A 106,034-nucleotide genomic window follows, 5' to 3' on the forward strand; every position below is an offset into this window, starting at 1 on the left:
GATAAAATATCACGAATATTCTGAGCCAATCAGAGTGCTCCTACCGCAGTTATCAAAAAATCGCAATTATTTTCGCATTCGCAATAGCGAAAAATCGCAATCATTTAATTTCGATAAAATATCACGAATATTCGAATTTAGCGAATATATCTCGAATATTCGAATATATATTCGAGATATATCGCGAAATCGAATATGGCATATTCTGCTCAACACTAATATCCAGTAGGGTACTATTGATTTTTATGTCTTATATATTTATTTGTTATTTGCACATTCAATTGAACTTCATTGATGAATTTGATCTGTAAATATGGTATTTTTCCTTTTTATCTATTCCGCTTTGTTTGCACATTTTTAATTATGCGCAGCACTGGCGTTTTTAGTTGTAATATCCAGTAGTATATTAATGATCTCTGTTATTGATATTCCTTATGTTGTTTGCTTAATATTTGTCCATTCATCTGAACCTCTTGCAGCACTGGAGTTTTGATTTATTACCCAAGATGTCTTTTTGTGTTATGCATTTATACACTTTGTTTTATTGACCTGTCTGGATCCGATTGAGGGAGGGGAGGATGCTGAGGGGAGGTTAATTACCAATAGTGTTGAGCAGAATATGCCATATTCGATTTCGCGATATATCTCGAATATATATTCGAATATTCGAGATATATTCACTAAATTCGAATATTCGTGATATTTTATCGAAATTAAATGATTGCGATTTTTCGCTATTGCGAATGCGAAAATAATTGCGATTTTTTGATAACTGCGGTAGGAGCACTCTGATTGGCTCAGAATATTTGTGATATTTTATCGAAATATCGCAACATGCGAATGCGATATTTATTGCGCAATTTCGAGAAATGCTGGAGGAGCGCTCTGATTGGCTCAGAATATTCGTGATATTTTATCGAAATATCGCAACATGCGAATGCGATATTTATTGCGCAATTTCGACAAATGCTGTAGGAGCACTCTGATTGGCTCAGAATATTCGTGATATTTTACAATACAAAATAATTGCGAATATTCGGCAAATGCAGAAGGAGCACTCTGATTGGCTCAGAATATTCGTGATATTTTACAATACAAAATAAAAAGTGTTTTGCATTGGTGGTGATTCTTTACTCTATCCATCTGTCACAGCCATTTGTCAATCAAACACCTTGAAGATTGAACACGTTCATGCTGCATGCTTTGGACTTTTTTTCACTTCACATATCAAAGACATTTTTATGAAAGATTATTTTTCTATTATTGGGACTATATTTCTTTATATATTTGTTTCACTGTGTATTTCACAAGTTATTTGCGCTTGCTTATTTTATAATTTGCCCACATGTCTTGTCACTAGACATATTTTTTATTCTTGTAGAGCGACTCCATTTTCTGTCTTGTATTAATTTATGTTGTATAACATTTTTGAGTTGCTGCTGTATTCTCCCCTTTTTTAAGGTATGCGCAATTTTTTCCTTCTTACAAAAAATAATAATATCAAACATACAAATATTCATAACATACACATACACAAAGCCCCCCCCTTTTGCATCAGAGACAATCAGAGTTCTCCTACCACAGTTATCGAAAATTCGCAATCATTTTCGCATTCGCAATAGCGAAAAATCGCAATTTTTTTTTTTTTCAATTTGGCAACATAAAAGGATCGCCTCAGCTTAGCTACTCGGCCCAGGGTCTCTAATCATACCAGCAATGCTTTTAGACGTCGATAGGATGTGATCTGTTTTAAAAATCAAATTGAAAAAATGCGAATATTCGCGCGATTTCTCGAATATGCTATATTCGAGTCGAATATTCGCAATGCGAATATTCGTGAGCAACACTAATTACCAATGCTATTACATTTCTGTAATATTAACCACTTCCCGACGGCCGTACGACTATTTACGGCCGCAGGGTGGTTCTAGTTCTCTGGGGCGCCGTCATTTGATGTCCGCCCCTTTCCGCGTTCCCCGCACACGCTCCCGAGCGCGCAGCGGGGAACTGCTGTGCTGGCCGTGTCCCTTGGACACAGCCAATCACAGATCGCCGTGAACGGCCTATCGGAGTGGCCGTTTGCCAATGAGAGATGATCTCATATGTTTACATATGAGATCATTTCTCATTCCCGGCTCTCGCAGACACCGATCTGTGTCTCTTGTACATAGAGACACAGATCGGTCATCTCCCCCAGTCACCCCCCTTCCCCCACAGTTAGAACACTACATAGGGAATACATTTAATCCCTTCCTCACCCCCTAGTGTTAACCCCTTCCCTGCCAGACACATTTATACAGTAATTAGTGCATATTTATAGCACTGATTGCAGTATAAATGTGAATTGTGCCAAAAATGTGTCAAAAGTGTCCGATGTGTCCGCCATAATGTTGCAGTCACAATAAAAATCGCAGTTCGCCGCCATTACTAGTAAAAAAAAAATAATAAAAAATAATAATTCTGTCCCTTATTTTGTAGGCGCTATAACTTTTGCGCAAACTAGTCGCTTATTGCGTTTTTTTTTTTTTTTTTTACTAAAAATATGTAGAATACGTTTCGGCCTAGACTGAGGATAAAAAAAAAAAAAAATGAGCTATTTATTATAGCAACAAGTAAAAAAAAAATTTTTTTTTTTTCGAAATTGTCGCTCTATTTTTGTTTATAGCGCAAAAAATAAAAACCGCAGATGTGATCAAATACCATCAAAAGAAGGCTCTATTTGTGGGAGAAAAAGGACGCCAATTTTGTTTGGGGGCCATGTCGCACGCCCGCACAATTGTCAGTTAAAGCGACGCAGTGCCGAATCGGAAAAAAATGCTCTGGGCAGGAAGGGGGTTTAAGTGCCCAGTATGGAAGTGGTTAAGCATGAGGGGGTTAATGTATTGCCATTGGTCACTGATGCATTGGTGACCAGTGGCAATTAATTAACCCATTTGTGCATTAGTGGCACCAGCACCCAGTCAAACACCACTGATAAAAGTCCCAATATGATTAAACCTAATTGCAGCTACCCATCCTCCCGGGATTTAAAAAAGTGTGGTGAAATCAGCTGACAGAGCGACGTGCTGACGTCACCGCACTTCTCGAATTACCGGAAGGACAATTAGCTGCGATTAGCCAGTCTGCTTGTTTTGATCCTAAAGCGATTAAATGTTTTTCTGTTAAGTGCAATATTTTATACCTTAAAATATTTTTTTTAAAGATATTTACAGTATGGCGAGCAAGCCTTTTGTATTTTGGGGACGGGGGGGGGCGCAGTTTGCCACCTTCGCCCTGGGCACCAAATGACCTTGTCCCGGCACTGCATGGAGAGGTCACAGCCATGCTACCCATTTCTGAAGACCTTCAAGCTTTTTGTGAAACACTAAACATACCTACTGTTGAAGTACCTGAATGGGATAACTCCGTCCGCATCAATGATACATGGATCAAAGTCACCAAACACTACACTCCAAGAGCCCAAAGAAACCACGACCACCGTCGCAGATCTCCATCAGCTCAACGCAACAGAAGAGGTGCAGGACAGGGTAGTCCAGGATTATCCCCGCCTCATCACAGAGACCACATGGATACCTGAATATCTCCAAAACGACCATCTTGAATCTTCATTTCCAGCTTCTATATATACTGTATCAATAAGTGTTTCATTGACATGCAAACCAGAGTTCCAGTTGGAACAGCACATTCTAAAAAGAGGCATTTACATGACCTTACAAATTATTTTGTTCACATGTTAACTGGTTAACTGACTATTCCGCATGTATTCATTTACCCAAATTTATGTTATCATTATTGTGGACTTTTCATTGAATGCCTACAATTTCCTTAAATATATTTTTATATTTTTTTATCTATTGTCTAGTTAATATTTAATTTCTAGGCATCTATAAGTATTAGTTTGGCCTGCGAGATGGCTTTTTATTATACATTGCTCCACGATGGAGTTTTAGCGTGCACATCCGGAGGGATGCGAGTGTAGTAATTTCTAACATCCCCCGGCTTTCTGGTACTTGCTAGTTTTTTGATAACTCTATTTGTATTTTGCTTTTTGTGGTTTTGGAGTTTATCTAGCAAATACTTAAGGCTCCGCTGCTGTATAGCCATTATCCAAGAATGTATCATAGAACATGACTGTTACGTTTTGTTTATGGCCTAAACGACACCGCGGCTGCTTCTCATTTACTCTCTGAATTTGGACCAATCAGTAGCCTCCATGAGACTACATTTACCATCAAGCACCAGTGATCGGGCACGCCCCCCTGAAGACGTTGTACCTGACGAAACGTACGTCGGAGGCGGACCCGATCACGAGACGTGCCTCCCTGCCCATACGAGCTGCCAGCTGGGACGCCGAGCCGTGCTGCGGAGACAGCACCAGACTAGACGACCCTGTTTATTACCGCACCGCAAGGTAGCGGTGACACGCCAGCAGCCCCAGTGCCGGGTAGGCACTTTTAGAAGTAAGAGGCCATCTGGGCCATTTGTTTTTGATTTTTTTGATTTTATGTACAATAAATTTTAAAGTGGTATCACACTAATGGCATCTCCATTTGCCTTCTTTTCATTTTATATCCCATCTGGAATCCCTGGCATTGAGGCTTACTAGTGATCTCCTGTCCGATGTGCATGCAGGCACAATCCTGCATATGTCTAGCTGACTATTGTTTAATTATAATAGTCCATTTATTCTGGTAAGCACATTTGTTTGCTTTAACACCAATTAGAGGGTGATTAAGAAGATTGGATTTGTTGGTGACGGCTTTCCTTTTTGCACATAAAGAACACTCAAGAAAGAAGATTTGTTTTTTCTTTTCATTCACATGTGATGCATTGACTGAACACTTATTGGGACTTTTTTTACAGATTCCTTTGGACACAGAGACACTTTTGGAATTTAGTATTATTTTAATTATATATGTATTTAGATATAGTTTATATTAATCTATTTCTTATTCATTAACCATTTATTATCACTGAGTGGTTCGAGCGCCCTCTACACGTTTTTGCATTTACAACTACAACAGACCCTGACATGTTTCTCCCGAACATATAAAGACCCTTTGTGAGTACTACTTCTATATATTGAAATAACTTAAAAGTCTACATATGGGAAAAACCTATACTGTATATAGGAAAACCACCAATATCTACTTAAAGCGGTTCTCCACCCTAAAGTGGAGTCCCGCTGATCGGAACCCTCCCCCCCTCCGGTGTCACATTTGACACCTTTCAGGGGGAGGGGGGTGCAGATACCTGTCTAAAGACAGGTATTTGCACCCACTTCCGGCCACACGCTACGGGCAAAAGACGTGTTTTTCTGACTTCCCGTCTGTCGCCCGTTGTGTGCTGGGAACACTCGGCTCCCAGCACACAGCGGGAGCCAATCGGCGGGCGCAGCGCAACTCGCGCATGCGCCGTAGGGAACCGGGCAGTGAAGCCGCAGCGCTTCACTTCCTGGTTCCCTCAGCGTGGATGGCGGGGGGAGCAGCAGAGAGACGAGCGATCGCTCATCCTCTGCTGCGATCGGCGCTGGACTCCAGGACAGGTAAGTGTCCTAATATTAAAAGTCAGCAGCTGCAGTATTTGTAGCTGCTGGCTTTTAATATTTTTTTCCCATGGCACATCCGCTTTAAAGTACAAATTGCATCTTGATAATAACCTACACTATAACTAATACAAGAATAAGGTATACATGTACTTCTAACCTACAAAGCACATGAACTTTGGAACAACGCAAGAAATTCAGAGAGAAACATGCATCAGTACATTGTCATATTGCTCACAAGGGCTGTTTTAGTCTCTTAATTCCAATTTAGGCTATCGTATAATTAATCCCTATATTCAATAGCGTAATGACTTGGAACCTGGTTATACATACTATCCCAAGGTTAATACTCTGTAATGTTCTGTACATTATGGTTTCTTACTATGTGGGAGATATACCGGTGGATCAAATCTCAATTCAAAAATACTAAAAACATAAACAACAAAGAATACCTAATTCTGCCAAATAACCAACCACACACACAGTTCATGTTCTATAGAATAATAGGTTATGCGGCGCGATGCAGGATGGACGTGTCTGATCACAGCTCCGTCCGTATCTATCACCTGCCCAAACCTAAAAATAAGTTTTAAAAAGTTGTAAATAAAATAAGTAAAAATGATAAAAAATATATAAAACCACCCCCATCCTCCCATGCATACACACAAATGCAAACTAACACGTAGGTCTGACGCAAACAGTGATTGCACCACACATGTTAGGTATCACCATAAAAATATGAGTAAGCAATATTTCTAGGGCCCGAAATTGATAATTAACTCAAATTGACTTTAAAACTAATAACCTGTAAAGGCTTTTAAATCATCACCTATGGACAACGTTCTTTGTTTCCATTTCACAATTGTGAGCAATTTAAATTTCTACATAATTTTGTAGCAAAAAATGCAGATTTGTACATGTGTGCAAAAATGTTTAAAGAAATTGTGGTTGAAGGGTGGATTCATTTTATATTAATTTATATTGTTGTCAGTAGTATACTGATAGCCTTACTGTGGGGCATCCAAAGGCAGGCAGCTTCTGCAAACCAAAGGTTTACCCCAGTCACCTTGGGTTGTAAAGGAAATCTTTAGAACTGGAATTGAAGTGCCAAACCAAAATAGTCAAGTCCAAAACAGAGTTTATTACATACATAAAATGAATCCAAGAGCCATAATGTTTTAGGGGCCAGAGTTAAGCGGTACATACATTGAAATCTATATCTATATTGAAATTACGCCAATTAAGCAGAGACCATCCATAGTCGATCTATGTATGGGCTAGCTGGTTTTACACAAGTCAAGCTATTATCTGACTTGAGTACAACCAGCCTGTCAAGTTTTTCCCAAAACAATCAGCGCTGCCAGCTATAGTTGGCAACACTGATCATTGTATTCACAGGCAGAACACAATAACACTGCAGAAGCGATTCCCCCATCCACAGATCAGCAGGTGAGAGGGTGTGTGGGGACAGGTTGGGAAGAGATACTGTGATAGACGTGAAACTAAAATGAAAATTTTATGTTATGATTAGAAATATTAAAGTGTATTTCGGTAATATTTCTTTAGTATACTGCTTATTTTCCTTGATGAAGATTTTGTCATATCAGGAATGAAATGAAGAGATAGGTGTTTTAAAGTTATAAGTACATCTTGGAACTTAAGGTTGACCATACAAGCACATGTTAAGAACAGATGTAATCCTCTTCCACTCTCCACTCTAAGCCTTTCCTGGATGTTTCATATTGGAGAAGCAATTGTGGAATTTTTCTAAAGGAAGTTCTGCCCATCCCCCACATCCTGTGTTTTACAGACCCCAGAAGGAGCCTGTGTGACTTTTGGAAGAGATGAAATGGACTTGTGAGGAGAAACCACCCTTCTATATGAATTGACCAATAAAAGACTCACAAGGGTGATGGGGAGGGATTGATGGGTGTGTTGTGTGATATTCTCTCTGTGTTTTAAATAAAGAACCAGCAGGGTTTGTTCTTCCTGTTGGCCCTTGGACGATGGAGAGGTGAGGATGTGAAATCATTCTGTGTCTAGATGCATTTGTTTCACCCATAGTTTTTTGAAATCATCCGGCAGTATGGATAACCCTGATTCCTCATCAATACTAGTCAGTCCCTGGGAAGGCCCTGGCTAGTATCAGAGCCAGATACACACAGGTTACATCGTTGGAGTGAGAGCAATAATTCTAGCACTAGACCTCCTCTGTAACTCTAAACATGTAACCTGTAAAAAAAGTTAAAGCATCGCTTAGGACAGTGGTCATCACCCCTGTCCTCGGGGCCCACTAACAGGCCAGGTTTGCAAGATAACTGAAATACATGACAGGTGATATCATTTGCTGCTCAGTTATTGCAATATTCTAGTCTGCATCTCCCCAAGGTAATACATAAAACCTGGCCTGTTAGGGTAATGGCCGCAGGCTTAGTATACAAAAAAAAAATCGTGCTAACAGATTTGTCTGTGAATATGTCAATTAAGTGGGGAGCCACAGCCTGGTCTGAATAATGTGTCCGGGTTTAAGGCAGACTGAAACCCGGACATATGATTCAAAACTGGGACTGTGAGGGTGAATCCTAGACAGGAGGCAACCCTACTTGCTATTGATGTTTCAGGAAAAGATTTCAAGATTATTTTTCCCTTTTAATGCAGCTGGTACACTTCATTATTTGACTGCATGGGGGACTACTGAGTCTATGTGAAAGTGTTTTATTTATTACCCAAGCCCTCAAAAATTCCACTCGCCTGCTGGCATTTTGCGAGTGGAATTTAGTGCAGGGCAAATGAGGTGCAGGGACTGAGCAGGCTGACCGTTTCCTGGCTGAAGCCATCAGCCAGGAAACTGTCAGCGGGAGGAAACATAGCGGCATGGCTGGACTGTCGTGGCGCCACTTTGAGCTGAAGCTGCAGCAGTCTCCTCTTGTGTATCACACACACACACACACACACACACAGTGGGTATCCCCTGGGACAGACGAGAAGAGAGGAGGGGCCGGCAACAAGCAGCGTGCTGTGAGAGGTATTTAGCACATCGGCGCTGTTTTTGCTGGAGTCTGGAGGCAGTATGAGGGGGGCGCACACTGCGGGGGAGGGGGGGTCAGACCAGCACGAGCACACACTGCGGGGGGGTGTCAGGCCCGCACGGGGCACACACTGCGGGGGGGGGGGTCAGGCCGGCACGGGGCACACACTGTGGGGAGGTGTCAGACCGGCACGGGGCACACACTGCGGGGGGTGGGTGTCAGGCCGGCACAACACGCTGCCAGACTGACACAGACAGGAGCAGGAGAAAACACGGTCTCAATCTCAATCATCAGGGTAGGGACAGAGAGACAGTGGGCAGCGCTGAATAGAAGACGGGAAATTCTGTCAACTAGCAGGTTGATTGGTTGCTAGGAGGTCCTAGCAACCAATCATTAGCATTGTTAATATGAAAAGAGGTGACTGTGCATCATTCATGGGGTCCAAATTGGGGGGGGGGTGACTGTGTAACATGCAGGGACGCTGCATTTGATGGGGCACAGTGAAGCTGCATTTGATGGGGCACAGTGAAGCTGCATTTGATGGGGCACAGTGAAGCTGCATTTGATGGGACACAGTGAGGCTTCATTCATAGGCACTATGAGGCTGCATTTGATGGAACACTGTGGGGCTGCATTTGATGGGGCACTGTGAGGCTGCATTTGATGGGGCACAGTGAAGCTGCATTTGATGGGGCACAGTGAAGCTGCATTTGATGGGGCACAGTGAAGCTGCATTTGATGGGGCACAGTGAAGCTGCATTTGATGGGACACAGTGAGGCTTCATTCATAGGCACTATGAGGCTGCATTTGATGGAACACTGTAGGGCTGCATTTAATGGGGCACTGTGAGGCTGCATTTGATGGGGCACTGTGAGGCTTCATTTGATGGGGCACTGTGAGGCTGCACTGATGGGTACTGATATGTTTTATGTTAATATTGTTAACGTTGTTGTTAATAATATTTATTTTTGAAACTTAATTCTGCTTAAAACATTTAACAGTGTAATTTCAAGAGATAATTTACAAGGGCGTGTTTAGGGGCGGACTTAGGGGTGGGGCAGGGGAGGGGTTGGGCGGGGCAACTGTTGGAAAGTAACTTGAAAGGCCTGGCTAGTGTCTAAGGAATTGAAATTTTGAGCCATGTATTAACCTATAGCTCACAGGTGTTCTACTATTTCTTGTTCTACCATATCAACTTAAGCCCTGTACACACTATCGCACCTTTGTCCGACCAAAATCACATCGGAATTCCATCGGAGTAAAAAAGAACATGTTCTTTATTTAAACTCAGATGGAATTTTCACCAATGTTTAGTATGTTAGCTGTAATTGGGCCCATAACCTGTTGGAAAACTGCTGCAGACATGACTTATACCAGTCAAAATGTTGCTGGAAAAACAGAGACGGGGAAGTACATCATAACCATGCAGTTCTGCTAGGAAGCACATTAGATTATACAGGCGTACCCCACTTTTAAGTACACAATGGGACCAGAGCATGTATGTAAAACGAAAATGTACTTAAAGTGAAACAATACCTTTTTTCACTTCTAGGGTGTAGTAGGGGTTCAGAGGCTGTATTTGGGGTGTCAGGAGCTGTAGTTGAGGTCTCAGGGGCTGTAGTGGGGGTGTCAGGGGCACACTGGAACAGGGCAGGCTATGCTCTCAAAGCTTCAGCTCCTTCTACTGTGGGTGAAAAATGTCTGTACAGTACTTGTAAGGCACTTTACACACACTCGGGGGTATGTCCTTACTCGCGAGTGTATGTAAAGTGAGTGTACTTAAAGCGGGGTATGCCTGTACACAAATATCACACTACCATCTAGTGGCAGAACTAAGAAACAAAAGCATATTATATGGGAATGGTTACTTGCTACACTTAGGCCGTGTACAGACGGTCGTTCCAAACCGATGAGAATGGTCTGACGGGCCATTTCCATCGGTTCACCGCTGAAGTGGCCTGACGGTCTGATGTGCGTACACACCATCGTTCCAAAAACCGATCTGGTCAGAACGCGGTGACGTAAAACACACGACGTGCTGAAAAAACGAAGTTCAATGCTTCCAAGCATGCGTCGACTTGATTCTGAGCATGCGCAGATTTTGAACCGATGCTTTCTGCACTAACCATCGGTTTGGACCGATCGGGCAGCGGTCCATCGGTTCGATTTTAAAGCATGTTTTAAAATTTTGAACCGAAGGACAACGGTCCGATGGGCCTTACACACGGTCGGTTTGGACCGATGAAACTGAACCTCGGTCCATTCTCATCGGTTTTGTCCGACCATGTGTACGCGGCCTTACAGTATGACATGCTAACAAATTCTATATTTCTGTTTGTCACAGAGTGTAATTTTATAAATCATTTTTATATTGTGTTTTTGAAGTGCTGTTGAAGCACTTGCAGAGTTTTGTAGCAGCTGTAACTACCTTTGGTTCATTACCTGGCCAGGAGAATGGATGTAAGTGTGGCCTGAACATTTCTGGCACAGGGAGCCTTTATATGATGTGGTGATGATTCAGAATTTTTTTTGCTGTGTGTTGATTATTTTGTTAATTCTGGGGACTTCATGAATGAGCAATGTGTTCTGTGATCATCAGCTGATTGTTTCTGATTAAATATGGATATCGGTGCCGGTACTAAGCTTTTACATGACTCGTGCAAATATTTCAATACCTGAAACCAATACCTTCAGGATTACCCCACTGACAGTGGAAATATAAACAACAAAAAAAGCTGGCAATTACCGGTTGTTAGGGAGCAGCCGTGTCTTTAACAACCAATGGCTTATTCAGCTGTCGGTGGGGTTCCCCTTTGACAGCTAAAGCATAAACAAAGTCCTGGCAATTAGAGATGTAAAAAAAAAACATTGTTTTGTTTTGTATCTTTCTGTTTATTCATCTACAGATCAAAGAGATTAACTTTTATTTTAACAAGAAAAAAGGGATTTACTTTGATCTACAGATGAAGTCAGTTTAATGCAACCTATCAAGTAAAAAAAGGTTGTTTTTTAAATGTTCCTTAATTTAACCCCTTATTATTAATAATTTACTCTAATCAGCCCTAAATAACCCCTTATTCTTTTTCTCCCTTTTATTATTATTTTCCTGCTGATTTTATTTTTTGTTCACTTCTATTTTATAAACGAAACTATTAGTAATTAAAACTCTTTTTTTGGTTTTTATTTGTTAATATTTTTACACCTTTAACCACCAGCTCACGCAGATATACTGCGGCAGGTCGGCTCTCCTGCGCGAATCGCCATACCTGTATGGTGGCTCACGCAGTTGCAACCTGCGATTGCAGTGAGGAGAGACAGAATGGAGAATTGCAAGGCGATTTCCCATTTCTGCCAGATGACATGACAGAGATCTACTGTTGCCAGTGATCGAGGACAGTGATCTCTGTCATGCCCCAGGCAGCCCATCCCCCCTACAGTTAGAACACACCCAGGGAACACAGTTAACCCCTTGATCGCCAACTAGTGTTAACCCCTTACCTTCCAGTGTAATTTTTACATTGATCAGTGCATTTTTATATATAAATTTAATTATGTCACTGGTCACCAAAAAGTGTCATTTAAGGTCAGATTTGTCAGCTGCGATGTCACAGTCCTGCTAAAAATGTAAGATTGCCGCCATTACTCGTACAAACAATTAAAAAAATAAAAGTCCCTAAATCCCTATCCTATAGTTTGTAGACGCGATGACTATTGCGCAAACCAATCAATTTACTCCCATTGCAATTTTTTTTTTTTTTACCAAAAATATGTAGAAGAATATATCGGCCTAAACTGATGAATACATGTGTTTTTCTTTTCTTTCTTTTTTTTTGGGAGGAATATTTATTATAGCAGATAGTAAAAAAAAAAAATTGTTTTTCAAAATTGTTGCTCTTTGTTTATAACGCAAAAACATTTAACCGCAGAGGTGATCAAATACCACCATAAGAAAGCTCAATTTTTGGGGAAAAAAGGACGTCAATTTCTTTTGATGTATCGCAAAAAATGGCCTCGTCATTAAGGGGGCAAATCCTTTTCGGGGCTGAAGTGGTTAACATATATTTACACATTTCACGTTAAAAAAGTGCAAAATTTAAAAATAAATGCTTTGTATCATTGCTGATAGCTGAAGTGTAAACAAAATAGTTGCCGGCAGGTATTGGTAATTGGTATCGGCGAGTACTAAAAAAAAAGGATCAGCACTCATACTCACTGTAAAGAAAATGGTATAGGTGCATCCCTACTAGATACGTGAGGCAAAAGTTAAGTGAGAGCACACATGAGGCCCGCGCTTAGTGCTCGGTGGAACCCCATTCTTTTACTGGAATTTAGGTAACAGAGGTACGCTGACTGGTGGAGAGAGCATAGGCTCCACATGTCCATCCTAATGCAACACATACACCTGTGCAAGTTTGTAGGACAAGGCGACTCCACACAACACTATGCACAAGTGGCTCATCTCTAAGCTGGGGGACTGCCTTAATGTTTGACTTTTCACATGACCATGGCCTGGTCATATCAAGTCCTGGGCATTGGTGAGCCCGCCTTTGAGCGAGGTGTTATCCTGTGCTAGCAAGAGTGACCCCAGACACCGCCTGGCGTAGCCTAAAGAACCCACCCCAGGGGTAGTCCTCTCATGCGTCCCAGAACTTAGTGTCCATCAAGTTAATGGGAAGCATGGAGGAAAGGTCCATCATTACCTGTCTACCTTACCCCCCCCCCCAATCCCTTACAAGTTTTGTTTATTAGGCTTTATGTATTTTATGTTTTTCAAAAGATCTTTTGCAGATGTAGCAGTTAAAGGAATGAGGCAAACCTTTTACCATTGACATGAGTGCTCAATGATCACATTTTATTTATTTACTTAAAACCGTTATCCTGTAGGGGATAGAGGCTGACACCAAGTGTAATTCAGATACATTGCATTTATAAATACAGTTGTGCTCATAAGTTTACATACCCTGGCAGAATTTATTATTTCTTGGCCATTTTTCAGAGAATATGAATGATAACACAAACTTTTCTTTCACTCGTGGTTAGTGTTTGACTGAATCCATTTATTATCAATCAACTGTGTTTTTTTCTTTTTTTTAAGTCCTAATGGTAACAGAAACTACCCAAATGACCCTGATCAAAAGTTTACATATCCTGGTGATTTTGGCCTGATAACATGCACACAAGTTGACACAAAGGGGTTTGTATGGCTATTAAAGGTAACCATCCGGGGGCGTGTCCTGGCTATGGAGGAGTGAGGACGTGCATCTCCCCAGCTCCGTCTCACCGCCGCACATTTCTCACAGCTAAGGGGGAGAATCTTACCCCATCCGCAGCCTAATATGTCCCAGCGAAACCGGTCCACCTCTCAGCCACCGAGGACAGACCGGACCAGACAGGGGCAGCTAGATTTCTTCACCGGGAGAAGCACTCGCGGCCGCGAGGCTCCAAAGATGGCGCTGACGACGAAGGCCTCAAAGACTCCAAAGGCCTCCCAGCACACCCGGTCGCAAACGTTGGAGGAGTCCCCGATTCCATCTCCAGGGTCGGTGAGTGAATCTCCCCCCCGGAACTCCCCCGGTTCCCCCATGCTCGGAGAGGATGATCAGGCGGCCCCCGACCCCCTGGATGACATGGATATACAGCGCCATATCTATTCCCTCCCCACTAAGGCTGACCTGGAAAGGTTTGCTGACAGGGTAGAGAAGGCCCTGAATGAGGACATAGCTCAGCTCAAGGCTGATACCACACATCTAGGGGGGAGGCTGGAGTCCCTGGAACAAAGTTTTGAGGAATCCCTCCCTTTCAATCTCCATGCTCCAGGAAAAATGTACTGCAGAGGACCACCAGATAGAGGCCTTGCTCTGTCAGCTTGACGACATGGAGAACCGCAGCCGCAGGGCTAACATAAGGGTTCGCGGCCTACCTGAAGCTACTGGTGCAAGAGACATCATTCCTACCCTGGAAGGCGTCTTTAAGGAAGTATTGGGACTACCAGCGACAGCCACCATTGAGATAGACCGGGCACATAGAGCTCTGAAGCCCCCCTCCCAAGACGTGAATAACCCCAGGGACATCATTTGCAAACTTCATAAGTACACTCTTAAAGACCGCATCATGCAAAAAATGCGCGGAAAGCCCTTTTTTGATTTTGATGGTGAGCATTTAGCCTTCTATCAGGACATTTCCAGGCGCACTCTCATGCAGCGCAGGGCACTCCGCCCCCTTCTGACAGCTATTCAGGATGCAGGACTGACATACCGCTGGGGATTCCCCTTTTACCTACAAGTTACTAAAGAAGGCAGGTCTGTGACACTCCGCACTAAAGATGACCTCCCGAATTTCCTGACCTCCCTGGACCTGGATCCGGTGGACTTCCCTGACTGGAGAGGCTCGTCAGACCAGCTGGCACCAAGGCTGCTGCAATCTCAGCCATGGCAGTCATCCTCACGCAGAAACCGTAGGAGCGACCACGGACGCCGTCCCACTGATCCTCCAGCAGACCCAAACTTCTAAAGTGACTGTCAGCGCTGTTGCACAACGCTAATGCTGCTCACGATGCTGCTCCCCTGATTATAGGGACATAGACTTTTCTATTACCATTGCACTAGGGCCACATGTGCTCTATCCCCCATTTTTGCCCAACCATCTTGATTGGCCTTATATGCTTCCCTAAAGGACATTGTGGGGTGTGACTCTGCCCATTGCCCTGGCTTTGAACATGTGCACTGAACCTTGTTACCCTTTAAGTGTCATGCTAGTTCCCCTGCGGGGCAACTCCCACGGTTCTCCCCTTCCCATCGCACCGTTTTAGGTGGGGTGGGCGGGGCTGGGAATTTTCCCGTCTTATCCCCATGTTGGCTCACGTACCCCCAATAGGCCACCCTTCTGGGGGTGATGATCCCGGCTGGGATCACAGGCCGAAGCCCAGGAACCCCCCCCCATATAGGGGATGGGGCCCTGGACGTGGCCTTTAGATGTGGTTTTGAATTTAGTGGCTTGGGCCACACTGTTATACCTGATGTCTACTTTCTACTTACCTCTTGTGTTTCCCTCCCCCTCTTTCCCTACTTTTTTCTCTTAACTCTGCCCATGCTCTCCGCTTCTTACTTCTCCCAGGTGCGCCATTCTGTCCGACCTCCACGCCGAGCACGTCACCACTCAGCAAGATTCGTCAATCCCCAACCTCCCAAATGGCCTCTCTCCAGGTAAGCTCATATAATGTCAGGGGGCTTTGCTCCCTCCACAAACGTAGTCAATTGTGGTGGGAACTAAAGCGGTTGAAAACACAGGTGCTCTTTCTCCAAAAGACCCACTTTACACCCCAGTCCCTCCCTAGGCTCCCCACTCACCTCTTCAACCAGTGGTTTCTTAGCAACTCCCTGACACCTAAGTCTAGGGGGACAGCTATCACAATACATAAGTCCTGCCCCTTCCAGCCCTCGGGTAACGAAATAGACCCCCGGGGTAGATATGTGTTCCTTAAGGGTAGTATCGCTGGTCAGATGTACACATTCGCTCCAAACACAGACCAACTCACTTTTATTGACTCTACCCTAGACCGACTGACAGACTTTAGAGAAGGCCTACTGATTCTGGGAGGAGACTTCAACGTCAGCCCCAATGCCCTACTGGGCACTTCCCATGCGAAAACCCCGCATTCTTACGCCTTTCTCAAGCATTTCCGTAAAACATTCCAGTCCCACCTCCTCATTGATTGCTGGCAAACACTACACCCTACAGACCGCGACTTTAGTTATTACTCCAAAGTCCACAATGTTTATACCCGAATAGATCACATATATGTTGATCTCAAAACACTAGACCAACTCCAGACCGCTGCCATTGGTAACATCTCTATCTCAGACCACGCCCCGGTCACGATTGCTATAAACCTGCCGTCGGGCCTGCGTAAGGCTTGGACGTGGAGGTTGAACGACTTAGGAGCAGTAAAAGGAGTGTCGGACACATTGTCCCACTACTTTGCTGAAAACTCGGTTGACGGATTGGGAGATGGTCTGATATGGGAGGCCCACAAGGCAGAAGTTCGGGGGGAACTGATTTCACAGGGCGCGAGACTTAAACGAGAGCGAGGTGCAGACTTTCTCAGGGTGCACACCGCCCTGGGGAAGGCTGAGTTAAAACATAAGGCGAACGGGACTCCTGAGGCCCTGAGGGAATTGACAGAATTGCGAGAACTATTCCTGCGCCTATTAGACCGCCAAACCTGTAAACAATTCCGCTACATGGCCCACAAATTCTACAAACATGGGAATAAGTGCGGTCGGATGCTTGCGCGGGCAATTAGGAAACAGCATGCCATGTCTCACGTTCAGAAACTGCGCTCTTCTTCAGGAAAACTGGAGGTGCACTTCTCCAAGATAGCCTCTGGGTTTCGGGACTACTACGCTGGCCTCTATAACTCGAGCTCTGACCTTTCCCCTGTTATGCAGGACGCCAGACAGCAGGAGATCCGGCAGTACCTTGACTCAGCTAACCTCCCCCCGCTCACGGAAGACCAGTCTGCAACGCTAGAACTCCCGATCACCACCACTGAGCTCGGGGCCACGGTGGAGTCCTTGCCTAACGGGAAGAGCCCTGGCCCTGATGGGCTAACTAAGGCATACTACAAGACCTTTTTTTCCCACTTGGCGGCTCCCATGTGCAAATACTTTAATTCATTGGCCGGGGGTAAAAACATCCCCTTGGAAGCCCTGCTGGCTCACATTACTGTGATCCCTAAGGAGGGCAAGGACCCCACCATCCCCCAGAGCTTCCGCCCCATTTCCCTTCTCAATTTGGACATTAAACTTTTGGCAAAAATGTTGGTGAATAGGCTCAAACACCTCCTACCTGGGATCGTGCACCCTGACCAGATGGGCTTCATAGTAGGCCGTGAGGCCAGGGATAACTCCCTCAGGGCGGTCCAGCTTATCCATTGGCTAGTACCTGCCCAAACCCCCTATATTATATTATCCTTTCAACAGACGCCGAAAAGGCCTTCGATCGCGTGGACTGGCCGTACATGACGGAGGTCCTGCGATCGATCGGTCTGGGCCCGCGAATACTGACCACGATCCTGGCCCTATACTCCACACCTTGTGCCCAAGTCAGGGTGAATGGCGCCCTCTCTTCTAGATTTCCCATTAGGAATGGTACGAGGCAGGGGTGTCCCCTGTCACCCCTCTTGTTTGCTTTAGTTTTGGAACCCCTGCTTCGGACCGTGCGTGCCAATCAGGACATTAAGGGCCTGAAGGTTGGAAACACAGAGCACAAGCTCTCGGCATACGCCAACGATGTCGATATATCGAATCCGCTGATATCATTGCCTAACCTGATGAAATAACTGAAGCTCTTTGGGACCTTGTCCAATTTCAAAATTAACCTGACCAAGTCAGAGATTCTTCCCATCAATCTCCACGCCCATTTAGCCGCTAGTCTCCGGGCCTCCTTCCCCTTTACCTGGACCACGACGTCCCTGCGCTACTTAGGAATACAGCTAACTGACATGTTTGATACCCTTAATGCTGCAAACTATACCCCATTGTTGACCACGGTTAAAAGCGACCTCCTGCGATGGACTCGTTCGGCCTTCACCTGGTTAGGCCGGGTAAATATTATAAAAATGACTGTCCTGCCACGCATTCTTTTCTAACTGCAAATGCTCCCGATCCCCTTACCCAAACAGTTCTTCGACCGTATTTCTGGCATGATGTCCTCTTTCATCTGGAACGCGCACAAATCTAGAGTGGCGCTTAGGTAACTGCGAAGCTCGAAGCGGACGGGGGGCCTGGGGGTTCCTGACGTTGGACAATACTACCGAGCAATAGCTTTACAGAGAATCCTCAGCTGGTGTTTCCATGCCAATACCAAGGTCTGGGTGCCCCTAGAAAAGTGCCTGGCAGGCAGGAACTTATCCTATGCACCGTGGTTGTCACGGGAACACAGGGGGTTGTCCGACACGACCTCCCCTCTGACGTCCCATGTACTGTCTGTCTGGGACAGGACAAATGCCGAGTTACACTTGGCCCCCCTGTGTCCCCGTTGGCTTCCTTGGGGGGTTTCCAATGGTTTCCCCCGGGCAAACAAATGGCCTTCTTTGAATCATGGGTTGATGATGGGAACGCCAGCTGTGGAAAACGTATGAGAGACGGTAAACTCCTGAGCTATGAGGCTCTCCCAGTGGGCAGACAGGGTTCTCGTATGAACTTTTGGAAATATAGACAAATACACCACTTCTTTGAGACTCATGGTCGCAAAATTAGAGACCCCTCGTCACTCACCCCGTTTGAACGTTTGTTCACTGATGACACCCCCACTACCCACATAGTGTCAGAACTGTACCGACTTCTTAATTCGACTTTGACGCAAACTATACCCGCCTAAGTTTCGGCGGTGGGAGTCTGACCTGGGGACAACGTTTACGGAAGCACAACTGACCCACCTGTGCCACCTGACCCACTCGTCCTCCGTTGACTCGAGAACGCAAGAAACGAACTTTAAACTTTTGTCCTGTTGGTATAGGGTCCCGGCAGACATGGCTCAAATTTATCCCTCCACGTCACCGTTGTGTTGGCGGGGTTGCAAACTTAGAGGTACGCTGCTCCATATATGGTGGGACTGTCCCCTAGTCAAGCCCTTTTGGGAAGATGTACGTGAACAAATTAAGGTAGTGACCGGGGTGGAGATCCCTTTGTCCCCGAAGCATTTCCTGTTGCATGTCCCCACGATCCCCATCCAACAAAGTGTGCTGCCTCACCTGCTTAATGCGGCGAGGCGCCTACTGCCGATCCACTGGAAAAAATCCAGAATCCCCACTCGGGAGGAGTGGGTCGCTGGGGTGAATTCAGTCAGGGAATGATGGAGGCCTTTGTGCCCCCCCTCTGCCCCGTTCGTGGGCCGGGGCCCCTAACACTCTAACGACCTGTGCGGGCGGCTTCTGGACCCACTTGAGGGGGCCGGGGCCGTCCATGGAGGAACATCAATGCTACGTACTTTATAAAGTATTGGCATAGCTGCCCGACCTTGCATTGCTCAATGGACAATAGCACTCCCCCTAGTTGGGACTAGAACACGAGTCCCCCGGTTGGTGCTCGTTATCTTGGCACTGTTCTTTTTATGTTATGTCTGTTCAACGGATCCCCTTGGGATATTGATGCTTATACGACCCTGCGCGGTCGCTGTTTCTCTTTGTTTTCAACTTAGCTGTTGAATGCGTCTTGTATGTGTTAAATGTTAAATGGATAATAAAAAAAAGGTAACCATCCTCACATGTGATCTGTTTGCTTGTAATTAGTGTGTATGTATAAAAGGTCAATGAGTTTCTGGACTCCTGACAGACCCTTGCATCTTTCATCCAGTGCTGCACTGACGTTTCTGGATTTTGAGGATGGGGAGCATCAAAGGATCTGTGGGAAAAGGTAGTTGAACTGTATAAACAGAATGCCAATCAGCAGTGTTCAAACTCTAAGCAACAAGTGAAAAATTAGAGGTTCTGTTGAAACCAAACCACAACTGCCAGGGAAATTGCTCTGGATGCAAAGAAAAATATACAAATAACTTCAGGTGAAATACAGGACTCTCTGAAAAACATGTGGTGTGGTTGTTTCAAGATGCACAATAAGGAGACACAAGAAAGATGGGCTGCACGGTCGAGTCACCAGAAGAAAGTCATTACTACACAAATGCCACAAAAGTATCCTGCTTACAATATGCCAAACAGCACAGAGACAAGCCTCAAACCTTCTGGAACAAAGTCATTTGGAGTGATGAGACCAAAATTTTGATTTTTGGCCACAACCATAAATGATACATTTGAAGAGGAGTCAACAAGGTCTTTGATGAAAGGTACACCATTCCTACTGTGAAATACGGAGGTGGGTCACTGATGTTTTGGGGATGTGTGAGCTACAAAGGCACATGAAATGTGGTCAAAATTGATGGCAAGATGAATGCAGTATGTTATCATAAAATACTGGAGGAACATTTGCATTCATTAGCCAGGAAGTTGTGCATGGGACGTACTTGGACATTCCAACATGACAAAGATCAAAAACACAAGGCCAAGTCGTCCTGTCATTGGCTACAGCAGAATTAAGTGAAGATTCTGGAGTGGCCATCTTAGTCTCCTGACCTCAATATCATTGAGCCACTCTGGGGAGATCTCAAACGTGCTGTTCATGCAAGACAGCCCAAGAAGTTCTGGAGGCTTTTTGCCAAGAGGAATGGGCAGTTTTACCATCTGAGAAGATAAAGAGCCTCATCCACAAATACCACAAAAGACTTTAAGCTGTCATTGATGTTAAAGGGGGAAATACATGATATTAAGAACTGGGGTGTGTAAACTTTTGATTAGGGTCATTTTGGTAGTTTCTGTTGCCATTATGATTTAAAAAGAGTAAACACAGTTGATTGATAATAAATGGCTTTTATTCACATTCATTCATTCATATTCTATAAAAAAAAAGGAGGGGGGCAGTTTCCCAGTGGATTTTTGGGGTTGATTTCTTAGCAACTGAGCAGCATTCAGTGGCAGGGCCTTTGCTCCAAAATTGTAATCATGTAACTGGGTCTTTCTGACTGCTGAACTAACTGATTATAGCTGGCAATGTATAAATGCATCACCAGTAAAGCAGTCAGAAGGAGTAGGGGCCCATTTAAACCTTTCCATCCTCATGGTTTGTGTTAACACGAGTCATCTCACACATTAACAAGTGTTATATTTTGAATGGGCTGTTAAAGTACAAGAATGGACAAAAAAACTTTTTTATTCTGATACAGCCCACCACAAGGCGTAGTAATGCGTCACCGTGCATTGTGCTGCACAGCAGCATGTAAGCATTGAAACTGCTTTACTTTGGTGTGTTGGGGTGCCATTTAAAATGAATGAATGCTATTACAAATTACCTCATTACAGTAATCTAAAAAGCATGGAATCCAGTGATGCCAACCTACCAGATTGAAATTTACTGACACGACACCCAAAATTTACTGGCACAGCCAAGTTTTTATTGGAATTTCCAAAAGTTACAAAATTACAGTTTTAAATGCAAACTTCAGTATTTAGGCCACAAACAAGTACAATATGTAATTAGCAATGTGATTTAAGGTGGATATTTAAGGCAAAAAAACATATTTATTTTATTTTTGATATAGTAAGTAGCTCAGGAGGGCAAGAAATTAATATGGGCATGCACACACACATGAAATTGACTCTCACAGTGACACTGACAGTAGCATAGATGATGATACCTTACCAACATGACACATCCCCTCCTGAATCACAGTGACAGTCTCTCTCCATGCCAGGTGGTCCATTCATTCCACTCCAGTCCAAACAGCACTGACAGTCCCGCTTGCCTTGCTCCCGTCCCAAAGACCTGCACACGAGGCTCCGGCCGCTCCGCTCAGCTCCCTTGCACCGTGACATCACTTGACATGCTCAGGCACTGCCTCTGCCAGACTCTGTGCCGCTTGTACAAATTGTAGCAGGCACTCGTATGACCTCACTTAGCACTGGACCGAAACTACACATGCGCAGTTCAGAGCCGAGCATCACAGACATATTTTTAGCTGCCAACCTTTTCCTGTCACTGGCATTTACAGGCAGAAGAAAAGTGCCAATATTTTACAGGCTGCCAGTAAAAATACTGATGGATGGTAACACTTGGCCCTCAAAGTCTAGTTTTTCCTAACTGCTAATAGCAATTGCTACTGAATGAATGTTTCCATCACTAATGCCGCATACACATGGTCGTTTTTTGTGATGAAAAAAAAACGACATTTTTAAAAACATCATTTAAAATGACCGTGTGTGGGGAAAACATAGTTTTATGTCTTCTGAAAAACGACGAAAAAAATTCGAGCATGCTTAAATTTTTTATGTCGTTTTTCAAAGCGTCGTTTCTTGTGTCATAATAGATTACCATGTGTAGGCTAAAATGACGTTTAAAACAACGCATTCTCAGAAGCAAGTTATGACGCGAGCTTGAATGGAACAGAGTGCCGCCGTACGTGCTGAACGTAACCGCGCTTTGCTAGAGCATTTTGAAAAAACGATGGTGTGTAGGCAACGTCGTTTTTTAAAATGAAGTTTGAAAAACGTCGTTTTTTTTCATGAGAAAAAACAAAGTTTTTTTACAAGACAAAAAACGACCGTTTGTACGCGGCATAAAGAGAAAGTTTCTTAATGGACTCCATTCTGATTCTTACTTTTTTCCTCCAGTTTAATAAACGAAATGAAAGAGGACTGCGTGTGACTGCCTGTGATGGAGAGCAGAGGGTTTTTATTTTTCACTTTGATCGATTTCACCTAAAGCCCCTTTCACACAGGCGCCTCTGTGTGAAAGGGGGGAAGGGGGGTCTCGCCACTGATGCCCACTGAGCAGGCAGATGACAGGTCTGTGTCCCCTCCACTTTGCAGAGCAGACACAGACCTGCTCTCCTCTATGGGGCAGACGGATGAAAACAGATCGCTTGTCCATTTCCATTAGATGCCATCCGATCTGATCTGCCTGGTGGATGGGAATAGGACCACCAGCCGTCTGTTTTTGGCAGACAGGATCAGATCGGATGGCGGCGGTTGTCAGCAGACATGTGTCTGCTGACATCCGCCGATCCATAGAAGAGACTGGAGGGTCCGATCAGGTCCACCTGAAAAACAGTTTTTCAGGCAGACCCGAACAGACAGCTCGTGTGAAGCGAACGCAGTTTCTGTTCATGCATAGAATAAAGTAAATGGCAATGGCATAAGACCGGTAGGTTCATATTTGTACAATCAGCTCAATTAAAGCAGCTCAATTTGTTTCAGATTCTCATTTCTGGCTGACTTTTCTTCCTGTGATAGCTCACGCAACAGAGGGTTATACTTGTAATAATGCAGATGAGAATAACTGTTGAACATATTATCAGTGTTACCATTGTTACTAAATTCTGGTGATCTGATTTGTCATTTTGAGTAGGTTCAGGTGTTTTAGGAGGTTCAGGCTTTGTAGAAGGTTCAGGCGTTGTAGGAGGTTCAGGCGTTGTAGGAGGTTCAGGCGTTGTAGGTTCAGGTGTTGGAGGAATGAAGAGAGCTGCTTGGGCTGTATTGGACACATCAGATTTATGACCAGTTTTATCAAAAGCAATTATGGCAAAGTAAAGGATAGTGCCATTCTTGATAGCTACATTTTCTGGTACAAATGTGAAGGTTTCAGTAGATCCAGCTGGAAGAGGTGTAACACTAGTGGTGTTCACTTGGACTGTGTTGTTAAAGTTATCTCTGAGATCCTTGGGGTTGACACTCATTCTTAAATCATATGCAGTAGCTGAAAAACAAGTTATTATTATTTACAATACATATACAGCAAAGTAAAATAAATGATCTCATATGTTTTAACTTGTATCAGCAGTTATCACAGATTATTATGCAAATGCTTCATGAATTCGGTACTAATGTTTCTAGCTCTCAGCACTCAAAACCAATTAGTCACCATCACCAATGAAAACCTAATTATAAACTGTTTATAACATTTAGATTAAAGACATTAGAGTTTTAAAACAAAATTGGTAAGCACACAGCAATATTTTTGATTATTTGGTTACGAGTGTAATTGTTAAATGGATCACATTGTACTTTGTTGATATGTATTAATGGCGTATAATTTTATGTCACACACAGACCACCATATCTATAAAGAAAATAAAGAATTGCAAGCCCTGACGAAGCACAACAGTGTGAAACTAGTTGGCAATCTGCAATCATAATTCTCTCTTTTTCAACTTTTGTAATGTATTGTGGTCATATCATGTAAACTCTCTTTTATATGGATATTTTTATGTGAAAATTAAATCTTTTGATACTTTTCTAAAAACCTTGTGTTTGGTGTGCTTACCTTAAATACAACAAACAACACCTCACTTCAAAAATCCCTATATATGGAGGAGATTTTCTCTTCCATGTAATTTTGTTTTCTTTTTATGTATCTTATGATGGGATTGTGAGTCACTGTTGTTTGAACTTAGGAAACCATTCATCCACCTCAATTTTCTTTCAACATTTAGATTAAAGACAGTTTGCATATACATTTACAAATATTGGAGGTTACATGGTCATGAAAAGTCAACCCTGCACATTTTGGTCTTAACTTAAAACTATATGGGCCATGCATAGCAGTAAATTAATTGAGAACAATCCTACCTTGGATGTGGCCTGGCTCTACTTAAAGGCACAAAAACACATCAGAAGTAAAGTTATAAATTTAATGGAGCAGATGTCGTATATTTTGTTGAACTTGGTACAGACTTCTACTGGGGGGTCTTCAGCTGCCTAAGAAAGTCTGAGCATCTAGAATATTGCTTCAAGGTAAACCTGCCCTCAATTTATTCAGTGCTACATATATGTCCTGAAGGAACTTTTGAAAGTTATAAAGCCCATCTCCAGGGAGAACAAACATTGTACTCTGTAGAGGGCCCTGCTAAATTGGAGGATCAGGAAAGAAAAACTGCTTTTTGTGGTCCCCTAGACCCAGATGAGTATTTAACCCTTGCAATACAGGGGAAGTCCCACTGCAAGGGAATATTTTTGTTTTCCCAGGATTTCAACATTAGGGATCACACTTTGCAGCAGTGCACTTTTGTATCAATGAGACCTCCAATATATTTGCAATTGTTAATTAGAGATCCTTTTGAGATCTTTTGTAGTTTCTGACTATAACCTTCTGGGTTATACTGTTGACCAGCAAACCTGAAACAGATGTAATTATTTTGGAATGAATGGCCCTAAATAATAATATTAGGCTGCATCTGTGTTATGATGCTAATGTGCTGCCTACTGTTCTCCTTAATAGAGGCTCTAAAATGAAGAAGCAAGCCTTTGTGACTAACACAATCGGGCAGGGGCTTTTGGAGGGGATTATGGGCTAGCCTTCTACCCACTGATTATGGCCCATTCGGAAGACCAGGGATTTTGTTCGCTTCTCCTAGTCAGAGCATGGAAAGGAGCCCAGTTCAGCCCTTGATCTTATGGAGGGAGCAGATCATTCTCTAATGATGGACAACAACATGAACACAGAGAACAAGGCTTGGATTAATTCTCTGAATAAAGACAATAAAGCTTCCCTTCTGGAGTGGATGGAAAGTGAATAATCAGAGGAAATATGGTGGCCCTGCAGACTGGGTTGGAGAAGCTTCTCCACTTGGTACAGAAATACAGTTGCAAGAAAAAGTATGTGAACCCCTTTGGAATGATATGGATTTCTGCACAAATTGGTCATAAAATGTGATCTGATCTTCATCTAATGCCACGTACACACCATCACTTTATGTGATGAAAAAAACGTAATTTTTTGTGAAGTAAAAAAACTAAGTTTTTGAAACTTCATTTTCAAAAACGACGTTGCCTACACACCATCGTTTTTTCAAAATGCTCTAGCAAAGCGCGGTTACGTTCACCACTCTTTTCCATTGAAGCTTGCTTCATAACTAGCTTCTGAGCATGCGCGGGTATAAAAACGTTGTTTTAAGCGTCGTTTTAGCTACACACGATCAATTTTTGTGACACAAAAAAACGACGTTTTGAAAAACATAAAATAACGTTTTCCCCACACACGGTCATTTTAATTGACGTTTTTAAAAACGTCGTTTTTTTTCATCACATAAAGTGATGGTGTGTACGCGGCATAATGCTGCGTACAGACGGTCGTTTTTTGTGATGAAAAAAAAACGTTGTTTTTAAAAACGTCATTTAAAATGACCGTGTGTGGGGAAAACTTTGTTTTATGTCTTCTGAAAAACGACAAAAAAAAATTCGAACATGCTTCAATTTTTTATGTCGTTTTTTAAAACGTTGTTTTTTGTGTCATTTAAAATGATAGTGTGTGGGTAAAACGACATTTAAAACAACGTTTTTAAACCTGCGCATGCTCAGAAGCAAGTTATGATGCGAGCTTGAATAGAACAGAGTGCTGTCGTATGTGCTGAACGTAACCGCGCTTTGCTAGAGCATTTTGAAAAAACGATGGTGTGTAGGCAACGTCGTTTTTTAAAATGAAGTTTGAAAAACGTTGTTTTGTTTCATGATATAAAACGTTGTTTTATTTCATCACAAAAAACGACCGTCTGTACGCGGCATAAGTCTCAACAATAGACAATCACAGTCTGCTTAAACTCATAACTAATAACACACCATGTTATTAAGCACACCATGTAAACATTTACAGTGCATGTGGAAATAGTATGTGAGCCCTTGGATTTAATAACTGGTTGAACCTCCTTTGGCAGCAATAACTTCAACCAAACGTTTTCTGTAGTTGCAGATCAGACGTGCACAACGGTCAGGAGTAATTCTTGACCATTCCTCTTTACAGAACTGTTTCAGTTCAGCAATATTCTTGGGATGTCTGGTGTGAATTGCTTTCTTGAGGTCATGCCACAGCATCTCAATCGGGTTGAGGTCATTTCTCTCACTGGGCCACTCCAGAAGGCGTATTTTCTTCTGTTTAAGCCATTCTGTTGTTGATTTACTTCTATGCTTTGGGTCGTTGTCCCGTTGCAGCACCCATCTTCTGTTGAGCTTCAGCTGGTGGGCAGATGGCCTTAAGTTCTTCTGCAAAATGTCTTGATAAACTTGGAAATACATTTTTCCTTCGATAATAGCAATCCGTCCAGGCCCTGACGCAGCAAAGCAGCCCCAAACCATGATGCATCCACCACCATACTTCACAGTTGGGATAAGGTTTTGATGTTGGTGTGCAGTGCCTCTTTTTCTCTACACATAGTGTTGTGTGTTTCTTCCAAACAACTCAACTTTGGTTTCATCTGTCCACAGAATAGTTTGCCAGTACTGCTGTGGAACATCCAGGTGCTCTTGTGCAAACTGTAAACATGCAGTAATGTTTTTTTTTTGGACCGCAGTGGCTTCCTCTGTGGTATCCTCCCATGAAATGTATTCTTGTTTAGTGTTTTACGTATCATAGAGATGTTAGCATATGCCAGAGACTTTGTAAGTATTTAGCTGACACTGTAGGATTCTTCTTCACCTCATGGAACAGTCTGCGCTGTGCTCTTGCAGTCATCTTTACAGGACGGACACTCCTAGGGAGAGTAGCAGCAGTGCTGAACTTTCTCCATTTATAGATAATTTGTCTAACCATGGACTGATGAACAGCAAGGCTTTTGGAGATACTTTTATAACCCTTTCCAGCTTTATGCAATTCAAAAAATCTTAATGGTAGGTCTTCTGAGAGCTCTTTTGTGTGAGGCATCATTCACAACAGGCAATGCTTCTTGTGAAAAGCAAACCCAGAACTGGTGTGTGTTTTTATAGGACAGGGCAGCTGTAACCAACACCTCTAATCTCATCTCATTGATTGGACTCCAGTTGGCTGACACCTCACTCCAATTTGCTCTTGGAGATGTCATTAGTCTAGGGGTTCACATAATTTTTTCCACATGCACTGTGAATGTTTACATGGTGTGTTCAATAAAACATGATAATATTTAATTGTGTGTTATTAGTTTAAGCAGACTGTGATTGTCTATTGTTGTGACTTAGATGAAGATCAGATCACATTTTATGACCAATTTGTGCAGAAATCCATATCATTCCAAAAGGGTTCACATACTTTTTCTTGCAACTGTATTTATCAATAATATCCCTCAAGAAATCTATGAAGATACATTTTTATGTTTTTCAGACTGCTGAAACATTGTATGAGTATTGTTTTATGATGAATTTTGTAGTGGCCAGATTACACCAGTTAAAGCCAAAAACCTGACAGACAGCATATATAATGTACTTTGTGTATCTGTGGAACTGGTGCTGAACTGTCTGGGCAGTGACCAGACTCACCTAGGCTTGTCTAGTTGACTAGTTGTTCATTGGTTAACTACTTAACTACATAACTGTTAGTTGTTCATTAGGTGTATTGATGATATTGTTTAGAGTTTTCATTGTTTAGGATAATGTGATCAAGCTCTTACCTGATTTTATATGGTATATATACTAGTGTTGTCTAGTTCTTGGGTGCAATGCTCAGCTATAATATCTGGTTCCTGGTTCCAGAGTGGAGGGAGCTGTATCTTGGCGGTAGCACCCAGGTGGGGTGCCAGGTGGTCTGTCACAATTAAGCAAGCCACTAAGCCTGTTATAATTACATTTTCTGTGCTAAACAGTCATGGGCAAGTGCTGGGGAGTTTTTGTATTTGTCTGTTAGTTGCTCACTTATGTGCACCTTACCCTTTCTAGTTTTAGACTGATTTAAAAAGCTGCTTTTTTCGTTGTTTAGTATTGGTGTCCCTTACAGTATAAACATCTCCTTTTTGTTTTTAACTGAATGGGGTGGGAAAAACCTTCCCCTATCATTTTTATGTCAGCCCCAATTACACATTGACTTTATTGAATTTGGAGGGGGCTTTTATTAGAAGTACTGGCAGATTTAAATGCACTAATAAATTAAAGCCAAACTCTGGCTCACACTTTATAATCAGTTACAGCAAAGGTTTTGGATAAATAAATAAAAGCTGATCCTTTTAGAGACCCCTGCCAGTGTTAAAATGGTTTGTCTTCTTCCTGTAACTACAAGAGAGCGTTTCTGTTGAAAAACCAGACCTACTGGTTGGATTACCAGATGAAAGAAAGCCTAAAAAGGAAACTAATGCAGCCATCACATCTAATAATTGGTAAGCTGCAATTTAATAAATGTTTGCTTGTAGGTTTAATACTGCTTTTAGGAAAATGGATAACAATAAATAAAACTAATAAACTTCAAACTAATAAAATCACATACTATATCAAATTATGAAAATAATTACTGTGCATATTTATAACCATAAAGTTCAAAATGTATAAAGTGCATAATAATAATCATCACTAAGCATAAAGCTCATTAATATAAATGAACAGTACAACCCCCAATAATATAAGTGTGAATATAACAATGACGCGGTCCAAGCTCCCAGTCCTTCAGACACCAATGTTATTTTCCCATCAGCACCCAGTTGGTAGTAAACATACCTCCTACATTGGACCACTTAAACTAATAAGATGGTCAATCAAAGCAATGGTAAATATACTTTTTCATCAAACAGGAAACACCAGGAAGATGGATAGCCATTAATCTCCTTTCATTTAACCTCCATCCCATATGCAGCAAAAGAAAAAAAAAAAGCACGTCAGAAGGCTCATTGCCCAGACATCTTTATTAAAACATTAATAAAATCCGCTAAGAATGCATGTACACCCTCCAGTGCATAATATCCAGCACTGAATAATATTTGTTCAAACTCATATGGGAGTAACACACCACTTCAACGCCCTATGTGTGCACCCTGAGCATGTGTGTTGTTGTCATTAGACCCCTTTCAGACTGAAGCGTCTTTACATCGCTTTAGCGTTAAAAATAGCGCTATTAAAACGCTCATAAAACATTCTCCATGCATCTCAATGGACCCTTTCACACTGAGTCCTGCAAGCAGCATCTTTGAAGCAGCTTTTGGGCACTGAAAAAAAACGTCCAAAAACGCCCCTCTCCATTGAAATGAATTGAAAGCGCTGTAAAAACGCCTTACCCTTTCACACTAAGGCACTGCAAAAATGCCCTAAAAAGTTAGGGTCTCAGCGGTGCTTTACCAGCACATTGGGATTGCAGATGAGGCTTTGCTTGAATAATGCTCGAAAAATGCCCCAGTGTGAAAGGGGCTTAAGGGTGGAGGTGAAACCTTGTGCCGCCAACATCTTAATCATGGTCAAATATAGGAGGTGAGTTTACCACCAACCAGTTGCTCATAGGAAAATAACAGTGGTGTAGTGGTGCAGGCGGGAGCTTGGACTGTTTTACACTTATATTAGTGGACTTTGCACTAGATCATTTTTACTTAGTGGTTATTAATATGTACTTTATGAATTTTGGACTTTATGGTTCTGATTGTGCACTTTGGTGATTGTTAGCATAATTGTATATAAGATGTGATAGTATTGGTTTAATGTATACTAGTTTTATTTATTGTCCATTTTTTCTTAAAGTGGAGTTCCACCCGTTTTTTGAAGGTCCAATTACTCTCATGCCCATCCTAAATGCTGTAATAAATGGCTTTTTTTTCTCATTTTCACTTTTCTTTTGCAGCACCTCCGGCTGTGGCCCCCTAATCGATTACGTCACTAGGTGATCTGCAAGGGCTCCTGGAAAGGCGGCATCATGTATGCCAGGCATCCTTGCGGATTGCCCAGTGACAAAATCTTGCGTTATTTGCAGACCGGAAATGACGCGAACAGGAGGACTGGAATGTCATGATTGACAGGTTGCTATAGCAATGGGGCAGGAACTTCCGCCTACTATGCCATTAGGACAGGGGTGCCCAACCAGTGGCCCGCGGAAGCCCTCTGATGTGGCCCATGACCTCCTGCTCTGGAATGGAATAGAATACTGTTATTAAAGGTCAGTTTATTACTAAAATCAGTGTATATATGGGCATATCTGTTCTGCAGTGGTTACTGGGCTGCTTTCATACTAATGGGCAGATGCTGTGGGCTATCTGCACTGAGCCATAGACTTCTGTTACTACCTGCAAGTTTGGTGAGCTTTCGGAAAGTGCACCAAACCTGCAGAATATAATAGAAGTCTATTGCAAAGTGCAGAAAAGCCAAAGGTACACTGCGTTGCCCCCACGGTGTGGGTAAACCACAGCGCATCAGTGTGAAAGCAGCCATGGGCCCCTTTCACACCGTCAGTCTGACCAAATTGGACCTTCCATTCACCTCCAAGGATTGGCAGATGTAAACCGACTTGTGTCCTACCTCCAATCCGATCCGGCTGCGTCCGTGTCCACTCTGCATATGCCTTCCGCCCCCTCCGCTGATTGTGGCCCGCGACCAGTTACCAAGTCACTTAAGTGGCCCTTTCGCTTCAAAAGGTTGGTTACCCCTGCATTAGGAAGACCGGATATGACGCAACGGGAGGACTGGGATGTCATGATTGACAGGTTGCTATAGCAATGGAATCTGCCTGCTTCCAAGGTCTGGTTAGTCTTCAAATAGTTTAACACAAACTACAGAGACTACACATAGGACATGTTCTAAATGTTGCTCGATATTTTTAAACAATTTTGGAGTAGTGTTCATAAAAAAAAGTATTTGGGGGCCTGAAACTCCACTTTAATTTCTTAAAAAGCTATTAAGAGATTAGCACTGCATTTACTGTTTATTTTTCATTTGCACAGTGATGATACACAGTAAAGCCTTTGCATGTCTCGTACGAATTGCTAGTACAGAATCTTCCTGAAGAAGCTGACAACCCATGCCCCTTTACATTACCTCATTAATACACCTTTGGGACAGAATTGGCACTGTACAAGGACTACTTACCATTACCCTGGTCCAGATCATCACCCGTTGCTGTCCATGATAACACAATTGTTTGTTCTTCTATCTTTGCTACCAAATCAGTTATTTTCTCAGGTTTGTAGATGTCTGGTTGGGGACCTGCAGGCACACTGGATACCACAAATGAACTACCTGATGCAGTTCTAGAGAATAATCCCACTTTGAGATCCTCTTCGCTGATTTCAGGCCTTGGAGGATTCATAGTAACGTTACCTTAAAAAAGAAAAAAAAAAGGCTGTATGTCTTACCAAGTAAGGTACATTTTGTGTTACATGATAATGAAATATATGCAGATATACAAACACACTTATTCCAAGGGTTATCTATATGCTACAAAAATTCATTAGGTGAACAGCAAAGAGGAAACAGGATCTCTTGAAAATTGCAATTAAGGGATACGTTCACCTTTAGCAATGTGTTACATGTTACACCCTTATTTAGGGTGTAACTGCGTTACTAAGGAAGCCAATCTGCTTACCCCCCCGATCCCCCATTGTCACAGTGGGCAGGGGATCCCCAGAAAATCCTTTACAAATAGGAAGTCTGTATGGGGCTCCACTCACACAGCTGTTTCATTTGTTCACACACATCTGTTAATAAATGAACTACCATTTCTGTCTTCCACCGCCGCAGACGGCTTGAAGTTCTGAATGAACTGTTCAGGTGCTGATGAATGCTTTTGAAGTTCATTGACACTTTCTGCACTTCAGTAACTGTCTGCTCATATGGGAGCAGGTGTCAATGGCAACTTTAAGTGGAGCTCCGCCGAAAAAATAAAAAATACTGCAGCTGCTGACTTTTAATATTAAGACACTTGCCTGTCCAGGGCACCCACAATGTCCTCACCCGAAGCCGATCTGTCCCTCGGCTCCCGGGTGGAGACACCGGCATCTTCGGTAAGGGGAATCAGGAAGTGAAGTCTTACGGCTTCACAGCCTGGTTCCCTACTGCACATACGCAAGTCATGCTGCACGTTCTTACTGGTCCCCGCTGTCTTCTGGGACCTGTGTGTCTCCCAGAAGACAGCGGGGGGAGGGGCCGGACATGGCGTAGATCGCCGCAGATTCTGTATCGCCGGAAGTGGGAGCAAATACCTGGATCAGACAGGCATCTGCTCCCCCCTTCCCCAGTGCCAAATATGACACTGGAGGGAGTAACCACAAAAGCAGAAGTTCCATTTTTGGGTGGAACTCTGCTTTAATAACACCACACACAGCGTGTTCCTGTGCAATTCATGGTTTAAACCAGCCCTTAAGGTATGCCCTTGGCGATAACTGTTACAATTGCCAGTGTGCTTATGTCAGCTCAGTCAAGCCCCCGGGCTGGTGTCATAGTTGGTCATGTGTGTAGCATCATGGCAACTACAGATTTAAATAGAGGCTTAGACTCAGCAGAAAGGATGGTTTGGTTTCGCTTTAATAAGTTGTGGAACAGGTGTGTCAATGAAAGCACTTTCATGCTTCAATTAGGTAAAGTCAACGTAATATTTGCATACAATAGTCTTACCATTATCTACATAGCCAGGGACATACAGAGCACGATTTTGAGGCAGTGTCAATCTGGCTTTATTGTCTGTACTTTCAACACGGACTTTTAACCCATATCTTCCATTAACTGTGAAAGTTGTTAAATATCTAGAGTAGATACCATCGTTCTTAATAATGTCAGGACCTGCAATAAACAAGAACACCTTCAGTTCACAAAATACTAAAACATACTAAAACCTTTAAAGAATTTGAAGAGGTTTAAATTCATTTCATAATTAGCGGTGAACTAAACTGCTCTGGGTTCAGTTTTAGCAGGGTTTATTCCTATTTATAATATAACAAAGGATGAGAGTTTTGGAAAGCAAACCAGGGGTCCTGTAAAATAGGGATGAGCTTTATGTTCGGGTCGAACATGAGTTCGACTTGAACATTGGCTGTTCGCCTGTTTGCCAAATAGCAAACAATTTGGGGTGTTCACGGCAAATTCGAAAGCAGTGGAACACCCTTTTAAAAGTCTATGGGAGAAATCAAAAATGCTATTTTTAAAGTTTAATATGCAAGTTATTGTCATAAAAAGTGTTTGGGGACTTGGGTCCTGCCCCAGGGGACATGTATTAATGCAAAAAAAAAGTTCTATAAACTGAAGTTTTTTCGGGAGCAGTGATTTTAATAATGCTTAAAGTGAAACAATGAAAGTTACATTTTGTACCTGGGGGTGTCTATAGTATGCCTGTAAAGTAGCGCATGTTTCCTGTGTTTATAACAGTCCCTGCACAAAATAAAATTTCTAAAGGAAAAAAGTCATTTAAAAACTACTCGAGGCTACAATGAATTGTCAGGTCACAGCAATACAGATACAAGTCATTGAGAAAAATGTCAGGGCCCCCCCCCAGTCTATTACCAGGCCCTTTGGGTCTGGTATGAAATATTAAGGGGAACCCGAACCAAAAAAAATAAAAATGCGTGGGGTCCCCCCAAATTTCATACCAGGTCCTTCGGGTCTAATATGGATATTAAGGGGAACCCTGCACCAATTCTTTTTTTTTTTTTTTTTAAATCCATAGGGGCCCAATCAAAATCCATACCAGGCCCTTTGGGTCTGGTATGAATATTAAGGGGAACCCTGCGTCAATTATTTAAAAAAAAAATCCGTTGAGGATTTTAAGGGGAACCCCACACCAAAATAAAAAAAATAGCGTGGGGTTCCCCCCAAAAATCCACACCAGACCCTTATCCAAGCACGCAATATGGCAGGCCGCAGGAAAAGAGGGGAGGCGAGAGAGCTCCCCCCTCCTGAACCGCACCAGGCCACATGCCTGGTCATTGAAGAACATTTTTTTAGTTTTCGTTTCATTTGTTTCTTTTTTCTTTTGTTTTTTGGGTCATTCGTTATGATCGAAATACGTAATTTCATAAATTTGAAAATCCGGAATCTGAACATTCGTAAATTCAAAAATTCGAAAATTGGAAATTCGTAAATTTGAAAATCCCAAATCCGGAAATTTGAAGTTTCGGAAATTTTAAAATTCGAAATCTTGAACCTCAAAATAATAACTATTGTGTAGTGACATATGATAACCATATATGCTTTATAGCAGTCATCACTAAACGGCAGACCGCAAGTCACTGCTAGCAACCATTCACAAGAAAACTTGTGCAGCTCCCACCATCCATCTGGAACTGTCCTGCCTCTGATGTCAGCTGAAGACTGATGTGCCTCCTGCCTTTCGTCCTGTGTAAGTAGGAGATGGAAAAGAGCAACAGTATGTCACTGCTGTGATGACAGGGGTGGATCCAGGGGGGGGCAACGGGGAAATTGCCCCCTCCGAGAATGTAAAAGAGAGAAGCGGCTCCGTGGGTGAAAGCGGGCAAGCTGCTCCGCGGGCGACACAGTGCAGGCGGCTCCACGGGTGACAGTGCGGGGGGCTCCATGGGCCATAGCGTTGGCGGCTCCACGGGTGACAGCGCGGGTGGCTCGGTCGGTAAGTGGGCAGGTGAGAGTGGGCGAATCAGGGAGCCCGTGGGCAGGGGAGCACAGAGATGACATCATCTCTCACCGCCTGGCGCCCGCCCTGCATCCCTGCAGTTCTGCCCTCACTGTGCAGGCAGCCATGGGCAGCAGAGAGATTACATCATCTCTGCTGCCTGACTGGTAATCTGCTGCCTGACTCTGGGACACAGCAAGAGACCACCTTAGCAGCAAAGTGACACAGCAGGTGACAATCCGCAATGTGTGGCAGGTGATGTCACTAGTGACAATTCACAACATGTGGAAAGTGACAATTCACAACCTGTGGCAGGTGACGTGGCAAGTGACAATCTGCAATGTGTGGCAGGTGACGTGGCAAGTGACAATCCGCATCTGCTGACAGGTGACAGCTGACATGGGAAGTGACAATCCGCATCTGCTGACAGGTGACGTGGCAAGTGGACAATCCACAATGTGTGGCAGGTGACGTGGCAAGGGACAACCGCAATGTGTGGCAGGTGACGTGGCAGGTGACAATCCGCATCTGCTGACAGGTGACGTGGCAAGTGGACAATCCGCAATGTGTGGCAGGTGACGTGGCAAGTGACAATCCACAATGTGTGGCAGGTGGCGTGGCAAGTGGACAATCTGCAATGTATGGCAGGTGACATGGCAAGTGACAATCCGCAATGTGTGGCAGGTGACATGTCATGTGACAATCCGCATCCGCAAGAAGGGGGCGAGGACAGAAATGTGAAGGAGGAGGGGAGTGATATAAAGTGGGGGGGTGAGGACAGGAATGTGAATGTGAAGGAGGAGGGGAAATTATATAAAGTGGGGGGGTTGAGAGGACAGGAATGTGAAGGAGGAGGAGACTGATATAAAGGGGGCAGAGGACAGGACTCTGAAGGAGGAAGGGGGTGATATAAAGGAGGGATGAAGTTTGGAATGTAAAGGGGGGTGAGGACAGGAATGTGAAGGAGGAAGGGGGTGATATAAAGGGGAAGGGGTAACGACTGGGATGTAAAAGTGGGGTTTTCTCTTATCGTCCATGGACGGACACAGCTCCTTAAGTCTTGACAAGTGGGTTATGTTCCCTGTTTACAGGAGAGGACTAGGCAGAAACATGTTAAATACATGTTAAATTAACAGAGTTGAACAGCCCCGCCCAGGGGGCGGTCCCTCCAGACATAACCCTCCTCACTGCAGCATGCAGCCCCAGTTTCGTTCTGCCTAGCAAAGGAGAAGGACGTATGGCTCCCTTTGGGCCCAGCGCCCTGAGGAGAATTTTTTTTTTTTCTATCTTAGGGGGCGGGCCCCCCTTTTTCCGGTCGCGGCACTTTCAACCAGGGCACCTGGTGCTTTCTGGGTTTTTTCCGACTTCATACGTTGGTGTCACAGGTGTGCAGGGCGGCGACTTGGTCGTCCAATCACGTTTTTGTTTTTCAAAATTTCCTGGTTGCTGTGAGTGCATCTTATGATGCTTTCGCCCGCTAGCGTTTGCAGGCGGCCGTTTGAAGTTGCATCTCCTCCGTTTGAGGAGCTCTGCTTGTTTTGGGGTGAAGTTAAAATTGGTTTTACTGATATATTTCCCACCCCTCGTTTTGACACTGCTTGGGGACGTCCCACTTGTCAAGACTTAAGGAGCTGTGTCCGTCCATGGACGATAAGAGAAAATAGGATTTTTTGTACTCACCGTAAAATCCTTTTCTCTGATGTCCATGGACAGACACAGCTCCCACCCCTCCTTTTTAGGTTTGTACTGCTTGTTACGAACTGAGGCTGCATGCTGCAGAGAGGAGGGTTATGTCTGGAGGGACCGCTGTTCAACTCTGTTAATTTAACATGTATTTAACCATTTAACATGTTTCTGCCTAGTCCTCTCCTGTAAACAGGGAACATAACCCACTTGTCAAGACTTAAGGAGCTGTGTCCGTCCATGGACGTCAGAGAAAAGGATTTTACGGTGAGTACAAAAAATCCTATTTTTATAAAGGGGCTGAGGCAGGGGTCAAGTCCTGGGGAAAAAAAGTGTGGGAACTCCCACCCAAGATCCACTCCCCCACCAAAAAAAAAAAAATGATACGCTCATATGCATAATTACTAAACTGCACGTTTTTTGTTTTTTTTCGATCCACTGTACCTTAGTAATCCTTTATGTTACTGGCCGCTTCCTGTATATGAATCCATCGGGTAGTGTGCGGGTATTCCATCACTTCCTCGATGCCACAATGTCTCCTGGGAGCTTTTGTCATTGTTCCCAGGAGACATTGCGGCATCGAGGAAGTGACGGAATACCCGGACACTACCCGATGAATTCATATACAGGAAGTGGCCAGTAACATAAATGATTACTAAGGTTCGCCTGCCCCTGACAGTGACTCGAGCTGGGCATCGCCGCTTAGTGACGGATCGGCTCGGGCAGCTCGGCTGTTCTCGGCTTCTCTAGTCCTGCAAAGGGAACTGAGTTCCTGCTGTGAAAAAAGTGCGGGAACTCCGTTCCCACGCGTTCCCGCAGGACTTGAGCCCTGGGCTGAGGACAGTAATGTGAAGGAGGAGGGGGCTGATATAAAGGGGGCAGAGGACACGAATGTAAAGATGAGGTGATATTAATGGAGGAAAGTGATGTGAAGGGGGTTTGAAGACACTGCTGTGAAGTGGGGGACAGTGACGAAGAGGGGTGATCTTGATGTAAAGGGGATGGAACTGTGATGTGAAGGAGGGCTGTGCGGGGGGGGGGGGGTGGTTGTGATATGCAGGGGGGGACTGAGAATAATGCGGTAGTAATGAGATTTTGAAGGATCTGAGGCTAGGTTTACATCATTGCTACCTGTGTTCTGCATGTGTTCTGCGTGTAGGCAGTCCATTCATTTCAGTTGCGCTATCTTACATGCTAAAATGCAGAAAAATCCGTCTCTGTTTTTTATTTTTTTATTTTATTGTGCTGCACAAAAGCGTGCAGCATTTGCCGATGCCTCGAAGTCCCATTAAGAATCAAATAAGTGATTCAGACCTTTTTTTTTTAGTGATTGGACCTCTGGGAATTTTAATTTAATACCCCTGCTTTATAACAATAGCCTTAGTCTGATAAATTATTATTTTTTCAGGTATAACAACTTTCAAACTTACCTGATCCATTATCTAGAAGTTCTAAAGAAATTGAAGCTCCAGTTGTTGGTTCAATGATTGCTGTGACCTTTGTATTTATTATAGGCACAAACCCTTGAGTGACAGAAGCATAGACAACCATTGGGTTGGGGTAGCTATTCGTATCTTTATCCATATGTGCATTTACAGTAACTGGGGGCACATCTTTGTCTACTGCTTTGGAAGTCACAGTGATGCCTATAGCTTGAGTTGTTGTGTGAGTATTGCAAAGAGTATAGTGCCAGGGTCCTATCTGCAAATAGAAAAAAAGGTAAAACTTTAACAAAGATGTATAACGGTGGGAAAAAAAAATAGATTTATCTTTGTGCATTATTGCTCATGAGATCACACCAGAAAACTTCAAACATGCAGATTTGTCTTTGAAATGTGTTTTTGTTAAACAGTTTTGAATACAAAGACTAAAGATAACAAAGTGGATGGTAAATCTCTAATTATGTAAACTCTATTAAGATTATTGTGGCTCTGTCCCACATCAGGGTCATTTGTAAGCTAAGCATTCTGTAAAAGAAGAACATCTATGCTTAGGCTTAACCACTTAAGACCCGGACCATTATGCAGGTAAAGGACCTGGCCAGTTTTTGCGATTTCGGCACTGCGTCGCTTTAACTGACAATTGCGCGGTCGTGTGATGTGGCTCCCAAACAAAATTGGTGTCTTTTTTTTCCCCACAAATAGAGCTTTCTTTTGGTGGTATTTGATCACCTCTGGGGTTTTTATTTTTTGCGCTATTAACAAAAATAGAGCGACAATTTTGAAAAAAATTCAATATTTTTAACTGTTTGCTATAACAAATATCCTCAAAAAATATATAACTATAAATAAAATAGCAAAGGAGAATAAATAAATATATAAATATATAAATATATTTTTTTCTCAGTTTAGGCCGATACGTATTCTTCTACATATTTTTGGTAAAAAAAATCGCAATAAGCGTTTATTGATTGGTTTGCGCAAAAGTTATAACGTCTACAAAATAGGGGATAGTTTTATGGCATTTTTATTAATATTTTTTTTACTAGTAATGGAAGCGATCAGCGATTCTTTTCATGACTGCGACATTATGGCGGACACATCGGACACTTTTGACACATTTTTGGGACCATTGTCATTTTTACAGCGATCAGTGCTATAAAAATGCACTGATTACTGTGAAAATTACACTGGCAGTGAAGGGATTAACCACTAGGTGGCGCTGTAGGGGTTAAGTGTTCCCTTGTGTGTGATTCTTACTGTAGGGGGCGTGGCCTGGCGTGACACGTCACTGATCGTCATTCCCTATGACAGGGAACTGACGATCATTGAACTATGCCACTAGGAAGAACGGGGAAAGGTTTGTTTACACTTAGCTCTCCCCGTTCTTCAGCTTTGTGACCTGATCGCGGGACACCGGCGGTGATCGGGTCCGCGGGTCCCGCGGGTGCAGTCATGGAGCTCAGGACAGGGTCACGAGCGCAGCGGCGGTGGCGCGCGACCCAAGGCTGGGCTCTTAAAAGCAACGTACCTGTACGTGCTTATGCCCAGCTGTGCCACTCTGCCGACGTCTATCGTCGTGTGGCGGTCCTTAAAGGGGTTGTAAAGGAAAACATTTTTTTTTCATAATAAGCATCCTTTACCTGCAGACATTCCTCTTTTCACTTCCTCATTGTTCGTTTTTGCTCAGAAGTTGCTCTATTTCTTTTCGTTCTTCACAGTGGCAGTGTCATTGATCGTCTGTTCCCTGATATAGGGAAAGACAATCAATGATGTCACACATCCAGCCCCGCCCCCCTGCAATTAGAAACACATATGAGGTCACACTTAACCCCTACAGCGCCCCCTTGTGGTTAACTCCTAAACTGCAATTGCCATTTCCACAGTAATCAATGCATTTTTATTCATTTTGCTGTGAAATGACAATGGTCCCAAAAATGTGTCAAAATTGTCCGATTTGTCTGCCATAATGTCACAGTCACAAAAAAAAATCACTGATCGCCACCATTATTAGTAAAAAAACGCTTATTGCGATTTTTTTTGCCAAAAATATGTAGAAGAATACGTATCGGCCTAAACTGAGGAAAAAATAAAATGTTATATCTTTTTTGGGGATACTTATTATAGCAAAAAGTAAAAAATATTGCATTTTTTTTCAAAATTGTCGCTCTATTTTTGTTTATAGCGCAAAAAAATAAAAACCGCAGAGTTGATCAAATACCACCAAAAGAAAGCTCTATTTGTGGGAAAAAAGGACGCCAATTTTGTTTGGGAACCACGTCGCATGACCGCGCAATTGTCAGTTAAAGTGACGCAGTGCCGAATCGCAAAAAGGGGCAAGGTCCTTAACCTGCATATTGGTCCGGGTCTTAAGCGGTTAAGCTAGTGCATTGTTGGTTCACACCTTTTCCTTAGATTTCCCTTAAATGTTTATTTTCTTTTCCTGAATTTCTCACTTCCTGTTTCTCCTCAGTAAACTTAACACCATCATCCGATCAGTGTTTAGTCAGCCAGAACAGCTTACTGAACAGCTTACTGAGGAGGAACAGGAAGTGAGAAATTCAGACAAAGAAAAAAAAGAAAAAAAACATTAAGAAGGGAAATGGAAGGAAAAGGTACGTGAACCAACAATGCACTAGCTTAAAGGAACCTATTTAGAAAATAAAAAACAAACCTTTGCAACCCCTTTAATCTTAGGCAAGGTAAAGGTTAGCAGTTTTAAGAACTGGGATATTTACACACCTGTTTCTAAATGATATATGACTATATGTTGATAAATAAGAATAAACAGATGATTTACCTCAGCAGATCCTGGAATCTGAAGCCTGGAAGATTTAGTGGCAGTGTCATGTTTGAAGTCTGTTCCAGTGTATAAGACTCCCTTTGGATTCTGCAAGTCAATAGTGGGCACTGCACTCTGCCAGGTTACCAAGAAAAATGTTTCATTTCCCACTGTTTTATCAATAAAAACGGTGCCCTTTAGACAGTCTGATCGTGGGAGTGACGCCCCAGTGCTCTCCAGCTGTGCAAAAGAGATATTTAGAATATATATTTAATTACAAATTTTCCAATCCAATTTTTAAACCTTGTCTTATTAAAGTCACCCACTCAGTTGAGGGGCCATTCACAGATGGCCTTGTGTATTTTTCAACAAATGCAGTAAGTACGGTACTCTGTTTGGATTGGGTATAGTCTGTGACATCACCATTCCGCCTCTCCACTTTGTCCAATCGGAGAACATCTTGCATTTATTGAAAAAAATGCATTGCATTCTGTGAATGGCGCTCTGCTGAACAGGCGACCCACTATAGTTACTATGCAGCAGGACAGCTGCTTGGCACCGGACCCAAAAGACAGCGGAAATCACTATAGTAACACTAACTAATCCAGTGATTTCCAGCCTCCACAGGGCTCCCACAAGTATGGCATATGCATACTTATATTGGTCCAAGATAGACCAGGACAACTATGCTTTAAAATCCATGCCTAAAAATTCAGTTTTAAAAGCAAATTTTTGTAGTAATTAAAGTGGATGTAAACTTACTCTCATCCTTTCTAAACTACTGCCATAGTGGTTATCTATAAGGATATACATGCCTCCTGTATGTATCCTTACCTGTCTAATGTCACCGCTCTGTCTGTTATGAGACCTGCAGATTCTGTGGATGGGTCTGTTGTCCGGCACTCGGTGGGTGGAGTTGTAATGTCTGTAGACTCCCTGCCCACCTCTACACTCTCCTTGTCAACATGCATTTTCTTCTGTGTATTTCTTACACTGAACTTCTGCTATGATCTCTAACATCCAGTCCAAACCCAGGAAAGTCACCACATGACTTCAGCATGCCCAATCATGCTGAGGTGTGGAGCAGCCAATCCTGGGAGAGCTGGAGAAGAAAGGAGGAGGGGATCTGAAGTACACAGAATACTTTTCTGAGGCTTGTGCATGAGATATGTAAATCACCTATCATTTACAGCACGGGGGGAAGAACTGACTCCTATTTCTCTGTATGTCAGTTTTTATCTGACTGAAAAAAGACAAGAGGATGGCTCTGAGCTGGATTAACTCTTCTGCCGCATACACAAGATCGGAATTTCCGACAACAAATGTTCGATGGGAGCTTGTTGTCGGATATTCTGACCGTGTGTATGCTCCATCGGACATTTGCTGTCGGAGTTTCCGACAACAAAAATTCGAGAGCTGGTTCCCAAATTTTCCGACAACAAATTTTGTTGTCTGAAATTCCGATCATGTTGGATTCAATTTGAGGGAAGTTCAAAGGTTGTTAAATCTTGCTCGAGGTTTAAAGGTTGGTAGATTTGAGGCAAACCCCATTAAAGTTTACGGGGTGGCAAATCTTATTATTCAGTTCTGCCGATTTGTAGGGTAATAAGTAAACTATTGTTAAACAAAAGGCATGGTAAATCCGGGACTGCCATAGTGGACTTGTAACAAAATAAAAATTTTAAAGCAGTGTCTCTCCCTATACAGAAGTGTCATCTCTTCCTCATAGCTCCAACACACTGACAATGTGGCTTTGCTGTAGCCCACCCTTTAGTAGAAGGGAAGTTGGGTTATCCATTTCTTCAAATGATTGGCTCTTTTGACTCAAAAGACCTGGGGTAAAGGTCATCATGCAATGCATTATGGGTTGTGTATTTCTGGTGGCGAACTGGGAAACATTTCGGCCAAAAGTTTGCCGTTAGGAAACTTCACACAACCATGGTAGTAATGAACTCAAACTTTCATTACATTGGAGTTAAATGTTTAGCGGAGTGTCCAATTATTTAGCACACGCAAATTAAGGTACAGGCCACTTTAACTTAATTTTTCACAACTCCGGTGAAGCTAGACATTCTTTCACCTGGGGCAAAGATTTTTATCAGTTTTTTAGCAGCCCTGTTGGTGGTCTTTGGTTAAATATCAGGGGTCTAAGGCAGGCCATAGACAGTGTGCATTTCTTTCCTGCAAATATGGGAGAAAACAGTGATTATTTCTAGCAGCTATAGCAGCTACTAGTGATAACTGAAGCATAGTAAACAGCTGGAAGCACTGCAGGGGGAGAGGGGAGGGCAAAGGAGCACACAGGGGGCCTTGTGATCATACAGCAGTTATCGATGTGTCTCACCTAGCTGACACTGTGCAGGAGCCACCACTGCAGCATTTTGACTCCCCTTTCCCCCCCCTGGAATGTTTCCATCCCTTCAGAAAAACTAAATCTAACTTGCTTCCCCCGGCTAGGTCAGGATCCTGCCCCCCCCCTTTGATCAGCGGTGCAGCAGTGAGGGCTCACTCTGAGCAATCGGGCCAGGCTGATTCCCTGGCCAGGGTTAGGATCTCGGGTCCCCTGCAATCAGTAGCAAGGCGGGCTCACTGTCACACCGAGCCAGCCAGTGGTGTTTGAGTTTGGCGGCTCTCTGTGAATGCAGCTGCCAGCTCAGACAGAATCAGTCTAGTCCGATCCAACCTCCCATACCCAAGCCAGCTAGGGTTATCTGCAGTGATCCGACTTTCTCAGATTGGCTTCCGGGGTCTGCAGCGCCCCTCACAAGTTGTTACCCAAGGCACATCCCCCCCCTAATATTGGCCCTGCCAAGAAGTGTAGGGAGGCCCCACCTGATGAGGTAGAGGTATGTGGGCCACTGCTCCACAGCCAGGTAAGAGACCCTCCACTCTCAGAACTGGTGTGCAGGCAGCCAGTCGGCATGCAGCGTCTCCAAAAGATCCAGATACAGAGGGGAGTCCCCCCACGATTGCTTCCAGAGTACTTCAGTTCCAGTGTGGTGGCCATTTTGTCCTTGGGTTGTGAATCCCTTCAGCTGTTCTTCTGCATTACAAGAGCTACTCTACACTTCACTGTGAGGGATAAGTGCATGTAGCTGTAATCTGAATTGTTTTACTAAAGCAGTGATTCTCAGTAAAAGCAACGTCTATGCACATCAGAAGTAACATTTTCAATCTGCCAGTATTAGAAATGTCCATTTGACTTTCATAGTGAATGTAGCCACCATCAGTACAATGAGGAATTAGCATCCTGCATTGCAATTTTTCAATTTCCAGACACGAAAAGATGACATGTGACATGAATGTAGAAAAATAATGCATCACCTGAATCGTTTGATCAACTTCATATCCACTTCCAGACTTCATGGCACTGAATGCATCAATTAGACTATTGGCATCAACAGTATCTGGGGCATAAATGTTTAATCCACCTGAAAAAAATGATATATAAGCACATCACCCCAAAAAACAAAATGAGTCTAGAAAAATACATAATAGCCCCAGCAAGCCAGGCTGAACAACCAAAATGCTCTTTCACTATATTTGTGCAAAGTATTTTATAATTTGTTCCAAAAGTTGGTATTGTCATTTTTTCTGGACACTTGTTCTGCTTGTAAATTTGGAGAATAATATAAACGGAATCTCTACACAGAATATTTCTTTTAGTAAAGGCAGAGGCGTAGCGTGGGGGGGCGGGGGCGGACAGGGGGGGTGTAAAGGTCCTGCCTTAAGCCCTGTACACACGATTGGTTTGTCTGATTAAAACGGACCGATGGACCGTTTTCATCGTAGGACCCGATCGTGTGTGGGCCCCATCGTTTTTTTTTTCATTGGTGAAAAAAAAATAGAACCTGTTTTAAATTTTTCCTATGGTAAAAAAAAACGATAGAAAAAAACGATCTTCTGTGGGGAAGTCCATCGATCATAAATAAACGCATGCTCAGAATCAAGTTGACGCATGCTCGGAAGCATTGAACTTCATTTTTCTCAGCACGTCGTAGTGTTTTACGTCACAGCGTTGGACATGATCGGATTTTTAACCAATGGTGTGTAGGCAAGACTGATGAAAGTCAGCTTCATCGGATATCCGATCGTGTGTACAGGGCTTAAGAGCAGACAAAGCAAGATGTCTGCTAATACGAAAAAAAAAATTCTTCTATGTTTTTTTATTTGGTTTAAAAAACATGAGGGCCTCTCTAAGCAGTCAGTTCAATTTATCTTCAGTCAATCAGGTCCTTGCACCCCCTATTTGCTGGTAGATCTACACAGACTGTGCAATGCATAGTTGACACAAGTGAGTCTGACTGAGTCTGACACTCATGACCAGTTTAGCAACAGGAACACAAACAGGTCAGGAGGAGCTTTGAAACGTATAGTACCCAGACTTGGTATTCCTTAACCACTTCAACCCCGAACCATTTTGCTGGCCAAAGACCAGAGCATTTTTTGCGATTCGGGACTGTGTCGCTTTAACTGACAATTGCGTGGACATGTGACGTGGCTTCCCAACAGAATTGACGTCCATTTTTTCCCCACAAATAGAGCTTTTTTTGTGGTATTTGATCACCTCTGCTGTTTTTATTTTTTGCGCTATAAAAAAAAATAGAGCAACAATTTTGAAAAAAAAAAAACAATGGGCCAGATCCTCAAAAGAGATACGGCGGAGTAACTGCTGTTACTCCGTCGTATCCCTGGTCCTAACTATGGAACTGATCCACAGACTCAGTTTCCCATAGTTAGGACGAAGATCCGACATGTGTAATTGAATTACACTGTCGGATCTTAAGGATGCAATTCTAGGCCGGCCGCTAGGTGGTGAGGCCATTGCGGCCGGCGTAGAATATGAAAATGACCAGTTACGGCGATCCACGAACGTTCCGACGGGCCCGTCGCTCTAAATCTACGTCGTTTACGTCGAGTTCCGCCGCGTAAAACTAGGGCTAAGCCCTAGTTCTCTTAAGCCATGTTAAATATGGCCGTCGTTCCCGCGTCGAATTTTAAATTCTACGTCGTTTGCGTAAGACGTCCGTGAATGGCGCTGGACGCCATTTACGTTAACGTCTAAGCAAATGACGTCGGAGCGACGTCAGTTAGCGCAATGCACGTCGGGTAATTTACCCGACGGAGCATGCGCAGTACGTCCGGCGCGGGAGCACGCCTAATTTAAATGGGACTCGCCCATTTGAATAGGAACGCCTTGCGCCGGACGGATTTAAGTTACAGCGCCGCAAAATTCCAGGTAAGTGCTTTGTGGATCGGCAGCTAACTTGGGAATTTTGCGGCGGAGTAACTTAAATCAGAAAAGTTACGTTGCGCCGCGGCTTTGTGGATAACCCCCAATATTCTTTACTTTTTGCTATAATATATATCCCCAAAATATATATAAAACCAAACTTTTTGCTCAGTTTAGGCCGATACGTATTCTTCTACATATTTTTGGTAAAATAAATTGCAATAAGCGTTTATTGATTGGTTTGCGCAAAAGTTATAGCGTCTTCAAAATAGGGGATAGTTTTATGGCATTTTTATTAATATTTTTTTTTTACTAGTAATGGCGGCGATCAGTGATTTTTATCATGACTGCGACATTATGGAAAACCTTGGTTTGAGAGTAACGTGGTTTGAGAGCGTTTTTCAAGACCACCAGATACAAGGCCAAAGGAGAAAGAAGATTTGCTGTCCAAGGCCCTCGACTTTGGAACACTTTGCCAACCTCCATTCGGTTGGAGGAGAACCACTTGGCCCTTAGGAGAAAGATCAAAACCCACCTCTTCTGAGCTCAAGGGAGAAGTGGTCAAACAAGGCGATTCAGTTCGCATGTGTAGTGCTATATAAAATTTTCACTAAGGGCTCTTTCACACGTCCGTTCCGCCTGTCCGTTCATTACAAGTCCGTTAACGGACTTGTAATGAATCCCTATGGGAACGCGTCCGTTAGCGGATGGAGCATCCGCTAGCGTCCGCGTCCGTCGGGATACGGTTTTCGGACGGAAGAAAACCCTATTTTTCTTCCGTCCGGCGGAACGGAACTGATGCAGACGGACAGACGGTCCGTCTGCATCCGGTTCCCCATAGGGCAGAGCAGAGCTCAGACAGGGCGGTCCCTGCACTGTGTGCGGGGACCGCCCTATCCGCCGACAGCTCAGCGGGGATCCCCGCTGAGCCGACGGAGCGGACGAAAAAAACTGAAGGGACGTGTGAAAGAGCCCTAACTCACTCAAGAAAGCAACAATTTTTAATACATTTTCACTTGATATACAAGTAGAGTTGAGCGGACACCTGGATGTTCGGGTTCGGACCCGAACCCGAACTTTAAAAAAAAAAGTTCGGGTTCGGGAACCCCATTGAAGTCAAAGGGACACAGACTTTTAGTAAAAAAAAAACTCTGTCCCCCCCTCTTTTCTACGGCTGGCCAGGTCAACGTGCTCGGATAAGGGGTCTGGTGTGGATTTTAATTTTCATCAATTATTCAGGTTCGGGTCCGGGTTCGGGAAAAACCCAAAGTCCGTACCGAACCCGAACTTTACAGTTCGGGTTCGCTCAACTCTATATACAAGCAATGTCTTGATATAAGAGTAGTGTCATGTCATGACTGAGTTTCAAAATAGAAAAGAGGCCTTGTACACACGACCGAACATGTCTGCTGAAACTGGTCCGCAGACCAGTTTCAGCGGACAGATCCGACCGTGTGTACAGCCTAGCAAACAGGTTTCCAGCAGACAAAAGTTTTAAAGCGTGCTTCAAAACTTGTCTGCTGGAAACCCGTCCGTCCGACATGTCCGCTGGTTAGTACACCTAACCAGCGGACAGAAATCTCCCGCATGCGTCAAATGAATTTGACGCATGCGTGGAATTATTTTACTTCCTGGTTTGGTGACGTGGCGGCGTCAACGTCACGTCACCGCGCTGTCTGTTCGCAGGGATTTCGGTTTGATGGTGTGTACAGCCATCAGACCAAAATCTCCCAGCGGACATGTCCGATGAAAACGGTCCGCGGACCGTTTTCATCGGACATGTTCTATCGTGTGTACGGGGCCTTAGTTTAGCAATATGGTTACATTTAATGAAGGTACATGTAACGGTCAGGGGTTAACACAGTTTACGATCTTCCATTCCACCAACCCACGACAGCTTATCGACACTCCACAATCCAGCAGACGAGCATGGCCCATACAGATTCCCCAGAAACGAGACACAGCTCACAGATTTTTAATGGGAAAATCAGGCTTCTTATATACACCAAAAAGGATACTTGCAGTAATCAAATGGACAATGACACACTCCACCCACAACATCATACAATAGTTCCTAACGAGCCCCCCTCAATACACATCTTTTAAGATAGACACCTGCTTATACAATACACATTCCTTTAGTCAGACATTCTGGGCCAGATTCAGAAATAATGGCTTAAGTTTAGGCGGGTTAGCGTATCTCATATACGCTACGCCACCGTAACTTAGAGAGGCTAGTACCATATTCACAAAGAACTTGCGCCCTAAGTTACGGCGGCATAGTTTAAATGGGCCGGCGTAAGCCCGCGTGATTCAAAGTAGGCTGATAAGGGGCGTGTTGTATGGAAATGAATCGTGACCCCACGTAAATGACGCGCCTAACGAACGGCGCATGCGCGCGCATGCTCAGTATCACATCAAATTTTCTCCCTAAGTTACGCCGGCTCAATGCTTAGTTGACGTGAACGTAACCTATGCCCATCCCCATTCACGTACGACTTACGCAAACAACGTAAAATATGACGCTGTTCCGACGTTTCCGACGTCCATACCTTAACATGACTTACCCCAGCTTTATGAAGGGTAAAGTTACGCCGGTCATACACCTTACGGAAACAGCGTATTTTAATAAGCCGGGCACAATTACGTTCGTGAATCAGCATATCTAGCTCATTTGCATATTCAACGCGGAAATATACGGAAGCGCCCCTAGCGGCCAGCGTAAATATGCACCTAAGATACGACGGCGTAAGAGACTTACATCAGTCGTATCTTAGACAAATTCTGACGTATCTGATTCTTTGAATCAGGCGACGAGATACGACGCCTCACATTCGGACTTATGACGGCGTATCTGGAGATACGCCGTCGTAAATCCTTTCTGAATCTGGCCCTCTGACTCCAATTCTAATTAACTACAGCTGGCAAGTCAGACATCTCACAATCCACATCTATCATCAATAGAAGTTCACACAATGAAAGGTTCTTGAGAAGCCAGACTAAGGCTAGTTTACATGACAGTAGCAGACTTAATTACCACCTTAACAGTCTGTGTTCCCACATGAATTAATCACTCTATTGACCGATTGGGTTTAGAATCAACAACCTGTAATATTTCAAGATATCCTGCAATACATTGTGAATTATCATTACTGTCCCATCTCATGTAATCCGAGATATAATTTCTCAGTCAACCTATGCCCCTAGTGGACATAGGATGACCCTAGACACAAGAGTCATTGGTGAAGCTGAAACAGGAGTACCCCACACCCTTCAAGAGCCTCTGGGTCCTACGGGCCATTCCGTTACAGTACAACATTTAGAAACTCACTTGGTTGATGATTAAAACAGACACATCTAGGTATGCAGGCATCCGGGGTAAAGCTGTCCACATAGACCATCCTCCTCACCGCCATTGATGTCTTCCCTTCCACAAGAGGTTCAAGTCTCGCTTTTAGATCTCTCTACTGCAGGGTATTCTTCCTGGTCACGATTGCTGACTGATAGTGGTGAGAGTCGGTGGTGAGGAGGACGGTCTATGTGGATCATTTTACCCTGGATGCCTCCATGCTTGTGCCTCTTTTATCCTCAACCATGTGACTTGCTAAATGTTGTACCTTCATTAAATGTAACCATATTTCTACACTTAGAGGCGCCTCTCTTCTCTTTTATCATCTGTAGCGCCTGCTGGATTTTGCTTCTAATCCCCTTGTGGAGGCTTCCATTTGTAGATGGACATTTTATGGTTACACAACCTATCACATTGCTATAATCTTTTTATATGGACTATAAACTGAAGGACTTATGAATAAATGGTTGTGGAACGAATCATTTGAGTTTCCATTATTTCTTATGGGAAAATTTGCTTTAATATACAAGTACTTTGGATTACAAGCATGCTTCCGGAACGAATTATGCTCGCAATCCAAGGTTTTACTGTATATAAAATTAACTTTTCGTCTTTCAAAAAGTGTTTCCCAGTGTGACAGACTCACCCGGGACATCCCCGGACCCTCTTATGTCTAAAATCATCCTATGTCCACTAGGGTCATAGGATGACTGATAAAAGGATATCTTGGACTACTTGAGATGAGATTATAATGTAATTATTATCCACAATATATTCCAAGATATCTGTAAAGAACTATTTACTGTTTGTTGATTCTGAACTCAACTGATTAATTGTGACTCATTCATAATGTTGGGACACATACTGTTAGATGCTAATGCCATCACCTCCAGCCATCTGTCTGTTCTCTGTGCTAATTGACCCTGCTATTGTGTGAAGATGTCCTGTGTTTACACTTATGATAATGTGTATTGTGTAGCATGTGAGCGAGGAGACGTGATGTCTACCCTGAAAAGGTCATATCTATGAGTCACCTCGTCTGGGTAAATGATTAGTTAATTAGCTCATGTTAATTTATGTTCTGGTTACCTCCTCTAACTGTATATAAGGTTGTATTCTTGGTTCTATTAAAGACTCCATGTTCAGCAGACAAACAAGTATAGTCTCGTTGTGTGCTCGAGAGCAGCTGAAATATCTGATATCTATATCCAGACTGATAGGAAGTGGTATATGACGGAAGCACTCAAGCGGAGTTTGGGACGTTCCGTTACACCCAGTGCTAAACCTTTTATCCAAATTCTAAAAGCCAATATAAAGGAATAGTAGTGGTAAAAAAAAGCCCTTGCAGATTTTGTGTTAATTCTCCTTTAAGAGGGTGTGGCAGGGGGTTTGTCCTATGCCTATATATGTTTGCTAGTAGGTGTCCCTCATTCTCATCTTAAAATGTTGGGAGGTATGGGAGTGGAGCTAGGAAGTAGAAAGTACAGGGTCTGGGGAGGACCAGAGAATGGCTGGAGTCAGCTGCCAGAATCTGCTGAATGCTGGGACCGTGAAGGTGGAGACAAGGGGATGCTACAGTTGCACAGAGAGGCACAGAATCTTTAGGAGTAGTTTTGTCCTCTCTTCTGTTTGCTGCTGAGACGGGGCAGAAATGAGCCTCTCCGCGACTGCACAAAAAAGCGCAGGATCTGGCAGTGGAATTCTATCCTCCTCTCTGTTGCCTACTGCTGAGACAAAGTGGGGATGGAGACGAAGGGGGAGTATAAGAGGTGTAAGGGTCACATGAAATGGCCTGGTGTGCCAGATTCAGCCCATGGGAGTTGTGTTTGACACGTGAAAAAGTATCTACAAACTCTTTAAATATGGATTTTAACTATTCTTAACTATTTGAACAATGAATGCCTGTAGCATACAATGATTATTTCTTTGCTTTTTTTTTCACATTTCTGCAACTATTTTTTAGTTCCTCTCGGTATTAGGTGATTAAAGTATTTTGTGCTGGATTAACAAGTTACAAGTCAGAGTAATTGTAAAGGAGAGACCTATGCTCTCAGCAAGCACTGACTGAAACCATTTTGGCTTTAAAGCGGTGGTTCACCCTAATTTTACACTTTCTGTCAATGCAAATGCTAGGCATAGACTGTAACCAAACCATTTTTTTTCTTTAATCGCTCCTTACCCCTTTTCAGCAGCCGTTCCTGGGCTGTCAATCAGAATCCCCCGTGGGGAATGGGCGTGTAAGTACATTCTCCCCCGTCCTGTCAATCCAGTCCTGACACTCCCCAGGAGACGCGCTCTGCTCTAATTGCGCGAGATCTCGCCGGTCACGTGAGCTGCAGCTGATAGCAAAGGAGTCTGCACAACGGGGCGTGAGCTTGTTACGCCGGCCGTTGTTATGGCAACCGTGTAGTGTTGACGGCGACGCTCGCCGTCAACACTGCACATGCGCGGGATCGAGCGGTGAATGCTGGGAGGCCAGCATTCACCGTATCCCGGAAGAAGACCCTGTTGGCTTCACAGTGCCCACAGGTAAAATGGAAACGTCCATCGGCTGAGAATATAAAATATCCTTTTCTGCATTATAGCGATTACGCCAGCTAAAGGAGTAGGACACCCTGGTAGTGCAATAAAACAGGTAAGCCCTGAGGATTAAAGCAAAAAAAAAATTAAATCCCGCGGAACCCCCGCTTTAAGATCCCAACTGTCTGTTTATATTTGAAATGCAGAAAGTGCCAAATCAAAAACAATTAAAAGAGTCATAGATTACTGGTAAAAAAAAAAGAGTAAAGATAATTTAAATTGTTGGTGTTTTTTAAATTACTTTTTTAACCAACATGCTTCAGGGGCAATGCCACTCCCTTCATCAGGGCTCAACATAGGATACTCAGGTAGCTCTTTTGCTACTCAACAATTTCTGTCAAGATGTTACTCAATGTGGAGAGTTTAATACTGGTTCCTATATTGACTTTATCCAGTTTTGGCCTGGTGCACCTTTCTGTTTACTGTATCTATGGTTTGAGCTACTGTTGGGTGCCCATTGAGGGAAGCTTTCAGCTCATTAAACACGGGACGAAAACCTTTCGGTCCGTGTGTAAGGCTGTCTGTTCAACAGAAGCTATTCTAACAACCAGTTTCTGTCAAACGTAGAGAACCAGTATTTAATTAGTCCATGCCTCAACATCGCTTGTGTCAGGTTTTTTTTTGTTCAATGCTCCATTTGACGAAAAAACTGTATGTGTGTACCCAGCTTTACTGTATGGAAGCTGCTTTGCCAGAGCTATTGAGCTTATTTGAAGTTTTCCTTCATCTGACTACACTTGCAAGTCTAATGCCTCATACACATAATTTTTCTCCGCAGGAAAAAAAGCGAAGTTTTTCCCAACGTGATTCCTCTCCAGTCTGAGGCCTCGTACACACGACCGAGTAACTCGTCGGGCGAAACACATAATTTTCCTTGTCGAGTTCCTTGTAAGGGCTTGTCGAGGAACTCGACAAGCTTGCTTTGCGTACACACTGTCAAGACAAAATCTCCTCGTTCTCAAACGCGGTGATGTACAACACATACAACGGCACTTGCACAACTCTTGGGGCTGCTTTTGCTAATCTTATGTGTTTGTGTGTTAAATAAAAGTTTGGTCGGAGACGATTTGAACTTTTCAGTCTGTTACAGCTTTAAAAATGTGTTATCTCCATTACAAATGCTACTTTTACTCCCGTCTCATACTTTAATCTGAGCAAGCGTGGGTTTCTTAGCATACATACGCTCGAGTTTCTCGTCAGAAACCAGCCCGACGAGGAACTCGACGAGCCAATTTGAGACTCCCGTCGAGGAAAAAGAGAACTTGCTCTCTTTTTGGCTCATCGAGTTCCTCGACAGTTTCCTCGATAAAAAACGGACACACGACCAGTTTCCTCGGCAAAAAAGCAGAGGAAACTGGTCGTGTGTATGAGGCCTCACTTGCATACACACGTTCATGCAAAAAAACTTCCGACCAAAGCGCGGTGACGTACAACACGTACAAAAGCATACACACGGCCGTTTTTCGCAACGAGAAAAAGACTGACGGCAAACACGACGAGAAAAAAGAGAGCTGGTTTTTGCGGGCAGTTTTTCCATAGAGAAAACTGCTAGGGATCATACATATGACCGGTTTTCACGACCAATATAAAAAATGGCAGTTTTCTCGTTGTGAAAAACGGTCGTGTGTACAAGGCATGAAAGTTTAGCTGTTTTAGAACCTGATTTATAGATAAAATGTGCTAAAGATTTAATTACATTAATTCTCTGTGCTCAAATATGCCAAAAAAGACTCTGCATTTTGGAAAGCACTAGGCCCATGTTAGGCTACCAATCTTATTGCAGCTGGCAATTCACCAGTAACATGATAAGCAAATAGAACATTCTCCAGCTTTTGCACTGTTGATTTCTTATGAAAGTCTACATAAATAGAAAGCATATCTACATAATTGCTACTTTGTGAGCTATTATTGCTCTATCCATATTTTTGTGCTTTGGTTTACAGTGACAGTTGCCATACCTCATCATCAATATTAATGAGTGTATTAATGAAGTAAAGAAAAGAAAACTTGCCAGTTTCTTTTGTAATTTGTTCAAGTGCCTTTGCAGCATCTGGTCCAAGAGCTATTACATGTATTATTGCACCACTGTTTATTAAGTCAGAATGACAGGCAGTAGGGAAGGACGAATCTTCTCCATCTGATAGCAAAACAAGTTCTGTACCATAAGAGGACTTATCACTGGTTCCTTTATTTACCTAGAAGTTATAAAAGCAAAATATGAGACAAATTTAAAAATAACTCAAGAAATACCATAGAGCTCAGGTGTAATTCTTACCATTTTCTAGGCAGGTTTGGGGGCGGTAGGTTGGTTTCTGCAATTTCCATCTCTGAGGCTTCGATCAGAGTAGGTAAGTGACTCTGTTCTCTAACCATACCAGAGGTATAGTACCAAAATAATAGTTTTATCAAAGTAATAATACTTTAAATTGATGTATCAATGTGGATTACAATTGCAAAGTACAGTGATCCTTCGATATTCCTATATATGACATGTCCCTCTTGTGCCCATAGGATACACAGGTAGCTCCTTTGCTGCTCAGCAATTGCTGTCAAGATGTTACTGCCGGTTAAGATCATCAGGCCTAGAATGGGGACATTAATGTCATTACTGCTTAGGCTGCATTCACACCTGAGCATAGCGGTTTTGGTCGTTTTTTCCGGCGTTTTGTCGCACATTTTTTTTTTTTTTATCTTCTGCCTGGGTGAAATGTTCTATTGAAGTGACAAAACGCCCATAGAAACGCTCATTGTCGCGCTAGACGCTTGAATCGAGCGTTTCCATTACTTCCTATGGGAATACAAATGTTCTAAAATGCCCAAATCCGCCCAATTCGTGCGACAAAAAAGGGTCCGGAACTTGTTTGAGCTTCAGGCGTTCGGCGTCAGGCGTTTTGGAGTGGAGATGTGAACCATCTCCATAGAGAATAATGTATTTTTTCCCCTCTAGCGTTTTGGAGCTTCACGCTTCAGGCAACAAAGCGCTCAGGTGTGAATGCGGCCTTAAAGGGCCCTCATACCAATTCTAGTAAGCCAATCTTTCATTAGGATTAAAGGTTAATAGGCCAGCCTGGGTTTCCCCTTCAGAAGTTGCCAGTATAAATACTTAACATCTGCTTAACCTTTCAGGTCAGGTTCAAGTAGTATTATCTTGTAGAGAGAAGATAGTCACCGCTCCAATAGGGTATGTGGATGAATCCGTACCCTCTCCCAGGTGCCGGCAATGCCGAAGCAATAGTAGAAAGAAATGTTTAGACAGCCGCACTCTGGAAAAACCTTCTTGGTTGCCTTTTATTGATAAAAGATTTCAAACACCACACATCACAGCAAAGACAGGGGCATACAGCTGACGTTTCGCACTACAATCAGTGCTTACTCATAGCATGAGTAAGCACTGATTGTAGTGCGAAACGTCAGCTGTATGCCCCTGTCTTTGCTGTGATGTGTGGTGTTTGAAAACTTTTATCAATACAAGGCAATCAAGAAGGTTTTTCCAGAGTACGGCTGTCCAAACATTTCTTTCTACTAGTATTATCTTGTACATATGTGTATATAATATACTGTTATCTACAAATTATCTTAACTGGTGTTATTTAGAGGTATTCCTCTGCTGAATTAGAACTGTTATCCAAAGCTCAGTAGATCTATTGCCTCCTCTGTGTAACAATACCCTCTTTGCATTGTTCCAGTAAACATTAACAGAATATAAATGCACTGAGTTGTCTGACTTATTAATTTAAGGTGGCGCAAAGATGTCTGAACCCAGAGTGTCAGGTGGGTTGGAGGGTCGCGGCGGTGCAGAGGAGCTGGTAAATCCAAGCAGTCCCCACATTGTTTTATACTGTTTGGACAGAGAGCATAGGGCACACTGTAAGCTTACCTACCACGGCAGTGGTCAAAGTGTCACTGCTCTGAAAATATACAAGTGTCTGGTAAAGGTAATGGGTGGTACTAGGTGATCTGCATTAGCATGCAGACAACCCTCACCTTATGTCATCTACATTATTACAAGCAGGACTACAGGGGGTCTGACAGCCAGGCTGCTGTTGAAGAAAATTGATGATGCTGACTGTCATCAAGACTGAAAATCAGTCACTGGCAATAGGCAGGAATTAAACTTTTGCAGGACAGTGAAAGCAGCCAAGTGGCAAGCTGAATACAAAGTTAGAGGCGCGTTCCTTCAAAAACAGATCAAACAAATCCGAATGGGAAGTTTCTGCATTTCCAAGATCACAGATTAATTTGTTTTATGGTATAAATGATACCATTTAGCTGTATGATGGGTGCTGGTGCTCTGAAATCTCATGACAGCATCTGCCACCAAAGACAAACTGGCTGGACTTCAGCCTTATAGCAAAAATGTAGTAAAAAAAAATAAAAATAAATGCAAGACGGAGGTCTTATATTTTTAAATGCAGAGGAGACATGGTATGTCCCTTCTGAAAAAAAGGATTCTTAACTTTCACCTCACAAACTTCTTAAACTTTCTGGCATCTGCTCGGTGTCAGGATGAATGAACTCCCGTCCCGTGCATGGGAGTTATTTTGTTCCGGCTAGGCCAATCAAGATAGCCAAAGATCTTGAACCTGAGCTCACAGTATATTAACCTTGTACAAATGCCAACCATCTACAAACATGTTTTTGGTAGAAAACCAGAAAACCCAATTAAAAACTCTACACAAATATAGAACATACTAACTCAATACACCCAGTGACTATGCTATGATTTGAGAATGCTAACCAACTAATACTTACCTAGATGGATGCAGCATCAGTCCGATGCTGCGTCTGTCCCCCGCTGGTTCTAAGACTAATAACTGAGTGATCAAACACCGCTGATCTCTCAGTGCTCTGTGAGCAGAGAGTTGGTGACTGTCAGTCACCGCTCTCTGCTCTGTTTTCAGCTAAAAACGGGGTCATACATCAGAAAGAGTTGTACGAGAAGTACATCAGAAAGAGTTTTGGCTGCACTTCTCCTTTAATAATAATTGAGACCGGGTGCACATTTGTGAGGCCGCGGTTTCCAGCCAGGGGTCCCTTGCGTTCCTGTTCACTGGTTCAGGTGCAATTCAGGTCCAAATTTTTGCCTGAATTTGCACCTGAAACGAACCCAAAAATGCGAAGGACCCTTTTGGAATCTGCACCACAGCCACCCCGGACATGTGTGAACAAGATCCATTGGTAGCCGGTCACACTTGCATGTCACGTGAATTGGATGCGGTGAAAATGCTAGAGATTGGCAAACTTTTCATTAGTAATTTACCTCAATTCCTTTTGTTAGCCCAGCACAAATATTTGTTCCTCCGCTTGCTCTTTGGGGAAGAAGTGCTTTAAGTTGTTCTCGATGCTGTTCTTTGGTAACATGAACTAATGAAGAAAGTATTGTAGCGGAGCTCGAAAATGAAACAATTCCAACATATGATCCATTTTCTACGATCTGAATGAGAAATACTTCTGCAGCCTGGTACAGCTTCTGAATGCGATTATACTGTAATTGATAAATTTGTATTAATCCAATATCCATATTTCTTCCTACCAATGCCATACAGTCAGATTCAGAATATTTTATTAATCCCAAAGGAACATTATTGTGACACAGCCACACTCAAAAAACACAACACAAGATCACAACAAGGAACAGAATAAAACACAATGGCATAACAAAATTACCAATAAGCACCAAATAAAACAAATTAAAACTTTATCACCTAGACTAAATAACACATGTAGCGCCCATGTACTTCCAAGTACGGGTGCTAGTAAATTTAAAGGGATGATCAGAGTGTAGGTGACTCTGATTTCAATTCCGATTATTGTAAGGCCCTCTGTTTCAGCTTGGCTGTGCTGTGGGCTCATTCTGCTGTGCCTGGGATGTTGTTCCACCCCAGGACGGCAGGTGGCAGCAGTAGAAGCTGAGGTTTGCGTGCTCTCTCCAAGTGACCAATCGGGAGGCCTGGACCTTGCTGGGCATGCTGGGAGAGGGTACTTATGAGGCAGACGCCATTTTTGTGGGGTTCTTGTTCTTCCTTGCTGGAGTGTGGCACCCACCATTAGGGTGACCACATCACCGCGCCCGAGCGTTATGGCCTACCTGGCCGGGGCGTAGGTGCTACGCAGATATCCTGGTTCCGGAGCCAAGTTGGTCCGGAACAATTCAAGCAGAACAGGGACTCAGTGACTGACTGGGTTCCCATCCTGGGAGATCCCAAGCGAGTTTAGCTGTTCGGTGGGGAGTCCAGTTGAGAAGCGCCAAAGAGAGGCTGGTGATCCAACAGCACTGGAACGAACCATCGGAGATCGAGGTACTGGACACTGAGGGATCGATTCCTCTCTTAGTCAGTACCCAGGCGACGTTGAAGGAAGGTTCAGGCAAAACTCTACTCAGGAGGAGTTCCTGACGGTCATTTAGAAGAGTCTGTGGCAGAGACATCCTTCTCAAGTTCCGAGTGATACTCTGGCTGCCAGGTCGGTGAGAGAGACCTGTCCAGGTACGCTATACCCACTCAAGTTGGAGTGGCGCAGAAAGATTGACCATTGTTGGAAGCAGGAGTGCTTCCACAGGAGTGCTTCCACATCCAAGGCCTGAGTCATCTATCCTTCCATCACCTGTTAACTGTTTTTACCCAGCTGGGTAATAAAGAGCACATATAAAGAGACTTTCTATTTGCGGACATTCCTTTATTGCCATTGTATTCATCGTTCACCCTAGACACTTCACCGGAGCCATGAGGTAACATGCCATCCCAAATCTATCCAGCGGCTCCTGCGGGGGTAGCGCTACACACAGATTAAAAAACGAAGAGAAAAAACACACATGCATACACTATGGTAATTTTGTCTCACCATGCTTTTCAGTTTATAGTATAAAGCCCTGTACACACGCTCGGTTTTCATAGCGGTAAAAAGTCTGCCGTGAAAACCGAGGGGAAAGCCGAGAACCCGGCAGGAAAACTTCCATGGAGATTTGGCCGGGAATCCCAGCCATATGTATGCTCCATGGGCACTGCCTCGCAGTGTTTCCCATAGAGTATTAGTAAATCTGGCAAAAAAAAAGCCACCGGGAATCCCAACGGCAAAATAGAGAGCAGGTTCTCTATTTTCCCGTCGGGATTCCCATCTGTTTTCCTGATGGGAAAACAGCGAGGAAGCATACACACGGCCAAAATCTCTCTTGGCAGTTTTACTGGCAGGAAAAACCGGTCGTGTGTACGGGGCTTGAAACCTGACAACTTGGAGGGATTCCATACACCCATGGAAAAGGCATACAAACCCTGTAAAGATTACTACCTAAGGTAAAATACTACAGTAATATAAAGCAGTATTCCAAACTAATATTAACTTTCTACATTCTATATTGATTTTTGTCAACACTTGTTAAGAATCATACAACACAAATCTGAGTGTACACAGATTATTCTGGTAAATAAAAGCTGCTTACGCCACCCATGCTTCCTGAGACATCAAGTACTAAGGTCACCACTCTTTCTGAAGCCTGCAGCAATGTAAAGGTGGGTTCAGGAACAGTGGCTGTTGTTTGTGGAGTGGAAAGTATATCACTGGAGTTCTTGATCACATCCCATGTACTGCGATAGTTGCACATCCGGTTCTGTAAATTTGGCGCCTCCGCATTATGATTTGTTGCATCACAAAATGCAGTTACCTACAAAAATAATGATAATAATGAGGTCATATTGATATTAAAACTGGAATCATATTATAACATTATTGTGACTGAACTTTAAAGAGAATATTTGATTTCGTTTTTAACAATTATGAGTCCATCAGAAGACCTTAACTGTCATGTGTGTTTATCATTAGGGATGAGCCCCCGGTTCAGTCTGAACCCAGTGTTTAGACTGAATTTTGCTTGTTGGAAGATTCTGTGAATGGTCAAACTAAATTGTGGCCTGGGGATGCCCCATGACATAATTGACCAAATATAGTCATGTCCATATTTGGTCAATGACATCACCCAGGAGACCTCTCCCCCTTTGTTTACATTCCACTGCAGAGACCAGGAGCTATTGTGTCCTGACATGATCAGATATGTTAGTGAGATATTTCTTTCTGCAAGTCATCGAGCATTCTTCAACTTGATTGATGAGAATCTGCATCAATGCATGATATAATTGACGATGGATCAATTTACATTAAGGGACATTTTTTTTTTTTATAATTATTTTTTAATAATAATTGTCAAAAAGTGTGTGTCTTTATTTACTACTTATTTTTTTGCAATAAGTAAGGGTATAGAGGTACAATGAGGGGGGAGTATCTCCTTATTTTTAAAGACGCTTCCAGAGTTGTGGGGAAGAAGCCCTTATCATCATCAACACAGGGACAAGAGTCCTTCCCTGGGGAACCCCCCAGACAAGGTACCCTCCCCATGTTGTGGGGAATGTGGTTTGGGGGGGCTGCACACTCACCCCTCTTTGCTTGCTTGCTGGGGGGAACCCATGTTTTTTTTCCTTGTTTTGCAGGGGGTCCCCCTTAAAATCTATAAAGTTTGGAGAAGACCCCACACCAAACATCCATACCAGACCCTCATCACAGATAATGGTATGATATGTATTTTTAGGGGGAATCATTTTTTTGTGTGTGCGTGTGGTCCCCAATTAACATCTATAGAAGATCAAGATCCTCATCTAAGATATATGGTATAGAGGGGAATCCCCAATCATATGTTTAAAAATTGTAGTAGATTGTGTAGAGATGTGTCACTTCACAGGCAAGTTAAAGGCATCCCCCAGGCATGTTATTTAAAGGTGCTGTGTATTTTTACATTTCACTATAAGCTTTTTTAACTACTTGAGCTCCGGAAGGTTTCACCCCCTTCCTGATACGGCACTGTTACTTTAACTGACAATTGCGCCGTTTTTTGCGCTATAAACCAAAAAAGATCTTACATTTTGGAAAAAAAATTATATTTTTTACTTTCTGCTATAAAACATACCCAATAAAAAAATGTATAAAATCAAATTTCTTCATAAATTTAGGTCAATATGTATTCTGCTACATATTTTTGGTAAAAAAAAAAATCCAAATAAGCATATATTGATTGGTTTGTGCAAAAATTATAGCATTTACAAACCATGGGATAATTTTTCTTTATTGTCTTTTATAATTTTTTTAGTAGTATTGGCGGTGATCAGTGACTTATAGCGGGGCTGCGATATTGCGGCGGATAAATCGGACAACGAACTGACGCTTTTGACACTTTTTGGGGACCAGTCACACTAATACAGTGATCAGTGCTAAAGTATATGCACTGTCACTGTGCTAATGACACTGGCAAGGAAGGAGTTGCTGACTGTGGGGGAGGTGCTTTGACTAGGGGAATACAGAGATCCGTGTTCCCACTTAGCAGAAACACAGGATCAAAGCTTTCCCCGCAGACAGAACGGCAATCTGCCTTGTTTACACAGGCAGACTCCCGTTCTGTTGTGTCTCAAATGATTGGCGGGACCTGGTGGACATTGATTCCCCTGAACCTGTTGATTTGGTCCCACTGTGTCCAATCACAGCAGGAGCGGGTCACCGGCAGCGTGCGCCCCAGACTAGAAAGTGTCAGATCAACGTAAGTGATCTAGCACAGAGAGGCCGTCCTGCTGCAGTAAATGTATGTGGGTCAGTCGCTAAGTAGTTAAAATCACTGCTCCCCACTGAACTCAATAAAAAAATAAGGGCTAGATTCATAGAGAGTTACGCCGGCGTATCAGTAGACTCCGCCGTCGTAACTCTGAATCTATGCCGTCGTAAATTTAAGCGTATTCTGGAAACCAGATACGCTTAAATTAGGCTAAGGCCTTGTACTCACGGCAGGACATGTCCGATGAAAACGGTCTGCAGACCGTTTCCATCGGACATGTCTGGCCGGGGACTGCCCGGGGACTTCTGTTCGATGGCTATACACACCATCGAACAGAAGCCCGCGCGTAAACATTACGCGGGGCGTGTCCGCGGTGTCGCCGCGTCGATGACGCGGTGTCGCCGCGACAATGACGCGGCGACGTGGGCGGGCCGCCTTAAAAATGCTTCCACGCATGCGTCGAAGTCATTCGACGCATGCGAGGGATGCGGGCGGCAGGACATGTACGGTAGGTCTGTACAGACGACCGTACATGTCCGGGCGGACAGGTTTCCAGCGGACTGTTTTAAAACAAGTCCGGGAAACAGTTGTCCGCTGGAAACCTGTCCGATCCGTCCCAAAATGGTCCGCTCGGGCCAACACACGGCCAAACATGTCTGCTGAAACTGGTCTGCGGACCAGTTTCAGCAGACATGTTTGGTCGTGAGTACGGGGCCTCAGATACGAGCGGCTTAAGTCTCTTACGCCGTCGTATCTTAGTTGCATATTTACGCTGGCCTCTAGGTGGCGCTTCCGTGACTTTCAGCGTAGAATATGCAAATGCGCTGGTTACGCCGATTCAGAAACGTACGTGCGCCCGGCGGAATTTTTTACGTCATTTGCGTAAGGCTTTTTCCGGCGTAACGTTACTCCTGCTTCTATGAAGCGTACGCAATGTTAAGTATGGATGTCGTTCCCGCGTTGAATTCTGAATTTTTTACGTCGTTTGCGTAAGTCATTCGCGAATAGGGCTTTGCGTAAATTACGTCCACGTCGAAAGCATTGACGATTTGCGGTGGAATTTCGAGCATGCGCACTGGTATTCTTTCATGAAGGGCGAATGCGCCGTTCGTTAAAGACGACATTTACGTGGGGTCATGTTTTATTTACATAAAACACGCCCACCTCTTCTCAATTTGAATTTGGCGCGCTTACGCTGGTTGATTTACGCTACGCCGCCACAACTTACGGAGCAAGTGCTTTGTGAATACTGCACTTGCCCGTCTAAGTTGCGGAGGCGTAGCGTAAATAGGATACGCTACGCCCGCACAAAAATACGTCCCCCTACCTGAATCTAGCCCAAAATGTTTTTTCATTGGTTCATGTCCCCCAGAGCGCTGCCCAGTTTCCCATGTTTGATGATCCCTTTCCTATTAGCCAGAAAAATGTACATTACTGATTTCTAAGAATCGGCTCCCACTGACTTTAGAAGGGTTCACAATTGACATCCTAACTTTAATACATTTCGGCATACCCACCCTGAACCAAAACCCAGGTTTGGCTCATCACTGTTGTAGTATTGTAACATAGTCAAAATCCGCGCGGAAAACATCCGCGGTCACGTGTCCGCGCCGTCGCCGCGACGATGACGCGGCGACGTGCGCGACGCTGGAAGGTAAATTCTTCCACACATGCGTCGAATCATTCCGATGCATGCGAGGGATGGGGATCGGACGGACTTATCCGGTGAGTCTGTACAGACGACCGGATAAGTCCGACGGACAGGATTCCAGCGGATAGATTTTGTAGAATGCTACAAATTTTTTATCCGCTGGAAATCCGTTGGCTGGACAAATGTCCGCCAAAAATTGTCCGCTCGGGCCTACACACGACCGGATCTATCCTCTGGAACTGATCCGCGGATAAATCCCAGCGGATAGATCCGGTCGTGTGTACGGGGCCTTAGACTGAGAACTGAGCGATCAAAGACTGCTGATCGCTCAGTTCTTGGTCCTCAGTAAACAGAGAGCTGGTGACTGTCAGCCACTGGTTCTCTGCTATGTCCCTCCAAGGCTCTCTGGAGCACCAGGCTGTGGAGGGGGTGGGTGCTTCTGGCTTAAGCTCTCAGAAGCTCGATTAGAGTCTAATCCTTAAAAGACGATGCCTGCAGAGCCAGGACCAGCTCTGTGACATCAGCTGACAGCGGGCTTGTGGTTGAGGCCTTTAGCATCAGACTCCACCCCACAAGGTGGGTTGTCTGACTACGGTTGCATTCCAGACGCATTTGGGCATCATTTTTCTGTTTGTAAACCTATTGAGCACCGTTCATCGGTGAGTACTATAGTCATAGATACATGCATTTCTAGACGCTTGGAGGCCTATGTGTATAGGCGTTTTGTCTAATAATATTTCTATATCCTGTATACATGTATATCTAATGGCAACATTATATTGTCTTTTAACATCCAGAAGCTCCCGAAGAAGCGACGACGTCGCGAAACATGTCGAGCTGAACCCCATTTTAAAAAAAGAACTCATCCCGTATAATCTTTTGAAGCTACAACGCCACCCAGCGCTTCCAGTGTATTCAATACATCCAGCCCTGTGGCTATAAAGCGGTGCCTTCAGAGAGTGATAGGACTTGAGTTCTATTGTTAACATTATTGGTCATTTTTTTCTTTTTTTCTTTTTAGTATCAAGTGCATTTGCTATGTATTTTGTAGTCTTGTATTTTTCTAATTAAAATATTAATAATTTTATCAATTTGTGCCTGCAAAGTCCAATCTCTCCTAGTTTAAGACTAAATGTCTTTTTCTAAACAACTAGACAGCGGGCTTTAGCCAACAGTCAGCTGAATACACGTCACAGGAGTGCAGAATGAAGTGCACTCCTGTGACCTACAGGAGAAGTAGGGCCAGAAGAGCTCTGACTATACTTCTGCTTAAACATAACATAACATGAACCATATAGGAGAAAGTCTGCTTGCCGTTTTTCGGCTATAGTGTGGGCGGCAAGTGGTTAAATATGTCATCATGTCATTGTATTATTATTAATATTATTATTAATAATAATTAATAATAATCATTTTATTATTATACACTATTTATATAGCGCCAACAGTTTGGCATTGTATGTGACAAATTGCAAGAATAACTATTACATTGCACAGGTGATAATAACAATTTTGATAGCTTGTCATGACATACTTACATCAGTTAATGCCTGTGAATACATTATAGATTCTTGGGAAGTTTGGCTTATTTCCGGTACAAAGACACAAGTGTCAGCATCATACAGTCCAGTGTCTATCCGAGGGGCACATTTACATTCCTTATTGGTACATGTGTATTCTCTGTAAATACCTTTAAGTTCAGTTGGACACCTGTTAAAAAAAATAATAAGATCCGGTATAATTAAAGAACTGTACTTCTCTACCAGTAAGTAATGTTCAAGAAAAAGTGATCACAATTACATCAGTGTATCTATAGTCACAGTGGGCTAGATTCAGCATTGATTTACGCTGGCGTATCTATAGATACGGCGCGTAAATTCAAAGCTGCGCCGGCGTATCTTCTTTCTGTATTCAGAAAGCAAGATACGCCGAAATTAGCCTAAGATCCGACTGGCGTAAGTCTCTTACACCGTCGTATCTTAGGGTGCATATTTACGCTGGCCGCTAGGTGGGGCTTTCGTCGTTTTCGGCGTAGAATATGCAAATGACCTAGATACGCCGATTCACAAACATACGTGCACCCGGCGGAATTTTTTTTAAGTCGTTTGCGTAAGGCTTTTCCGGTGTAACGTTGCTCCTGCTTCTATGAGGCATACGCAATGTTAAGTATGGACGTCGTTCCCGCGTCGAATTTTGATTTTTTTACGCCGTTTGCGTAAGTCGTTCGCGAATAGGGCTGGGCGTAATTTACGTTCACGTCGAAACCAATACGTCCTTGCGGCGTACTTTGGAGCAATGCACACTGGGATATGTACACGGACGGCGCATGCCGTCAATCACGTCGGGTCACCATCCATTTACATAAAATACGCCCCCCTCATACTCATTTAAATTAGGCGCGCTTACGCCGGCCCAATTTACGCTACGCCGCCGTAACTTAGGGGGCAAGTGCTTTGTGAATACAGCACTTGCCTCTCTGATTTACGGCGGCGTAGCGTAAATACGGTACGCTACGCCGCCGTAACAATGCGCCCGGCTACCTGAATCTAGCCCAGTTTGTTTAGTTTTGGATAGCTTGTGGAAAGGTCAGAACATCTATCAGGTTATTATTGCCGCCTGTGTCCCACTGGGGAGATTCCCTATTTGCTTTGGTGACCATAGTCTCTTGGACAGAAAGTGATGAAAATATCCAAAATGTTACAATTGTCTCTGCATCAAGTAGGGAGATCATCTCTCTATTTGGGAAACCTGTTATAGTATAGTACATAGTATCTCACAAAAGTGAGTACACCCCTCACATTTCTGTAAATATATCTTTTCATGTGACAACACTGAAGAAATTACACTTTGCTACAATGTAAAGTAGTGAGTGTATAGCTTGTATAACAGTGTAAATTTGCTGTCCCCTCAAAATAACTCAACACAGCCATTAATGTCTAAACTGCTGGCAACAAAAGTGAGTACACCCTTAAGTGAAAATGTTCAAATTGGGCCCAATTAGCCATTTTCCCTCCCCAGTGTCACATGATTCGTTAGTGTTACAAGGTCTCAAGTGTGAATGGGGAGCAGGTGTGTTATATTTTGTGTTATCGCTCTCACTCCCTCATACTGGCCACTGGAAGTTCAACATGGCACCTTATGGCAAAAAACTCTCTGAGGATCTGAAAAAAGAATTCTTGCTCTACATAAAGATGGCCTAGGCTATAAGAAGATTGCCAAGACCCTGAAATTGAGCTGCAGCAAGGTGGCCAAGACCATACAGCAGTGTAACAAGACAGGTTCCACCCAGAACAGGCCTCGCCAAGGTAAACCAATGGAGTTGAGTGCACATGCTCAGCGTCATATCCAGAGGTTGTCTTTGGGAAATAGACGTATGAGTGCTGCCAGCATTGCTTCAGAGGTTGAAGGGGTTGGGGGGTCAGCCTGTCAGTGCTCAGACCATACGCCGCACACTGCATCAAATTGGTCTGCATGACTGTCGTCCCAGAAGGAAGCCTCTTCTAAAGATGATGAACTAGAAAGCCTGCAAACAGTTTGCTGAAGACAAGCAGACTAAGGACATGGATTACTGGAACCATGTCCTGTGGTCTGATGAGACCAAGATTAAACTTATCTGGTTAAGATGGTGTCAAGTGTGTTTGGCAGCAACCAGGTGAGGAGTACAAAGACAAGCGTGTCTTGCCTACAGTCAAACATGGCGGTGAGAGTGTCATGGTCTAGAGCTGCATGAGTTCTGGAGAGCTACAGTTCATTGATGGAACCATGAATGCCAACATGTACTGTGACATACTGAAGCAGAGCATGATCCCCTCCCTTCGGAGACTGGGCCACAGGGCAGTATTACAACATAATGACCCCAAACACACCTCCAAGATGACCACTGCCTTGCTAAAGAAGCTGAGGGTAAAGGTGATAGACTGACCAAGTATGTCTCCAGACCTAAACCCTATTGAGGATCTGTGGTGCATCCTCAAACAAAAGGTGGAGGAGCGCAAGGTCTTTAAGAAAACAAATGCACCCATCACATCTAAGAATCCGTAAGCTACAATACAATAAACGTTTGCTTTTGGGTTTCATACCAGTTTAAAGTTCCCCAGAGTTGGGCTTTAAGTTAAAGTATAACTAAATGTAGCACCCTCTACCATAGGTAAGTGCTATAGGTGAGGATTTTTGTGTGGTATCTGCCAGGCAGGTAAATTTAGGCAGGCCTATGCTTCAGGCTAGGCCTGCTTGTTTTGATCTGGGGCAGGGAGTGGTTAGTGTAGCAGTGGGTGTGACCACCTGTACTTCAGTTCTTGGGCGCCTCCCCTGCTTCCAGGGGGAATGTTTTGGAAGAGGGGCAGGGCTGGGAGCTGTTGTGACAAGGAGCTCATGCGAGGAGCCTTGACCAATCCCCACTTGGAATTGGCAAGGGGCAGGCCTCCTTCATAAGCTCAGTTGAAGCCCACTGGAGGGGAGTTGTTGACTAGGAGACGTGAAGAATGGAGTGCTAGATCACAGCAGGAGGCCCATCCCCATCTGGGGGGGTGCGCGCCTCGGCAGAGGAGCCCGGGAAAGCTGGAAGGGAGCCTCATTCCTGCACGATCATGCAAGAGGTGTCCTGGAACAGAGGGGCTGGAGAAGTGATTGGAATGCATGTCCGGTTAAGTTCTTCACCATGGACTATGAGCAGGAGAAGGTCAGTGAGTGAAACACAGTGGATATCTGGAGAAGGCATGTCAGCGGAGCCTGGTTCAAGGTCAGAGAAGAGACTGTGGTGTTTTGTGTCAAATCGATGTGGCCTGTAGGCACAGGATTTGCAAGTTGGGCTAGCTGGGATCAGTAGTCCACCATTGGTTTCCACTGCTGTCAATCAAATCCAGTGACACAGGAGTGGGTGGCAGGGCCGAGCCCCGGTGTCTGTGTCAATAGACGCAGCAGCGGGACTCGGGAGCAAGCCTGCATTGGTTGTGTCCCCAGGGAAAGCGGCTTTCCGTGGGGGCACCTGATGAAGAGGAGGGGCCAGCGGTGCCCGGCTGCTTTGTGCAAAACGATTCCACAGAGCAGGTAAGTATAGACATTTTTTTACGTCGGCCGAATGGCACGGCTGGGCACAAGCACGTATATATACGTCCTGTACTTGTACCCAGCCGTGGGACGCGGGCGCGCTCCCGCGACCCGGTCCGAAGCTCTGGGACCGGGACCGCGGGTCCCGCGGACCCGATTGCCGCTCGAGTGCGGCGATCGCTCCCCGGAGCTGAAGGGCTTCCCCGTGCTTCACTGTGGCGGCGTATCGTTCGCGTCATTCCCTTTATAGGGAAGACACGATCGATGACGTCACACCTACAGCCACACCCCCTACAGTTGTAAACACTCACACAGTGAACCCTAACTCCTACAGCGCCCCCTGTGGTTAACTCCCAAACTGCAACTGTCATTTTCACAATAAAGAATGCAATTTAAATGCATTTTTTGCTGTGAAAATGACAATGGTCCCAAAAATGTGTCAAAATTGTCCGAAGTGTCCGCCATAATGTCGCAGTCACGAAAAAAATCGCTGATCGCCGCCATTAGTAGTAAAAAAAAAAAAAAAAAATGCAATAAAACTATCCCCTATTTTGTAAACGCTATAAATTTTGCGCAAACCAACCGATAAACGATTATTGTGATTTTTTTTACCAAAAATAGGTAGAAGAATACGTATCGGCCTAAATTGAGGAAAAAAAAATATTATATATGTTTTTGGGGGATATTTATTATAGCAAAAAGTAAAAAATATTGCATTTTTTTCAAAATTGTCGCTCTATTTTTGTTTATAGCGCAAAAAATAAAAACCGCCGAGGTGATCAAATACCACCAAAAGAAAGCTCTCTTTGTGGGGAAAAAAGGACGCCAATTTTGTTTGGGAGCCACGTCGCACGACCGCGCAATTGTCTGTTAAAGCGACGCAGTCCCGAACTGTAAAAACACCTTTGGTCTTTAGCCAGCATATTGGTCCGAGGCTTAAGTGGTTAAGGATATCAAACATTTATCAAACCCCTAGGTTTACCCTAAAAATATACACTGTGTGAGCATGCAGACAAATATATGGTGATTATATATTTGATGTATTGGATATCGTACCTTGTAGCTTCTATTGTAAGACCACTTGAAATGTAGAAGGGAACATCATTGTTGTATTCATCATAGACACCCCATCTTAAATGAGCCCATTCATGGACAAACACTCTTCCTGAAAACACAAGGGAATAGTGTTAATGTAGCGTCATCAGAGCTTTTTTTCTCAGAAAATAGGTGCAGGAACTCAACCACGACCCTGTTCAGATTTCAAAAACAGTAGAAGGGTCTTAAAGAGACATTAAATACCAGAATTGCATTACATACAGAGTGCAGAGTTCAGGGGGTTACACACAGAGTGCAGAGCTGTCACTTGTAAACACAGAAACCAGACTTCTGTGTTTACAAGTAATTGTAGTGAGCGGGCACCAAAGGGTCTGAGCCAAAGGTGGTGGAACTGAGTTCCCCCAAGTTCCCCAAGAAAAAAAGCCCTGAGCGTCATTATTTAGAATTTACAGAAAAACATGGAAACTACTATTTCAGGGTGCCCATAACCATTTTTATCTTTGTAAACACAAAAAGAAAAATCCCTTAATGGACTTTAAAGTCACTGGCGTAGTAAACTGTTGAAAAAAAAAATATATAATGTATTAAACATAATACAAAAAATGTACAATAAAATATATTGGAATGATTACAGTAGCTATACAAAATCACCACACAGATTACACTTTGGAATTCTTTCTTCTGGGGTGCTACAAGAAGGTCAATCGTGTATTTACAATAAAGTGGTATATAAATATACAAACCAACAAGCCAAAGTTAACATTGTCAACAAGTACTGGAATATGTTGTCCTTTGACTCCATATTAGGACAATTTGTTTATGATTGTCCTCTCTTTACATTAAAGAGGGCACCGTCAATCAGAGACAAGCTCATTGCCAGTGAATATAAGAGTGAAGCTAGAAAAGACCCGTGCAAATATAAAGGCACATGTGCAGAGCCTGCAATTATTGTAAATACATGCTTATTCAAAGGAATCTTATTCTCCCTAATGGTCAAACATCCCGTCCTAGGCACTTTGCCAATTGTAGAACCATCTGAGTTGCTTACATGCTATGCTGCGATTGTGGCTGTTTTTATATTGGCAAGACAAAACTTGAATTCTGTAGACGAGCATATAAGCACATAAGAAGTATGCAAAGCAATAACTATGATTTGCCTTCGGGTAGACATGCTAAAATTGTACATGGAGTCAAATTTCCACAAATTAAGTTTCTTATATTAGATTGTATATCCACCCTGAGCTCCAGAGGAGGAGACTGGAACAAGATCCTCCTCCAAATGGAGCTGCGCTGGATACACAATCTTAAAGCTACATCTCTGCCAGGCCTCAATGAGGCCACATGTTTCAAAAGCTTTTGTGAGGGATTTTCCTCAGGATGAATGGAGAAATAAAATATAGTGCATCCATTTGCATTCCTAGGTCCTTTATATGCATCCCCATTTAAGTAATTTGGGTCAATTTATAAGTGATTAACTAACAATTTTTGAGCACCAATATTGTATTGGAATTGTACTGTATGTATATTCATAATGTTAGTCCTGTTAATTGCTCTAAAATACTTAATTATATATATATATATATATATATATATATATATATATATATATATATATGTGTGTGTGTGTGTGTGTGTGTGTTGTATATTAATCCTGTCCTGTGATTTATGGCTAATCCTGATCAGTGTTCCCCTGTGTTTTCTCTACTTCTTTTTTTTTTTTTTTTTCAGTTCTAAAACTTACTACTGGAGGGCTGGAGCTTTTTTGTTTCATGCCCCCCTGTGGTTGGATCTGTTCATAGTGACCAAATATAGTGAATGTATGAAATTTACTGACTCATGCCGGCTGACCTGGGGATGGACCGGATTTTCTAACCGCTGCGGCTTTTTATGGGGACTACAGACGTTTTTTCCTATTTCATCTGGTCTCCATATTACTACTTCAGTGGACATCCGCAGCCCGCTGGAGTAGCTTTCTGTGTCGGTGGGCCACGTGCGCAATGACGTCATTCTGTCGTGCATGCACGGCCGGGATGGGGACGTGCACGTGTGGCTCAGGAAGCCAGCACAGATGCACACTTGGTCTCTCTTCCCCCCTCCCTCTCAGGCACAGCTGAAGCAATTCGGCGAGGCCTGTAATTGGAGGGGGAGGTATACTATAGGCGTCCTTGGAGTCATGGCTGACATTCACCTTTCGGTTTGGATGCCAGGACGTGTCTTTATGGGCAAGGTATGATGTATTATTCGAGTGCCCCCCCCCCACCCCTGTTCTGTCTCATTGATAATGCGGGCTCAGTTCGGGGGGTATGTACTGCACTTTATGCATATCTGTGAGCCAAATGATCTATTTGTTGATAATATCACCTGCCCAATATTGATCTATTAGGTAATAAATAAATAAGGATTTTCAGGCTTATATAAGATTGATTTACAAAAAGTTTAAATAATTGAATCTATTAACTAGTAACATGTTAATATAAACTTAGATTTTTGGCAATGATACACACAGTGTAAACCAGGCATCTATGCAAATGTACATTGATTTTTTCAATTATTTTCTTCATTAACATATACATGGAATATATGTTACCCAGTTTATTTTTTTAGATTAATTAATATATCTGTATTCTGTAGTATTATTTAAATAAAACTATATGATTGATGAACAGAATACAAAGAAATATATATAAAAAAAATGATAGGAATCTAGATGTTTAAGACATCAGTTTATATATTTATATGACTAACCCACTGCTATGCATTTATAACTCTTTTAGCATACACCATCCTTATATCTTCTTATCACCCCTGTACCATCAGCCTGTCCTTATTTGGCACAGGTAGGATGCATTATCTATATAAATAAATAGTTATAGCACTTATTCTAATCCAATCAAGTTTCAATTAAGCTTATTGTGTGCTATATATTTTATCAACTTTACCTGCAGAGTGATGCATTCCTTTTTGGCTTCAGCATTCCTAGCTGTCCCTTGGCCCCTGTTTTCATTGGTGACACCACTACAATATATGTGAGTTTGTTTAAATACATTTAATGCAGATATACTATATCGTATTATTGATTGCTATATGATAACCTTTATGATCTTTTGAAACCACTATATTGTAGATACACGATTGACCTTCTCATAACACCCCTGAAGAAAGAGTTACTCGATACTCTGAAACGCGTCGGCTGAACCCAGAGGATTCCAAAGTGTAATCTGTGTGGTGATTTTGTATAGTTACTGTAATCATTCCAATATATTTTATTGTACATTTTTTGTATTATGTTTAATAAATTATATATTTTTTTCAACAACTACTAATGCTAATGCTTAAAGTGAAAAAATAAAAGTGTAATATAGGGGGTGTCTATAGTATGCCTGTAAAGTGGCATTTTGTCCCCTTGTTTAGAGCAGCACCTGCAGCAAAATTTTATTTTGAAAGGAAAAAAAGGAATTTAAAAATAATCGCGGCAGTAATGAATTGTCGGGTCTCGGCAATACAGATAAAAGTAATTGAAAAAAACAGCATGGGTTCTCCCCTAAAGTTCATTACCAGGCCTTTTTGGTGAGGTATGAATATTAAGGGGAGCCATGAACCAAAATTTAAAAAAAAATTGCGTGGGGGTCCCCCCAAATTCCATACCAGGCCCTTTAGGTCTGTTATGGATATTAAAAAGGAACCCTGCACCAAATAAAAAAAAATGGTTGTAAACGCTCACATATACCCGGTGAAGTAACTTGCCTCAGGTGATACACAGAGACAAAACAAATCCTCCTACATAAATTGTACCTGTTAATCTGCAACCAATTTTTTTCTACAGCCATGTAAAGGGCAGAATTTATGCAGCTTATCTCAGCTTTAAGAAAGCAGAGGGGTGGGGAGCTGAAGTTACATTTGTCAGAGCTCAGTGAGAGCTGACTGTAGGAAAAGGACACACACCCCCCTTTACACAGCACCCAGGAACATAGCTGAGGCTGGCAATCACAGGCTGTGTATAAAATATACGAGTTTCACATTTTGAATTGAATTACTGAAATAAATTTACTTTTTCATGATATTTAAATTTTATGAGATTCACCTGTATGTATGGAACAGGAATTCTGAAGTTACCCTCCACAGAGCTCAGTGAGAGCTAAATGGAGGGAATGGACACATCACCCTTCGCACAGCACACAGGAACAGAGCTAAGGCTGTCAATCACAGGCTGTGTATTTACTTCCAGGTCACTTTTGTCTCTTGGTTTCAGGAAAACATGTCAGAAGTGACTCATGCAGATAGCAGAGGATGGAGGCAGCAGATAGAAATGATACTTAGTGCTCTGGATTGAGACAAGTACACACTATATGCATATGCTTTGTTCATATTCCATGTTTACAACCACTTCAATGAAATAAAGTTTCTCAGTGCACAGCAAATACATGTGATAGATAAATTAATATTGGACTGTTACCTCGTGGGCCATATACATTGATCGAGCTCACATCTACTAAGAACTCAGGAGTGAGGTGAATGTATTGGCCTTGTTCACCACATTGTCCATACTGTAAGGTGTATGGGTCATATCCATAATTCACATGTGGTGATGCGATGATAATATCTGCCTAATGATAAAGAGACAATAGATATATTAAAAAGTTACATTCTGCATAGCTGTGAAATGTAAAGAGGCTTTGCCCTATTTAAAACTTACCCCTGACCTAAATATACCTATTCTCACTACACTTCCCTATCACTTGGCTGCTCCAGCAGGACGATTGAAAAATACCTGTACCTGATGCTTCCAGGTAAGGGAGTGCATGTGACATCCTCCTATGATGCTTTGCTGAGGCCTGAGTGGCCAATAGTCAGGCCTAAACACTGTCACATGAGGAAGGTGATGACATCATCAACATGGTGAATCATCCAAGATGGAGATTACATAGGGTTAGGTCTGCAGAGGAAAGAAGCAGCAGGGAAGCATGGGAAGGGTAAATAGTAGTGGGTTGGATTGATAGACTTTTCAAAGGAAAAAGCTTTGTCTGCAAGATGCTCAAGCAGAGCCGTTAAGGTGATGAACTGGGTAGAGAAACGTATGACATTTACAAACACATTGTTTACTTGTTTAGTGAAATGTCATTAAGCAGAACTGTTATTTATAAAGCTTTTCTATAAGGTAGCAAACATGAGTGATTTAAAGCAGAATATATGCTTTTGCAGACTAAAGTTGTTCAAGTCAGATACCTAATTCTCTGGGGTCAGTTGTAGCAAGGGTCAAGCAAAAGAAAAATGTGCTATGTTGGTGATTCTCTGAAGCAAAGTCAATTACCTGCTCCAGCAGACATATTTTCTACTCAATGGCACATAAGTACTTTTAAATAATAGCCCAAACGGCTTTTTATTAGTTTATGAAGTGCAGTGTGCCTAGAAGCCAAACTTCTCATGCACAAAAGAACACAGTCTCCTTCCCACTCCCTTTGAGGAAGTAATATTCTTAGTTACTTTCCTGAGAATGTACAAACAAGTTGGCCACACTCCAATGACATCAGCTTTCACATTTTATTATTCCAGGACTAATTCACAGGCCAATCCCCACTGACACATTTTGACCAAAGGAGCTTAATCATAGAGATCTCTTGACCTCTCTTTGATTAACCACTTCCAGAAAAACAACATACCCATTTTGAGGAAGTGGTTGTACCAGGGTGAAGGCCCCATCGCCACTCCGCTCGCAAGCAACCAGTCAGCTAGTCCCGAACAAAGCGGGAATCAGCTTTGATCGGGTCTCAGATGTAGTAACCCTGAAGTGAAGTCACAACGTCATTTCCCGTTTATTCGGCTGCCCACGGCGCCGATTTACAAAAATCTTTGAGACCCCAGATCCCTCCAAAAAGAGAAAAAGCCTCCCAGGATGTTTATTAGCCTCTTTCAAATTTATTTCCCATTGGGATGCACTGGTTAATGCCCTTATTTAAAATGCTCTTAAAGCATACCCATTTTTCCTCTGTGTTCTTTGGGCCAGATTCACAGCGGAGATACGACGGAGTATCTCAGATACTCCGTCGTATCTCTCAGAGTATCTATGCGACTGATTCATAGAATCAGTTACGCATAGATAGCCCTTAGATCCAACAGGTGTAATTGTTTTACACTGTCGGATCTTAGGATGCAATACCGCGGCCGCCGCTGGGTGGAGTTCACGTCGTATTCCAGTGTCGGGTATGCAAATTAGTAGTTACGGCGATCCACGACGGTTTTTCGCGTTCGCTACATCGCTGCTAGTCTAGTTTCCCGTCGCAAAGTTAGTAGTCATTTTAGGTGCCCTAACTTTACACAGCACACGTATGTGCTGTATAAAGTATGGCCGTCGTTCCTGCGTCGAAATTGAATTTTTTTTTCTTCTTGCGTAAGACGTCCGGGAATACGAAAGTACGCTACACACTTCGCCGTTCGAAAAAATGACGTCACTTCGCGCAAAGCACGGCAGGAATTTCAAAACGGAGCATGCGCAGTAGGTCCGGCGTGGGAGCGCGCCTAATTTAAATGGCACACGCCCCGGCGTAAGTTTTCACGCAAGTGCTTGGTGAATCAGGCACTTGCGATGAAAACTTGCGGCGGTGTAACGTATCTACGATACGTTATGCCGCCGCAGTTCTTTGTGAATCTGGCACTTTGTTCCTAAGATTTTATCACAATTATTATCTTCTAGCAAGGATCATAGTTTAGGGAAGTTGGCTCATTTAAAATTCAGTGTCTTTGTTTTCCCCTATGTTTCCTATTTGTGTGATTCATACTAAAACGAATTGACCTGTGATCGCTGTTTCCTAAATTGCCCTGTGTTTCGACATCCGTGATCAGGTCTGTATTGTTGGTAATCAGTAGGTCTAGTAACGATTTGTTCTAGTTGGTGCATTTACCATCTGACTCATGAAATTGTCCTGCAAGGTATTTAGGAACTGGGGAGCCTTAGATGAATGCACGGCTCCTTCCACCCAGTCTATGTCTGGATAATTAAAATCCCCCATTATAATTGACACTTTCCATTCTTGCTGCTGATCCAAATTGTGTTAGTAGGTCTGCCTCCACCTTCTCTTTCTGGTTAGGGGGCCTATAGCATACTCCCAGTATTACTTTCCCCTTAGTTTCCTCTCTTTTTAGCTTTACCCATAAGGATTCCACCTCCTCCCTTGCTCCCTTAGTGATGTAATCTCTCACATTCACTTGTACATCATTTTTTATATACAGGCATACCCCTCCCCCTTTTTTACCCTTTCTATCCCTGCTACCCTTGAATGGTTGCCCAGGTCACGCTGCAATGATGGGCACTGACGAGGCTGCATTGATAGGCACAGGTGAGCCTGCATTGCTGGGCACTGGTGATGCTGTGCTGAGGGTCACTGATAAAGTTGTTGTTAATATTTATTTTTTTAACTTAATTCTGCATAAAACATTTAAGTGTCATTTCATGAGATAATTTATGAGGGCGTTGTTTAGGGCCCGGGCAGGGTAGGGGTTGGATAGGGCAACTAGTAGCGGGTAACCCTTGAGGCCTGTCTAGTAGCTCAGGACTTCAATTTTGAGCTATATATAAATACACTGCTCCAAAAAAATTAAATTAACACTTTGAAAACATATCAGATCTCAATGGGCAAAAATCTCATGCTGGATATCTATACTGATATGGACTGGGTAATGTGTTAGGAATGAAAGGATGGCACATCATTTGATGGAAATGAAAATTATCCACCTACAGACCCTTGAAGACACCACGAAAATCAAAGTGAAAAATGTATGCAGCAAGCTAGTCCATTTTGGTGAAATTTCATTGCAACAACTCAAAATGGTCCTCAGTAGTTTGTATGGCCCTCAAGTGCTTGACAACATCAGGGCATGCTCCTAATGAGACAACAGATTGTGTCCTGGGGTATTTCCTCCCAGATCTGGACCAGAGCATCACTGAGCTCCTGAACAGACTGAGGTGCAACCTGGCGGCACCAGATGGACCGAAACATAATTTCCTAGAGGTGTTCTTTTGGATTTAGGTCAGGTGAGCGTTGGGGCTATTCAATGGTATCAATTTCTTCATCCTCCAGGAACTGGCTGCATGCTCTTGCGTAGGGTCTGACAATGGGTCCAAGGATTTCATCCCGATACCGAATGTCAGGGTGCCATTGTGTAGCCTGTAGAGGTCTGTGCGTCCCTCCATGGATATGCCTCCCCAGACCATCACTGACCCACCACCAAACCGGTCATGCTGAACGATGTTACAGGCAGCATAAAGTTCTCCGCGGCTTCTCCAGACCCTTTCATGTCTGTCACATATGCTCAGGGTGAACTTGCTCTCATCTGTAAAAAGCATGGGGCACCAGTGGCGGACCTGCCAATTCTGGTGTTCAATGGAAAATGCCAATCAGGCTCCACAGTTTCCGGCAGTGAGCACAGACATTCACAAATCAGTGGCCTGCTGGAGGTCATTTTGTAGGGCTCTGGCAGTGTTCATCCTGTTCCTGTGTTCCTGTGCAACCTTTATAGGGTCCAAGTATCGCCTTGTGCTACCAGTAGTGACACTAACCCTAGCCAAATGCAAAACTAGTGAAAAACAGTCAGAAAAGATGAGTAGGGAAAAAAATTGTCAGACACCTCCACCTGAAAAAACATTCCTGTTTTGGAGGTTGTCTCATTGTTGCCCATCTAGTGCACCTGTTGTTAATTTCAATTAACAGCAAAGCATCTGAAACTGATCAATAACCTCCTCTGTATACACCCCTCCCCCTCTGCTACTTAACAGACCAGATCAAAATCCCAGGAGTTCTGATTCAAAAGTGTTCCTTTAATTTTTTTGAGCAGTGTGTATGTGTATATATATATATATATATATATATATATATATATATATATATATATATATATATATATATATATATATATAGATATATATTATAGAAGAAATGTTGACGGTGGAATGCACACGATCCAGTTGTAGCAGTGCAAGCAATCAGACCCTTCCACAGGTCATATATAGAAAAAACAATCAGATGAGATTGCTGCACTTAAAATTTATTTTGAAAAATTTAAATTCCATTCAGTGTCAAATGCATGACGGTTTTGGGCTATACAATGTGTTTTGTTGTTTTGTTGTTTTTTTCTCAGCGCATATTGAATGTGATAGGAAAAGTGATAGCACCTGATGACCCATGACTTCATATATGCCTATATGTTTCTTTGCATTGGTTGATTTTTCCTATTGGTACAAAATGATTCATTGATTATTTGATCCCACAGGAGATAGGAGTGTATAAATATGCTTGTAAAAACCATTATCATTGCATATGTTTTGCTCTGAAGAAGGGCGATATTTGTATAGCCCGAAACCGTCATGCATTTTTAAATACATTTTAAGTGCAGCAATCCCATCTGATAATTTTATATATATATATATATATATATATATATATATATATATATATATATATATATATATATATATATATATATGTATATATATTGTATATAAATGATTGGGGGTTCTAAGTAATTTTCTAGCAAAAAAATACTGATTTTAACTTGTAAGCGACATGTGTCAGAAATAGGCTTGGTCCTTAAAGTGGAGGTTCATCCGAAAAACGTTTTTTTTTTACATTAGAGCCAGCACAGTAAGGACATTTCATTTCGGCATGTTTTTTTTTTCTCTGCACTTACCTTTATATTCTGATTTTGTCCAGGGCTTCCGCGTTCTGATGTCTCCGGGACTGGGCGTTCCTATCCCAGCCTCAGGGTTCCGATGACTGCGGGACTGGGAGTTCCTATCCTTCCGTTCGATGATTGACGGCTTGTGAAACAGGTGACCTGTCGCACAACGCGCGTCACCAGATTTCCGGAAATTGCCGAGCTGCGAGTCGGCACTATACGGCGCCTGCGCCCGCCGTGTAGAGCTGACTGCGCAGGCGCCGTATAGTGCCGACTCGCAGCTCCGCTATTTCCTGACATCTGGTGACGCGCGTTGTGCGACAGGTCACCTGTTTCACAAGCCATCAATCATCGAACAGAAGGACAGGAACGCCCAGTCCTGCAGTCATCGGAACCCGGAAGCCCTGGACAACATCAGGATATAAAGGTATGTACAGAGGAAAAAAAAACACCGAAATGTAATGTCCTTACTATGCTGGCTCTGATAGATGTAATTTAAAAAAAAAAATTGGGTTAAGCCCCCTTTTGGGTCAAATGTGTCAGGGGGGCTTGGTCTAGATGAACTCTTCTGTGATTTAGTCCTGGAATAATAAACCTACGTGAAGGTTGATATCATAGGAGTGCAGCCGACTTGTTTGTTCATTTCATGTAGGGAGCATTGATGAGCTCCTACACATGAAACCATAGAGATGGGTGGATTGTGGACTTTGAGCAGGAGTTTCCTTTGGTAACTGAAATGATCTCTTGTTTGGACAATGATTTTTCACAGAGAACATTTTGGAGACCTTTTTTTTTTAAAGCAGTAAGTAATGCCAATGGGTACAGCCAACAGAAAATACTGTAAATGAAGCACTCTCTTACAAGCTTACTAAATTTACAAATGTATGCATAACAATTTCATCTGTGATAAAACCAAAACATTTGTAATTTCTTACCTTATCATATGTTTCTGTTCTTACTTTTGCATAACTTCCCTTTTGCCATGTCAATGGTATTAGAATTTTTACACTCCGAATGAACAGCCTATTTTGTGTTGCTCTGAATAAATAACTTGACGCTTCTTTAACCATACTCTTGAGAAAAAAAAACACATATATTATTGTCAATGGAAATAAAATCCCACAGTGCAAACTAGTATTTAGATATTATATTTATATAGAGTGAAGAATGAGTTGCTAGATATTTTAAAATGCCACTTGAGGTGGTTTATTGCTGTAATTTTCCAAATACATTTTATCAATACACTAGATCTGTGATGACACTTTTAATTATAAATGGACTATGAACAGGTGTTTTATTTTTTTTAAAGATTATCCAAACCAAATAGATGAAATGATCCACATTTCCACCAATAAAACAAAGAATACTGATTGCCCAATATTAAGCTCAGTTAGTCATGGTGGTTTTAAAAAAAAATTATGTTTAAGGGTCACAGAGGGTTGTGTTTATTACAATGAAATTTACTCCTAACACTTTGAACCCAGAGAACACTGGTACATATAAATCTGGACTGAATGTCTATTTATTTAGCTATAAAATTTGATAACATTGGAATTCTAGATAAAAAGTCCACCTGTGATGCCAAGGCTGATGTGCTTAGAAACTAAGGGCCATAAAGAGGCAATTTGACTGGGTGAGGACAAACAATTAGGCTACTCAGCAATCTTGTGTCTTCCTTACATATGTTTATACTTTTATAAATTGTAATCTATTGGATTATATCAGTAACAAAAGACCTTCTATGGTCTTTTGTGATGCAACAGTATTCACCACAGATCAATTAGTAATTGATAAAAAGATCCAAACTGGTTGAAGTACCTGTGATTCAGAGATCTGCAACAGTTTAGTCAATTGACAAATATGTTTTCCACCTTATAAACACAGCCATTACTCTGTGCATATTACCAATTCTCCTCATCATTTTCCCTGGCAGTGATTCTTGGCACCAGTTACAATAATCAAATTCTCCAGTCTGACACATTTCAGAGTAGTGGTGAAACTACCAGGGTCACAAAGGCGACCTTGCGACTGGGCCTTTGTGTTCCACCACCACGGGGGCCCCAATACGGCAGGAAGGTGGGTATACATTTGAATAGAATATAATATATATTAGAAAATAAATGAAAGGAATAGAAATTAAATAACAATACAATATAATGGAATATAAAGAATATAACCATCTTCCAAAATTGGAATTTCGGTTAAAATAACATTTTGAATAGAATTTTAATGGATTTTGAATTGCAAATGATTTGAATTTGACAAATTTGGTCCAATTAAGTTCAATTTGACTGAATTTGGAAAATTCTAATTGATTCCAATTCGGATAAATAATGTGAATTCCAAAAACGAGTTAAACTAATTTAATAAAGCGAATTTATGAAAATAACAAATCGAAACAAAACACATTTTTTAGTTCTACACATGTCTAGCCCCAGGACCGATGAAAAGGGACCTCGGACTGTTTCAGATGCTGTATTTTACAATTTATCATAGCAAATTTTTGGACGAGATTGTAACAAACAGTACATTTTCCAAAACATGGGGCAACCTTTGGATGTCCAGCACCAAGCCTGTGTGTTGAAAATGTGAATTGTTTTCTTAGCAATTTGTAGAATATTTCAATTCTTTTACAGGCAAAAAAACATTTCTGTTAGAAATTTGAATTGGAATCACCATTTCTTTCTAAAGAAAACCTAATTTACAAGTAAGATAACTATATTTAGACTTTATTGTCTGTATGTCATCACAAATACTAGGTCATGTCTAAGCGAGACTTTGTTTTCTGTATTACCTGATCCTGAATGTAAAAAAAAAAACCCAGTTAAAGCAAATTTGCGAAACTTCTCCACCAATGGATAAAATAGTCACATAGAAATAAAATCGTTAGATAAAGACAGAGGAGGATGGCCCCTCAAAAGCATTATGCCTTTGCTGTGTACACTTCACTTTGCTCATTAAATATTGGAATCTTCATTCTTCTTTATAAGCAAGCAAGTAAGTCTCACTATTTAATATTTTTAATAGCTCTGAACCTGTTACACAATATAAATTCTCCTAAAACTCACTTTTATACGATTAAAAAATCATGTAGCTCAGTAATCGATTTTCATGTTGTGAACAGACATAAAAACTATTGGTCCATCCTACTTTACAGGTTGGTACTATTTTTTAAATAAAATATGATATAGTTAAGCATCATTTTTAATTGTGTTTCATATGTGTACATGATTTTCCATGATCAAAGTTAAGCAAATATGAGGAATGAAAATTTTTTTAAAAAAGTTTCTAATACTAAATATATGCTAATAACCATTTAAAAAAAATATAAATTATACATGATAGAATTATAGATAGATAGACAGATAGATGCCAATACTACAAAGCCACTTTATTCAGAAAGTTAGGTTACCTTTATATTGTCAATAATTTTTGCATCTTCAGGGACTACAGGATTAATTGCAAAGACAATATCTTCATAGCCTCCATTGGTAAGTTTTACCATGGAGCCACTTCCGAAGGAAAGTGTCTGAGATAGTAAAAGCAAAAATAAAACTCTGCATGTCATCTTCACCAGCTACTCACAGGTTCTGCTCAAGTATGTATTTTTATAGTCTATATATACATGATGCTATTAGGCAATCTGTATGGACTTTGATACCGGATTCAGATTTTTCGTCATATCTTTTATTTCTTTGCGGTACAGAAAATGATACATTTATTACCCCTATCTAGACACAGTCAAGTGCTGTAATAAGGAAATAGCAAAGGTAATACAAGAAATTATGATTATTTCAATAATTGTTAAAAAATAAAGATTTATCTGTTTTAAGTAAGCCATTAGAATACATCTAAACCTACTTTTAGTAAGAATAGGGAAGGGTTATGAACACTGTTTGATTTATTCATTGATGTCTATGTTCTGTTTGGCAGATTCATCCTCTATATTTGACCTGGTGACCATTGGCCCAGATTCAGTAAGCAATTGCGCCTGCGTAACCATAGTTACGCAGCGCAATTGCTGACTTGCGCCGGCGTAACGAGTTCTCCTGATTCAGAGAACTCGTTACGCCGACTGCAGCCTAAAATCTGCGTGGCATAAGGCTCTTATGCCACGCAGATTTTAGGCTGCATTCTTGCGATGACCGCTAGGGGGCGTTCCCATTGTGGTCAGCGTATAGTATGCAAATTGCATACTTACGCCGATTCACAATGTTGCGCGCCCCCTGCGTACGCAAGTTACGTCGTTTCCGTACGGCGTGTTTAGCGTAAGGCTGCCCCTTCTAATAGCAGGGGCAGCCAATGCTAAACTATATCCGGCGTTCCCGCGGCGCGACGTTCGAATTTTACGTTGCTTGCGTAAGTGAATCGTAAATGGCGCTGGACGCCATTCACGTTCACTTTGAAGCAAATGACGTCCTTGCGACGTCATTTGCCGCAATGTACGTCGGGAAAGTTTCCCGACGGAGCATGCGCTCTACGTTCGGCGCGAGAGCGCACCTAATTTAAATGATTCCCGTCCCCAGCGGGATCATTTACATTGCGCACGCTTACGCCGGGCAATTTTGCAGGCGCGCCCTCGCAATTTACGGAGCTACTGCTTCGTGTATCAAGGGGAGCGCAAAATATTTGCGGGGGTGCAGGGCAAAATCGTTGCCCTGCGCCTCCGCAAATAGAGCGCAATTCTTTCTGAATCCGGGCCACTGTCTCTAGGACTGGAATTAAGGGTAACAACTATTTAGGTGCTGATTTTGCTCACTTTAGAGAGGTTTCCTCTCACCTCCTTATGTATCTAGAGGACAGAAAGTGAAGGTATTGGTGCACAGATGGGTAAAAGGGTCTTTTTCTACTCTATCCAAAGCCCAAATATATATATATATATACTGTATATGGCTTTAGATATTATTTAATGTTATAACTGTAGACAGATGGCAAAAATCTAGTTCCAACGTAAAAAGTGTGGACTTGAAATTGTCCTTTTACATATGAAGCACACACTAAAGTAAATGTATGTTGCTAGCATCCAATGCCTGCACAGCAAAGTTAAAAAATGTAAAGTGCCCTGGAAGACAAAAACAGTCCTATGTCTTTTAACCACTTGTTGACTGACGTACATATTAAAACATCCTGTCAGCAAGTGGTTATACCAGCATCATAGCTGCATCTGCCACCCTGATCCTGGTATCATTTTTTCAGCAGGTGACCTGCTTTCTTGTAGAAGTGATCCAGGAGGCAGTTTTTTTTTTACAGTGCCTGAAGGTCCCCTTCTTCCACTGGGGAGTCTGGGACCATGGTAATCAGTCAGGATTAGGGTTAAGCGAACCCGAACTGTAAAGTTCGGGTTCGGTACGGACTTTGGGTTTTTCCCGAACCCGAACCCGAATAATTGGAAAAAGTCCGGGTTCGGGTTCGGAGTTCGGGTATGTTTTGGCGCGCTGCACGGCAGCCAATCGCCATTCGTGTTACTACTGTGACTGGGAACTGATCACAGCCATGCCTACTTATGGCATGGCTGTGATTGACCAGTCTCTATATCAGATAGAGGCACACAGCACAGATCGTCACTCTGCTTCACTCATGATAGGGAAAGGCTGCTGGAATCTGCTGCTTAGGGAAAGTCTTAGGCCCCATACTCACGAGCAAACATGTCTGCTGAAACTGGCCCGCAGGCCAGTTTCAGCAGACATGTTTGGTCGTGTGTGGGCGCGAGCGGGCCGAATTCCAGCAAACATTTGCCCGCCGGGCCTTTTCCCAGCAGACAAATATTCCTGGACTTGTTTTAAAACAGTCCGCTGGAATTCAGCCCGCTCGGACATGTACGGTCGTCAGTACAGACCTACCGTACATGTCCAGGCGCCCGCCGTCCCTCGCATGCGTCGAATGACTTCGACGCATGCGTGGAAGCATTTTAAAGGCGGGCCGCCCACGTCGCCGCGTCATTGTCGCGGCGACACCGCGTCATCGACGCGGCGACACCGCGGACACGCCCCGCGTATTGTTTACGCGCGGACTTCTGTACGATGGTGTGTACAACCATCGTACAGAAGCCCTCTGGCAGACATGTATGGTGGAAACGGTCCGACGGACCGCTTTCACCATACATGTTTGTCCGTGTGTACCCGGCCTTAGGTGTATCTGGCTCGTTGTCACTGTGCTTCACTTATGTGAGGGAAAGGCTGCTGAATCTGCTCAGGGACAGTGTTAGGTGTATGCTGCTCCAGAAATATCAACAAGCACTCTATTCCTGTGACATCTGCTGTGCTTCATATAGTTTAGGAATTTTGTTCAGCTATAGGGGCAGTTTGCAATCTATAGGTCACTCTGAATATTTCAACAGCACTGCACCTGCCACACCACCTGTGCACCTGTGATACTGTACATAGTCAGGGACAGGTTCCTGAAATATTTTTCCTATAGGGGCAGTCAGCACTCTATAGGTGACTGAGTATTTCAACAGCACTACACCTGCCACACCACCTGTGCACCTGTGATATACTGTGTTTCTGTCAAGTACATAGTCAGGGACAGGTTCCTGAAATATTTTTCCTATAGGGGCAGTCAGCACTCTATAGGTGACTGAGTATTTCAACAGCACTACACCTGCCACACCACCTGTGTACCTGTGATATACTGTGTTTTTGTCAAGTACATAGTCAGGGACAGGTTCCTGAAATATTTTTCCTATAGGGGCAGTCAGCACTCTATAGGTGACTGAGTATTTCAACAGCATTACACCTGCCACACCACCTGTGCACCTGTGATATACTGTGTTTCTGTCAAGTACATAGTCAGGGACAGGTTCCTGAAATATTTGTCCTATAGGGGCAGTCAGCACTCTATAGGTGACTGGGTATTTCAACAGCAGTACACCTGCCACACCACCTGTGCACCTGTGATATACTGTGTTTCTGTCAAGTACATAGTCAGGGACAGGTTCCTGAAATATTTTTCCTTATAGGGGCAGTCAGCACTCTATAGGTGACTGAGTATTTCAACAGCAGTACACCTGCCACACCACCTGTGCACCTGTGATATACTGTGTTTCTGTCAAGTACATAGTCAGGGAAAGGTTCCTGAAATATTTTTCCTATAGGGGCAGTCGGCACTCTATAGGTGACTGAGTATTTCAACAGCAGTACACCTGCCACACCACCTGTGCACCTGTGATATACTGTGTTTCTGTCAAGTACATAGTCAGGGACAGGTTCCTGAAATATTTTTCCTTATAGGGGCAGTCAGCACTCTATAGGTGACTGAGTATTTCAACAGCAGTACACCTGCCACACCACCTGTGCACCTGTGATATACTGTGTTTCTGTCAAGTACATAGTCAGGGAAAGGTTCCTGAAATATTTTTCCTATAGGGGCAGTCAGCACTCTATAGGTGACTGAGTATTTCAACAGCAGTACACCTGCCACACCACCTGTGCACCTGTGATATACTGTGTTTCTGTCAAGTACATAGTCAGGGACAAGTTCCTGAAATATTTTTCCTATAGGGGCAGTCAGCACTCTATAGGTGACTGAGTATTTCAACAGCACTACACCTGCCACACCACCTGTGCACCTGTGATATACTGTGTTTCTGTCAAGTACATAGTCAGGGACAGGTTCCTGAAACATTTTTCCTATAGGGGCAGTCAGCACTCTACAGTATAGGTGACTGAGTATTTCAACAGCAGTACACCTGCCACACCACCTGTGCACCTGTGATATACTGTGTTTCTGTCAAGTACATAGTCAGGGACAGGTTCCTGAAATATTTTTCCTATAGGGACAGTCAGCAATCTATAGGTGACTCTGTATATTTCAACAGCACTGCACCTGTCCCCTGTGATATACTGTCTGTGCAGTACATTGTTTAGGGCTGGGTTCCTGCTTCTTGCTATAGGTGGATAAATATATAGGTGAATCTCTGCCTATTTCACCAGCTTACACTTTTTTGTATTTAAAACTTCTCAAAATTAGGGCAAGACCCTAAATTTGAGAAATATATAGGTGAATCTCTGCCCATTTCACCAGCACTCCACCTTTCCCCTGTGATATACTGTCTGTGCAGTACATTGTTTAGTGCTGGCTTCCTGCTTATTGCTATAGGTAGAGAAATATATAGGTGAATCTCTGCCTATTTCACCAGCTTACACTATTTGTGTATTTAAAATTTCTCAAAATTAGGGCAAGACCCTACATTTGATAAATATATAGGTGAATCTCTGCCCATTTCACCAGCACTCCACCTGTCCCCTGTGATATACTGTCTGTGCAGTACATTGTTTAGTGCTGGCTTCCTGCTTATTGCTATAGGTAGAGAAATATATAGGTGAATCTCTGCCTATTTCACCAGCTTACACTATTTTTGTATTTAAAATTTCTCAAAATTAGGGCAAGACCTTAAATTTGAGAAATATATAGGTGAATCTCTGCCCATTTCACCAGCACTCCACCTGTCCCCTGTGATATACTGTCTGTGCAGTACATTGTTTAGTGCTGGCTTCCTGCTTATTGCTATAGGTAGAGAAATATATAGGTGAATCTCTGCCTATTTCACCAGCTTACACTATTTTTGTATTTAAAATTTCTCAAAATTAGGGCAAGACCCTAAATTTGAGAAATATGAGGAAAACCTCAAATAAGGGACGTGGCCGCGGTCGTGGTGCTGCTGGTGGAGCTCCTGTTACAGGGAGAGGACGTGGTCGATCTGCGCCAGCTACAAGCACAAGTGAAACACCTTTCTCAGGTGCGAGTAGCCGACAGAGCCTGCAGTGGTATTTGGTTGGGCCTAATCCAGCTCTACGAATGTTGAGGCCAGGAGCAGAACAGGCGGTAGTAGATTGGGTTGCTGACAGTGCCTCCAGTTCCTTCACATTGTTTTCCAACCAGTCTTGTGCTGAAAGTTCAGAGTTGGCGCCTGCAGCCGATGTCCACCATCAGTCTTTCACCTCACCCCCTTGCAAATCAGCCAAGCAGTCTGAGCCCCAAAGCATGCAGCAGTCTCTTCTTCTTTTTGATGAGTCTGTTAGCATGTGTTCCCAGGGCCATCCACCTAGCCCAGCCCCAGAAGGGGAAGAGATTGAGTGCACCGATGCCCAACCACTTATATTTCAGGATGAGTTCATGGGGGGACCATCACAGCACGTCTTGCATGATGATGATGAAGCTGGTGCTTTTGCAATTGTGCAGACCGACAAGGAGGGCAGTGGTGAAGACTGGGTGGAAGATGATGTGGAGGACGATGAGGTCCTCGACCCGACATGGAATCAACCTCATGCAGGTGACCCATGTAGTTCGGAGGAAGAGGCGGTGGTCGCACAGAGCCACCAGCACAGCAGAAGAGGGAGCAGGGTGCCAAAGCAGAGCGTCCGTCCCCTAGACAGTACGCCTGCTACTGTAAAAGGGGGGGTAAATAGAGGCGCTTGCCAAAAATTGACTAAAATAACTAAAATACCAAACAACGCACAGCAACGTATGGATAGTATGATAGATCCAAAATAATGTTTCACTCCTTGTTTCCAATACCTTCAAAAGCATCTACATTGAGATGAATGAGGTGGAGATAGTGAAAATTAATAATCCAAAGAAAATAGACTAAAAATAATAATTGATAGTCAACACATTAATAGCAATCCAATAGTGTCATAAAACAGTGATAACTTAACAGTGATAGATCCGTATGAAGGACCAGAAAGAACACAGTGTAAATTCTGAGTGATAAAAAATGAACATCAATGTTTGTGAATAAATAATCTTCAGAGTAAAAAGATATAAGATATGTATAAAGATATTATAAATATAAGTAAAAAATGTTGAATAAAAAATTCAAGTTAATTAAAGTGTTTCAAGTCAACCTCCAAAAATAGTGGAAAGTTCCAAAAGAAAGGTGCAGAAAAGACTTGTAATAAGGTGCAAATCCAAATTCTTCCAAAAAAAGTGTAGATAATAAATTAAATAAGTGCTGCCATCCACCGCACGAAATTCCAGTGTAGTTTGTGCAGACTCGTGAAAAATAATTCCAGCCTCTCACCTCAAAACAGGTTAAACCAGCCTGTTAGATGTATTGAAGGATTCCAGCAGTGTAAACTCTATGGGTCACTCCAAGAACGTCCACCAAGGGAGAGACTCCAGACCACTCACATGAAAGTAGATGTAAACTCCATAGTGTAATAAGTTCGACACATTTTATTAGTGGTTAAAACAAGGTATTACACTCACATTTAGCAGGAGATGTCAACAGCATGCAGCAAATGTTTGTATGTAAAGCAATAGATCTCCGCTCTCGGCCGCGAGCGGAGATGACGTCACCGTCGGCACTTTCCTTCACCTGACGCGTTGCGTAGCAGATCAACGCTACTTAGTCATAGGTATCTGGTATTTGGAGGTTGACTTGAAACACTTTAATTAACTTGAATTTTTTATTCAACATTTTTTACTTATATTTATAATATCTTTATACATATCTTATATCTTTTTACTCTGAAGATTATTTATTCACAAACATTGATGTTCATTTTTTATCACTCAGAATTTACACTGTGTTCTTTCTGGTCCTTCATACGGATCTATCACTGTTAAGTTATCACTGTTTTATGACACTATTGGATTGCTATTAATGTGTTGACTATCAATTATTATTTTTAGTCTATTTTCTTTGGATTATTAATTTTCACTATCTCCACCTCATTCATCTCAATGTAGATGCTTTTGAAGGTATTGGAAACAAGGAGTGAAACATTATTTTGGATCTATCATACTATCCATACGTTGCTGTGCGTTGTTTGGTATTTTAGTTATTTTAGTCAATTTTTGGCAAGCGCCTCTATTTACCCCCCCTTTTACATGTTCTTTGGTGCGTGAGCACTATTTTAGTAGTGGCTGCTGCTTTTAGATTTTAGTTGATATTTTAAACAAATTATTTACAGTTAGGCTGGTTTTGCGCATTGGTTCCCCCCATATACAACGCCTGCTACTGCCCAACACAGCAAGGGACCAAGCACACCAAAGCCAGGTCCAAGGAGTTCCCTAGCGTGGCAGTTCTTCACACAATGTGCTGATGACAAGACACGCATGGTTTGCACGTTGTGCAATCAGGGCCTGAAGCGAGGCATAAACGTTCTCAACCTGAGCACAACCTGCATGACCAGGCATCTAAGTGCAAAGCACGAGCTGCAGTGGAGTAGACACCTCAAAAACCAAGAAAGGTCTCTGGCTCCTCCAGCTTCCTCTTCTGCATCAGTCTCGGGCCTCTCTGCCTCTTCATCCACCTCCGTAGTGACAGTGCCACCTGCCACCCCTCAATTAGAGGACCGGCAAGCAACACTATCACCTGGGTCACCAAACATCTCCACAATGTCCCATGGAAGCATTCAGCTCTCCATCTCCCAAACACTGGAGCGTAAGAGGAAGTACCCCTCTACCCACCCGCGATCCCTGGCCCTGAATGCCAGCATTTCAAAATTACTGGCCTTTGAAATGCTGTCATTCCGTCTGGTGGAGACGCAGAGTTTTAAAAGCCTGATGGCATTGGCTGTCCCACAGTACATCGTGCCCAGCCGCTAATACTTTTCCAGGCGAGCCATCCCTTCCCTGCACAACCAAGTGGAGGACAAAATCAGGTGTGCACTGCGCAACGCCATCTGTGCCAAGGTCCACCTAACTACGGATACATGGACCAGTAAGCACGGTCAGGGACATTATATCTCCCTAACAGCGCACTGGGTAAATGCAGTGGCGGCTGGGCCTGAGGCGGATAGCAGTTTGGCGCATGTCCTTCCACCACCGAGGATTGCAGGGCGCTTCAGTTTGCCTCCTGTTCCTATTGCCTTCTACTCCGCTTCCTCATCCTCTAACGCCTCCTCATCCAGTCAGCGTAACAAATTCACCACCAACTTCAGCACAGCCATGGGTAAAGTCCAGCAAGCAGTTTTAAAACTTTCCTGTTTGGGGGAAAAACCACACACCGCGCAGGAGTTGTGGAGGGACATGGAACAACAGACCGATGAGTGGTTGGCGTCAGTGAGCCTCAAGCCGGGCCTGGTGGTGTGCGATAACGGGCGAAATCTCGTAGCAGCTCTGGGCCTAGCCGGTTTGACGCACATCCCTTGCCTGGCGCATGTGCTGAATTTGGTGGTGCAGAGTTTCCTGAGAACTTACCCCGATATGCCACAGCTGCTGCAGAAAGTGCGGGCCGTCTGTGCGCACTTTCGGCGTTCTCACCCTGCTGCTGCTTGCCTGGCAGCGCTGCAGTGTATCTTCAGCCTTCCCGCTCACCGCCTCATATGTGATGTGCCCACAAGGTGGAACTCCACCTTGCACCTGCTGGCCAGACTGTGCGAGCAGCAGCAGGCGATAGTGGAGTTCCAGCTGCAGCACGCACGCGTGAGTCGCTCTGTGGAACAGAACCATTTACCACCAATAACTGGGCCTCCATGCGAGACCTGTGTGCCTTGTTGCGCTGTTTTGAGTACTCCACCAACATGGCCAGTGCCAATGACGCCGCTCTCAGCGTGACTATCCCAGTTCTATGCCTCCTTGAAAAAACGCTACAGGCGATGATGGAAGAGGATGTGGCACAGGAGGAGGAGGAGGAATCGGGATCATTTGCAAGGTTTTTAGGGCAGTCATTCACAAGTGGCTCCGAGGGTGGGTTCGTGCACCAACAAAGGCCAGGTACACAATTGTCTAGCAAGGGCACAGTTCTGGAGGATGACGTGGTGGAGGATGAGGAGGAGGTAGACATGGAGGAGGAACCATGTTCACAGCAGGATGGCATCCAGACCAGCTCATGGCCATTACTGGTGCGTGGCTGGGGGGATACAGAGGACACAGATGATACACCTCCCACAGAGGACAGATTTTCGTTGCCTCTGGGCAGCCTGGCACACATGAGCAATTACATGCTGCAGTGTCTCCGCAATGACCGGCGTGTTTCGCACATTATGACATGTGCTGATTACTGGGTGGCCACGCTGCTGGATCCCCGTTACAAGGACAATGTACCACCTGGCAGCGGGGGCACAGTAGAAGCAGAAGGCGAAGGCAGAGGAGGAGGAAGAGGTCGCCAACGCAGCAGGGGCACCGCCAGCACCTCAGAAGGCAGGGTTAGCATGGCCGAAATGTGGAAAAGCTTTGTCAGCACGCCACAACAAACAGCACCACCAGCTGATATGGAACGTTTTAGCAGGAGGCAGCATTTCAGCAACATGGTGGAGCAGTATGTGAGCACACCCCTACATTTACTGAATGACGGCTATGCCCCCTTAAACTTCTGGGTCTCCAAATTGGGCACATGGCCTGAGCTTGCCCTTTACGCCTTGGAGGTGCTGGCCTGCCCTGCGGCCAGTGTATTGTCTGAACGTGTATTTAGCACGGCAGGGGGCGTTATCACAGACAAGTGCAGCCGCCTGTCCAGAGCCAATGTGGACAAGCTCACGTTCATTAAAATGAACCAGGCATGGATCCCACAGGACTTGTCCGTACCTTGTGCAGAATAGACACCGGGCCGCCCTTACCCAGCCATTGTTTTTTTCTGAGCTTTCTAGGGTTGCCATCTCATCCCTTTCAAAGCAAAAACATATTAATTACACAGGTTCTCTGGCTGATTAAGGTGCTGCTAATTAAACTCACTTGGTGCCTTATCGATATCAAATTAGCCCCAGAACCTGTGTAACTCTGTGTTCAGGTTTAAAGGGATGAGGTAGCAACCCTAGATCTGTCTCACTATTTTGGGGTTTACCCTAATTTGAAAAATAAATCAATTAAAAACCAAAACCTGCTGTGTTGGCTACCTCCTCCTCCTCCTCCTCCTCCTCCTCCACCGCCGCTTCCACCTTCAGTCACATTCTTAGGCTTACGCACTGCAACTGCTTTCTTTAAGTCCCACCAGAGGTTCTCAATCAGATTTAAGTCTGGTGACTGCGAAGGCCACTCCAAAATGTTCCAGCCTTTAATCTGCAACCATGCTCTAGTGGACTTGGAGGTATGCTTGGGATCATTGTCCTGTTGAAAGGTCCAACGTCTCCCAAGCCTCAGGTTTGTGACGGACTGCATCACATTGTCATCCAATATCTCCTGGTACTGAAGAGAATTCATGGTACCTTGCACACGCTGAAGCTTCCCTGTACCTGCAGAAGCAAAAAAGCCCCAAAGCATGATTGACCCCCCACCATGCTTCACAGTAGGCAAGGTGTTCTTTTCATCATAGGCCTTGTTCTTCCTCCTCCAAACATAGCGTTGATCCATGGGCCCAAACAGTTCTAATTTTGTTTCATCAGTCCACAGAACACAATCCCAAAACTTGTGTGGTTTGCCCACATGACTTTTGGCATACTGCAGTCGACTCTTCTTATTCTTTGGAGACGGCAAGGGGGTGCGCCTGGGAGTTCTGGCATGGAGGCCTTCATTACGCAGTGTGCACCGTATTGTCTGAGCAGAAACTTCAGTACCCACATCTTTTCTCAGTTCCTCAGCAGTCACACAGGGACTTTTCTCCACTCTACGCTTCAGGTAGCGCACAGCAGTCGAAGTCAGCATCTTCTTTCTGCCACGACCAGGTAGCGTTTCAACCGTGCCCTTTGCCTTGAATTTTGCATTTACTACAGTATTACAAAACCAATTGATGTCATATTAGTTGCATATGGTTCTTTATGAAGTCCTTGTAGGATTTCATTCTGAATACAATTACAAATGTACACTAAATTCCTTAAAACCCTTTACAGCATTGGGGGGTTCAATAATTTTGAACAAAACTGTATGGACCTCAAAGGTCAAAAATCATTATATTTTTTTATTTAAATTTTTTTTATCTTATTTTAAGTTATTTCCCTATCCACATTTATTTCCAGAGTACTTTCCATGCTCTTCCCGACATTTTGCTGCCATTTGCAGCCCTCCAGCCCTTTCCCTTCGTTTTTTAGAGACATTTTTGTAGTCAAAAGTCTGGGTCCCCATTGACTTCAATGGGGTTTGGGTTCAGGTCAAAGTCAGGGTTCGGGTTCGCTCCCGAACCCGAACTTTTTTTTCAAAGTCCGGGTTCGGGTCCGAACCCGAACATCCAGGTGTCCGCTCAACTCTAGTCAGGATGACTGCCCACATAGGAGATGGAGAAAAATCCTTCTCCTGTTCTCCTCTGTGATGAAACTTACCGGAAATGAAAAGGGAAGGATCATTTCAGAGCCATCATTTCCTAGCTCTTGTAGCCAGGGAAGCATCTAGCCAAGCCTGATCTGTGCTTAAATAGTTGCTTTGGAAAGCAGTGGAGACATCAGGGGTCTAATAACCCCCTGATGTCTCCATAAAGAGTATCTATCACCTGTGTAAAATCAATCAGCGCAATTAAATCCTAAATATCAATTGATGCGACAGTGAATAAATAATTAGCTGCTATCACTCAGTGTTTTCATGCCACCTAAATAATCAAATATACATAAATAAGCAGTGCTGCACTACTAAAATTACAATGTGCATAAACAATGGACATGTGCATTCGTTTTCGTCCGAATGCATTTTCGTCCGAATTTCAGGTATTTTCGTTATCGTTTTAACAAACTAAAAAGATTATTCTACATAGAAAGGAAAGATTTGACATTATAGAGAGAAAAGATTCGACATAGAGAGAAAAGATTTGACATTATAGAGAGAAAAGATTCGACATTGTAGAGAGAAAAGATTCGACATTGTAGAGAGAAAAGATTTGACATGATGATGAATGTTATTGGCTGATTGTAACCAAAGCAGAGGAGCAGTAAAATAGCTAGAACTAACTTGGCAATTCAACATGAACAACAAAGATTCGACAAAGCATCAAAAAACATACAAATGTTGAATCTGTCATTGAAGGCTTATGGTGTCTGTCAAAAGTTCTAAGAAGATTCGACAGAGCAGCTAAACTGTACGACGCCGCAATTATACATTTCCGGTCAAATGCTCGGCCCATAGGCTATCGAAAAATTCTAAAGTTGGTTGACTAGTAATAATAATTAATAAATATAATTATTACTAGTCATACAACATTAGAATTCTAATATAGCTAGCTTGTAGGCGGAACATTCGACCGGAAATGTATGATCGCGGCGTTGTACAGTTTTGCTGCTCCGTCGAATCTTCTTTGAACATTCGACAGACACCATAAGCCTTCAATGACAGATTCGACCTTAATTCATTCAGATTTTCGGACGAATGCAATTTCTAACGAAAAACAAAATAGATAAAAATGAATTTCGGGAGTAACTAAATGTATTTATTTTTTGGACGAAAACAAAATTCTGAAACAAAATATTTCTCATGGGGCTGATTTACTATTGTCAGTGCACTGCGCTGGTTCATGCCTTAATTAGTGCGCCGGGTGAAGCCTTAATTAGGCGCATGAACCAGCGTAGCAGCCGGTGCATTGCAAGTAATATGTAAAGCCGTGCCGAACTCCCTATAGAAGTCTATGGGAGAAATCAAAAGTGTTCATTTTAAAGGCTAATCTGCAAGTTTTGTCCTAAAAAGTGTTTGGGGACCTCAGTCCTGCCCCAGGGAACATGTATCAATGCTTTTTTTATTTTTTAAAACGGCCGTTTTTTCGGAAGCAGTGAAATTAATAATGTTTAAAGTGAAACAATAAAAGTGAAATATTCCTTTAAATTTCGTACCTAGGGGGGGTGTAATGTCAGCATATGAAATAGCGCATTTTTCCCGCACTTAGAACTGTCCCTGCAAAAAATGACATTCTGAAGGAAAAAAGCCATTTAAAATTCACACGCGGCAATAATGAATTGTCGGCTCCCGGCAATTCTAAAGGGATTCATTCAAGGAAAAAAATGTATGGGGGTTCCCCCAAATTAAATTACAAGGCCCTTCAGGTCTGGAATGGATATTAACCTCTTGACCACTGGGCACTTAAACCCCCTTCCTCACCAGACCAATTTTCAGCTTTCGGTGCTCTTACAATTTGAATGACAATTACTCAGTCATACAACATTGTGCCCATCTGAAATTTTTGTCCTTTTTTTCCCACAAATAGAGCTTTCTTTTGGTGGTATTTGATCACCTCTGCGATTTTTATTTTTTGCGCTATAAAAGAAAAAACACTTAAAATTTTGTAAAAAATAAATAAAAATATCTTGTTTCTGTCATATTAGCAGGTATTGCGGAGTATTGGGTGGTATTGCAGAGTATGGGGGGGGGGGTTATTGCAGAGTATGGGGGGGGGGTTATTGCAGAGTATGGGGGGGTTGTTGCAGAGTATGGGGGGGTTATTGCAGAGTATGGGGGGTTAATTGCAGAGTATGGGGGTTAAATGCAGAGTATGGGGGGTTAAATGCAGAGTATGGGGGGTTAAATGCAGAGTATGGGGGGTTAAATGCAGAGTATGTGGGTTATTTGCAGAGTATGGGGGTTATTTGCAGAGTATGGGCTGTTAATTGCAGAGTATGGGGGGTATGGGGGTATTGCAGAGTATGAGGGGTTAATTGCAGAGTATTGCACAGGGAGGGAGGGATGGATCTGTGACTGCATGTGTCACAGATCCATCCCACAGCAGCTGCTGCTGCTGCCGCTCTCCCCCCTCTCCTCTCACACTGTACCGATCGGTACAGAGAGGAGAGGGAGGAACCGGCATCATGTCATGACGCCGGTTTGTTTACAAGTGATCGCTCCGTCATTTGACTATCAGCGGCGATTTACCGCGATCTGTGATGCGCCGGGTCTTCTAGACCCGGCGCTCACAGATGATTCCGGGAGCGCGCCCCAGCGGCCGCGCGAGTGAAGGATTCTGGGAGGACGTCCCAGGGACGTCGTCCCGGAATAACTCCACCGCGCTGTAGCAGTATTTTCGCTATGGCGCGGTGGGGTAGTGGTTAAGGGGAACCCCGCCGTTAAAAAAAAAAAAATGGCGTGGGTTCCCTGCAAATATCCATACCAGGCCCTTCAGGTCTGGTGTGGATTTTAAGGGGAACTCCACCCCAAATAAAAAAAAATGGCGTGGAGTCCCCCTAAAAATCCACACCAGACCATTATCCGAGCACGTTGACCTGGCCGGCCGCAGAAAAGAGGGGGGACAGAGTGCGGCCCCCCCTCTCCTGAACCGCACCAGGCCACATGCCCTTAACATGGGGAGGATGTCCCCATGTTGATGGGGACAAGGGCCTCATCCCCACAACCCTTGCCCGGTGGTTGTGGGGGTCTGCGGGCGTGGGGCTTATCAGAATCTGGAAGACCCCTTTAACAAAGGGGACCCCCAGATCCTGCCCCCCCTTATGAAATGGTAATGGGGTACACTGTACCTCTACCATTTCACCCCAAAAAATATTCAAAAGTGTGAAAAATGACAGTAGCCGGTTTTTGACAAATCTTTTAATAAAATCTTCTTTTCTTCTTTCATTCGGGTTTCTTCCGCTGCTTCTTTCTTGGGTCTTCTCGTCCACATCTTGCCCGATGTGTTCTTCTATCTTCTCCATCCATCCTTCAGCCTTCTCGTCCACATCTTGCCCGGTGTCTTCTCCGTCCGTCCTCAGCCTTCTCGTCCGCATCTTGCCCGGTGTCTTCTCCTGTCTTCTTCTCGGTCCGCCAGCCTTCTCGTCCAACTCTTTTTCTTCCCCGGACGCAGCGCTTGAATTTGAATTGGCCGCCGTGTTCCGCTCCTGGGACCCGCCCCCCTCTGACGCCACAAGTAAACTCCTTAGAAAGTCATGTGCGTCAGAGGGGGGTGGGGTCACAGAGCGTCACACGGCGGGGGAATTCAATTTCAAGCGCGCCGTCCGGAGAAGAAGAAGCCGCCGCAGCTTCCAATTGTTCAAGTTCCCGCCGTGTCACACTCATGTGACCCCGCCCCCCTCTGACGCACATATGCCACACGTGGACTTTCATATGAGTTAACCTGTGGCATCAGAGGGGGGCGGGTCCCAGGAGCGGGAACACGGCGGGATCTTCAATTTCAAGCTCAGCGCCCAGAAGATCAAGAAGATGCGGGACGAGAAGGTCGACGGACAGAGAAGAAGATGGGAGAAGACGGCAAGACGGCAAGATGTGGACGAGAAGACCCAAGAAAGAAGCAGAGGAAGAAACCCGAATGAAAGAAGAAGAAGGAACCGCGGAAAGAAGATTTTATTAAAGGAATTGTCAAAAACCGGCTACTGTCATTTTTCACACTTTTGTCACTTTTTTTTTGGTAAAATGGTTAGGGGTACAATGTACCCCATTACCATTTCACATAGGGGGGGCCGGGATCTGGGGGTCCCCTTTGTTAAAGGGGTCTTCCAGATTCTGATAAGCCCCCCGCCCCCAGACCCCCACAACCACCGGGCAAGGGTTGTGGGGATGAGGCCCTTGTCCCCATCAACATGGGGACATCCTCCCCATGTTGAGGGCATGTGGCTTGGTGCGGTTCAGGAGAGGGGGGGCGCACTCTGTCCCCCCCTCTTTTCTGCGGCCGGCCAGGTCAACGTGCTCGGATAAGGGTCTGGTGTGGATTTTTAGGGGGATTCCATGCCATTTTTTTTATTTGGGGTGGAGTTCCCCTTAAAATCCACACCAGACCTGAAGGGGGGACCCCACGCCATTTTATTTTTGGTTTTTAAGGCGGGGTTCCCCTTAATATCCATTTCAAACCTGAAGGGCCTGGTAATTTAATTTGGGGGGACCCCCATACATTTTTTTTTTTTTTTAGTTTTAATGAGCAATGACTGTATTCTTTATAGCCATGAGTACTTTAAAATTACTTTTTTTTTTCACTTCAGAAATGACATCTTGTACAGGGACAGTTCTAAGCACGGGAAACATGCGTGTATACCCCCTCCCCCCCTGTATGAAATTTAAAGGAATATTTCACTTTTATTATTTCACTTTAACCACTTCCATACCGCGCCTATTCTGGCACTTCTCTCCTCCATGTAAAAATTATATTTTGTTCCTGGGAAATTACTCAGGACCCCAAACATTATCTATAATTTTTTAGCAGACACCCTAGGGAATAAAGTGACGGTCATTTTTTATTTGATTTCCAACGATATTTGCGCAATAATTTTTCTAACGCCTTTTTTTTTTTACCCAAAAAAAAACACGGTCCATGAATTAAAAAATAACAAAACAGTAAAGTTAGCCCAATTTTTATGGATAATGTGAAAGATGATGTTACACCGAGTAAATAGATACCAACTTGTCACGCTTTAATATTGCAAACACTCATGGAATGGCGCCAAACTTCGGGACATAAAAATATCCATAGGCGATGCTTGATTTTTTTTTACAGGTGACCAGTTCAGAGTTACAGAGGAGGTCTAGGGCTAGAATTATTGCTCTCGCTCTAACGCACGCGTCAATACCTCACATATGTGGTTTGAATGGTGTTTACATATGTGGGCGGGACTTACATGCATATTCACTTCTGAGTGCGAGCTTCTAGGGACAGGGGCGTTTTTTTTTTTTTAACCTCATATTTTTCTTCTTGCACTTTTTTGTCACTTTTTTTATTTTGGATCACTTTTCTTCCTATTACAAGGAATGTAAACATCCCTTGTAATAGGACTAGTGTGTGACAGGTCCTCTTTATGGAGAGAGGCAGGGTCAATAAGACTGGAAAGCATGGTATTGGAAAAAAAAAAAAAGATCTCATGCTTTCAGCTGCAATCATGTTCGTTCAGCACAGTGGTGTAGTGTATAGCACTTTGACCTAGCAGCAAAAGGGTCGCTGGTTAGAATCCCACCCGTGACACCATCTGCATGGAGTTTGCATGTTCTCCCTGTGCCTGCGTGGGTTTCCTCCCACACTATAAAAACATGCTGTAAATCAGATCCTGTCTAAATAAGCCCTAATATGCAGTAGTATATTTAGGTTTTGTACTGCCCTAGGCCTGACTACATTTCTGCACCTCCTAATAGAAAAATGACCCACCCCTTCCTGTCAAAGCCACACCCTGTTTTTGTATGACCCGCCCAGGAGTTTTCAGGGCACACACTAGTTCTGGGGGGGGGGAGGGGGTTACTGGACTCCCTTAATTTGCATAGTTTTTCTCTCACTTCCTGTTTGGCTATGGGGCAGGAAGTGAAGGCAAATCTCCCCAATTGGACACAGATAGTACAAAATAAACTGACAGGGCCTATAACCCTCCCTCACTCTATCCAAAATTAAAGAAAATAAAAAGTGTTGATTATAGTTCTTGTTTAAGCACAAATTTCAGAGAGTTTTATTGAGAGGCCTAAGAAAATATAACCATGCCAATAGGCCAGGATACAGCGTTGCTAATATGTATGAATGTGTGTGTTAGGGCCCCCCACAAACACCACCCAATGTTAACTAAAAAATTATTATTTTGCAAATAAGTATTATCTGCTCATTTTTTTGGGGATGCCTGCACCCCTGATAGTGACAACATTTGTGAGGTGTCTTCACCCTTTCTAATTCATTCACTTCCTGTCACATAGCCAAACAGGAAGTGAGGGTAAAACCTTACTAATATCTTTTCTTGGGGACACAGAGATCAATCTAAATAGTTTCCCATTATGTAAATTGCACTCTAGCATTTTGCTGTGTACACCCCAAATTATTAGGGATCTTGGACTTTGGGGTCCATTTACTAAAGGCAAATCCACTTTGCACTACAAGTGGACAAGCAAGGAAGAAAACAAAACAACTTTGCTTCTACAGGATTGGATGTTAAAACTGTGAGTGCTTCCTCTCTGATTTTCAGCAACTATGCTTGTACTGCAGAGTGGCTTTGCCTTTACTAAACCCCAAACTAAATAATCATTTGGGGCAGGGATCCTCAAACTACGGCCCTCCAGCTGTTGTAGAACTACACATCCCATGAGGCCTTGTAATGCACTGACATTCACAGACATGACTAGGCATGATGGGAATTGTAGTTCCTGAACAACTGGAGGGCCGTAGTTTGAAGACCCATGATTTGGGGTGTACACAGCAGTGCTGGAGTGCAATTTGCTTAATGGGAACACTAGTTAGATTGACCTGTGTCCCCAAGAAAAGACACTGGTAGGGTTTTAACCTCACTTCCTGTTCAGCTGTGTGACAGGAAGTGAAGCCAATTTTAAGAAAAGGGACACAAAGCTCAACCCAAAAAAAACACAAGCAGGGGTTCTAACACTCACTTGGCTTCCCTCAAACAACCACAATTAGAATAGGATTGCCTTGCGCTAGATTTAAGCACAGTGCTGTAAATCAGCACTTCAAGCCTGTCCACCAAGGACTTGCGTAAGTCCCGCCCACATATGTAAACACTGTTCAAACCACACATGTGAGGTATTGACGCGTGCGTTAGAGCGAGAGTAATAGACTTTCTCTGTAGCTATAAACTGGTAACCTGAAAAATAAAAAAAAAGGTCGCCTATGGGGATTTTAAAGTACTGAATTTTGGCCCCATTCCATGAGTGTTTGCAATAGTAAAGCGTGACATGTAAGGTATCTATTTACTCGGTGTAACATCATCTTTCACATTATCACCAAAAATTGGGCTAACTTTAGTGTTTTGTTAATTTTTAACCACTTGAGCCCCAGACCATATTACTGGTCAATGACCGGCCAGTTTTTGTGATTCGGCACTGCGTCGTTTTAACTGACAATTGCGCGGTCGTGCGACGTGGTTCCCAATCAAAATTGTCGTCCTTTTTTTTCCCACAAATAGATTATTTTTTTTGGTGGTATTTGATCACCTCTGCCTTTTTTTTTTTTTGCTATAAACCAAAATAGAGCGACATTTTGTTTTAACCAAAAAAAATCATTTTTAATGTTTGCTGTAATAAATATCCCCAAAATTATCTAAAAATAATATTTTTTTCCCTCAGTTTAGGTCGATACGTATTCTTCGACATATTTTTGGTTCCAAAAAATCACAATAAGCGTTTGATTGGTTTGCGCAAAAGTTATGGCGTCTACAAAATAGTGTTTAGTTTTGTGGCTTTTTTATTATATTTTTTTTACTAGTAATGGCGGCGATCAGCGATTTTTAGCGGTACTGCGACATTATGGCGGACACATTTTTGGGACCATTGGCATTTTTCTAGCGACCAATGTTCTAAAAATGCATTTCTTACTATGAAAATGTCACTGGCAAGGAAAGGGGTTAACACTAGGGGCGAGGGAGGGGTTAATTATGTTCCCTGGGTGTGTTCTAACTGTAAGGGGGGTGGGACTGACTAGGGGAAATGACAGATCGCTGTTCATACATTGTATGAACAGACGATCAGGCATTTCCCCCCCTGACAGGACCGGGATAAAGGGGAACTCCGCGCCAAATTTCAAACAAGAAACCGGCGTGGGTCCCCCTCCAGGGGTACATTAGGCTCTTCGGCTTGGTCCGGAACGTGAGGGGTTAAACCCACGCCGAAAACCAGCGTGGGGTCCCCCCCCAGATCCAGACCAAGCCCTCATCCCAGGCAAGCAGTCTGGCCCGGACAGGAATGGGGGTGGGGACGAGCGAGCGCCCCCCCCCCCTCCTGAGCCGTACCAGACCGCATTCCCTCAACATGGGGGAGTGTGTGCTGTGGGGGAGGGGGGCACTGCCCCCCCCACCCCACAGCACTCTTGTCCCCTTGTCGATAGGGACAAGAGCCTCTTCCCGACAACCCTGGCCGTTGGTTGTCGTGGTATGTGGGCGGGGGGCTTATCAGAATCTGAGAGGCCCCTTTAATAAGGGGGCCCCCAGATTCTGGTCCCCCACCCTATGTGAATGAGTATGGGGTACATTGTACCCCTACCCATTCACCTGGGGGAAAAAAATGTAAAAAAATAATACACCACACACATTTAAAAATTAATTTATTAGTCAGCTGGGGGTCTTCTGCCGGGGCCCCCCACCACCACCACCCCATTAGGCCCCCGGGCTTCGCCGTCTTCCGCCGGGACCCCCTTCACCATGAAGCTCCTTGCTTATGGGGAAGGCTCCGGGCTTCGTAGTTTTCTGCCGGGGGGGTGCTGCTGTAGCCCCCCCCCCCGGGCTGTTTTCTGCCGGAGCCCCCTTCGCCATGAGGCGACTTGCCTATGTGGGAGGGCTCCGGGCTTCTGCCGGGGGGGTGCTGCTGTAGCCCCCCCGGGCTGTTTTCTGCCAGAGCCCCCTTCACCATGAGGCTCCTCCTTGCCTATGGGGGAGGGCTCCGGGCTTCGTCGTTTTCCGCCGGAGGGCGCCACTCTCCGGGCTTCTGCGGTGCCTTCCGCTTCTGCCTGGCTCCTCCGGGAGCTCAGGGCTTGTCTCCGCTGTGTTCTTCCTTCTCTTCCATTCGATGTTGACACGACGAGGTTCCGCGCTGGAATGCCGTGTGAGCGGTGGGCATTGACTTATATAGGGCAATGCCACCATGTGACCTCAACCCATGTGACATCACATTCCCACCATGCCCAGGGAATGTGATGTCACATGGGTTGAGGTCACATGGTGGCATTGCCCTATATAAGTCTATGCCCGCCGCTCACACGGCATATCAGCGCGGAACCTCGTCGTGTCAACATCGAATGGAAGAGAAGGAAAGAGACAGCGGAAAGAAAGCCCTGAGCTCCCGGAGGAGACAGGCAGAAGAGGGAACAGAGAAGAAAGCCCTGGCTCCGCGGGGAGACAGGCAGAAGAGGGAACAGAGAAGAAGCGGAAAGAAAGCCCTGGCTCCGCGGGGGAGCCAGGCAGAAGAGGGAACAGAGAAGAAAGCAGAGAAAAGACCGGGGAGTTGGCACACCCCCGGCAGAAGACGAGGAAGACCGGAGCCCTGGCGGAAGGCACCGGAAAGACCGGAGGGATAGACGCCATCCCCCGGTAGAAGTCGCCGAAGTCCGGATGCCCCCCCTAATGAAAAAGAGCTTAAATGGGGTGGGGGCCCCCGGCAGAAGGCTCCGGAGAGGACCGAGGGATGGCGCCCTCCCCCGGCAGAAATCGCCGAAGCCCAGGGCCCCCGGCGGAAGATCGGGAGAGAAGAAACCCCCCCCTTCTAAAAGAGCTAAAGAAGAAAGGGGGGCCTGGAGCTGACTAATAAATTATTTTATTATGTGTGGTGTGTTTTTTTACTTTACATTTTCCCCAGGTGAATGGGTAGAGGTACGATGTACCCCATACTCATTCACATAGGGTGGGGGGGCCGGCATCTGGGGGTCCCCTTATTAAAGGGGACTCGCAGATTCCGTTTAGCCCCCGCCCGCATACCCCGACAACCAATGGTAAGGGTTGTCGGGAAGAGGCTCTTGTCCCTATCGACATGGGGACAAGAGTGCTGTGGGGTGGGGGGGCAGTGCCCCCCTCCCCCACAGCACACACTCCCCCATGTTGAGGGCATGCGGTCTGGTAAGGCTCAGGAGGGGGGGGCGCTCGCTCGTCCCCACCCCCATTCCTGTCCGGGCCAGACTGCGTGCTTGGGATGAGGGCTTGGTTTGGATCTGGCGCGCGGGTTTAACCCCTCACGTTCCAGACCAAGCCTAAGAGCCTAATGTACCCCTGGAGGGGGACCCGCGCCGATTTCAAGTTTGAAATTTGGCGCGGAGTTCCCCTTCATGGTCAGCGCAGGCTGAAAACCGTTCGGAGATTCCCGTGCGCCGCATCACTCAGCGCAATCATGGGTACGCCGCTTGGTATTTACCAAGATTTTCTCGGCGTACTGACAAGGCGCACGGGAATCCCTGAAATTTCCATGTACGCATGCCCAGTATGAAAATGAACCTCCAGAGGTTCAGGCGCACTGTGCAAGCGTACGGGGATCGGTTTCCAAAAAACACTTTCACTTTCAATTCGGCCCGCCAAACACATTCAAACACATGTCACTTCACTTCCCCTGCATCACCCCCCTCCCTCCCCTAATAAACTCCCGCCCGCAATTTACATTTCAATGTGCCGTGCGCCAGGTCTATCAGGCGCACCATGCGCCCTCTCCTGGGCGCACTGAGCACTTTAGTAACTACTGAAATACACTGCACTAGCAGCGTATTTCAATAGTAAATGTCAAAACGGCTGCTACTCCTGCTTTTACTCCATGAGTCATGGAGTAAAGGCTTGGTAAATCAGCCATAGTGCACATATAATATAATATATAATTTTTTGTAATAAACAATATAAAAAAGACATGAACATTCCAGTCCATGAAAAAGTGATGAATCAAACAGGTGACAGAAAACAATCCACCATTCGTGTACAGCGGTTTAACAGGACGGGTTCCACTCAGAACAGGCCTCACCATGGTCAACCAAAGAAGTTGAGTGCACGTGCTCAGCATCATATCCAGAGGTTGTCTTTGGGAAATAGACGTATGAGTTCTGTCAGCATTAACACAGATGTTGGGGAGGGACAGCCTGTCAGTGCTCAGACCATACGCCACATGCTGCATCAAATTGTCCCAGAAGGAAGTCTCTTCTAAATATGATGCACAAGAAAGCCTACAAACAGTTTGCTGAAGACAAGCAGACTAAGGACATAGTAGGTGAGGTTTAAAAAAGACACAAATCCATCAAGTCCAACCATGTGTGTGATTATATGTCAGTATTATATTGTATATCCCTGTATGTTGCGGTTGTTCAGGTGCTTATCTAATAGTTTTTTTAAACTATCGTTGCCCCTGCTGAAACTACTGCCTGTGGAAGGGAATTCCACATCCTTGCAGTTCTTAC

General features: G+C 43.6%; 1 protein-coding gene across 1 annotated transcript; it reads right to left on the minus strand.

Annotated features, from left to right (window-relative positions):
* Positions 1-22,947: 22,947 nt before the first annotated feature.
* LOC120945734 (calcium-activated chloride channel regulator 1-like) lies at positions 22,948-83,050 on the minus strand. Its single transcript, XM_040360100.1, has 14 exons — positions 82,884-83,050; positions 80,407-80,544; positions 74,259-74,409; positions 69,806-69,914; positions 65,242-65,413; positions 59,902-60,123; positions 57,727-57,951; positions 54,478-54,661; positions 44,629-44,735; positions 41,323-41,544; positions 38,514-38,784; positions 33,435-33,599; positions 31,911-32,141; positions 22,948-23,877 (listed from the first exon to the last, which is right to left on the minus strand). The coding sequence occupies exons 1-14, from the start codon at positions 83,037-83,039 to the stop codon at positions 23,375-23,377; spliced, it is 2,856 nt and encodes a 951-aa protein (XP_040216034.1). The 5' UTR covers positions 83,040-83,050; the 3' UTR covers positions 22,948-23,374.
* Positions 83,051-106,034: the final 22,984 nt, after the last annotated feature.

Source organism: Rana temporaria, chromosome 7, assembly GCF_905171775.1.
Source record: "Rana temporaria chromosome 7, aRanTem1.1, whole genome shotgun sequence".
NCBI classification, from domain to species: domain Eukaryota; kingdom Metazoa; phylum Chordata; class Amphibia; order Anura; family Ranidae; genus Rana; species Rana temporaria.

Excerpts from the sequence above, each read along its gene's own strand:
- LOC120945734 (XM_040360100.1), bottom strand. The coding sequence starts at position 83,039 with ATGACATGCAGAGTTTTATTTTTGCTTTTACTATCTCAGACACTTTCC. Across the intron at positions 41,545-44,628 it reads AAGTTGATCAAACGATTCAG|CTGGAGAGCACTGGGGCGTC; the intron begins GTGATGCATTAT and ends TCTTTTGCACAG. Across the intron at positions 38,785-41,322 it reads AGATTCCAGGATCTGCTGAG|ATAGGACCCTGGCACTATAC; the intron begins GTAAATCATCTG and ends TTCTATTTGCAG.